Below are 127,046 nucleotides of genomic sequence, written 5' to 3' on the forward strand. Positions count from 1 at the left end.
TAAACATATTCATCAAAGCAAACTAATCCTACATCTAAGCTAGGATCATAGTACATCAAATTAATAAAAAAAAAATCTCGGTTGAGTTGGCCCTAATTGTACATAATGCCTTGATAGTTCCTCTCTACTATTCCTTACTTACCTCATTTTCTGCAAATAATTTGGTTTCCTTCAATATCTCACAAAATCAACAGAGTTTTTATACCTTGGTTCAGTGCATGCTAATTCATGTCTATCTAGCATGGAGATACAATACAAATATATAATTTATGAAACTATATATAAAATACTAAATGGCCCGGTATATATGAGTACACAAGAAATAAATGGACATGCTAGATCCACAAAAATTGAATGAGGAAACACAACGTAAGACTTACTCCAGTCAACAATACCAGACCAAGTTCTAACACAAATTTAAGACTTGATTAATTGAATATCCAAATCTACAAATTCAATCGAGTTCAAATACCACACATACTCTCGATTTCTCAGAGTTAATTTAAAGTTGTAGTACATATTGACGAGTCAAATCAGAAATAAATTACAATATATCGTCACCACAAAGATGCAAAAATTTCATAATTGTTCAAGTAAATCCCTATTTGTGTGTCTGACCCAAACTCTAAGTTACTTGACCTAGTGGTAATAATGTTTAATTAGAAGGATCTAGATATTCCTATTCAATGTATGATTACCTTTCCTTGTATGATTCGGATTCAATGCATTGTAATCCTCTATATAAAGAGGCCCCTATTATCAATGAGAATACACAGCGATTTTCTCTCAAATATCGTTTCTCTACAACACGTTATCAGCACGAGCCCTAACCCTAGCTTTAGAAACCAAAACCCCAGAAATTGATCAAGCTCCACAAGATTAGCCTTGCCTGCGCTACTATTGCCCCCGCAATGCCCACGTCGCAACTCAACGCTAACCCTACCAGGTTAGCCTCACTGCCCCTACAGCGCCCACAGGCCCTGCTTGCCTTCTACCCTCGCGACCTCGCAACCACTCGAATCTGTGATTCCGCGACCCCCGCGACTTTACGACCACGCTGCAATCCTACAAGTCTGCTTGCTTGCATTAGGACTGAAGCTCGTCTCCAATCCTACGATAAGGACCAAATAAGTTCCGCAATCCTAAGAGGTATGTTCTACTATAAGTTCCCGATTTTGAGTTTTTCCTCTTTTTCTTGGGGACTTGCAACCTCCCTTCTTCTACCCCCCTTTCTTCTTCATAGGGGAGACCAATAGCCGAACTGTGGGGTTTCATGCTCACTCCAAGCTTGGAGCTTGTAGAGTCCTCCAAACTTAGAGTTTGTTGAGATGTTATGATCGACCACAAACACATCATTGTTTCGATCTAATCCAATTCCTCTTAGAATTGGATTTCTTGGAATCGACTACGCTTAGAAATTTCTATTGTTTTCGTGGTAGCCTTTTTCGCTCCGAAACTGACCCTAATTTCTTGTTCTCTTTTAGGATGAATAACCTGGACAAACTAGACTTCGCTCCATTGGGAACAACTGGCTCTGGATATCAGAGGTGGGTTCGTGATATCCGCCAGCATCTCAAGGCTGATGGAATCCTGGATACTATTCTCGAGCCTAGTCAGGATGTGCTAACTGTTGAGCAAGCTCAAGCTTTGGAAGCAAATAGAGCAGCCCTAGAGGCAAATAAGGCGAAAGCCATCATCCTCGTGACTCGTCATATGGATGATTCGCTCCAGTACGAGTGTATGAATGAAGAAGACCCCAGAAGGTTGTGGGTCTCACTCGAAGAAAGATTTGGCAACGTCTGTGACTCCCTGCTTCCTGAACTAGAAGTGAGATGGCATAACCTCCGCTTCTGTGATTTCAAGTCAGTTCTTGACTACAACTCGGAAGCACTTCGCATTAAATCCTTAATGGAATTCTGTGGTAAAGAGATCTCAAATGTGATGTTGATTGAGAAGACTCTCTCTACCTTCCCCGTCTTTACATTGATGGTTGCTAAGAACTATCGAATCGATGTTATTGCAGGACGGATCACAAAGTTTCATGAGCTTGTTGGAGCCATGAATGTCGTTGAAAAGCATGACAATATCTTTGTGAAGAACTATAATTCGAGATCCGTAGAAACAGAGCTTATTTCGGAATCCAATTATAGTCACGCCCCTAAGAGAGGGCACCAAGAGCGAAATCCTAATCTTAGGGATACTTCTGGACGTTCTGGTCTATATAATCGCTCTACTTGGGAAGGTAACTGCCAAAATAGGCGAACACGGAACCGAAGAGGTAAACGTGGAAAGAGAGATGGAGGCAACGCCTCTGGCCATGTTGGTGGTGTCACCAACGCTAAGAGCCATCTAAATGATGCTTTCAAAGCGCCTCAATCAATGGAGTCTGAGCAAATAGATGTATGTTGTCGATGTGGAGTATCCGGTCATTGGGCACACATTTGTAGAGCTCGTGAAGAAATTGTCACCGCCTACAAAGCATATTGTGAAGCAAGAGAAGCTCACTATGTGGAACAAGAAGATCAAGAAGAAGATCTAGAGTGAAAGGTTGAAGACTACAAATCTGGCTGGAATCAATAGATCGCCAATTCTGTTTAAATCTTTATTTTTCCAAGAGATGTAATAGGCAATTGCCATATACTTTGTAGTAAATGCCATTTTGCATTAGCTAGCATTTAGATTAGATTCCCCTAATGGTTAAGAGACAATGGTGTACTTCATTGGCTTATGAATACAATTTCGAGTTACTTTCATTATGACTCCATTTTGATTCTGAGCATATTTCTTTGTGACTACGACAACTGGGCCATCAGTATTAATTCAAGGACATGGAATAGCCCAAGTTCCACTTGCCAAATGACACTTTAATTACTGTCACAGAAACTCTCTACGCTCCTAGGGCAGATCGCACCTATGAATAGCCAACGGATTCCATACCAAAATGCATGTAGAGAACGGAAATGAGTTCCTTTGCAATACCTCTAACGATTGTGAACAAAGGCACATCTTAGAGAAGTTTATGCGTCTCTCTAGTGGACTCTATGTCACTATTCGAGCTATAAAATCCAATAAAGTTATGAGAGAAGATCTTTTGGATTTAGACACATATTGGCGTTGTCACGACAAGATAGATCATCCTAGTCATGATATGATGATCCATCTACTAAAGACTTCACATGGACATCCTTTCTCTCGAGCGAAATGAAGCATGAATCAAAAGTTGATTCCTTGACTAAGTGTGACCGACGCTGCTGCCTAGGGCACCTCCTTAGTCCACCACCAGCCTAGGGTTGGTGTAGTCCCTATCCATGACTCCATGGATGGCGTCCATCATGGTGATGGCACCCCAGATGATGTTGCAATCTCCAACTTTGCTTCAAATAGCATTTCAGACGCTTAGGCCTAACCAAAATTCTCATTGGTTGCTTCGAAAGCCCCTAGCTCGTTTTACAAATCCTGTTCCTTAGGGAAGTTAGGACTCAGACCGTCCTATGCAAAGGATGTGAAAATACTTATTCTGTTCTTACATAGAATCCATGGGGATTCTGTGGACTAGTTCAACCAACTTGCGGACGTTTAAATATCTCATGATGTTGGTTGACACGCAAACACGCTGGTCACATGTTGTGCCATTGTCCACCTGTAAATGTTGCTTATGCTACACTTCTAGCACATATCATTTGACAACAGGCTCACTCTCCGGATCATCCTCTTCCGTCAATTTGACTTGACAATGCTAGAGAGTTTACATTAAAGACTTTCGATGGTTATTGCATTGGGACTAATGTTGGACATTATATTCCCATAAACACACCCAATTGGTCTCGCGGAAATGACTACGATATAATCCGAACATTGGTAATGTGCACCAATCTCCTTTCATCAACTTGGGGTGATGCAATATCGCATGCAGCTATGCTAGTTCGTCTATGACCTACATCCACTCAATGTATCTTTGCATTACAGCTAGTGACTGGGTACAAAAGTATTTCATACTTACGCACATTTGAGTAAGCCAATTATGTGCCAATTGCGCCGCCACAACACTCTATAATGGGTTCTTACAGACGAATAGGCAACTCAGTTGGATTTGAGACTCCAACAATCTTCCGCCACTTCATGCCCTTGCTAGGCGATCTCCTTACCTCTAGATTTATGGATGTCACTCTGATGAGACAGTCTTCCCATCATTAGGGGGAGATAAGAACACAGATGTTCAGCAAGAATGACAGGAATTGTCGTGGTCTGTCCCCACTATGTCTCATCCCGATCCCAACTAAAGTGACGAGATCACACAAATATGCTGCAAACATGCCTGTAAGGAAGGACGTCCCTACGAGAAGACGTAGCGCCATCCTACACGGAGGTAGGCATGGTGCCAATGCCAAAGAGAGTGGCACTCTGGCGTTATAGGCCATGGCCCCAGCTAGGATGTGTGGGAGGCCCGTGATTTTGAAAGATACTATGGCACATTCCAATCCTTTGATCATTGACACTCAAAATCAGTCTCATAAGTATCTTCTTGGTTATGGTTATCGTTGGGGGACGCCTCAACGTCAGAACCTATTCCTGAGAATATAGAGCTCTATGAAACTTACACTAGTGTACATGAGACGTGGGATAGAAACTCCATCATAATTGATGATGTAGTTGCGCATTTTGTTGCGCATGAGTTTGTTGAGTTAGATGATATCGAACCACGCTCCGTTGATGAATGAATGCCAACGTAGAGATATTTTGCCTAAATAGAAAGATGCAATCCAGGTTAAGTTGGATTCTCTAACGAAGAGGAAGGTTTTTGAGCCAGTGATGCCAACACCTCCTAACATAAAACCTATTGACTAATGAGTCTTCGTTAGAAAGCGTGATGAGAAAAAGAGATGACAATCTCGCCTTATGGCGCAAGGCTTCTTACAAAACGCCCTGGAATCAACTACGATGAGACATATTTTCTCGTAATGGATGTCATTGCATTCCACTACCTTGTCAGTTTGGTAATTTCCGAATAACCGAACATGCAGCTTACAAACGTGGTCACTACGTATCTATATAGGGATCTAGATACGGAATATACATGAAGGTTCATGGCAAACTTTATTTACCTAAGTCAAGTGGCTCTAGACCACGGAGCGTGTTTACAAAGAGGTTGAAACACTCACTAAAGTGACTATTTGATTGGGAAGGGATATGCCCACGAGTTTCTATAACAAGTTTCGGATTCTATCGCGGTTCATGTTGGACATGATCTTCATTGAAAGCCCCTTAAAGAGTTAAGGGAAACTGTTGAACACTTGAAATCCGAGTTTGAGATGGAGGATTTTGGGAGAACACGATTATGTCTCAGTTTGGAACTTGAGCTTTTTGTTGATAGATGCTTAGGCATTTTGACAAGGTCAAGCCTTCAAGCACCCCCATAATTGTCCGTAGTCTTGATCCTGAAAAGGATCCTCTTCGTTCGAATGATGATGAAGATGTGCTAGGGGCATTCCTGCCCCAGTTAAGTGCAATAGGCGCATTATTGTACTTAACTCAATGCATAAGACCGGACATCTCATTTGCAGTGAACTTGTTAGCTAAGGTATAGCTTTGCGCTAACGCGACGTCATTGGATTGGTGTAAAAGATATCTTTCGGTACTTGAGATGTACGATTGATATGGGCATGTTCTATCCCTATAGAGAGACGATGGATTCGGACCCATCACACACTAGGAACGCCGCCAACACTAGCCTGCGTCCACTATCCCCACCCTAAAGGATAAGCGTTTTGGAAGGTTTTGCTGATATTGGGTATCTCTCTAACCCACACAAAGGTCATTCCTAAATTAGTTAAGTGTTCACCCTGGGTAAAGACCATGATATCTTGGAGGTCTATAGAACAGACCCTAGTCGCTATATCTTCGAACAATATGCAGAGATCATTGTTTTTTACGAAGTGGTTCGTGAATGTATATGGATTGGATCCATAATTACTCATGTTCAAAAAAATTGTGGTTTGAAGTCTACCACAGATGAACCTATGAGCATTTAGGATAATGCTGCTTGTTTTGAACAAATGAAGCAAGGCTACATCAAAAGCGACAACACCAAGGATAATCAGCAACGACAAAGTCTTCTCAAGATCAAAGTGAACTAGGTTCAATCTGAGGACAGTGTGGCAGACTTGCTCACTAAGTCATTGCCTAAATTCCACTTTCGAGAAACATGTTGGTAGCATCGTTTGCGGAAGTTATCCGAACTCCCATGACCGTTGTCATCAGGGGTAGATGCAGACATCAGGGGGAGATGTCTACATGTATGGTCTCGAAACATGAAGGGTGTGTTGTGCTCTTTTTCCCCTTCGACCGAGGTTATTTTTGTCCCACTGGGTTTTTGTTACTCGGCAAGGTTTTTAGCGAGGCAACGAGAGAAGCACCACGTTTTGGGCGACATAAGGGGGAGTGTTCAAGTAAATCCCTATTTGTGTGTCTAGCCCAAACTCTAGGTTACTTGACCTAGTGGTAATAGGGTTTGATTAGAAGGATCTAGATATTCCTATTCAATGTATGATTACCTTTCCTTGTATGATTCGGGTTCAATGCATTGTAATCCTCTATATAAAGAGGCCCATATTATCAATGAGAATATACAACGATTTTCTCTCAAATATCGTTTCTCTACAACAATAATATAAATTTCAGAATATATTGCCATCGTCGGTCTTGGCGACATTATCGGCTTGGTTCTTGTCTTGGCCAGAGTTATAGAGGATGCCGGAGCTGATGGTGGTCCCCAACTTTGTTTGGGTGTCCAGATTAGTGTGGAGGGTCATTTTTAGGCTCAAAGTTTGCAACTAATTTTTGTCCTTGATGAGCTTTTTGGGCTGCTAGTTACACATGGATCCTTGAAGTTAGTTTTTGAGCCTGGTCTTCTTGGTCGAGAAGGGCTATTGAGTTTTTATATCTATTTTTCAGTTAGTTTCTATTTAAACTTAGCCTATAACTATGTGTTGTCTTGTTTATAGTTGAATAAGCTTGCTTAAATGAGTGAGCCTTAAGATGTATAATGAGTGGACCTATTCCTATGTATCACAATGCCACCACAACTTCTTGCAATAGAAGAGTATGTAATGACTATTCTAGTTTGAGTATCAATTAAATGTCTATGATGATTTATTCAAAATATAAATAAATTAAAAAGCGGAACTAATATTGCTCAGATCGAGAAATGATTGTCTCAATCATAAGTGGAGGTCTAAGAAGATCATTCAAGTCGAATTACAACGTTTATGGATGAAAGTGGTTGGCAGGCGCTTAGTGCTGAACTGCTGATGCCATAAACCACAGTGTCTTTCTTAATCTTCCTGTAATTTTTTTGAAAGAAAGAAAAATAGGCTTCATATTTATGGCCATATAAACGCTGTAACGTGTCATGTTGGCCAAATATACATAGCATATCACTACTACTATAAATGAAGGACCTTCTTTTGGTGTCAAAGGCTTCACCAAAATTTGGATTGCCATATATGCCCTTTGAATATAGTAAATTTAATTCATATAAAAAGCATGTAAAATGTCATTATGGTAAAATACCAAAATTAAATAAAGAAAATTAAAAAAGAAAAAAAAAGTGGTTGAGAAACACAAATTCAATCTAAAAATTACTGTAGATACCTAACTTTTATTTTGTTTAGTTATTGAAATTTGAGATCAAAACACATTAAATTCCTAATTATTACTCCGGGTATCAAACGAGTATAACACTAGTATTGATCAACAAGAGCTTACAAGACAAATTTGACTTCTCTCGATCGAGTATAAATAACTATTGACTGGGCAGTTGCTCAAATTCAGGTAGGCTTGAGAGCTTTCAGTGGTGTACACAAAGCACTAGATCAATGTTTAGACAAGTTATATATAAACAAGTAGATAATTTACTAACGCTAGGCAACTCCCCAACCAAGATTGCCCTCCTTGACTAGGGACTTGGGGGACTTGTACTTGCATGAACATTTATCAAGCATAATTAGTTATACTGAGCCACGCTCATACTACCGCCAGCGATACCAACAACCATCAAAGGTGTGACCTACAGAAACACAGCCAAGCAGGCTATCACCTGAGCCCCGGCTCACCCCCAGATCACCGCTGATGCGCCGCGTCAAGATAGCCTTGCTGAAGCATAGGAACTGAAGCATGTCAGTCCCACATCGAAAACAAGGAAGAGATCAGTCTCTTCCCCACCTATAAAAGGTTTACTCCTCTCTCCTCATTAATTACACATTTACTACTTACCTACTATTATTCTGTCAACACAAATACATTGACTAACTTAAGCATTGGAGAAGAGAAGACTGCCCAACGCGGTCTCCCTCTGACGCCCTTTGTATTTTACTTGACAGATAGCAAAAACTCTGAGAACATCACAAGTAGCGGTTCGCCCGCCGGACCAGTGTTAACCGAAATTTTGGCTACCGCTCAATCTTAAACATTAACAGCTACAAACTAAATGTACCTAATAAATATATAGGCTAGTTATCCCATAGAAAGTATATTTCATTGGATCTTTAGAATCATTAGTATAAGCTTAGCATTTTGGCAATTCCTGCCTTTATGCAAGGGACTATTTCGGACTATGTTACACACATGCAAGTTTTCCTCACATTTGTAGTAGAGGTAAATGAAATGAAAACAGTCCAAACTCCAAACATGCATGAACTCGTTTGACGTTTGAACCTACTACTGTCTTATATATTGATGAGGCAGCGAGAATCTGCTTCCAAATTGTCTTGGAACTCTAATTAGGGAAATGTTGAAGGACGTCGACATCATATGTGCCTCTACAAACTAGGGTTTAGAGTTGTAATAGGAAAGTGTTCTAGGTATTCAATTGTATTCGGATTCTATTACCTATTGTGTACCTTGTAACTCCCTATTTAAAGGGCACCTATTATCAATGAATAGACACAATTACAATTCTCCTACAACACATTATCAGCACCAGTTCTAACCCTAGCCGAAAAAAAAAAAACCTAAACTGCCGCAAGCTTTGCAGTCTCCTACGCCCAGCCCTGCTGTGCCTGCAAGCCTACAGCCTCCCTGCTGCAAGGCTGCCGCCCACTGCCGCAGCAGCCCGCCAACCTACCTACTGCCCAGCACCGCAGCAGCCTGCCAACCTACCTGCTGCCCAGCACCGCAGCCCTGCCCAGCTCGCCTACCCCTTGCAAGACCGCTGCCTGCTCCCTGAGCGCCCTTGCGCTCGCTGCACACTGCAGCCCTTCGCCCAGCGTCCCCACCTGCTGCACACCTGCGCACCAGTCCACGCCCACGCACCAGCCTGCACAACGATCCAGTCCGCAGCAGAAAAGAAGAAAACGCACCCACGCACCCCTGCAGCAGTCCGCCAGCCTCCTTGCGCGCTGCTGCCTACATCTCTGCTGCTGTCCCGTGCACTTACTGCTGCCCCTGCGTCCATAAGAAAGAAACAAAAAAAAAAAACCAGAAAACAAAAGGAAGAAGAAGAAGACGCATAGAAGAAGGAGAAGAAAGAGTGGGCCCAGAAGAAGAAAAGAAAAGAAGAGAAGAAGAAGGAAAAAAAAAGGGGGTAGCAGGCCTGGGCCGCGAAAAAAAAAAGGAAGGAAAAAAAAGAGGAAAAGGAAGGGAGAAGGGCAGCCCACCAACTGCCAATTTCCGACCAAATTCTGGCAATCCTAATTTAGCTACACGCTTGCATCAACACGCGCGTGTATAAAGAATCGTAAAGCAAACCTTCAAATTGCCAAGTAAGTTTTGTGATTAAAGTTCCTGCATTTTTTGTCTTTTAAATTCCATTATTTGCTGCAGGTTTTGAAATATACGAACATAGGTTCGATTAATTGAAAAGCGGAATTGTGGGGATTCACGCTTAACGAACTAAGAGCGTTCGTAATCAATGAACTAAGAATGTTCATAATAAACGAACTAAGAGCGTTCGTATGAACTAAGAGTGTTCATAATGCTCGAACTAAGAGTCCGTAAGCACCAAATTGTGACCATATTAAAACGTCATTGTTTGGTCTAATCCAAAATATTCTTGGAAATCTATTTCTTGGTAGCATTAAGGCTCGGAAATCTTACATTAGTTGTCGTGGAAGTTTTTACTCCGAAACTAATCTATTCTCCTTCACCTTTGAATGTCGAATGTAAACGTGCAAAAACCAGACTTCACTAAACCAGATTCAAATGACATTTGTTATCACCGATGGGTGAATAACGTTAAGAATCACGTCACTACTAATCAACCTTCCCCGTCTTAGTGTTAATGATTGCCAAGCAATATAGGCTTGTGTGCAATGCTAGATGGATTACGAGGTTTCATCAACTTATGTCATTTACTGAGTAAGTTGACAACATACTCGTGAAAAACCATAATTCAAAGGCCCGTTGGAACTAAGAGCGTTCACGAGACGAATTATAATAGCGCACCGAGAGAAGGGCGCAAGGAGCGGAACCCTAAAAGTTAGAGGATAACAAAATGGACTTGTGGGTCCATACAAACCGCCCTACAAAGGAAGGAAAACCTCGAGATACGTAGACACATGACAACATTGGCCAATGTGGGATACATGGAGGATGTCCAAATGCACAAGGTGCATCTCAATTAATGGGTGAGGTAATGCTATAGATGTGGATCTTCAGAGCATTGGTTTAAGCACTAAAATGTGAGTGGAAAAATAAAAGCTGCATAATACAAGGTGTATAAAAGATATGAGAGAGCATGAGGCTCATCTCGCAGGCGAAGGAGATGATGGAGATGACAATGACGTCAATCTCATCATTACGGACTTCAAATCTGGCAAGGAAAACAACAATGTTGATGCCGCAGATTTTGATTAAATAGTCTTTCATTTTCCAAGAATTATGTAATGGCAATTGTGCCTTAATGAATAAATGACATTTGGTTTTAACTCTTTCTCACTAGAATATGATGTCTAGGAAAGTAATTGAGATTAGTGGTTCTTAAGAGAGCCTCGCTCCACCGACATCTCTCTCTACGTCCCTGGTCATATTTGATTGGAATTACCAAAAGGATTGAGTGACTACAATTTGTCTACATTTCATTTTATTTGGATTAGATTTGATCAAGAAACTTTGATGCAATCATTGGCTATTAATAAAGTGTCGATTCTTTAATGTCTTGGACATACCTTAATTCGAACTTTATTTGAAAGATATAAGAGCCAATGGTTTTCATGTGGAAACACACTGTGAGAATGGACAAGAGTTCCTTTGCATCACCTCTAATGACTACGGACATAAACGAGTATTAGAGAAACTTATGTGTCGCTCTAGTGGGTTGTATGCAACCACTATTCGAGTCATTGAATCCAACCATGTCATGAGAGATGATTTATGGGATTCTGACACATATAGGCTTTGGCATGACCGTTTGGGACACCCAGATCGTGACATGATGATCCGTGTATTAAAGACTTCACACGGACATCCATTTTTCAGAACGAAAAGAAGTAAGAACCAAGAATTGGTTCGAGGAGCTGCATATGCGCCTCATGGCGCCATGATTGTGCAAGACTGGCCACACATGGCCAACACCGCCTACCCCCTGCGGCCAACACATGGCATTGACGCCATGTATGGAGACTTGGCTCCTCTTTCTACTTCTCGAAGTAAATTATGACATTCTGGCTCAGCCAAAATCTTCATCGGTTGATTATACGGCCAATCTTTCATTCTGTAAAGCCTGTTTTTTAAGGATCACGACCATCCTATGCAAAGGACACTAAAGGAATAATTTCATTCTTACAAAGAATCCAAGGGGATTCTATGGATCGACTCAACCAACTTGCGGACTGCTTAGATGTTTTATGTTGTTGGTTGTTATGTGGACACGCTAGTCATGTGTCGCACTATCGTCCACTCGTAATGCTGCTTATGATGCACTCCTAGCCCAAATCATATGGCTACGGGCTCACTACCCGGATCATCCCGTTCAGTCGATTTGACTTGAAAATGCTAGAGAGTTTACATAAAAAAAAAATTTTAGATGACTATTGCATATAATTGGGTATTGATGTCAAATATCATATTCTCATGTACACACCCAATTGGTCTCGCTGAAAAGACCCCATTAAAAGACTACGATGGTAGCCCGGACATTGGTAATGCGCACCAATATTTCCGCTTGGGTTATGCAATATCGCATGCAGCTATGCTAATTCGTCTACGACTCATAGCAGCCACTCAGCTTTTATTTGCGTTACAGCTAGTGACTGGGTTCGAGTCTAATATCTCGTACTTATGCATATTTGAGTGTGCGGTTCATGTGCCAATTGCGCCGCCACAGCGCATCAACATGAGTCATTGCAACAAATGCATATATATATTTGTTGGACATGAGTCTCCAACTATAAGTCCGCTATGTAGAAACCTTGACAGGCGATCTTTTTTCCGCTGGATTTGCGGAGTGTCACTTTGATGAGACAGTCTTCCCGTCGTTAGGGGGAGATTAGAACGTCAACGTTCAACAGAAACGACAGGAATTGTCGTGGTCTGTCCCCACTATGTCTCATCTTGATCCCCTAAAAGTGACGAGATCACATATACCTGCTGTAAACATGTCTGCAAGGATTGATGTCCCCATAGGAGGACATGGTACCACCCAGAGGAGATGGGTACGACACTACTACGGATGGTAGTATGGTGACGCCACAAAGTGGCATAATGGCGTCATAGGCCATGGGTTCCGCTAGAGAGCATAGGAGACCCATAGGTTCGATGGATTCTCGCCCTAGGAAGAGAGCGAGTTTGGCACAACTTGATCCATTGATCATTGATACTCAAAATCCGTCTCATGAGAATATCCTGGATTGTGGTTATGTCCAAGAGACATCGTTGGGAGACGCCCCAATGTTAGAACCAATTCCTGAGAATATAGAAATCTCTACGAATTACACTAGTGTACATGAAGACGTGGAATTATTGAGACCAATGACATTGAACCTACTCCGTTGAAGAATGCCAACGTAGAGAAAATTGGCCTAAATGGAAAGATGCGATCCAGGTTGAATTGGATTTACTAACGAAGAGGAAGGATCTCGGGCATGAGATGCTAACACCTCCTAACATAAAACTTGTTGACATTAATATGTCTTCGTTAGATAGCGTGATGAGAAAAAGAGATGATAATCTCGCCTTATGGCGCAAGGCTTCTCATAAAACGCCCTGGAATCGATTATGAGAAGACATATTCTCTCGTAATGGATGTCATTGTACTCCACTACCTTGTCAGTTTGGTAGTTTTCGAATAACTGAACATGCAGCTTACAAATGTGGTCACTACGTATCTCTATGAGGATCAAGATACAGAATATAATGAAGGTTCTTGTGGACTTCATTTACCCAAATCAAGTGGCTTTTGACCATGGAGCGCGTTTGCAATGAGGGTGAAACGCTCACTAAAGTGACTACTTGATTGGGAAGGGATATGATGAACTATGTCCCTGTGTTTTCATGACAAGTTTTGGATTTGCAATTGTCACAGTTTATGTTGATAAACATGATTCGAACCCTTGAGAGTTAAGGAAAACCGCTGAACGCCTGAAATCCAAGTTTGAGATGAAGGACCTTGGGAGAACACGATTTTGTCTAAATTTAGAACTTGTAACCGTGTCAATAAATGCTTTGCATTTTGATTAAGACAAAGATGCACTCCCATGGCCGTCTATAGTCTTGGCCCTAAGAGGGATCCGTTTCGTCCCAGGGATGATGACGAAAACGTGTTAATAGCAAAAGTGCTTACCTGAGTACAATAGGCGCATTATTGTACTTATCACAATACAAGACCGGACACCTCAATTGTTACGAACTTGTTGGCTAGATATAGCCCCGCGCCAACGCAACGTCATTGGACTGGTATAAAGACAATCTTTCGATAGATATGGGTTGTTCTATCCCTACAGAGAGAAAAGAATGACGGAAGAATGAGAATGGATCTCATTAGCCCAAGAGGCGCCGTCCAAGACGCCATGACCGGCAAAGCTGCCACCGCCAAGGGTGGCCGGCGTCATCCTCCTCCCTTACACCAAAATGATGGTGATGTTTGCTGATGTAGGGGTATCTCTCTAACCCTCACAAAAATCGCTCCCAAACGGGTTATGTCTTTACCATGGAAAGCACTGCGATATTTTGGAGGTCTACAAAGCAGACCCTTGTTGCTACTTCCTCAAATCATGTAGAGATTATCGCTCTACATTAAGAAGTGCGAGAATGCATATGGCTAAGGTCTGTAGTTAGACATGTTCGAGGAACTTGTGGTTTGAAGTCTATCACAAATGAACCTACATGCATTTATGAAGATAATGCAGCTTGTATTGAGCAAATGAAATTAGGTTTCATCAAGGGCAACAACACCAAGCATATATCGCCTAAGTTCTTTTACAATCAGCAACAACAAGCACTTCTAAAGATTGAAGTGAATCAAATCCAATCAGAGGATAATATAGCGGACTTATTTGCTAAGTCGTTATCTAAATCCACCTTCGAGAAACATGTGAAGGACATCGAAAGTTATCCGAACTCCCATGATTGTAGCAATTAGGGGGAGATATTTGACATCAGGGGGAGGTATGATGTCTACATGTTCGATCTCGAAGAGTGAATGACGTGTTGTGCTCTTTTTGTCCTTCGACCAGGGTTATTTTTGTCCCACAGGGTTTTTGTTACCTGGCAAGGTTTTTAACGAGGCAACGATCAAAGCGTCATCACCAAGTTCGAGGGGCACCAAGGGGAGTGTTGAAGGATGTCAACATCATGTGTGCCTCTACAAACTAGGGTTTAGAGTTGTAATAGGAAAGTGTTCTAGGTATTCAATTGTATTCGGATTCTATTACCTATTGTGTACCTTGTAACTCCCTATTTAAAGGGCTCTTATTATCAATGAATAGACACAATTACAATTCTCCTACAACAGGAAAACAGTTTTTACTTTATTACTATTTCCAAAAGGGGATCGAAAAAACCTACTAAACCTGTGAATGAATTAAGCTATGAATTATTGTTACCCTACTTGTTTTCTTGAAAATTACTATTCAACTACTTATGGCCTTCTCTCTCAAATCTCCATGTACATGTGCTGATCGATCTGCTACTATCGATCTCTTGGATTCGTTCATGCCAACCAAGAGGTAGTATTGCATCAGCTGTATCATTTTGTTGGAGAGTTAATTAACTTAGTCTTGCCTGAATTATTTGAGGGAATATTATTAATGATTGTATTTTGTCTCAGTTCAGCTGTGGGGGTGTGGAAAAAGATGTTTTGCCTCGTACAGATTCCAGAAATGAACATCACTCACTTCGGCAAGTGTGAGATGTATGTACTGTCTTGATACATCGACCACATCTTAATCAAATACGCTCTTGTATATCGACGTGAGATAAATATGAGCATCCCATATTGAGCATCATTAGCTAATTAGAATCCCATGTGGATTATCATGAGAAGTAATATTGACAGAAAGTTCAACAGCAGGTTAACGATTCAACCAATTCCATACTTCATTGTCTTAATAAGACACTAATCAGCTACTAAAGTTTTGATTCTTTTTGTCTGCTCAAGGGTAAGGCTATGGTATACAAGTCCTAATTCATGAAATATTTCACTTTTGAGGCTACAACTCATGTAGTAACTGGCAAAAAATCTTTGTTAAGGTAAATAAGGTCCTCATCTGAGTAAAGTAGGTTCTCGTTTTTGTAATTAAATCCTAAAAGTAATAGTTATATGTATGTCTTATATTAACATATTGTAGAATTTCCCATATGGTCAAAATATATAGAGATAATTCATTGAAGGCCGGTTTCCTGCTTTGAAATTGACAGCTTGCCACACTTTGTTTACCTTCACATTTGAGATGGCTGCATTTCCTGCAGTTTGTGGCTCCATTGCAGTAAGTTCATTTTCGAGATCGTAACAAATGGTATTTGTCTTTCAAATTATTTTCAATAATGTGAAACTTTCTTCATCCAGTAAAATGAGATACAAGTCATATAACCCTTTCTTTCACCTTGAAAAAAGTCCATTTCGGTGCATGTTTTTGTTCATCTGATGAGTACAATCCATGTATGAACAATAACAGGAGCCTAAAAGCACTATATGTTGTTCCTCCAAAAGATAGAAAAGAAAACATTGGTCATAATTATCATGCTTGTGTTACAAATGCAAGTGTGCATGGAAGAAAAGTATTTAAACAGATATGTTTTTCTGTATAATTAATTCTTCCCTTTCTTACTGGTTCCTTGGTGATTGATTAGTGACATATTGCTCGCGTCATTTTCAGTAGGGCTGACTGTGATGGACACAATGTTAATGCAACAATTAGCTTTGATATTCTTTGGTGGGATCGATTTTGACAGGTTCCTTTTGTTGATGATCTCTTTTTTCTTGATTCTTGAGGCCATCCATATATATTCTTCTCATCTTCTATCCTACATATGCTTTTTATATATTGCGAGATCACCACTATTGGGACCCCTGAGGAATAATAATTGATGAGGCTGAAGAGGAGGAAGAGGGGTCACCTTTGTTTATGATGACTTTTTGATTCACTGGACCTTCTCTTCTCCTACTGAGAGACCTAAAAATACCAGGGGCCATTTGGCATCATCCTAGAATCTCCTTTACCTGCTATGGAATATATTAAAGCAAAGAAAAAAAGGAGCTTCAAGTACAGCAGCTAGCTAGGTGCTTAAAGAGAAAGGTATTACTACTACTGCTACTTCAATAACACTCTCTTCCTTTTTTTTCTTATTTTTCAAACATTCGGGCCACCTTACCACAAGAACTTGTGCAATAATTATATTCCTTGCTTGCAATGTGATCAACGACGTATGAGCTTAATCGCTTACTCAGCAAGAACTCCCCTAACTTGGTGGAATAAATTAGTAACTACGTATGATCTCTCGATGCTTTTGAATAGCGGGACATTTGTTAAACAATGCAGCAGACCAAGCGAATGTGTAGCACTGGGAAGGCAAGGGTTTGGAGATCAATTAATGATTGCATTTTGATTCCAAGTGATCAAACCCTTGACCGAAACCCGAGAAATACGAAGATCAATCGCATATGATTGACTTTTACGATTTGTTGTTGGCCATTGTGGCATGGCCTCTTTCCTTTTCTTTCCTTCTTTTCTTTTTCTTGAGTGAGAAAATTTCTTCTTTCAGTTGAGCTTTGGATATGGATTACAGAATTAAAGCTAACAAAACAATCCCTTTGGAATATAGTTCTTTCTTTATAAGACTTTTTATGCAGAGTGAGCCCTCTTGATTGGCCTTTATGTCATTTCATTTTGTGTTGGCATTTATCACCTACAGATCGAATGAGAGAGATTAGTAAAGTCCTACAAATCACTACTAGTTTCTAATTATGCATGAGCTAGCAACTAAAACTAATAGACAGAATTATGTATAATAGAAAAAGAAAACAGGAAAAAGGATAATAAGTTCAAGTCTATGTTGCAATTATAGTGGATTTGAACCATTGTTGATTGATGGATGTTACCCTCTTCTGGCTTTTAGTGTTGTTTTTCAATATCAAACCAGGTAAAACTAGGCTGTATGACAGGCTTGCTGTGAAACTCAGTACCAGATTCTCCTCCTGTACTTGGATGTAGTCTTACAAATATGAACATATTGATTCCTTTTAAATTAGTTTCCAGAAGAGACTCTATTCAATTGTTGATTTGATTCACTTTCTATGGAATACTTCTTTTGAAGATAAAAATAGGTAATGGCTTGGGGTCCTAAAATCTAAGGTTAGATTCTTTGATTCCTCCATCCATAAGAAAGAACAAAAGGAATCTGCCAATCACACTACATCCTCCTCAGAAAAAGAAATAAAAAAGAAAGGGAAAGAAGAAAATAAAAAAGAAAGAAAGACCCATCTCCCTTTCAATCACCAAAAGAAATATCCATGATGAAGTTCCCATCAGCTTAAGCAATTAGTTATTTAGTTTTAAGTTATATTGTACATGTTGGTTCTCACACTATTAGGAAAGTTGCTCCACCATTATTCATCATGGTGGGGCACTGGGGCTTGTTATTCACAAGGGAATCAAGAGGGAGAGAGGTGGGAAAACAGCAAGATAAAACAAACCATACACTTTTCCTCTTTTCTCTCCTTTTAAGACTCAAATTGAACTCTATGTTGCTTTCTGTGTTTTTTGCTACATCACAGATTCTCTTCACCTCTTTCAAGTCAAAGAAGAAAGAAAATGAAAATGAAAAATCAAAAAATAAATTCACAAAAAAAAGGGAAAAAGAAAAGTTGGTATGAAATGAGAGATGGAGGAAAGAAGGTTACTACAGCTCATGGCATATATTCCCCCAACATAACCCCACTTATGTTTCCAGATATGGAGTGAGAACACAGTACAGGCCAACTAGTCCCCAATTATAAAGAGCTATAATAGCTGCCACAAATTCGGATCAAAACCAATATATATGTTTTTGGGTCTTCTGCTATCTCTTTCTCATCCACAACACCAAAATGGGTCTGCAGAATATGCAAAATCAGAATATGAATTTGGTTTTGTCCACTGATGCAAAGCCTAGGCTAAAATGGACTCCAGAACTTCATCAGAGATTTGTTGAAGCAGTCAATCAGCTTGGAGGTGCAGACAGTTGAGTATATAAGCTTGATCATTGTATTCTCTTTTAAATCCATTAATATACAGAAAGTTTTCATGCTTATGTTTCATATATGGGCAGAGGCCACACCAAAGACTTTGATGAGGGTGATGGGAATTCATGGACTCACTCTGTACCACCTAAAGAGCCATTTACAGGCATTTTCTCTTTCAATTTGATCATATGTAATCTATTTCCATACCATAATGGAAAAGAATGATTCTAATTCCATTTGTTTTCTTGTGCAGAAATATAGGCTAGGGAAAAGCCAACAATCAGAAAACTGCAGTGACAGTTTGCAAGAAGGTAACTCCAATGCATTAGATAATCGAAAACTCTAAAGGATCATCATCTGTACTCATTTGCATCTAAGTGAAAATCTTAATATTGTGATGCAGATTACAAAGAGATTCAGAGCAGTGATGGCCATTTCTGCACAGATATCAATGATGAAACTCACAGCCGGATAAATGAGTAATATATAACTAGATCCCATATTTTTTTATGAAATTAGATTCATATATGTTCCACACAAAAAGCTCATATTAACTATGTGTTAATGTGTAATGTTCATCAGAAGCGCCCAGATAGCTCAGTCTCTCCGATTGCAAATGGAAGTGCAGAGGAAACTACATGAGCAAATCGAGGTAACAACATCTTCCATCCATTAACAAATTACTGTGTCCACAATATATAAACCAAAAAAATTAACCAAGAGTCCTATTTTCAGGTGCAGAGACATCTTCAGTTACGAATCGAAGCTCAAGGGAAGTATTTACAATCAGTACTAAAGAAAGCACAGGAAACTCTTTCTGGGTATAATTCTTCATCAGTGGGTGTAGAACTTGCAAAGGCTGAAATCTCTCAGTTAGTTTCAATGGTCAACAATGGCTGCCCCAGTTCTTCATTCTCAGAGTTGACAGAAACAGGAACTCCAACCCTAAAAGACATTGAAAGGAAGCAAATTAGAGGCACAATTTGTTCAATGGAAAGTTCCCTCACATCTTCTGAAAGCTCAGGGAGACAGGAAGAAAAGTCTAATACAACCTGTGTAGAACTACCATTAATGGAAATTCACCCAGAAGTGAAGTCATTGAATAATGTTACAAGCAACAATCAAAATCACGGGATTGGGAGGAAGAGAAGTATAAGCAGTTCCATTTCTGATGGGATGTGTGTCGAGCAACCAGTTGCTAAAAGATCATCAGCAACACACACAGATAAAAGTGGCAACCATCTGAGATTTGTCACAATTGATTTGAATAGCAAGTATCAGAATGACATTGATTCTGGTTCAAAAGTACTAGACTTGAATTCCAAGGGAATTTAATACCTTAAAGTGGAAACCATCTGGGTTTAGAGCAAATCTTGTATTATATACTATGTACATTGTTATATGTATGGACCCTTTTGAAAGGATATTCATATCAAAAGAAGGTATTGTATAATGTATACTACCACAGTACCACCAACCACACCTGGAAACTGCTTAATGCTTGTTTTGCAATCAAACTAAAAAATCTCAGTTTTGGGTACATTCCTGTATTTATTGCAGGAAAGTTCTAGACTAAATTAACGTTTCGGTTTATCAAACGTAGACCAACTCCCTACTTTATAGCTTTACATGTTGCATGACTTGATGCCAATGAATGTGTCACATTTAATACTAGAAATTCTAGTATTCTCTGAAATATATGTATTCTATATTTGTTAGAAACAAGAAAGCAGGGTATGCTTAGGCTCTGAGCAACATCCAAACAGCTCCACTACTTATTTGCACTAAAGTGCCTCAAGAAATACAACTTCCACTCATCATAGCAAGTTTAGGAACAAAATCATTAGGAGTTCCAAGTATGGATCATTAACTAAGCCATGCGCACGTTAACTAATGAATGCTTAAGAATTCAATGGATTATATGCTACCAGCAAAAGAAGTTGATTACTATGTCTCCCCCACATGTCTACTCGCCTTAATCCGGTTATATGAAAGCACCAGCCTTCAAGCTTCTACAGTTCTACTGTTGCTGATCACAATATTCATGCTGATGGGGTTTCCATTGCATCTGTTGCTTCTATTTGTTCACTCGGCTATATGTTCTTCAGGGCAAACATTCCCCTATATGACTTCAGATGTCCAACAAGTCTCCGGTAGGTTCTTCGACTACATTGTGGTTGGAGGTGGCACTGCCGGCTGCCCCCTAGCTGCAACCTTGTCTGAGAAATTCTCAGTGCTGTTGGTGGAACGAGGTGGCTCGCCTTATGGAGACCCCTTCATCTTAGAGTCAAAGCAGTACGGATTCTCATTGCTCCAAACTGATGAATATACATCAGTTGCACAAAGCTTTGTCTCGAAAGATGGTGTCAGCAATCTCAGAGGAAGAGTGCTAGGAGGATCATCTGCTCTCAATGGTGGGTTTTACAGCAGAGCAAGTGAAGATTTTGTCGCAAAGGTTGGGTGGGATATTGGAGGAGTAACGGATGCTTATGAATGGGTGGAGTCTAGAATCATCTCTAAACCTGATTTGACTCATTGGTCGTATGTTGCTGCCTTTAGCTTTCTTGAAGCTGGAATCTTCCCTTACAATGGTTTCAGTTTGGAGCATATTCAGGGCACAAAGATTGGAGGCAGTTTGTTCGATGAACAGGGAAGAAGACACTTATCAGCTGATCTTCTGCAGGCAGGAAATCCAAGCAATATTACAGTTCTCTTGAATGCAACACTAAACAATGTCATCTTTCATACAAATTGTAAGCATGGTAGTTCTTTAAATAGCATCTAATGAACAATGTGTAAAATAAACCCCAGCCTCTATCGCTGATAGTATAAATGGTTTTGCAGGTACTAGAGATGAGAAGATAGCTCGAGGTATAAGATTCATCAAGAGCGATGGCAGCTCAAACCGTACTTATGAAGCTTACCTCAACCAGCCAGACAACTCGAGTTCATGGGGTGATGTGATACTAGCAGCAGGAGCTTTGGGCAGCCCTCAGATTTTGTTATTAAGTGGCATTGGCCCTCAAGAACACCTAAACAAATTTGAAGTCCCGCTAGTACTCGACTTGAAGGGAGTTGGAGAAGGAATGCGAGACAATCCTGGTATTGCAATCTTAGCTGACTCCAGGCCTCAAAATCGAACACCAGAACCTCCAAAAGTTGCTGGTATTGCAGATGACTTCAAAATCATAATCGAGGCAGGAATTTTACCTATTAGCTTCAATGCGACAGTAATTCCCATTGCTGCCAAAATTGCCTTCCCAGAATCAGTAGGAAAGCTTGAACTCAACAGCACTGACCCAAGAGCAAACCCATCAGTGACCTTCAACTACCTATCAAGCAAGAAAGACCGGGCACAATGTGTGAAGCTGGGTCAGCTGCTTGAGCGAGTTGTAAGGTCCGAATCAATCGCCTTCTTTCTGGGTTCAAACGAACACCAAAACAAGCTGATGTCTACCAAAGATGAGCTCAGAAAACTCTGCAAGAAGAATGTCAGAACCTTCTACCACTACCATGGTGGTTGCACAATGGGATCAGTGGTCGACAAGAGTTATAGGGTTTATGGTGTTAAAGGATTGAAAGTGATTGATGGGTCAACCTTCCTGGAATCACCAGGCACAAACCCAATGGCCACTCTGCTAATGCTGGGAAGATATCAAGGGATCAAAATTCTTCAGGATAGAAAAGATGCTTCTTTTATCAATCCCAGAACCTGATCAGCTTGTATTAGCCAATTACTGCATGTGTTCATAAATTTAAGAAGTTTCAGTCTTTGCATCGGAAATTTGAGACAAACAGCAGCCTATGCATAATTTTGAAACTTCCACATTGATAAAAAAAAAAAAGGCACAAAGAAGATGAAAAATCTATATTGTTCCACTACTCCAAAGAGAACTCAAAACTTTGACACTGTACAAAACTATACCCCCTACCAATTTCATATGTCTTTGAATTCTTGTTCTAACTGTGCATATGATCACCCAGAGCCGGCTCTCGATCAACAGGTGCAAGATGGCAGTCTTTGAATTTTTGTTCTAACTGTGCATATGATCACAGATCTGAGATCACCATCATCATCAGCTGCTTCGCTTGGAGTCTCGGTTCTCTATTTTAAAAACAGGAAAAATAATTTGAAACTATTTTTATTTTGAATTTCTATTATATTTTAAAGTCTTTATGGCTTTTGAAAATTATTTAAATTTTTAACACTAAAATTTTATCTTTCAAGGAGATTAAACTAGTCGTCGTTACCGATTCATAGGAATCTTCAGAAGATTTTTTAGACACTCACGTCATTTAAGAGTTAATATTATCCAAAATTATTTATAATAATAAAATAAAAAAAGATTTTTTCAGACCGCTACATTTAGACCGTTCATTTAATCACTGTCTGATCAGGACCGTCAGCTTGAGAAGGATCATATCAGACCACATAACCCGTTTTCCTTCCGAAGGCGACCCGATCTTTTCTCCACTCTCCGGCCATCTCCCGACGTCGTACCGGCACTGTTGGCTTCCTCTCAACAGAGCGAAGCGGAGCCTACTTACCTTTTCTCCGAACTAGCAGCGATGATGGCAGAACGGATCCCGAAAGTTCACGGGTTTTCCTGCGGGTTTTTCCGATTCCGGCCATTTCATGGCGTGGCAACGGTGAAGGAAGCTTCGTAAAACCTCCGAGTAGGAATTGATCAATTGTTGCCCCTCAAATCCGAGCGCTTGCAGAATTGGAGGCGGCTTGGGGGGTTTTGATCACTGACTGTCGGAGTTGTTCAAGTATTATACATGTTTGGTTCAATGACTGAAATTATGAAAGTATGAGCTGCGATTGATGTTTTGTTAAAGCGATACGTTAACATTTCTCATACATTAATTATTTTTATCACTTTAAATACTCATGTTACCACTTTGAAGATTAATATTATTGTTTTGAGGACTCATATGGTAAACTAAGAAAATTTACCACAAGGACTCATGTTATCACTTTGAGGACTAATATTGCTATTTCAAGGACTCATGTGGTAACTAAGAAAATTTACAACTCTAGGGACTCATGTTACCACTTTGAGAACTAATATTACTATTTACTAGTTTATGACAACAAATTTGTTGTTGGAGTGGTAAATCTTTATGACTTCATGACCATGCATTTTACCACAATCCAGAACAATTGATGTAAAAGCATTAATTTTTTTTTTTCTATTTGTAGTAATTACTCCACATAAAGTAATATATTAGTTTATGGACAATTTAACAAGTGTGACAACAAATTTGTTGTCAGAGTGGTAAATCTTTATGTTTTTATTATTAATGAAATGATTACTACAATGACTACACATTTTACCACAACCCCTAGCAATTGATGTGAAAGTGGTAAGTTTTGTTCTATTTGTAGTAATTATTTCAAAAACTACATAATTTACAAGATTATCAACCATTTTACAATTCAGACAACATTTGTGTTGTGAACTTGGTAAAATTAATATTAAACAAAAAGATATGTAATTACTTAGTATTGTAAGGAGGTTCTCCATTTGATAATCAATGTTCTTCATTTGATAAAAGTTGTCCAACTATGATATTTACATCTTTGACCACAACAAGAGTCGTCATAAATCGTAATTAGGTGTAATTTATTATTTTGACAATATTTATTACATGTGTCTGAACAATATTACATATCAAGATAGAATGTGTTGTTGCAGTGGTGTTCACCTGGTTGGTTGCTGACCAAAGAATTGATGCTCAATAACCCTTAGATTTACATCCAAAAGTGGAAAACAAAACACCTCAACTTAATAATAATTCTCTCTGCCATTGGATTTACATCCAAGGGTGGTTGAGCATTATTTTCTTGGTTAATAACTGACCAGGTGAACATTTTCGGTGTTGTTGATATGGTAAATTTTATTTTTTAAAATGGCACAGGCATGTCAACAATTAAGTTGGTAACCTGTTAACCAATTCAATAGGTTTCCACTATATTAATTTATTAAAAAAGAAAATCATACTATGACATACATCAATGTACCCCCGTTTTGATACATTTGACCACTTCTTCTCATTCTTATTGTTTGTTTGCAGGTTTATGGTTTCTGAAGACTTCAACGACCACAAGACTTCCAGGTCTTCCAACCTTATCTCCTCGATGCACATGCCTTTCTCCTTCTCCTTAAAAGCCCCTGTGGTAACGACTCCAATCACAGTTTCATCTTCCATGTCGTATGTGAGTTGACGGGGTCAAGGTCACAGCTGACCTCACGGCGTCTCTTTATCTACAAATGTTTTGGTTCATTGTAGACAATCCATTATTTAGCCATCATCAAGACTTGGCTTTGCAGTTTTCATTTCCTTTTCTACTATTTCTTACTCAATTTTGTTTCTGTTTTGTTGATTGTCAATATGGCTCTGTTACTTTCATGAATCCATGGTCAACATTGATCTACCAATGACATGAACAGCATGGTATGTATTTTTTCTCCTTTGTGAAATTGGATATGCACCAAGCTTATGTTTTTGTATTTCAAAAGTCTCTTCATATTAACAATGTCTGATGTAGTGGCTCATAATTGAAGGAGAAGATGGATAGCATCACTGCTAGTATAGAAACATTTCAACTTTCATGTAGTTTAACGTATATCAACTTTCAAAAAGTTTTACGTATGCAGGATTTTTTGTATTCAACTAATTAATTAGTATTGTTAATTTGAAGCAAGTGCATTGTATCCACGTGAAATGATTTCATATTTGTATTATTATTATTTTTTTCAATTTAAAATTTGTGGAGTCAACATGGTTAACAATGGTGTGAAACCGAATAAATTATAAAAAAAACGATTGAAGCACCATTGGCAATGGTAGGCGCCGCCGCAATTAAGAGGATAAGGTTTATTAAACAATTATATGCCACCAACACTGAAGAACGGTCAAGAACTTGAAACTATATATCTTCCCACATGTCAACTCGCCTTAATCTACCAGCCTTGAAGCTCCTACAATTCTACTGTTGCTCATCACATTCATGGTGATGGGGCTTTCATTGCATCTGTTGCTTCTATTTGTTCACTCGGTTATATGTTCTTCAGGGCAAACATTCCCCTATGTGACTTCAGATGTCCAAGAAGTCTCCGGTAGGTTCTTCGACTACATTGTGGTTGGAGGAGGCACTGCCGGCTGCCCCCTAGCTGCAACCTTGTCTGAGAAATTCTCAGTGCTGTTGGTGGAACGAGGTGGCTCGCCTTATGGAGACCCCTTCATCTTAGAGTCGAAGTACTACGGATTCTCATTGCTCCGAACGGATGAATATACATCAGCTGCACAAAGATTTGTCCCGACAGATGGTGTCAGCAATTTCAGAGGAAGAGTGCTAGGAGGATCAGCTGCTATCGATGGTGGGTTTTACGGCAGAGCAAGTAAGGATTTTGTCAAAAAGGTTGGTTGGGATAATGAGGGAGTAAGGGATGCTTATGAATGGGTGGAATCTCGAATCATCTCTAAACCTGATCATTTGACTCCATGGTCGCATGCTGCTGCGTTTAGCTTTCTTGAAGCTGGAATTTCCCCTTATAATGGTTTCAGTTTGGAGCATATTCAGGGAACAAAGATTGTTGGGAGTTCGTTCGATAACCAGGGAAGAAGACACTTACCAGCTGATCTTCTACAGGCAGGAAATCCAAGCAAGATCACGGTTCTCTTGAATGCAACTGTAGACAAAGTTATCTTTCAAAGAACTCGTAAGCATGGTAGTTCTTTAAAATAGCATCTAATGTACAGTATGTAAGATAAACCCTCTGTTGCTGATAATGTAAGTGGTTTTGCAGGTACCAGAGATGAGAAGATAGCTCGAGGTATAAGGTTGATCAAGAGTGATGGCAGCTCAAACCAGACTTATGAAGCTTACCTCAACCAGCCAGACAACTCAGGTTCATAGGGTGATGTGATACTATCAGCAGGAGCTTTAGGCAGCCCTCAGATTTTGTTGTTAAGTGGCATTGGCCCTCAAGAACACCTAAACAACTTTGAAATCCCGCTCCTACTCAACTTGAAGGGAGTAAGAGAAGGAATGCAAGACAATCCGGCTATTGCAATCTTAGTTGACTCCAAGCCACAAAATCGAACACCAGAACCTGCCAAAGTTGCTGGTATAGCAGATGACTTCAGAATCATAATTGAGGCAGGAATTGCACCTGTTAGCTTCAATGCAACAATAGTTCGCATTACTGGCAAAATTGCCTTCCCAGAATCCGTAGGAAAGCTTGAACTCTACAGCACTGACCCAAGAGCAAACCCATCAGTGACATTCAACTACCTATCAAGCGAGAAAGACTTGGCACAATGTGTGAAGCTGACCCAGCTGCTTGAGCTAGCTTTAAGGTCCAAATCAATTGCTTCCTTCCTGGGTTCAAATGAACACCGAAACAAGCCGATGCCTACTAAAGACGAGCTCCAGAAACTGTGCAAGACGACTGTCAGAACCTTCTACCACTACCATGGTGGTTGCACTATGGGGTCAGTGGTCGACAAGAATTATAGGGTTTATGGTGTTAAAGGCTTGAGAGTGATTGATGGGTCAACCTTGCTGGAATCACCAGGCACAAACCCAATGGCCACTCTGCTAATGCTTGGAAGATACCAAGGGCTCAAAATTCTTAAACACAGAAAAGGTGCTTCCTTTAACAGTCCCAGCACCTGATCAGCTTTTTATTTATCCCATTACAAGCTCAGAAATTAAATAAAAACAGCAGCGTATGCATAAGTTTAATAATGAATGCCAAATTCCAAGTTCAATAGGATGAAAATTGAAAAAAAAAGGCATAAAAGATGGTGAAGAATATATATATATATATATATATATTGATTCATTACTCCAAAGAGACAGTAGCACAAAATAAGTGGGCTAATACCACCATTTTCTGGGCACAAATCGGCTACTGGTGTCTGTGAGAGCTATTTGAGTTGGATGTGTAGTTGCATGGTCACACTATTTGTTTATTTAGTAGATGGTAGCTTTACCTTCACTTATATTGGGGCGAATGCATTTTTCTATTATTACGGTGGGCGGGATATAGACTGTTCATGCTTGTTATGGGGTGCTACATATATTTCTGTTCATGCTTGTAATTCTGGTGGTTTAAACTTTAAATTGGATTGGCACCAATACCCACCTCTACCCACGACCCCTAAGACGTCAGCAAGTGAGAAGCTCCTAAGCGCTTTGCTCGTTCTCATCACCCAGGGCTTCGACGTCTCCAATTTCTTCCCTCAGGTTCGATAATCTAATTCTCAAGGCTCTGTTTGCCAGTAAATTTTAATATGAGAAAACTGTGATTGAGCTCAACTTGGTGAATCGCAATTGTAGGTTGTTAAGAACGTAGCAACTCAGTCATTGGAAGTCAAGCTCGCTTGTACCCGTTACATTAATCTGAACCATACTACCTGATGAGCTATGTGGTTCTTATGGATTCAAATCATAATGGGTCTCCCACCTCAAGTCTCGATTCGAGATTATCGGCCTCATTTCTACTCCTCCTCAAATCATAATGGGTCTCCCAAAAAGGTATTATTTTCTTTCAATTGGGTAAAAAGCTGGCTTTTTTCTCGTTGAATCTTACGACTTCTTCCTCAACTCACACTTACATTTACATGGGACTAGTACTATTACAGGCACAGCAACTTCCTCATCTTGTTTATAACTTTGCAGTCAACAACTGAAATAGCATGCAGCCATTTTCTAATTTCGTTTTGTTGATGGGTATATTGATATAGATTTTGTAGCGTCGACACTTTTTTTTTTCTCTGGATAGAAGGCAAATCCTTCACCCAATTGGATTTTGTGCATTATCTGATCCAAACAAGAATTTAGATGATATCTCCAATTCTGTTATTTCATTTTTTTAATATAAAGTTTTCTTTTTAGATATATGAGACTCTCTTGGCCTGCTAACTGCAGTCCGTGTGTTGGTTTTTATCTTAATGGGTCCTGCAAGCTACATAAAGCATCACATTATTTCATAATATGAAACAATTCACTGTTGAATTTGCAGCGAATAAGTGTAGTCTGGAGATCAATTACAAGCAATTTATCTAGCTAGCTTAGTTTCATCATGCTCTGATGATGTGCAGGCTGATTCATTTGAATACCATTATTCATACTGGAAGGGTTGTGACCCGTTGCTCTGAGTTGTTTCCCCAGTTGCATTAAGTAGAGTATGATTGTAACAAATATGGAGCAGTCTTGGGCCTATTCTTTTAGAATTCTCAGAAGTTAAGTTGGTTCTTGTCCTCAGTGTCAATCAAAAGGACCCCTTACTGTCAATATTCTACATGTGTCCAGGTATTCTTATTGGCTGCATGATCATGCAGAGAAGAAAAGGAGTTAATATTGAATTTTACAATGCTTCTTTTCCATTTACATGCATTTGTCTTAAAAATTTCTCTGTAAGACCAATTTAATAAGACATCCATCATTCTTGTTTCAGACTATACAAGGTTGACATATGATTCGTCAAGAACATTTCCACAATGTTGAGTTGACAGATTCTATCATCTCCCCTTTTGACATCCTTTGTGATGTGAAGGTTAGAAATTCGCAAACTCTATTCTTCTTTTCCACTTTTTTGTGTTGGCTCATTTGCTTTTTCATTTCATTTTAACAAAGGATGGAATTTGGTAACATGTAATTTGTTGTTGATAATCATTTCAAGTTGCAACCCAAGGGAGCTAATATGGATGATATTTAACCATAGATGAGTGTCAACAAGAAATCCAAGCCTCCACCAATCAAGTAGATCCTTATTTATATCCCATTTCGTACTTAATCTCTCAATTTGGTTGCTTTCATGTTTGTATGAACTTAAGTTGTTTTCTGATTCTCGTTGGGTTTTCCTTCTTTTCAGATACTACCTCAAGACTTGCTAAAGCTTGTAACAATGCTTGAAATTTGAATCAGATTATACTGAATGATATTTGGTATTGTATTTAGCCATAATCAAGACTTGGCTTTGCGGTTTTCATTTCCATTTGTGCTATTTCTTACTCAATTTTGTTTCTGTTTAATTGATTGTCAATATGGCTCTGTTACTTTCAGGAATCCATGGTCAGCATTGATCTACCAATGACATGAATAGCAGGGTATGTATTTTTTCTTCTTTGTGAAATTGGATATGCACCAAGCTTATGTTTTTGTATTTCAAAAGTTTCTTCATATTAACATTGTCTGCTGTAGTGCTTCGTGATTGAAGGAAAAGATGGATAGCATCACTGCTACTATAGGAACATTCAATTTCAAGTAGTTTAACGTATATTAACTTCTAGATAGTTTTATGTATGCAGGATTTTTCGTATTCAACTAGTTAGTATTGTTAATTTGACAGGAGTGCATTGAACAAACTAAGGATTCTTCTAGATGAGCTGAAGACTAATGAACCGAAATCCAGAGCTAGTGGCCTTCCCAGTAGATTTGATTTTCAATTGGCTAATCCCCTCGAAAGTCGAAAATACTCGAGCGACTTTGTTTGTTTTCTAGTTTGAAATATATGGGATTGTTAGTCCTCAAGAAACGCATACATATTATATGGGAAGGAGCGTGCCGTACCCGTTAGATATTGTCGGCATTTGCAAGTAAGTGTGTGATTAACAACAATACAGCTGCTGACTTTTGTTTGGTGGGACTTGACTCCCTCTTTTATTCATTCTAATTGTAATAGAGATCGACTAGGACTACCACGCTCTCGTGTTCGGTAGTTGGTGTCGTTTAGTTGTTTGGCTTTTGATAATTTCTGGGGTTTTGGAGGCTTTCTGCCTCTCTTAATCTCCAGTTTGCCAAAAAAACAATACAGCTGCCGGCTGATCATTGGATGAGGGCATGCATCGAATCCATTGTGATCTTTTGCATAGCAGAGTCTAACCATCTTTTGCAAAAGTTTAGATTAGAACTTAGAAGAAGAGAAGTTGGTTTTGGGAAGCTTTCCTCAGGCACACCACAGCCTGTCTTCTTGCAGCCGCCTGCGGATACATGCTTTTCATATTTCCAACATTTCTAACACGCCATCTAAATTGACATCTAAATTGTTGACAATGGTGTGAAACGATGGAGTCACCATTGGCAACGGTAGGCCCCGCCGCAAGAGGATAAGATAAGAACTGAAGAACAGTCTAAGAACTTGAAACTATGCTTGTTCAACAATTATATGCTACCAGAACTGAAGAACAGTCAAGAACTCGAAACTATATATACATCTCCCCACATGTTAACTCACCTTAATCTACCAGCCTTGAAGCTTCTACAATTCTACTGTTGCTCATCACATTCATGATGATGGGGTTTTCATTGCATCTGTTGCTTCTATTTGTTCACTTGGCTATATGTTCTTCGGGGCAAACATTCCCCTATATGACTTCAAATGTCGAAGAAGTATCCGGTAGGTCCTTCGATTACATTGTGGTTGGCGGAGGGACTGCCGGCTGCCCCCTAGCTGCAACGTTGTCTGAGAAATTCTCAGTGCTGTTGGTGGAACGAGGTGGCTCGCCTTACGGAGACCCCTTCATCTTAGAGCTGAAGTACTACGGATACCCATTTCTCGTAAGTGATGAATATACATCAGCTGCACAAAGCTTCGTCTCGACAGATGGTGTCCCCAATTTCAGAGGAAGAGTGCTAGGAGGATCAGCTGCTATCAATGGTGGGTTTTACGGCAGAGCAAGTAAGGATTTTGTCAAAAAGGTTGGTTGGGATAATGAGGAAGTAAGGGATGCTTATGAATGGGTGGAATCTAGAATCATCACTAAACCTGATCATTTGACTCCATGGTCGAATGCTACTGCGTATAGCTTTGTTGAAGCTGGAATTCTCCCCTATAATGGTTTCAGTTTGGAGCATATTCGGGGAACAAAAATTGGTGCTACTTCGTTCGATAACCAGGGAAGAAGACACTTACCAGCTGATCTTCTACCGGCAGGAAATCCAAGCAAGATCACAGTTCTCTTGAATGCAACTGTAGACAAAGTTATCTTTCAAAGAACTGGTAAGCATGGTAGTTCTTTAAAATAGCATCTAATGTACATTATGTAAGATAAACCCTCTGTTGCTGATAATGTAAATGGCTTTGCAGGTACCAGAGATGAGAAGATAGCTCGAGGTATAAGATTCATCAAGAGCGATGGCAGCTCAAACCAGACTTATGAAGCTTACCTCAACCAGCCAGACAACTCGGGATCATGGGGTGATGTGATACTATCAGCAGGAGCTTTAGGCAGCCCTCAGATTTTGTTGTTAAGTGGCATTGGCCCTCAAGAACACCTAAACAACTTTGAAATCCCGCTCCTACTCAACTTGAAGGGAGTAGGAGAAGGAATGCAAGACAATCCTGGTATTGCAATCTTTGTCAACTACAACCCGCAAAATCCAACACCAGAACATTCCAAAGCTGCTGGTATAGCAGATGACTTCAAAATCATAACCGAGGCAGGAATCGTACCTATTAGCTTGAATGGAACAACTTTCAGCTATTTCATTGGCAAAATTGCCTTCCCAGAATCCGTAGGGAAGCTTGAACTCAACAGCACTGACCCAAGAGCAAACCCATCAGTGACATTCAACTACCTATCAACCGAGAGAGACTTGGCAGAATGTGTAAAGATGACCCAGCTGCTTGAGCTAGCTTTAAGGTCCAAATCAATTGCTTCCTTCGTGGGTTCGAATGAATACCAAAACAAGCCGATGCCTACTGAAGACGAGCTCCAGGAACTCTGCAAGACGACTGTCGGTACCTTCTACCACTACCATGGTGGTTGCACTGTGGGGTCAGTGGTCGACAAGAATTATAGGGTTTATGGTGTTAAAGGCTTGAGAGTGATCGATGGGTCAACCTTCCTGGAATCACCAGGCACAAACCCAATGGCCACTGTGCTAATGCTCGGAAGATACCAAGGACTCAAAATTCTTCAAGAAAGAAAAGATGCTTCCTTTATCAATCCCAGAACCTAATCAGCTTGTAATTTATCCCATTAATTAAATAAAAAGAGCAGCCTATCCATAATTTTAATAATGAATAACAAATTCCAGATTCAATATGATGAAAATTGGAAAAACAACGCACAAACAAGATGAATATATATAGATAACTCTCCCCGCGCGATGCTGCGGGTTTGCTTTTTCTTTTTTTACCCCTCTAAATTGTACGTAATAGATCCACAATCATAAGCTAAGAACTGTTAATTAAAAATGTTATCCCTTTTATATTACAAAAGCTGGTGTTTTATCCAGACTTGCATATTTACATATTTCATAAGTAGAACTTTTGAGCAGAGGCTGGTATTACTATACATAAGTTCTTCAGATGTATCATCATCGTCTAGCTGCTGTTGATCTGGGGGCTGCCACTGAAAGATTGGATGGTAAGAGAAGAAAAGAGTGACTGAAGTTGCAGTTGAAATGTAATCTTGAATATGATCAAACAGTAACATATAAGAAGCACTTTCTTTCCAACCCTATCACAATAGCAGCAGTAGTATTTTGGTCATTTCTCTTATGAGAACTTTAATTTAGAATAAGAGGAGGTAATGCTTAAAAGAATTGAGAAATTTATTTTGATCCATCAGTAAGAGGAAGAAAAAAAAATGTTTTAGACTTTAGAGCATTAATCTCCTTAATCAATGTTATTGAAGAAGGCATTAGAAATTGACCACTGTTTATATATAGTTTGCATCTGATTTATCTGCATCTAAGGTTTTTGTTTTCTTCTTGATATTATTAGAAATACAAAATTTGGACCAAGAAAGCGTTGAAAAAATATAATGGTATCTAAATTTAAAGATCTGGATAAAAAAAACAGAGATATTGAGTAATCTAATCAATGGGGCTTAAGCAATACTGATGCAGTCAAAAAGCCAGAAGAGCCATACAACAAAAGTCGATGGTTAGAAATTTCATGTCCGCAAAGATCTGTAAGAGGAAAAACTACATAGAACCTTCCTCCTCAACTGTTTTTGCATTCCAGCAATCTTTATAGAACTCTCGATCCCATGACACAGCAGCTCAGCAAGAATATTTAACTTATATTAGCAATATGTAAGCAGAAGATTTTTCGAAATATGAACCAACATGGGAGAGGGAATGACTGCACCGTATACACACCACAAGTGGAAAAACCGAAAAAGCAATAGAACATGCATAGCCACACATATAAACATGGAAGAGTCAAAACCCTCTCTGTTGCATATAAAAGTTCCCCTTCAAACGATGTTGTGATTCTTGATAATAGGATTGATGTATTGCAGAGTGCGGACAAATACAAATGTCACAATTCCTCAATGATCAAAAGGATACAGAATAGCAAACTCTGTACATATATCACAAACACTTGGACACATAGCCGACACTCCCATAAAAGCTCAAAGTTTATATTTTCATTATCAAACTTTGTCAGCTCAAAGTTTTTAATGTCATCCTAAGTCTCCCTGCAATCAAACACATCACTTTTTGAATCCAATCTACAATCCCACATAAGACAGAGAATTTTGTTTTAGAAAGAAGAAGCACCATAATCAAAAACCCATTATAGCAAACTTATCCAAATACATAAAGTACCAGAAATTCAAAGAACCTAGTAAGAAAATGAAATCATAGTTTGCACCTTCAAACAAAATGCTTGACAACAAAAGCCATAGCTTCTGGTAAAGCAATAATCAATGATTAGGAAGTGTATCTTCACATTGAAATTTAAACACCAAATGAACTTGGTATGTAAAAGGTGTAAATTGAAGCCAAAGGAGGCAATATATCTGACTCTGATATAAATAATGAAACACACAATGAAGCAGACTTCATATGAAGGTTTGCAGAAAGATTGAACAACCAGAATTTATTAAACCCAGAATTTGTCACATCAGAGCAACAGTTCTCATGCCGGTGAAAATAAAATTCTGTAAATAAATTTTAATAAAAAAAATTAAAAAAAAAGACAGAACCAAAAGATGCAATTTATCTCACAATGACAATTTTCAAAACAGATTATGAATCAAATTAATCGTGCTCTCCAATTCATAACATAAAGAAGGCTATGAACTTAAGTGATGAATCACAGAATGAAGCAATTCCGATAGGAAGGTTTAGAGAAAGGATTGAACAACCACTCAACCAGTATGTATCAAAACCTAAAATCCATCACATCACAGCAAGAGTTTTAGATCAATTTGAGTTTGCTTAAGCAGAACCATATTAAAATAAACTATAATTAGATGTTTCTTTTTTCAATTTTAGTGTCAAGAAACCTCACTGAGATATGACACATCCACATACACATGGAAACTATAACATTCAGTTGAGTAAACATGGTTTGGAAGCTCTGGTCAGATTACCCTAATAATCTTTACATGTTATGACACAATGCAGATGTATTTGCAAACATATGCGTCCACATACACATGGAAACTATAACATTCAAGTGAGTAAAAATACCTTGTGCACACCACGAAATCCCCAACCCCTCTTGGGATCCACACCTTGGGCTTGCATATTCGTATCTTTCAAGCAACCAAGAAAATTCTCAAAATCTTCTTCAGCACCAATTTTCTTTGCGTCATTAGTGTCACTGTCAGTTGAGACGCTCATGTACCACAACTTGGAGCTTATTTGCCCGCCCACCGCTGTAATACTACAGCTCATGTTAACCATACACACCAAACGATCTATCAAAAACAATTAGTCTCCACACACACAAACACAAACACAAACACAGATGCTGAAATCAACTTTGGGATTATGGCCTGCTACTATTTAAGACAAGTCCTCATAAAAAAAAAAATATAAAAAAAAACAATGCTGGATATTCAATGCAGATTGATTTCTGGACTAAACCCATCAGTTGAATTTCACTAATTCCAAATTATAAAGCATATGAATCAATGAGATCATTTGAGTTTGTACAAACTTGTTTAGGTGAGAAAAACCCATTTAACAGGAGTATGCAATAAACCCATAAACAAAATAATAATAATGATAATCATAAATGAGCCCTACAAATTACACATTCAAACATAACCCTAATACACATAAATGATATTTTGAGAGACATAGGAGAGAGAGTGAAACCCAGTGAGGAAGTTTGCGAGGAAGGAACAGAGACTCTGATAAACTTGAAAAATCTCGCAGCCACTGAACTCGCCCAAGAGATTTGATAATGAGACCAAAAGCGATGCACTCCACCTGAAATCGCTGCCAACTCTTTATCTCTTTCTTTCAATCACCTGTTACCCAATCAATTCAAAACCAACGGAAACAAAAAACCAAACCACAAAAAAGGATGAATTGAGTATCGTCCAAGACAAACCCAATCCTCCTTTTATCTTTCAAAATTCAAACCAACAAAACTCAACCATTACCTTAAACCACCATTTACATGGGACTAGTACTATTACAGTCACAAGTCACAACAACTTCCTCGTCTTGTTTATAACTTTTCATTCAACAACTGAAATAGCATGTAGCTGTTTTCTAATTTCGTTTTGTTGATGGGTATATTGATATAGATTTTGTAGTGTCTACAAGTTTTCTTTTCCTCTGGATAGAAAGTCAAGTCCTCCACCCAATTAAATGCACAAAATTTATCTGATCCAAACAAGAACTGAGATAATATCTCCAATTCTATTATTTCATTTATTTTTAATATAAAGTTTTCTTTTTAGATATGAGACTCTCTTGGCCTGCTAACTGCAGTCTATGTATTGATTTTTATTTTAATGGGTCTTGTAAGAGCAAGTGCAGCGGTGTGATTTTGCCCAGCTGCCATGTCATTATGATGATGGTTGACTGGCCAGAATGAAAAAATTGCTTCCATCGGGCGAAGCTTGACCAGCCAAGCTTTGACTTTGCATGACCCAGGCCAAAAAAAAGGGCAAGACCGTGACTATTTTCCTACCCAGTCAAGTTTGCTGTCAGCTCGGCCTGAGCTCCCCACATGGCTAACGTCAGCCATTGATGCCCAGAGAGAGACGCAAAGGACGAGAGCGTGGAACACACGCAAGACACAGGTGAAGCCGCAACGCCTGTGTGGCAGTTTTTTGTCGCGTAGCGACAGAGAAGGGGTCAGGGCTTGGACACATGCACAGGAACTGTTGGCTGAATAGAATTTTTGAATCCAACGGTCCTTTAATCTGGGTCGTTGGTTTCAATTAAGAAGAGGATCCAACGGCAAACAATTAATATGTATTTATGCGGTTTTAATGGTAAGAAAAAAAATTGTAAAAATTTCTCTATAAATACCTACAATTTTTTCTAACATCTCACACCCAAAAAAATTGTTTTCAATGAACAGTTAAAAAATAAAATAATGAATAGTATTGACTGGTCAAGAAACTGAACGGGTGGAAACCCATGTCCAGTGGCAGTGAATAGTTTCTTAACTGGTCGACCCCTCGACTTTTCAACCTTGACATTTCTTAACTACAGGTGAACTTGCTCTAAGCTATATGTAGCATCTATTGTAGAGAATTGGAAAAAATTATATTATATTATATTTATCTCACCATAAGGTTTATATAGGGTTACATCATATATATAAAAGGCAATACATAATAGCTATACTAATCACTCGCACATTACGAGTCTGTCAATCGCATACATTACGAATCTGTCAATCGCATACATTACGAGTCTGTCAATCGCACATTACGAGTCTGTTAATCGCATACATTACGAGTCTGTCAATCACACATTACAAGTATGTCAATCGCATACATTAAGCAATACCTATTGCATGAATAGTCATTATCATTTACAACACTCCCCCTTGGATATTTCATGTCAATAGTGTTGCCTCTGCTATGCGCTTCTAAGTTGCCTCATCAAAAACCTTGCCAAATAATAAAAACCCTGTGGGAAAAAACAACCTTGGTCGAAGGAGAAAAAGAGCACAACGCACGTGAATGTAGAGTAGTCGACATCCTTCAACACTCCCCCTTGTGCCGCTCAAACTCGGTGATGACGCTTTGATTGTTGCCTCACAAAAAACCTTGACAGGTAACAAAAACCCTGTAGGACAAAAATAACCCTGATCGAAGGGCAAAAAGAGCACAACACATCCTTCACTCTTCTAGATCTAACATGTAGACATCATACCTCCCTCTAATGTCAAGGTCTCCCCCTGATTTCTACAATTATGGGAGTTCGGATAACTTTCTTAATCCGATGCTCTTCACATGTTTCTCGAAGGTGAATTTAGGTAACGACTTGGTAAACAAGTCCGCTACATTATCCTCTGAATGGATTTGATTCACTTCAATATTTAGAAGTGTTTGTTGTTGCTAATTGTAAAAGAACTTAGGCGATATATGCTTGGTGTTGTCGCCCTTGATGAAACCTAACTTTATTTGCTCAATACAAGCTGCATTATCTTCGTAAATGCATGTAGGTTTATCTGTGGTAAACTTCAAACCACAAGTTCCTCGAATGTGTCTAACTACAGACCTTAGCCATATGCATTCTCGCACGACTTTATGTAGAGCGATAATCTCTGCATGATTTGAGGAAGTAGCAACAAGGGTCTACTTTGTAGACCTCCAAGATATCGCAGTGTTTCCCATGGTAAAGCCATAACCCGTTTGGGAGCGACTTTTGTGAGGGTCAGAGAGATACCCTGCATCAGCAAAACTCATCAAGACATCGTTGTCATTTTGATGGAGGGGAAGAGGAGCACGGAAGGTGGCGTTTTGCCTTGTGGAGTCCGATCTCACACTTCTGTTATTTCTTTTCTCTCTGTAGGGATAAAACAAGCTCATATCAATCGTACCTCTCAAGTATGGAAAGATTGTCTTTATGCCAATCCAATAGTGGTGTGTTGGCGCAGAACTGTGTCGAGCTAACAAGTTCACTCTGAGATCCGAGAAGAAGGTTCTGCAATTTGTGAGGTTACCAATCTTTGGAGGACAGAGACTTCCTGAAGCGGCGACAAGCATCATCAAGCGCACCAGCGTTCCCATCTTTCAGGTTGGTAGCTTGAATCTTATCCCTATTTTATTGGGGGGGGTTTTTTTTTCTGGCAATTTCTGTTTTTGGTATTTGGATGATTTCTACCCTTCCCTGACGTGTTCTGAGGGTGTAGAGCGATGTATAGGGATGGGTTTTGGTGTTTGACAGAGAGTTGAGGTTTAGGGATTTGCTAGATGGTCGAATCTGGGTTGAGTGTATATGTGCTGTATTCTTGTTTTGGCACTTTCTGGGAGTAGTGAAGCGGCGTCCGCCGACGAGGGATGAGAGGGCGTCATTTGTTCCAGCGGGGCATGCCGCTGTGTACAAGGCCATCTTCCATCAGGGAGTGACGTTTCCCCTACTGCCCAATCTCCAAATCCTGATTTGAGAGTTCGACTTCCCCTTTGGGCAAATTTGCCCTAATATGTGGCGGTTGTTGATGGCGCTCAACTCTCTATGGCGATTGTCCAGTTGCGAGGGTCCAACTGTGGCGAAGGCGTTACACTTCTACAAATTGGTGTGCGTGAAGCGCCAAGGTTGCAATGGGCAAGTGAACCTGACCCGCCGCTAGAGGGCGCCGAAGCTAATTGAGAATCTGAAGGATTCCATGTCTCATTGGGGGGGGGGGGGGGGGGGGGTGGGTGGGAATATCAAGTGGGGTCGAATGAGGGGGAGCCGACATTCAGGATTAAGTCGGAGTTCCAACCTAGCTATCCGAGGTTGTCGCTAGCTTCTGCTGATAGGAGTTGCTGGTTTTGCTTGTATGATATGCCTCTGTACTTTGTTCTAACCATTACTTCATTTTTTTCTGTGTAGCGGACTTGCGTTTTAACCTGACGTGTGAGGAAGAGTGCCGCATGCCGAGGATTAAAGGCTGTTGGCGGAATCGCAACTTGCTTGACCTTCACCTGCTCACCGGCTGGGAGCTGTTGGTCGACCTACAGTTACGTGCGCCCTTGGTAATTAATTCCTCTGAACTGTGCCCTAGCTCAATTTGTACCAGGCTTACTCGTTTTTTTTTCTTTTTTTGTAGATTCTCCGCCGGGTAACAAAGCGAGCCGCAACGCTTTTGCCAAATCCATGGATCGTGTAGAATTGACAAACTTTTTGGAGAGCATGTATGCCGCTGGGATGGCGGCCCAACAAACTATCGTCAATCCACAGACACTGGCGATGAGCCAGTCTGAGACTCCAGTGGTGCTGTCGATGCCTCATCACTCGCATCTTGGCACCGACGCTTCGCCCGTGGTTCAGGAGGGAATTGGCGCAGATCGCAAGGATGCCAGCAGGAGCAGGGTACAGGCCGCCCCCGAGAAGGTGAGGGAGAGAGTGCCAGCCAACCGTCGTGGGCCTCAGAAGGACAGAGTGGTGTCGGAGAGGGAACCCGTTACCGTTGCGGTGTTGGAGCCGCAGGTGCCACAAGGGCGGTGCTTCAAAGGAAGCGACGGTAGAATGACGCCGATGAGGAAGATGATGCAGCTGATGCGGAGACCATTGGGACCTGCCAACAGAAGAAGGCCAAGCAAGCCTCGCAGCCGGTGACCGTGGTTGTCGCTGGGGAGGTGCAGCAGGGCGGCCTGGACTCGTTCTCTGCCTATGCGGAGTTTCTGGCCGATCCCGAGAGGGAGTTTTTGTTCCACCTCTGCGAGAGGCTAGAGTTTTGCCGACTGGATGGGACCGTTCGGTCGACAGCCATTCAGCTCGGAGTTTAGACATCTGTCTGTCGGGTTGCATGAGCTGTTCCTCGCCACGTCAAGCCAGCCTTGGGTTGAGCGGCAGCTGAGGGAGGAGATCGAAGGTCTCCAGAGGGAGTTGGAGGAGGCCAAAGATAAGCTTCTTGATGTTGAGCGGCGCCTGACTAAGGCAGAATGCGATGCTATGGATGCTTGCAGCAAGCTGAATGTCGCAGTTGAATGGGACCTTGAGCGGAACGACCACATCTCCAAGCTAAAGCAGGACATAGTTCTGCTAAAGGACCAACTAGTGGCGAAGGCTAAGAAAGTTGAGATTCTTCAGCGGGACTCCGCCGCCAAATTTGCGGAGGTGAAAAAGTTAGAGGGCGAGGTTGCCTGATTGGAAGCTGAGAGGAGCCGCTCGGAGGCTATCGCCCTGGAGTCGTTCAAGCAGTCTACAGCATACAAGCAAGCAATGATGGAGGCAGCGAAGGCTGGTGCCGCTGCCAACCTGGACTTGTTGAACCAGAAGGGCGCCATTTACTGGGTGAAGGCGTCCCAATCCGTCGGGGCGTCAGGTCATCGGGAACCTGCGAGCAATGTAGCTCCTACTTAAGTTGCGGGTGCCCGCTCAGGTAGTGGAGAGAGTAGTGCGCGTCCGGCGGATGACTCTCAGTGGACTCCACCTACTCAATTCAAAATTTCCCACGCTGACTTCATGGCCGCCCACACCCAAGCGGATAGTACCATGGTGACGTTGAGCCCTACTGTTAGGTCCATAAATACCTAGTAATTATTCCCCTAATCTTGCACTTTTGCTTAACCTTTGTGTTTATTTATATATATATATATATATTTATTATGTTTTCCTTATCATGCTAGGAAATGATGGAGAAGCTTGGAAATGCACTAAAATCTCAACTTTAGCACATTTTCCTAATCCGGCTAGGAGAAACCGACCTAGGCAAGGAAGAAGGGGCGGAAGCCTAACTACCTACCGCTCATGGGTCTGATCAGACTAGCCGCCTGGTCGGGCAACAGCCACCGTTGGAGGGTGAGGATCTCGCCGCTGCTTCTAAGAATCCGTGAAGACTGCTCCATAGCCTTGTAATGCCGCTGAGGCTTGTTTGCTTTTTTAGTGCCACTAAGGCTTCTTTTGTAATTTTGACAATATTTTTGGGTGGGGGAGTCTCGGCCCTGAATATATGACGTGTTTGCATTTTGCCGCTGAATTTCTTTTTCAAGTATGGCATTGTGTAATGGTTGCGTTGTTTTAATATTTGTTATACCGCCAGAGTTTTGACTTGTGCTTTTGCTAATCAATGAAACATTAAAGGAATTAAAATTGTTCCAAGTGCACGATGTAGTGGACGTGGTCAGCCTAATATTGTTGGCGTTGCCAGTTAACTCTTGTGGTTAGAGTGTTAGACTTGGTGACAATGGTTTGAATAATTCCTCGTTTTATTGATAGCTGACAGATCAACGTTTATAAAAGCGGGGTTCTACCCGTTGGGTAGCTTCCCTTAGCTAAATATTGAACAAAAATTTAGCTAAGTCAAGATGCTCTTAGGTAGTGGTATGTCTATTTGTAGTAATACCGAAGGTGTTCGATATTCCAAGGGTGGGTCGTTGTGACGCCATCCTTGTCCATTAAGTAGAAGGTGTCGGGGTTAACGACTTCCATAATTTTGTATGGGTCTTCCCAAGTTGGGAGGAGTGCCATTGGCTGTGGAATGACTTCCTTCATGATCCAGTCCCCCAGTTGGAGGTTTCGGGCTTTGACTCTGGCATTGTAGAAACGCGATACCCGTTGCTTGTTTTGCAAGTTGTGCAAATGAGCCCTGTGGCGTTTCTCTTCGAGGAGGTCCTTGTCGAGATTGACGCATTCGCAATTGGTCTCGGAGCAATAGCCCTCAACCCTAGCGATAGGATGGGTGACCTCAATGGGTAGGACGCCTTCTGTGCCGAACATCATACAAAATGGTGTTTCACCAGTAGCGAAGGTTGGTGTAGTCCTGATGGCCCACATAACTTCTGGCAGCTTCTCCGCCCATAAACCCTTAGCGTCGTCGAGTTTCTTTTTTAGCAGCTTCTTGATTATCTTGTTTGCTGCTTCGACTTGGCCGTTGGTTTGGGAGTGAGCGTCAGATGCAAAACTCATCTTGGTGCCCAGGTTAGCAGGGAAAGATATGAGTTCCTTGTTGTTGAACTGTGTGCCGTTGTCTATGATGATTGTGTGAGGAACGCCGTAGCCGCAATAGATGTTCTTCCAGAGGAAGTGAGTTACCTTGGCGGTAGTTATTGCCGTTAGTGGTTCCACCTCTATCCACTTGCTGTTGTAATCGATGACGACAATGATGTACTTGAATTATCCCTTGACAGTTGGGAATTTGCCAAGCAAGTCCAGGCCCCACGTGGAGTGGATCCATGGGCCAATGATGATTGACAGGGGTTCCGCTGGGGCATGGGGAAGGTCAGCGTATTGTTGACACTTATGGCAAGACCTGGAGACCTTCCTGGCGTCGTCGCCGAGCGTCGGCCAGAAGTAGCCCTGTCGCATTGTGCGATTGGCCAGAGATCTGGCGCCGGAGTGTATCATTGCAAGAACGACATTTCCCTCCTCTGGGGTCAGACATCGCAGGTTCGGATAGGTGAATCCCTGACAGTATAGTTTGCCATTCTGGATATTATAACGGGTTGCTCTCTGCTTGAGTTGCCTTGCTTCGACCTTGTCAGTTGGCAGTGTTCCATTGAGCTTGTACTCAATTATTTCATCCATCCAGCTTGGGTTTACCTCAATGTTAAAGATTTCCGCCAGGGTTTTGGTGATGCTTGGCTTGTCAAGGCATTCCACCCTTGTGTCTGCTGGACTTTGGTGTGGTTGGGCGGTTGCTAATCTTGCCAGTGAGTCAGCCTTGGTGTTCTTTTCCATGGGGATCTGTGTGATGGTGTGAAATTTGAATTTTTTGAGGAGTGTCTTGACATACACTAAATATGTCGCTAACTACTGGTCCTTCACTTGGAAGTTGTCGTTGACCTGGTTAACGACTAGCTGGGAGTCGCTGAATATGTTGACACTGTCAACCCCTGAGTCGATGGTGAGGAGTAAGCCGGCAATGAGCGCTTCATACTCCACCATGTTGTATGAGGCTTTGAAATTGAACCTTAATGTGTATTCCACGTTTAGTCCCCCTGGTCCTGTCAAGATGACTCCAGCACAGCAGGCCTTGGCGTAAGCGGAGCCGTCCACGTGGAGGTTCCAGTCTGACTGCTACTGGGGGGCTGGTTCCTTAGCGGTTATCATTTCTGTGTTGACCTCCTCTGCCCCTAGGTTAGGTTCATCCTGGAGCTCGGTGAGCTCAACGATGAAATCTGCCACTGCCTGGCTTTTCATGCCAGTCCTTGGCCTTTAGTCAATGTCGAACTCGCTGAGCTCAATGGCCCACTTGTTGAGGCGGCCAGAGTGTTCAGGGTTTTGTATTACCTGCTTCAGCGGTTGGTTTGTTAAGACATGGCTGGTGTGGGCCTGGAAGTATTGGCGGAGGCGTCTAGCGGAGACAATGAGTGCGAGAGCGAGCTGCTCCAGGGGGTATATCTTGTCTCCACCCCTTCATGTCCCTACCGGCGTAGAATACTGGGAGCTCTTCCTGGCCCTCTAATCGTACAATAGCGCAGCTAACCGCTGATGGTGATACCGCCAGGTAGATGTACAATACCTCCCCCTGTACAGGGATGGAAAGAAGTGAGACTGTTGCCAAGTATTCCTTCAAACTTTGGAACGTCACCTTACAGTCTGGGGTCCAGTCGATTTCTTTCTTGTGGGTCCTCTTCAGAGCTTTGAAAAATGGGAGGCACCTGTCAGTGAGTTTGGAGATGAACCGCGAGAGAGCTGTTATTTTACCTTAGAGGCTCTGAACGTGCACCTTCCATTCTGGATCCTTCATGTTGAGGATGGCTTGCACCTTGTCTGGATTGGCCTCTATGCCCCGTTCACTGACGATGTAGCCTAGAAATTTGCTAGGGGTGACGCCAAAGAAATATTTTTCTGGGTTGAGGCGCATACCATAACCCAATAGAATGGCAAATATGATTTTGAGGTTATCCACGTGTCTGCTGGCTTTAATGCTTTTGATTAACATGTCGTCCACGTATACCTCTATTATCTTGCCAAGATGCTCAGCGAACATGGCATTCATCAACCGCTGATAATTTGCACAAGCGTTCTTCAAACCGAAAGGCATGACATTGTCACAGTATAGGCCCATGTCGGTGGTGAAGGTGGTGCATTCCTAGTCGCTGAGGTGTATCTTAATCTGATTATAGCAGGAGAAAGCGTCCATCATGCTGAGCAGCTCGTGTCCAGCAGTTGCATCGACTAGTTGATCAATGTGGGGTAGCGGGAAGCTATCCTTAGGACATGCCTTGTTAAGACCTTTAAAGTCGACACACATCCGCCACTTTTCGCTAGGTTTCTTGACCATGACCAGGTTAGAAATCCATTGGGGATAATTGACCTGGCGGATGAACCCAATGCCCTGCAGTTTGGCGACCTTTTCCCTTATTGCACGATATCTCTCTTCATCGACTTCGCCCTGATTCATAGGATAGAAGGATGGTTTGATACTCAACTTGTGTGTGATGATCTCAGGGGAGATGCCCGGCATATCAGCGTAAGACCATGCAAAGACGGCGATGTTGTCATGTAGAAACTGTGTGAGTTTAGCCGCTACTTCTGGGGCTAGCTGAGCACCGATGTGGACAGTCCGCTGAGAGTGCTCATTGGAGATGCTGATAACCCTCAAAGATGTCTCTGGGTTGACAAGCTCCTTTTTTACAAATTTCTCCTCGTCATCCTGAGGGTCCTCAAAAATGTTTGGTGCCGGTGCATGGTTTCCTACTGTTAGGATTTCATGGCGACTCGTCGACCTTGCCACCGTCATCGAATAACATTCTGGTGCCAGTTGTTGACTTCCTTTCACACATCCTGTCCCGTTGGGTGTGGGGAACTTCATGAGGAGCATGTATCCGGCTATGATGCATTTGAGCTTGTTAAGTGTCGGTTGACCAATGATGGCATTATATGAGCTGAAGCAATCGACAACGATGAACTTTTTATGTATTTCCGTTGTACATGGACTAGCGCCAATAACTAGTCGCATGTAGTCAGAACTGAGTGGCTGCGTGACGTCACTGGAGAAGCTGAGCAATGGCTCATGATCCTGGAGTAATTTTCTATTCCGCTAGAGTTGGTTATAGCAACCATTGATTATGACATTGACAGCGGATCCGCTGTCAACAAGGACCCTTGCCACTGACCATTTATTGAGCATGGGGTCGATTAAGAATGGATCATCGTGGGGGAGATGAACTCTGTGCTCCTTCTCCTCCGAGAAGGTGATAGGTTCCCAATCAGACTTTGGGAGTTTTACAGATCTCTCATAGCGGATGTTGCAAACTTCTTTGGGGTGGTTAGCGAGTGCATAGAGTTTTCTTGCCCTATGAGACATGTTGGTGATTGGAGCATCGCCGTCGATGGTGTTGATGCGGCGCATGGGTTCGATGTTGGCGACCACAGGTGGCGGTTGGCGCACCTTGAATTGTTCCATCTTGCCATCACGGTATAAAGTCTCAATAGCCGTTTTGAGAGCATTGCAGTTGTTGGTGTTGTGACCACTGTCCTCATGGTATTTGCACCACTTGCCGGTGTTCCTGGGCTTCCCCACCTTGGGTATTTTCTTGGGGTGGTGGTGGAATCTGGTCCTTGCACTGGTCGTATATCTCCTCATACGAGGCTGTGAGGACTGTAAACACTGCGTACCGCTGGGAGGACTCTGTCTATTTGTTATGGTTATCCCCATGGGATGAAAGGTTGCCCTTGTTGTAATGCTGGTCCTTCTGCCGCTTTCTCTGGTAGTTGCCATGTTGCCACTCTCTCTTCTTATCAGTTGGCGGCGTAGCAGAGGTTTTGTTAGCGGTCTCCTGATGGCTGGAGGAGGGCTGAGTGGACTTTGCCGGTGTTGGCGGTAATGGTGGGGTTTCTCCATATGTGATGAATTATGCCTATGCATGGATGACTGCCTCGCCCATGACGTGGTCATACGCGGCATTTGGATGATTGTAATTAACTTGACAGAGAAATGGCCCCTTGAGGAGTCCTTGTTTGAAGGCTGCTAATGTCATTGTTTTGTCAAGATCGTGGCACTGAGATGCTGCTACCCGCCACCTGGTGACAAATGCCTTCAATGTTTCCTCGGCGCCCTGTTTGACTTTGAACAACTGACTTGTGTTGTGGTGTCCGGCAACTAGCAGGATGAATCGAGAGAGGAAAGCATTTGATAGTGCATTGAATGAGTCGATAAATCCAGGGGGCCATTCAAAGAACCAGATCATTGCCTCACTGTCTAGCGTTTCGCTGAACAAGTGGTAGAGGGTGACGACATCAAATCCCTTGTTGTTAGTGACTTTTTTGAAGGTGTCCATGTGGATGAAGGGGTCAGTCATGCCGCTGTAATGTGACATCTTTGGTGTCTTTGCAAATGCTGGCCTGACGGCCTACAAGATCCTGGAGGTGAATGACCCTGGCCTGGATGTAAAGAGCGGATTTGGTGTTGGCCCTGGAGCGCCTGCCTCCGCCTGGATTAACCTTTGTTCTAATTGTTGCATCCTTTCCAAGATTAGGGCGGTTGAATCGCTAGTGGGCCCGGCTTGGAGGTTCTGCTGCCCCAGCTGATACGCCCAAAATAGACGCTCAACTTAACCCTGCAAGATGTAGTCGTTAGCAATATAGAGTAAGCAGGGATCGTTCAAGCCGGGGATTGAGGGTAACTTTATAATTCACACAAAATAAAACTAAACTAAACTAACTAAAGCACAAAACAAATAACAAAACTAAGAAAAAGAAAAACGTCAAAGAGGGAAAAAGATGGCAGGACAAGATGGGGATAGAAGGGTACGTTGCAATCCTAATTAAGTTGAAACAGATTTGGAGTTTTTGGTTTTTTTAACGAAAATAAAAGATAAATCAAAAGGAAAACGAATTTGATTTTAGGTTTTGAGAAAATAAGATGGAGAACATGTTAGAGACTCGGAAATCCACCACCAATTACTTTCGAACAATATTAAGTTAACCTAGATTCAATTACTGAGGTGTGAATAGAAACCAACCAAGAAACAAGTCGGAGCAGATCATGTCCCTTATTAATGTTTCCCTAATTACTTAGTCTACGTGAACGCACAATAGCTAAGCCTATCAAACATGCAATCAAGGTATAGAACGCTATCCTATCAACAACACATATAGTGTCAACACATTTGAAGCATTAAGATCTCATGGAAACGATTGATTATAGAGTTGCAGTCTAGTGTGGAACGCCTACCTAGCATGCTCTTCTAGTTGTTTAAAACATCAACTTTTGTTCAAAGCCTTGCATACTTGTGGATTAGAAAACAAGACGATTAGGTGAATTATTTTCTAAACCTAGCTCCAATTACATGCATATATCCTAAGTGTCGACCCAAAGAACATAAACACATAAAAGTTTTCAATCAAGCAGAAATAAACAACCAATTCACACCAAAGATCAAGAAACTAAATTTAAACAAACATATGTTCTACATAATTGAGGCTTCAAACCTTACCCCTAACAAAAAGATAGTTAGTTACACATTGTTTTAAAAACCAAAATAAAACAAATAGAGAAGAAGAAAAAGATGATGGCGGATGAATGAGAAAGAGAGATAGAAGAGAAGGTGAAAGGCATCGTCGTTTTCAACGTGTACAGAAGCTCAATATATATAGGAGAAGTTCAGCCCTAGTTTCCTTCTTCAACAATGCTTTTAAAACCTTCCCTTGTTGCTTGAGGATTCCTTTAATTGGTGCACAATTAAATGATTTTCAAGCCTTGGTAATCTTGTAGAATTATTCTAGGACTCTCCTTAATATTTTCAGTAGCAATAACCTTCCAAAAATGCCCTGGAAATCCGTCCAAAGAAGAATCTTGGCCAAAATGCCCTGTTTTGACTAGGATTCAATTTCTGTTTCTGAAGCTTCCTTCTTGGATAAGGAACGACTTCGTCTTGACAAGTTTCTGGATGGATCTTTACTCCCACGTGTTCTATGACATCACATCTTCTATATTGATCAACAACCTTCTGGAAAAACTCCAATAAAATCTCCAGAAAAGATCTCCCAAAAAGCTTCGTGAAAAACTGACAGATTCTGCCTTATCGGGAAGCATACTTCGACTTTGATTTCCTACTGCCTCGTTGACATTTTTGACCCTTTTATTTGGCTCTTGTTGAAGTATAACATTATGTCTTCAAGGATCGCTGGCCCTTTCTTCATAGGTGCAGATGGAATGAAGCAAGAATTGCTCCTCAAAACCGTTCCCAGAAAGTTGATTCTGAAACTGCAGTTTTCTGCTTTGCAGCAACTGTATTGCACAACGATTTCCGCAGACTTCCCTTGTAATTTCTGGCCAAATGGTTGATCAAACCTGGTCCTCTGCATCAGTACTTCATGATCCATGTCTCCATTGCTCCCTTTCAGCTCTTATTTCTCTTGAATCACTCCACGAACTACCTAAAAAGAAAACAAAGTTAAAACTGACTTTTTAAAGGAAATAGCTAAGAAAAGTGTAAGGGATTTCACACGTTATTCGTCGCATTTATGCTCCTATCACCAGCTCCCGCCTGGGGGCAGGTGGATCACCTTCAGTTCTAGCCCTAGCTGCAGAGCGGTTGGTGTGAGGTTGTGACTCCGCTTCCTGCTCCAACATTAAGCGAGGCAGGGGAGGTGGGCCCATTCCCAATAGTTCTCGTGGGTTCAGCAGTACCTGCATCCGTATGATTGGTACGGGTACCAATCCGCCTGTGTTGGGTCGACTATGTCTAGTGCTCCGCGATTGGTCGCTCTGCATTGGCTTAGCGTTTGCCTCCAACGCCTTCTTCAATTCGTCAAATTTTGACATCAACGTGGCCACTTGCTTTTGGGCCTAGGCCTTCTCTCTGCGCTCTTGTTCGCGCTCCGTGTTTGCCTTGTGGAGGTCCGCTAATGCCAGCTCATACATAGCAGCGAGATCTTGGCCTGGTGGGCGACTGCTGCCAGGTCGGGCCTCCGCTGTGGTTTGGGTCAGTGGGACTTGGGATGAGCCCTGGGGTTCCGAGCTGGGGTTGACAGGAGTGTTGAATAGTGCTCGGTTAACGTTAACCGCTGTGTTAATGTTAAGCACGGGGTTGGTGGGATGGGGGTTGGCAGATTGATCGCTTGCTCTTCAACGTTTCCCCCGCTGCCATTAGTCATGGTGATTGTTGTGGTAGGATGGACTTTGTTCAAGGATTCCCACAGACGGCGCCAATGTTAATATCTAAGATTGAGCGGTGGCCTAAGTCTTTGGTTAAAGCTGATCCGATGGGCGGATCGCTAATTATGTTGTGATTTATACTTCCGATACCTATCAAGTACAATACAAAGGGCGTTAGAGGGAGACCGCGTTGGGCGGTCTTCTCTTATCCAATGCCTAAGTTAGTCAATGTATTTGTGTTGACAGAATAACATTAGGTAAGTAGTAAATGCGTAATTAAGGAGGAGAGACAAGATAACATTTTATAGGTGGGGAAGATGCTTATCTCTTCCATGTTTTCGATGTGGGACTGATATGCTTCAGTTCCCAGCTTCTGGAGCTTCTGATGCCATCTTGACGTGGCGCATGGCGGAGCGTCGGCGGTGACTTGGGGGTGAGCCAAGGCTCAGGCGGTAGCCTGCTTGGCTGTGTTTCCATAGGTCACTCCGCTGGAGGGAGTTGGTACCGCTGGCAGTAACATGAGCGTGGCTCATTAGAGCTAATTATGTTTGGCAAATACTCATGTAAGTACACCGTCATAAAACAATAATTTGCCTTTCTTTTTTTTGTTAAATTGAAGATGGGCTTGGCCCAATTTGGGTCAAAAGGCTTTAAAACATGATACAACAAACTCGGCTTGCGTGGTGTTTTCCTTGAGTAAAAATATGCAACCATTCAACAATCAAGCATGTAATAAATTGATCCAAAGCTCTATGAAAGAAGCTCTAATACCAAATGTAACATCAATACAAACAGACAAGGATCACAATCACAAAGTCTATATAGATACAAAACATGCTTATGTGAACTAAATCATACTAACCTTGAGTATTCATGTTGAACAAGTCGTTGATGGCTAAGGTCTTCTGCTTTTCATCAAGAGCAAGTTCCTCTCTATGGGTCAAGGTTTTGTATACTCAATGATGGTGGAAGTATGGACCGAGGCTTCTTATATAGGAGTTGTATGTAGACCCCTCCCATAAAGAGAATCTATTCAGCATGACCTACATAGAAATTCTGCCTTTAATTCCTTAAACATATCTGATGCTACTTACCTAAAACAAGTAGCAATAGGATTCTCAAATATCTATTGCTCCAGATAACACAATAGATTACAAGATATGACTCATATCACAATCCCATTACTTAACCTTCAAGTAAAGCAAATAATCAGTGTAAATTTCCTTCATGATAGTGATGAGTTCATAATTATTTCTTACAGTTGTGACCCGTTGCTCTGAGTTGTTTCCCCAGTTGCAATAAGTAGGGTATGACTATAACAAATATGGAGCAGTCTTGGGGCTATTTTTTAGAATTCTCAGAAGTTATGTTGGTTCTTGCCCTCAGTGTCAATCAAAATGACCATTTACTGTCAACAATGAGCAGGTAAATGTTTTACAAACTTACATGCATGATTCTTTTTGGCTGGATAATCGTGCAGAGAAGAAAAGGAGTTAATATTGAATTTTACAATGCTTCTTTTCCATTTACATGCATTTGTCTTAAAAATAGCTCTGTAATACCAATTTAATAAGACATCCATCATTCTTGTTTCAGACTATACAAAGTTGACATATGATTCCTCAAAAACATTTCCACAATGTTGACAGATTCAATCATTTCCCCTTTTGACATCCTTTGTGATGTGAAGGTCAGAAATTTGCAAACTCTATCCTTCTTTTCCACTTTTGTGTGTTGGTTTGTTTGCTTTTTCACTTCATTTTAACAAAGGATGGAATTTGATAACATGTAATTTGAAGTTGATAGTCATTTCAAGTTGCAACCCAAGGGAGATAATATTAATGATATATAACCATAGACGAGTGTCAACAAGATATCCAAGCCTCCACCTGTCAAGTAGATCCTTATTTATATCCCATTTCATACTTAATCTCTCAATTTGGTTGCTTTCATGTTTGTATGAACTTCAACTGTTTTCTAATTCTCATTGGGTTTTCCTTCTTTTCAAATACTTCCCCAAGACTTGCTAAAGCTTGCAACAATGCTTGAATTGAATCAGATTATACTGAATGATATTTGGTATTGTATTTAGCCATAATCAAGACTTGGCTTTGCGGGTTTCATTTCCTTTTGTGCTATTTCTTACTCAATTTTGTTTCTGTTTTGTTGATTGTCAAAATGGCTCTGTTACTTTCAGGAATCCATGGTCATCATTGATCTACCAATGACATGAATAGCAGGGTATGTATTTTTTCTTTGTGAAATTGGATATGCACCAAGTATTTTTGCATTGCAAAAGTTTCTTCATATTAACCTTGTCTGATGTAATGGCTCGTGATTGAAGGAGAAGATGGATATATCTCGTCTATTAACATTGTCTATATAGCATCACTGCTAGTATAGGAACATTTCAATTTCAATTATTTTAACGTATATCAACTTCTAGATAGTTTTATGTCTACAAGATTTTTTGTGTTCAACTAGTTAGTATTGTTAATTTGAAGGGAGTGCATTGAACAAACTAAGGATAACTCTGTCATGCATGTTTTTCAACATCAAAGATATGTTAAATTAAAAGATGAGCTGAAGATTAATTTATGTGGCCTTCCTAGAAGATTTGATTTTCAATTTGCTGGCCCCTCGAAAGTAATCGAGCAACTTTGTTTGTTTTCTAGTTTGAAATAGACGGGATTGTTAGCCATCAAGAAACATGTGTTGTACCTGTTAGAATATCGTCGGCATTTGCAAGAAGTCTTGTGACTGACAACAATCTGCAGGCTGATGCATTGGATGAAGGCATGCATCAAATTGATTGTGACCTTTTCCATAGCAAAGTCTAACCATGTGGCTAGCAAAGTCTAACCAGGTGGCTCGTTTCATACACTCCGGTTACAATTGCAAAAGTTTATGAGGATAATGCAGGTCAATTTCAAGGTTTGAAGCTGCAAAATTATTAGTTTTTTGTGGAGGGGATCATGGGTTCCCATTTTTCTTTGTATTTCGTCTGAACGCACGCGTCAAAACTCTTATTTATTTAGTAAATCACTCTTTAAGGATCATGCTTGCCATTTACATTCGTGTAAAAGGCTGTCAAGTTGGCTATTTTAATTACATATTATAAATCAACACGTTAGTAAGTTGTAGTTTGTTAGTTATTTAGAATAATTAATACCGTGAAGTAGGGCTGTCAATTCCGACACGACCCGATAACACGACCCGAAACCCGCACGAAATAAAGCGGGTTGAACCCGCACGATTAAAAAGCGGGTCAGCCATGGGTCAACCCGCCATGACCCATTTAATAAATGGGTCGGCCACGGGTCAACCCGCCAACACGAAGTGAACCCGTATAACCCGATTATGCTATACTTCATCCTGAAATTTTAGACGTTGAGAGTATTTGATCATAGGATTAGACAATTTGAAATATTTTACTTTATAATTATTGGATTTAATTATTTATGAATTATATATAATTATTTATATTATTCGTCTCGTAGAATTTTTAGTGAATTTAATCAATTTATGCATTTTTTTAGTTAAATTGGTCGCATTGTTAACCCTTAAATGGGTCATTTTGTCAAACACGACACAACCTATTTATTAAATGGGTTAAGCGGGTTGGAAACGGGTAACCCGTTTAATAAATAGGTTGGGTTTGGGTTTAAATTTTTGACACGATTATTAAATGGGTTGGGTTTGAGTTTGTATCTTGCCACACGACAAATACCTTGACCCGACACGAACCCAACCCGACACGACCCATTGACAGCCCTACCGTGAAGGTTTTAAATTTATAATAATAATAATAGTCTTCTTCAAATGAAAAAAGTCAAAAAACATGGAGCGGCTTCACCAATAATGCTCCCTTCCTTCTTGTCTAAAACATGCTTGGAATACTCAGTGGGCTTTTGATGGCACATCCCTCACTTGTGAAACGATTTCATGTTTGTATTATTATTATTTTTTTATTTAAAATTTCTAATCACCATTGTTGACAATGGTGTGAAACAAAATCAGTTATAAATAACGATGGAGTCACCATTGGCAATGGTAGGCCCTGCCGCAAGAGTATAAGATAAGAACTGAAGAACACTCAACTGGACTAAGAACAGTGATGAACTTGAAACTATATAAACATCTCCCCATATGTTAACACACCTTAATTTACTAGCCTTGAAGCTTCTACAATTCTACTGTTGCTCATCACATTCATGGTGATGGGGTTTTCATTGCATCTGTTGCTTCTATTTTTTCACTTGGCTATATGTTCTTCGGAGCAAACATTCCCCTATATGACTTCAAATGTCGAAGAAGTAGCTGGTAGGTCCTTCGACTACATTGTTGTTGGCGGAGGCACTGCGGGCTGCCCCCTAACTGCAACCTTGTCTGAGAAATTCTCAGTGCTTTTGGTGGAACGAGGTGGCTCGCCTTACGGAGACCCCTTCATCTTAGAGTTGAAGTACTTCGGATTCCCATATCTCCAAACTAATGAATATACATCAGCTGCACAAAGATTTGTCTCGACAGATGGTGTACCCAATTTCAGAGGAAGAGTGCTAGGAGGATCAGCTGCTATCAATGCTGGGTTTTACGGCAGAGCAAGCAAGGATTTTGTCAAAAAGGTTGGTTGGGATAAAGAGGGAGTAAAGGATGCTTATGAATGGGTGGAATCTAGAATCATCTCTAAACCTGATCATTTGACTCCATGGTCGCATGCTGTTGCGTTTAGCTTTCTTGAAGCTGGAATTCTCCCCTATAATGGTTTCAGTTTGGAGCATATTCAGGGAACAAAAATTGGTGCTACTTCGTTCGATAACCAAGGAAGAAGACACTTACCAGCTGATCTTCTACCAGCAGGAAATCCAAGCAAGATCACAGTTCTCTTGAATGCAACTGTAGACAAAGTTATCTTTCAAAGAACTGGTAAGCATGGTAGTTCTTTAAAATAGCATCTAATGTACAATATGTAAGATAAACCCTCTGTTGCTGATAATGTAAATGGTTTTGCAGGTACCAGAGATGACAAGATAGCTCGAGGTATAAGATTCATCAAGAGCGATGGCAGCTCAAACCAGACTTATGAAGCTTACCTCAACCAGCCAGACAACTCGGGTTCATTGGGTGATGTGATACTATCAGCAGGAGCTCTAGGCAGCCCTCAGATTTTGTTGTTAAGTGGCATCGGCCCTCAACAACACCTTAAAAACTTTGAAATCCCGCTCGTACTCAACTTGAAGGGAGTAGGAGAAGGAATGCAAGACAATACTGCTATTCAACTCTTTGTCAACTACAACCCGCAAAATCCAACACCAGGGCCTGCCAGCGCTGCTGGTATAGCAGATGACTTCAAAATCATAACCGAGGCAGGAATTAAACCAATTAGCTTGAATGGAACAACTGTTAGCTATTTTATTGGCAAAATTGCCTTCCCAGAATCCTTAGGAAAGCTTGAACTCAACAGCACTGACCCCAGAGCAAACCCATCAGTGACGTTCAACTACCTTTCAAGCGTGAAAGACTTGGCAGAATGTGTGAAGATGACCGAGCTGCTTGAGCTAGCTTTAAGGTCCAAATCAATTGCTTCCTTAGTGGGTTCGAATGAATACCGAAACAAGCCAATGCCTACTAAAGACGAGCTCCAGAAACTCTGCAAGACCACTGTCAGTACCTTCTCCCACTACCATGGCGGTTGCACTATGGGGTCAGTGGTTGACAAGAATTATAGGGTTTATGGTGTTAAAGGCTTGAGAGTGATCGATGGGTCAACCTTCCTGGAATCACCAGGCACAAACCCAATGGCCACTGTGCTAATGCTTGGAAGATACCAAGGGCTCAAAATTCTTCAAGAGAGAAAAGATGCTTAATCCACGAACCTGTTCAGCTTGTAATTTATCCCATTAATTAAATAAAAACAGCTGCCTATGCATAATTTTAATAATGAAGGACAAATTCCAAGTTCAATATGATAAAAGTTGAAAAAACAATATGCACCGAGCTCTGAGACACCCTACTAGGAACCTGAATCTATGATTCATTTATTCAGGGACTGTCTCATGGCTACTACTGTTTGGAATGAAATTGGAATGCCTGCTACCATCGCTAGGACCTTCAAGCTTGACTGGAATACTTGGATAGCAGCTTATAACCTTTTGCAAAAAAACTGTATGTTTTTGGGATTTGAATGGTCTCATTTGTTCATTTACACCTGTTGGTTTATTTAGAAATGGCGCAACAAGTATACTTTCTATGATGGTTTCCAAAGACCTCATAATACTGCTTCCATTATAATTCAGTACATTAGAGAATGGAGCTCTTGTCACATAAACTCTCAAGCATATTTCTATCAGTAGAACTGAGATGTTTGTGTTGGGAAAAACCTTCTATTGGCCAAATCAAATTAAATGTGGATGGATCCCGAACCAATAATGGTTTAATTGGTGCTGGAGGGGTCATAAGAGACAGCTCAGGAATTTAGCACCATGGCTTTATGCAGAACATTAGTAGTGGCGAAGATCTTCAAGCTGAAGCTTGGGGTTTGTTTACAGGTTTGCATATTGCTATTGAGCTTAAGATCAAGCATACTGCTGTGGAGACTGACTGCTACCCTTTTGAATTTAAATGATGAGCACTAACATTGATCTCCATCCTTTGGGTACTCTGATTTCTAATTATAAGATTTTGCTTTACATCTTTTCAATAGAATGGGTACTCTACTTTTTAATTGTAAGATTATGATAATCTTACATCTTTTGAATCTAGAGAGAAATATGGTTGCGGATGGTTTAGCCAACAGAAGTACTGATCAGGAGTTGGGGCTCTGCAGATGTCCTTCCATTCCTCCCTTTGTCTATCAAGCTGAGATGGATAACGCTGATGGCATTTCTAGGCCCAGAACCCTCATGTCTTCTGAGATAGACTCGTTTTTTTTCTGTCTTCTTCCTTGTTTCTGGGCCTTGTGCCCCCATTGTACCCAAATAAAAAAGAAATTTGACAACACAAGGCACAAAGAAAATGAGAAAACAAAAAAAAAAAAAAAAATATATATATATATATATAATATATTGATTCACTTCATTACTCCAAAGAGAGAACTCAAACTTTGACAATGTACAAACAATTTCCAAAAATCAAATCTAAAAGTCTATGAATTTTTGTTCTAACTTTGCATATGATCACCATCATCATCAGCTGCTGCTTCGCTTGGAGTTGAATCACCCGAATCACCAATTCTATCTGACTCTTCACTTGTTGCCCTTATAAAGATGCTGACAGAAATTCCAGGCTCATTCTTCTTCTCCGGCTCTTCTTCCTCGTCGGCCGGCATCGTGAACCGGCAAACCGGGCAAGTCCCATGAACCTTCAACCACTTCTCAACACAATCCCCGTGAAACAAATGACTGCAAGGCATCTCTTTGGCCTCTCCGCCGACCTCAAACTGGTCGAGGCAAATCGGACACTCGCGGCCGCTTTCCGCAACCGTCACCGTCGGCATGGCGGCGATGGAGGCCTTGGACGCCGGCGGGTGGCCGTCCTTGGCCAATTGGCGCATCAGAGAGTCGATTCCGCCGGAGCCGCTCTCGATCACCACCATGTTTTGCTCGTCGCGATTGACGACGACGAGTCGGTTAACACGCTCCGGTCTACGATCGTCGGTTTGCTGTAGATCGGAGCCTGCCGTGGATCCGGCGACGGCCAAGCCCATGATGAAGGGGATGATCGGAGGGAGGTCTCGGTCACGGCGGAGGCGGTCGAAGAAGGAAGCGAATTGGGAGACGGCGGCGTCAGAAGCCATGAAACCCTAATTTTGATTTGAGAGTGAGAGAAAAAGAATATTGAGGGATTTGGGGAAATCAGAGGAATTTAGAATAGGGGAGGCGGAGATTTGGGATTTGGGGTTTATAAGAAGGAAGGCTGTGGAAGGATCTGGAATGCAATTATTTTCAGGGAAAAGAAAAATCTGGAATGTATTTTTTTTGTGTGTGCGCTGGTGGTTGGAGAAGAGGACAGCAACCTGGATGATAAGTTTCGAAAGAATAAGAAATTTAAAAGAAAACACCTGGCTATGTTTCTTTTTTTTCTTTTTTTTTGATCAGATCAGATAAACACCTGGCTATGTTTTTGTTTAATAGTGACGGGCCATTATAACACATTTTTTATTAAAATAAAATATATATTCATCCGGATACTACTATACCGATACATTTTTTGTGTGTCAATTCAGTTTACCTCTGTAATGAACTACGTTTATATTAATATATCAGTGATGTACTGTAAAACTTTATATTGATCATTTTGTAATTATGATTATTTACTATCTTAAGTTCTTAACAAATTGCACAAATTATTGTTGAGTTTTCTTTTTCTTGAATTTCAATTTTGCAACAATTTACTACTTCAGTACTTGTATTGTTTTCAAGTACCAAAGCAGCCATATAATTTTTAGGATTACGTATATAGGTCTTCTTAACACAAACATTCTAAGTTTTAAACAGTATCATACTATTATTGTTTAGAACTCTCATTAATTCTCTATGTTTAACTCATCGATCTATATTGTAAATCAGTTGATCTTCAAAATATAAAGCTATAATGACAGAAATACAACTAAATTCTCAATAACTAATAACTAAGTGTCGCTGGATTTATACTCCAGTGGCAACATAATGGAAAAACTGTGCTATTTGTAATGATGTTTCTCCGTAGTAGAGTTATCTTTGCGGTATGTCACCACAATTGTAAAGCGAATGGAGTAGCCAATAGAGCACTCTTCGCTAGTTGGTGCTTGCTAAAATACATTATTTTAGTTGAGACTCTTGTTATTATTTTAAGAAGTTCTCTTGATGCACATTGTAATCCTGAGTATAGGCACCATGTCCCTCCTATGTATTCTACAGTTTCATTAATCATGGCTTGAGGTCAGCTGCACTGGCCCTTATTTCAAAAAAAAAAAAACAACTTTTAATGACTAGCTCTTAATAACTAGGTACAGTGGTCGAATGACTCGAATCTTCTCCAAATGGATTTGGTGAGCTATTATTAGGATCTTAGACAAATCATCTAGTTAGATTCTAAAAAGATCTTCAGTGTAGTGGTTGGACCATTATTTGTCTAACAACACAATAATAACTCGTCGCATATGTAAAAAATTTTAAGTAACAAACAATAGATAAATAATACAATATAAAAAAATACATAATTGCACCAGATAAAATATATTATATAAAATCCATAGTTTTTTTCGGTTGGGGGACACTAATAGAATGATTGCCTTTAGGAGTCTTATTTTTTCTCTCAAGCCGCAGCCGCTCTCTAACCTAGGGTTAGGGTTTCTTTGCCGACTGCGTAGTTTTTGTCTCTCTTTGTCAAGTCAATGGCAACGATCGACGCAATGGCAGCCCGCCTGGCCTCCTCCCTAGCCCTTGCTGATGGGAAGAACCCGGTGGATCTGCGCCCGTCCAAGGGTTTGAGACAACCCGAGGCTTTCATGATTGGCAAATTACTGACAGCGAGGGAATACTCGCGCAGATCATTCCTGGGAATGTTCCGGGCTACATGGAGGATTGATGGCAATCTCAGGGTGGAGGAAGTTGGAGAAGATGACAGAGTTTTGTTCTCATTCACAGACCCAAACGATGTTGACCGTGTTTGGAAAGGAGGACCATGGGGCTATAACCGAGCTCCGATAGCCCTTGCACCGTACGACGGTGTCAGCCCGGCAGTGGAGGTGCCCCTCAAGAAGTCATCGTACTGGCTAACGCTGCAAGGAATACCACCTGCATTCCGATCGGAGCGCATCATGCGCCTCATTGGAAGCACGCTCGGCGACTTTAAGGAAATCGATCGTCCGGCGTTCAGGAATCGGACTATGCGCATCCGAGTTGAGATCGATTACGTGAAACCTCTGTTGTTCCGCCGTCGTTTCTGGGTCGAAGACGAAGTCCAGTTCGTAGTGCAATTCAGGTATGACAAGATCTTCGGTCGCTGCGGCACATGTGGACTAGTTACTCATGTTGGCCTCCCCTGTTCCGGACCGGCGCTAGTTGAAGATAATGATACACCGGTAGGGGCAGTAGCACCACCCACAGCCTTGACTGTCATGCGAGAACACACAGTACCAAACCCTAATGTTAACAGGGTGGTGATAAATAACCAAACCCTAATCTTCAAGGCTCAGGTGCCCCGGAGTATACCAGAAGCTCTTCTCACTCCATCGGTGATGAACATGCGACGTCAGAAGAGACAGGTACAAATTCGGGAACTGCTCGAACCAAAAGGCGATGAACATCCAATTACCGGTATGCGTAGGATTAGAGAAGATGATGAGGTAACAATCTCTCCCAAAAAACTCCGTTTGAGTCTAGCTATTGGAAAGAAGAATTTGGATGCAGTGACTATGGGCTTGCTAGAGGGACCTTCAGCCAATGACCCACCAAGAAAGAGGGGACGCCCAATTGGTAGTGTAAATAAACTACCATATGGGACAGCAGGAAAAGGGAAGAATGCAAAGAAAGATGGAGAATCTGCCAAGCTAAAGAGCAAGAAGACCAACCTGATGCCGAGGTTATTGGCTGCTGATGAGGCTGAGGCAAGTACTAGCTCTAACCCTAAGGGGAAAGAGCAGGTGCTTGCTTAAGGTATCAAAATCTCAAGACATTCTGAACTTCAAGCCTTCTTGAGTGGGAATGATTTCTATAGACTTTTTAAGATGTTTCTAGTTGATATGTGTACCACAATTGAGTGCAGGCAGATTAGACTAGATGAATGATTTTGCCTTAGGAAGTGAGATTATCCTTGCTTAATTTGGCTTGCTGTTTCAGCGAGCGACCATTTAGACTTTAATGAGTTTAGGTGTGACTTAGATAGGACATCCAGTTTGTTCCGGCTCTTCTTATGTAAGTTCTGTTAGACTCTGGCCTGTTCATTTCATGGCTTTGATATCTAATAAAATCAAATCCTTTTTCAAAAAAAAAAAATAGAATGATTGCCTTTCGTCATTTTGTTTCAACGCTTCAATATTCTTACTAGGGTTCTGTTCTCCAAGAGTCGAGACAAAAGAAAACTCCCATCCTTTTCTCCCTCATTTTGTTAGCCACCTGGCGTTTCTGCGCCATCTTTCAAATATCAGACGCCTTCAAATATTAGACTGCCCGTAAAGGTGTTCGACGAAATGCCTGAATGAACTTGCTTTGCTTTTTTTGCAGATTTTCTGCAGTCTTTCAACAATACCCAATTTGCTACTGTAAATCGTTTTCATAGTATGGCTCTAGTGAATGTTGCTGCTCTCAAGTTTACAACTTCTGCCCTTTTTGGGACTCGTTCTGCAACTTCAAACTTTCAGGTCTTGCAGACTAAGAGAAGTAAGTGACACCCGATTTCCACTAGTTATTATTTTACCCCGGAAACTTTCTCAACTGGTTGTGTACTAGTAGACTAGTAGTCCTAGCAAGTTTGCATTCTGGATTTAGTGTCCATTCTTGAGTTTTCTGTAGATTTCTCCATGAAGCCGGTAGTAATGAGAGCGAGGCAGCATGCCAGAACCGAAAGTGCGAAAACTCTAAACAGAAGAATGCAGAAGAAGGTAGTTTCACCCTGCTCATTTGATTGAAAAAGTTCTATGGGATGCTTATGTGCGTCTTGAGTTACAATAATGCATTCTTGTAATTACATTCCTTCGGGTTTTAGTAACAACGTACGCATTTCTATGCATCTGGAATCATGGTTGTATACTTCTTGATCAGTACAATGGCACGCCTAAGAAGCCGAGGCTTTCAGTATTCTGTTCAGACAAACAATTGTATGCTATGCTGGTAGATGACCAAAACAAGAAGTGTTTGTTTTATGGAAGCACCCTGCAGAAATCTATTCGCCAGGATCCCCATTGTAGTACCCCTGTAAGTTCTCTAAGCTTGTGCAAGTTCTTGAACCCTCCTCCTCTTTGTTTGGCTCTGGAATGGTTCTTTATTCTATCTGCTACTTGAGCCTGCCTTATCTCGGTTCTTATATTTGATAGGAAGCCGCAAAACGTGTTGGCAAGGAGTTAATCAAGGCCTGCAATGATCTCAACATAGGCGAAATATCGTCTTATGATCGCAATGGGTTTGCTACCGGGGAAAGGATTCAAGCATTTGAGATTGCAATTTCAGAATACGGGTTCTTGTCAAGATAAATTGCATTCGCTTCTAAGTAAACTCTTGTTGATATTACTTGGAACTGAGTAGTTCTGTTGCAATATAAAACTTCTACACTGTGTGAAGAACTTCCCACTACAACTTTTAACGGATGAATAAGTTTATTTTTGAAACTATTAAGAACGTCAAGATTTCGTTTGCATAAGGAGATCAAAAGAAATCTTGTATTTAGATTAAATTTTTTAGTGTAATAGGAAACTGAATTGTGGATTTTGCATTTTATATCAATGATGATAACTGGGGAAGAGTGAATGGGTTTCATAAACCAAGAAGAAGAAAAAAAACATAAGGTGGAGGATTTAGCAAGTCAAAAAAGAGATGAGCAAACAGGGAAAAAATTTCGATGCACCAATAGTGCAAGTGAACTAGCGGATCTTAGTAGTTGATATATATTAGGTAATCTTTTTTTTTTCATAACAAAATATTACACTTACTGTTATCCCATTCTTGTCAGTACTCTAAATACTCTCTCAATAAATAATAAAGTAAATTTCATTTTTGTAGTTTGAAAAAAATGTAGGAAAGTCTCTGAATCTAAAAGTTTGTGTGTATATAACAATCATTAAATTAAACAATTTTATTCCACATCATAATTTTAAGCCTCCAAATGCTAACAAGTAACATCTCTAATTGTGACAACAACTATAGCAGTGCCTGAAACTTAATAATTCTCTCTCAACCAGAGAAAGCCTATGACCGGGGACTCCGTTTTCTGCAAACTTGTTCTCGTCCGGCAGCGCTCGAGCGTCCGGGCTGGCCTCCGGCCTCGCCGTCGTCTTGGGATTTTTTGCTGTCAGACGGGAGATAAATCTCTACTTCCCATAGGACTCTATCGAATGAGTTTTTCTCGGGTTTTGTCATAAGGTTTGGCTGGGCTGGTGGTGAGGAGGTGGTCGTGGTGTTACAAACTGGAAATTGATCTTCGTGAAGAGTTTTTTGGACAGGCGGTGCCATGGGTTTTGATCGGTGGCTGTGTGTGGGGCTGTGAGGACCCGGATCGAGCATGGTTTATGTTCCATGATGACGCAAGTCGGTGGCGTAGCTAGAGACGATTGAATCACCCGGAGAGATGTCGTGGCGGTGGGGATCGCGACTAGACGGGTCGAACGGCTTAGGTCAGTCGGAACTCGACGACGAAGGTGATGGGAGCAGATGTTTGGATTGGACTGAACCAGATGATGGGCTTGAAGGGATGTCCTGGGTGACTACCCTAATGGGCTTCGAGTTGTTGGGTTGGGGTCCTCCCCTAGTCCATTAGCTTCTAAATTTGGGCTAGGGTTTAGGCTCTTGACCCAAACCTATGTTTTTAGTTTTTGTCTAATTACAATAAGTTTCCTTGTATTAAGAGCCTAACGAGTCTAGTTTGGCTTGTCTATTCGCTATGTTGTTTTTTTCCATAGCATATAGACTCGCTTTTATGTAAGCGATAAGTTCAAATATAGTTGGTCTATCCTATGTATCACTGTGGCTCCTCACGAAACCTTGTTCTGGCCATTGTTATGTGTCAGCGGGTGGGTATGTAATAGTTTTCTTGACATGCGCTATTATCAATAGAAATACCATATATTATTTCAAAAAACAAAAAAAACTATAGCAATGCCTGTGTAATCAATTCCTTATTTCAAGCCTCGACGCTAAAATAGTAATCTTTGGAATTATTATATCCTTCTTTTGCTCTCATTGAGAGAGGAATTTATATCATTTGTTATATTTTGTGCATCCTGTGAAATGCCAAATAATCCACGTCTTGAGAATCCAACACAGTAAAGGCCATTTTGTGACTTCCAGTGGTTAGGGAAACTTTTCTTCGGCATTCCATTATCATTAAAGAGGTTGTTTTCGCCCTGCAAACGATCAATAAAACACATACAAAATGAGAACTCTATATCTTGGAAGTACTCTTCAAAGAAATAAAAATCAAAGTAGTTAAAAAAGGCACCCGAGGTCACAGTTACTACATACCTTAAGCCACTTTAGCACAGTGCTTTTATAGCCTGTAGCAAATACTATAGCATCGTAACATTTCAGGTAGCCATTCTCAAACCGGATTTCATTTCCTTCTATGCTTGTTATGGATGGCAAAACCTGATCATGAAGATTCCATGATTATCATCGTCACAACAACAAACAAAGAAAATTACTATATCCATTCATTGATGTTGAAGGAAATTAATGCAAAGGATCAAGAAACTAGATAGTGAAAAAAAAAATACACCAAGATATAAGTCTCACACAGATATGCATATATATATATATATATATATATATATATATATATATATATGTATGTATGTACCTGTATCTCTCCACTCTTGATCTTTTCGATGGTCCCAACATCGATGATGGGGGATCGACCTTTGGCTTCCTTGAGATAAAATGGCCCCATTTTTGGAATTTGAACCCCATACTTGGATAAATTTCCAAATTTCCATTTGATTAAGAACATGACAATGGCATCTACAACCTTAACAGGAAGGTACTTTAACAGAACCATTCCAATGAACACGATCTCCTTGGTAACAACATGTATCTATTATTTATATCAAAGTGATCAGAAATATAGGGAAAATGGATAAAAAATAATAATAATAATAATAATAATAAAAAAGGGTAAAGATATATATGAATAAAAATATGAAATATATGAGTTTGGTAGTCCAATTTGTTGTCTTTTAATCAATTCATGTTATGAACTTCATATACATACACAGTACTATTATGTAGAAGTCTAATACGAGATAGTGCATTTTTATATCTCAAAATTAACTAGTTATAAATTAATTTTATTTTTTATAGTGGAGGCAGAGAGAAGAAGAGAAATATTACCGGGGTACGGACAACAATAGAAACATTTGCGCTAAAATTTAATAAGTCGTAGGCAATTTCCATTCCAGAATTTCCACCTCCAACAACTAAAACATTTTTCCCACGGTACTTCTTGCCATTTCCATACTCACTTGAATGAATGATTTCACCTTTAAAGCTACCCAAACCTTTTGTTTGAGGAAAATAGCCTTCACTATTTTCTCCGGTCGCAACCACAAGAGATTTCCCGTAGTAACTTTCTTGTACACCTTGTTTTGTGTTGTTGACAAGGACACTCCATTTTTCCACATCCTCATCATAAAAAGCAGCCTTCACACTTCTGTGGTACAGAGGGTTTATCTTGAAAGTGGACACATAAGTATCCAAGTATTGAATAAACTCTTTCCTAGGAACATATGTGGGTGCATTTTTAGGGAAAGGCATATACGGTAGTTCACAGAATTGCTTTGCTAAGTGAAGCTTCAAACGATCGTATGTCCTATTCTTCCAAAGAGAAGCATAGCAATCTTCTCTTTCGAGTACGACATTTGAGATATTGAGGCGGTTAAGACATGCAGAGGTTGCTAGACCAGCAGGACCTGCACCTACTATGACTACCTCTACTTCCTCCATTTTCAGATGACAAAGTGTTTGAATTCAGCGAAAGATACTTGATCTAATATTGTTCAGCTTGGCTCTTACTTTGCATATTGATATACTGTTAATATATACTTACTACATGACGATGTTGATATGAAGATTCATGCGTAGATTGGGAACCATATACATTCATCCGTCCTTGTCTACATTCTAAGCACTTAGATTTCATTTGAGAAAAATTAGTAATAACTTGTGTGGAGGAAGATTTCATTCTTAAGTGTATAGGCTGTGGGTGAGTGACATATATGTTATTGGTAGATTTGCTTTTTACTATTTTACGAACTAGTACAGCTCCCATCTGCATGGAGTGGTTCTAAAAATGGAAACATATCCGATAAGAATGCTAAATTTGTTAACAAAGCAACAAAATATCTCACAGATCTTATATAATATCACTAAATGCTGCAATTAAAAAATGCATGCCCCCCGAGACCATCATTTAAAATTCAATTGTTATCAATCTTTTAATTCAAATTTGAAACGAATGAGTTGTAATTCTTCGAACGAGAAATTTTACTAAACAAAAGAAAAAACCAGGCAGTTTGGGCTAGAGATTTTTTCCCCTATCTTTTCTTTGTTAGGACAGTGCACTGTAAATGTTACAGAATTACATCTGCTGATTAATGCTAGCAATCCACACAGGCCATGCGTGTGCAATTTAAAGTCTCGGCATCATTCATGTATCAAATGGCAAACAAAATAAAGAAATCTAACCTCTGTTATGCTGTTATGGTAACCGAAAAAATAAAAGATGGGATTGACGAGATAAATTGCAGCTAGTTCTGTGTAAGCTCTTGTGGATATTACTTGGAACTGAGTAGTTCTATTGCAATGTAAAACTTCTAGACTGTTCAGATATCACATAAGCTCCTTGATAACTTCTGCATGTGAAATGTTTGTCCATTTGTATATATTGATGAGCGAAGAGTCTGAGTTAAGAATAAGAAGTAAAATTCATTTAACCATGTTACATGTTACAACCAGACTAAAGGGATTCTAGGTAATAACCTAATATAGGTGTTTATCATGCTAGCGGATTCTATACATTCAGAACTCTCACGCTCATACTAAGCTGAATGCTTACCCTATGGCATCACTATATAGCATTACTATACAAGAATCGATCCGCCAGTTACTCAAATACAGCTCCTCTTTGGTTAGTGTAATCTTCTCGTCTTTCCTCGATCTTGGTCAACTACTCTCTACAAAAAGATGGGGTGACCAAGATTTTTCTCTTCAACTCCGATGAAGCTTTAGAAAAGTTACCAATCGAATGATCTGATAATGTTTTCTATACCTCACCCCCACAGCATTTAGCAACTTGTCCTTCTTGAATTTTCTGCCAGAGACAAAGCATCTCCCTCGGACCTTGGTAATGGGCAACGATATAGCCATCTTTGCAACCCTCGTTGTAGACTTTCTCTTCCTTCTTATACCGTACGTTCAAACCCTCCTTTTTCATATCTGCAACCCAGATGCCCATCGCCACATCTTCTAGCTTAAACATCTGATGCAGCAAGCATTATATTATTTCAGATATAGGAAATTAGCAATAGACTATATAGTGCATTTTAGTAGCTGTAGATTGTTCTTTACCTTTAAACTTCCTTTTTTGTACCGCTGGGAAACTGCCTTTGCAATGTCACTTGACACCACATAGCCAGGACCATGTGCCCAAGGTGGGTACTTTTCTTCACGCCATTCCTTCATTATACCAGACATAGAAAAGTCACTAATCCGGTCAAGATATTGTAGTTTCATCTCTAATTTCAGGAATAAACCCTGTTGTAGCACAAGCTTATGTGCTACCTATTCTCTTTAGTTATATTTTCAGGTATGTTAGAAGGAATCGCACCACCATTCCAAGATATTTAACCAAGTTGGAAAAGTTCAGAGTTTTTGAAATTATAGGTTGCAATTCTGATTGATATAAGATCAAGCATAGCAAATTACCTCAGGGCTGATATACCACTTGCTGTCTGGATTTCGATGAGGTTGGGAATCTGAGTTAATGAGTCCATAAAGCAAGCCACTAGTGACCTTGATCCTGTTTAAGGAAGCTAGCACTTCATCCACACGGACAAATGCATCGTCATCGGTCTTCATGACAAACTTTGCCGAAACAACTTCTGTCTGTTGAAGTGATGAAATCAATGAGACAAAGGACGGGTTACAGATATGCCCATATCTAAGGAAAAGTTAGGAATCTTACCCCATAGATACAGATGGCCAAAGTTTTCCATGTGATAAGGCCATAGTAATCAACAAAAGGCATCAATTGAATGTCCCCATAGGTCTGTGCCTCATTCCAGAGTTCCTCATTCACTATCTGGTTCTTATGCTGCAACACATTTCAAACTTAATCAATTAACTTTTCAATCCATGAAAACTAAACATTAGAACCCGTGTACAAAAGGATCTTCCATTAGAACACCAGATACTCTTGTAATCTGGAAACCGACATGCCATCCTGTCTTTAACGAATTTTTTTTTTTTTTTTTTTTCTACCAAACAACAGAAGATCACTAGTGAACTCACCAGACCAACGAAAAAGCGCACCGAAGCTGCCCCTGATTTCACTGGAGCATACTGCATCCATGTTCTTCGAACAGCCATCCTTCGTTTAAAATTGTTTGCGGTAGAGAAAACACCAATGAAGAGATCCAATTGTTTGTGAAGAGAAAGCGGAGCAGATTTGAGTTCTTCTAAATTAACAATGTGCTCTGAGTCCTCTGATGTGGGTAATCCACTGGCCAGGACAGAAATTAATTGCAAGTCACCAGATATCCTTACTTCGCTGACAAGCCATGGCTCCAAAGTCTGAACAGAAAACCAGGAAAGTAGAAAATGAATTCAAAGCTATAAGAGGTTATCGTTGAAATTCCAAATGAAACTAAAATAACTAAAATGAAATAACTTACTTCGCGGACCGCAAAGGATGTTATATGCTTCCCATCAACTGTCATTTGAATTCCTTCTGAGCCCACTCTAAGTGTAGCAACAAATGGATAGCCTTGCTTAAAAGGAAAGTATTTTCTGGGCTTTGATCCATCTTGTAATGAAGACTGCCTTGAGACATTGGAACGTATTCTCTGCTCTCCTGTTTTTCCAACTATCTTGTTGCAGTTGTCCAACTCATCAACTAGCAACATTATTTAAAACAGAGGAATACAGTAAATATCAATGAAGGCTTGTAAAACTAGGAATAAACAAATACATGGACATGATTTTCACAGGAAACCGTTCAGTCTTGACTCAGTAAACATTACAAAGCTAATGTACCATGCTATGGCCTAAATTGAAGTAAAACACAGACAGCTTTCGCCAGCAAGTATGCCACATAAACTACTGCAGGTTGAAAATTTTTAAACGGCCTTCATGATGTAACTGATATGAGTTCACCGTGTTTCTCAAATTATTGCACAAACATCAAAGTGTCTGAACCGGGTTATGTAACTATTGACATGCTTTCTCTCAACTGACTAAGCATAACAAATTACTAACTTCTATTAGTAAGGTTGAACCTCATATGTTCCATTTGTGAAGACAATGTTTTTCACCGATAAACGTACCACCAAGATGAGAAAGAAAATAATGATTTGAAGGAAAAGGCCTAACTTGACAGTCCAAACACTGCTGGAAGTCCGCATATGATATCGAAAACATACTGTAGTTGCAAGTCAAATATTTGCCACTAGGAACAGCAACTTAACAAACTATACTGAAACTATGTGTTACTCGACAAATAGAAAATGAGGCCATAGGCATGTAATCTACCTTTCTTGTTCTTTTCAGGAGTGGGAGACGGGCAGCGCTCCTCATCACCCCAATCATGAGCAATAGTCCAGCTGTTTTGGACAATTACAGGGTCCTCAGTTAGCTTATCACCGCTTAGCCTAACATTGTAATGCAATATAATGGGTGGTTCAGGTTCCCCTGGAAGGGGCTCCCCTGTCAAATCGATCCGGAAACTGCCAAGAATTCCGTTTGGGATACCGATGACCGTAATCGACGAACCTTGAGTGAGGCCACAAGGAACCCGCAACTTGTAACCACTATTATCGATTTCAGTCCCATTCATTTTACTAAGAAAATGCGGACACTGCTTCGTTCTCCCTGGTGAACTTTCATTAGTATAACCAAGTCTTTGCTCTTCAACTGAATCCATAAGGCTATTCCATGCACCTCCAGCTTCCTTTATAGCATCGACAGCATTAGGCAAACCCTGACCTTGGTTGATAAGATTCTTCAGAAGTTTCCATGTGTTCAAAGTTTGCTGCTCTTCATTGGATAGATTCCTATGAGCAAAGAGACTAGAGACTATTTTCTCAGCAGAAACCACTTGAGAAACATTCTCTGGATTCTGAACTGCAGGTGGAGCAGTATTCAACCATTCAAGAGGATTAATACCAACAGGATTAGTAGAATTGGAGTACAATACATTGGTCAAGTAACTATCACCAATGGGATAGTTCGTGATGGCATATCTGAGGACTAGCAGCATGAATAAGGATGCAGCCACAATACCACCGTAGGATTTCTTCATTCTGGTGATCTCAAAATTACAGGAAAAGCTCTGAGCCGGAATCTCCAACTTATTGATCGTCATGAAGCCCAACTACCATGTATATGAATTACTAGAAGCCAATGTGAGAACAAATCCACAAAGTAGATAGTTAAGGATCAATAATCAGAAACGTTTTGTCTGCTCTCAAATTTCAGCTCTTCCTTTCCGGTCTGCTATTCCATTGAAACCAACAACTGTGATTTGCCAATATATTCGCTGCCAGACAAATTAATTCTCTGGTGAACTTGAATCCAACGAACACACCAAAATGGTTCTTCTTGAAGCATTCGAGAACAGACTACCAGGCTGAAACTCAAACCAAATCAATCAGGCTACAAGAAGTCTTACGAATTTGTTTAGAAAATTATAAACAAAGTGGTTTATATATCTGGGTATAGATCATGAAATCAAAAGCTTCAGGTGATGTCGTTCAATGAGGGAAAGCACACACTAGAAAATGGTGAGACAATTTCAGTGAAACACAAACAACAAATGGAAAACTAGACGAAATGGCCGGATACAAGGCTCTGATGATCTAAGTTTAAAGTTTGACCCAACAACAAAGCAGTTCAGCCTATACAGTTCCAAAGCTAAACCTATATACATCTTTTTCCTCCCTGCAACTGTTTCTGATGCAGCATCACAGAATTGACCAAATATAGATGGAGGAAAATTTCATGAAGCACAGTATTATTCATTTTAGACTTTTCAACAAAATATAACCGAAACAATGAATCCTATACCAATTGGTCAAATGCATACGAGTAGTTTCGTTGATTATTCTATTTTCTTATTCCCTCAGGACCAGATCAGTGATGGCGTAGAGAAGTAAGAAACTAGTAGCCATACCTCCAATTAACTATATTTTAGGGAAGACGATTTAGATTGCCCAACCTACAATTCAGGTCCATCCTCACCTCTAACATCATCAATGTAGAAACTCTTATATCAAATTATTTGGAATGACCATTAGTGAATTCGATTTCGAATAATATCAAATTATTCATGTTCATTTGCTGCAAAATTCTTGTTCTCACTGATTCAAAGCATATCGTCTCGTCGAAATTACTTGAAATTTCACACATACTACAGAACTGTTCCGAACCGCCATTAACGCCGGAGAGAGCAAAATCAAAATCAAAGAATTAAGCAGAAAATACAAATATATATATATATATATATATATATATATATCAAAATTGAAAATCATCGAAGCTCGGAAGTTCAGAGAAGTAGTTACCTTGTCGTCGTTTTGGTACTGAAACCAGCATGGAGACACTGAGCTTAATTCCGATATCTTCTTCAACTTTCCCGGCGAGGAAACCAGTGGCGGAGCAAAATCGAGAGCCGGAAGTAACTGGACAGATCCGAAGGGGCAAAGCAAAGCCAGTAAAAACCAGTAAGGAAATTAAAGAGGGAGAGTTATAAATAATTGAGCAATATGACTAAAAAGGACAAGGTCGAATCGCTCTTTACCTTGTAGTCTCGTAGTTTGAAAAGTTAGTAGTGAGGCAGCTCCGGCGGAAGGATGCCGGAAATCAGAGAAAGAAACCGGAATGCAGAGAGAGAGTTCTAGTGGGGGATCGCAGGTGTTTGAACCTCCGCGTTAACGGTGGGAAACCATAAAGAAACTGTTTTGTTGGGCTTAAGAGCGGTGACTTGACTTCATCCTTTTCAAGTCTACATTACCATTTTTTTTTTATTGAAAAATAAAATAGATTTTTATCTAGAAAATAAGAAATTTCTTAATACAGTGAATTGTGCCAAAAAAAAAAAGAGAGAAAAGGAAAGTAAACCAAAAAGTACAATGAATTCTTTTCTTTTTTGTTAAGTCACTACCTAATTGAGTTCCTTTAATGTAATACACTGTTTAATTAGCTTCCACAGTTACCAAATACAACACCCCTAAATCCCTAATTGAGAGATTAGGTCAATTTTTAAATCACAAATATAGAATTTAGGTCAATTTTTAAATCTTCATGTTCTTTTTTTTTTTTCTTTTGTCAAGGTGTTTTCATTTTCAAACTTAAATTTAGTAAAAAAAATAAAAACTTTACATTTAGTATATACAGATATTCTTTGGTTTGAATTTGGGAGAGAAAAGAAGAGAAAATAATGATTTTCTAATTTTGGTTTCCTTGAAAGACCCGTTCAGCTGTTCTTTGGAATTTCCAATTGCCGGTCGCTTTATGGGTGAATATTGACCCAGGACTAGCCACCATAGTACAACGACATCTTCCCGCTATGACGCTCTTTTCAGATAATTACTCCCCTGACGTGGCACTTTCTTGTTGGAAGACTCCCGGACAAAGCCTAACCTTTTTTTTTTTTTTTTTTTGCTTTATTCCATCTGGCAGACGGAAACCGTCACCGTCCGTCATCACAAAAAGTTAAACGGGCCGATGAAAATTATAACGGTCCGGGGCCCACACGCGGCCCCGCCCTCATTAACATCGAAGGCGGGGTAACTGGTGAAAATTAGTACCTAGTAGTACTCCCCAGCCCGAGGCCGGTAGCTCGAGTAAAAGAGAATGGGCGTTAAATTATCTGAAATGACGTTTTTGCCCTTGAAGTAGCAGGACGGGAGGATTTTACGGTCCGTGGTTTGCGGGTGATATGTAATTTTCAAAACTTAAGACTGAGCTTTAAGCATGGGCAATGGACACAGGCCCACCGGGTAGCTTTGCGACAGCAAGGAGAAGGACGAATGGGAGTGTGCCACGTGGACACATTAGGAGGCTTAACGTTGGTTTGATGCTAATGGATTACTGGCTTTTTACGTAGAGCAGGAGCACCGACAGGTGACCAAACTTGATGGTGAAACCGTGTAACATAATAATGAAGGACTAATTTTTAGGGGTTATGGGGGAGGTAAGGAGGTTTGGGTTGGAATAGGACCTACTAAACTGACAGTGAAGGCATGTGTAGGGATCAAGGCACTGACCTAGAATTGGATTTCAGAAAGGAATCAGATCCACCAAGTAATTTCTTGCCAAATGTCACGTTGTAATGTTTAAAATCATTATCATTTTTTTACAATAAAAAAAAAAAAAAACTCATTATCATTTTTCTTTTTTGTTTGCTAGAGAGCATAGGTTAACGATTGTGTGGCTACTATCGGGGAACACGCAGGGTTTATAGGTCCCGCCAATATTGACAAGCAGAATTGAGCAATCCAGGTTTATAAACGGCCATTGACGAATGGGAAACCTTAGGACCAGTGGGGTTTGTCCACTCTCATAATCTGTCTGCGGTCAGCTGCTGGATTGGAAGTTGAGTTTTTAGTTTTTACATTGCGAGCCTTGATGGTGCTTCAATGCCTCAATGGGGTCTTGATTATTGGGCAGCAGCTCTCTCTAAACGTTCTAAACTAAACTTTCTTTGTCAAACAAAAATCATAATCAAATTTTTTTTTTTTTTTTGCTAGTGACCATAATTTTATGTGTTTAGTAATAATAGTTTTGTGCGTCGGAAAAGTGTGCTTAAATTAGAACCCTTTGGAATCTCACATTAAAAATGTGAAGAGTCATCTTTGGATTATAAGAAATGGTATTAGACACACTAATATAGAGGCCTTTTGTATTAAAAACTCATACCCGTTCTTCACCGAGTGGCTAAAGTGGGGGAGTATTGGCATTATTGGATCTGCGTGTGTCGGAATCATTTGCCGCTTCCGCACAACAAGTGGTATTAGAGCCCAAGTTACGCTTGGGACTTGGTGTCTCATACGGTCGAGTTGCAATTTGGAGGAGCTCCCGTTTGGATTGGGATCACAAGATTTGGAATTGGATGCTTGTGGTCGAGGTGGAGCTATTAGAAGTTGGATCATGAGACAATTAGAGATGGCTCGAATCAAGTCAAAGTGGAGATTGTCGGAAAAGTGTGGCTTAGATTAGAGCCTTTTGGAATCCCACATCAGAAATGTGAAGAGTCATCCTTAAGTTATAAGGAATGGTACCAGACACACTAATGTCGAGGCCTTTTGCATTAAAACCCTATACCCGTTCTTCACCGGGTGACTAAAGTAGGGAGAATGTTGGCATTATTGAATCCGTGTATGTTGGAATCATTTGTCGCTTCCGCACAACATTGTGTTCTTTGGTTATGGAGCATGGTGGACCTAGGAGACTAGAATATACCTCTATATGCATATGGAAGAACTCTACATAATATTGGGATTTTGTAGATGAAGAAAGTTTATAATGCACTGGTTGCAACGTGGTTAGTCACAAACTCAGAACAGATATAAACAATGGGTGCAGAACGTGTAATGTGCATTATTATATTCATTAACATTTTAGAGATGCATCTCTTTATTAAGAAAAAACAACAACACTATATTTAAAATTTAAGGTGCATTAATGAGAAACATTATATGTTATTTTTATCTTTGAGACTTGAAAAGTTGGACTAACGACAAATTTTTGTGTTTACGTTTATTTAATTTGACTCTTTCCATCGGTCTCTCTTATCTCTTGTGTTAATGAGTATGGGACCATGAAGGACAATTTCTTATTGACGGTTTTATTCTCTACATGTTTAATGTGTTAGAGAGTTTTGCTTGTAATTTATTTTCTTTACTCGGAAAGAAAAAACAATTTCTTGAAGAAAAAGTTAATGGAAATTTTACAGTCGATAATGGGCCACCAAGTTGAACACACCAACAAAATACCAAACCACCAAGTTGAAAAAATACCAAACCACATAAAAAATATCTCTGCAGAAAAAATACCAAACCACCGAGTTGAACACACCAACAAAATGCCAAATTGTGTTTGCTTCGAAATGTTAATGGCCCAGCTCCGAGAGGCGGGCTACTTTTGTAGAAATTAAAGTGATACACATCAATTTACGGCCCATCGTTTGTGTAGAAAACTATAAACGATTGGGTGATTAGAAGAATAAATCACCCTCTTTATGACATAAGTAAGGGTTCAAAATTGATGTGATTGGCCACTAAAACGTGGTACATACCACCACTGTTATGCATCATGACCTTTCACTTTTTAATTAAAATGTATAAAAAGGAAGGCAATTAGAACTTAAATTGACCAATAAGTGGGATTTTCACAGACTTTTCAATTTGATGCAATTGAAGTGGAATAATTTCTTAAGTCCTTGGTAAATCCAAGACCTTTACATGATATAACTGCAGATATGAATCCTTCTTCTTGGGCCTCTGTAGGAATCAGAAAAAGTGATAAAACTGTTTTATAAATGTACTTAGATAGCGTGTCTAATAAAAATGAGTTTTTGTATCTTACATTTCAAATTTAGATATAAATAAAACTTCTTAGCTATTCAATCTATTTATATATGTTATACCTTTTCGTTTTAGTTTAATCGAACTTTCATTTGGCTGAAGAGAGAAATAACTAACAACTTTTACGTTGGTCACCCCAACTTGCTATCTTCAACCCACTTGCCTTACAATTGGAAACTTTCATTTTTTAAATCACAATTTAGCAATCATCAACTATAGGGGTTTAGGTAGTGTGTGTATATATATATACAACACACACACACACACATACATACAGCGCTTCTCCACTGCGGACGTCCGCAGTTTTTCTTAGGTACGGATTTACAGTTTTTACCCACTTTTCGATCATATTTTCACATCTTAACCATTCAGTTTTTAGGTCCTAATGTATAGATAATCTCTACAAATTTTCAGCCAAATTGATAATCGTTAAGGCATTCAAAACTGCAGTTTACCATTATAAACACGAACGGTTCCGGTTCAACAGATTCGGTTCGTTTGCGTAAATTGCAGTTTTGAATGCTTTAACAAACATCAATTTGGCTGAAAATTTGTAGAGATGATCTATACATTATGACCTAAAAACTGAACGGTTAAGATGTAAAAATATGATCGAAAAGTGGGTCAAATATGGAAATCCGTACCTTTTTGCTTAGGCGCGGATATCCGCACCTGAGCAAAGTTATATATATATATATCAAACAATTGAACATATAGCTTAAGATTCTCGTGTTGAATTGTTCATTTATTTGACTAATTTCTAGTAGAGATGATCTTTGCACAATGATTTACATAAAATGATTCGTATAAAGTTGAGTGATAATTCGTTAATCACAAATTAATAACATGATGAACGAGCATGTTAGCCATTTTTAGTTAGCATCGATCATATGTATTTTTTTTAATATCGATCACCCTAACGCGGTTCACCGACATGCAGAAAATTTGATGTAGTTTTATTACCAGCAACAAGAAGGAAGCTAAATATCCTGAATTATTCACGATACATGAACTGAAAATTTAATTATGAAATTAAAGAGGGATGGTAATAGCTAGATCCAGCTACTAATTAAAATTTAGGGAATTGGATCGCGGAAGCACATCGTCCTTTAGGAAGAATTGGGCACTCGATAATATCTTGGCCAGAAGTGTCAGCGCACAAGTAAACTTGGTAAAGTTGGCTGTTACCAGCTGAATCCTTGTTGCACTCAATCCCTGGGGCATGCCCAACACCCTCTTTTATAGCTGCTACAATGCTTTCTAAGCTGTATAGTTCATCGTCTGGTTTTATTCCTGCAAATTCAAGGACATTGATTTTTGCTTTCTTTAATCTAGCTTGGTTAATTTCTTATAAACAATTGAGTATAGACGAACTAAATTACCAGCTTTTTTAAGGGCTTGAAGAAGGTTTGCTTTTTCCTTGAGCTTGAGACCGGCTTGGAAGTAATCTTTCTGATCAAGTTCAGATTCGGAGCAAGTGCCATGCTTCTCCCATTCGTGTGACCAGAACCTGTAACCATTACTGCTTGGGCAGCTCATAGATGGCCAACTCTTTTCCAGACTGCCCATCAACTCTGAGATCTATATATTTTCATTGTCATATATTAGGAAATTAGTTAGAGACGTACACCAAATGAAATGGTTCTTTGGTTCATGAAAACAATTAGTAATAATAAATGTAACTAACTAATCCACGTTCAGAACTGCAAAAAGCATTTTTGGTGCTGTCTTGTGTAAAACTAAACAGAATTGGTTTTCAAGTTATATATAGGAGTACTTAATATTAGTACTTTTAAGCAATTTACATGCATGCTTGAATTCTTTAAAAACTTGTACCTTTAATAAAACCTTTCGTTACAGTACTATCGCAAAACAGAGAGAGTTTTTGTGCCCTTAATTCATAAGTAATAAGAGTATATATATTTATATTCATGAACGAACACATGCAATTTCGTAAAATTAAATAATTCTCAAGCAAATAAATTTTGTACAAGTTAAGCCGTTAAGGAAGGAACATCTCGGATTTCCCACTGTGGTTCCTCGGATTCATGGAGAGCCAAAAGAGATCGAAGACAAAACAATTAATATTTTTATGCTTCCTTTTGGCCGGGACCTGGGTAATTAATTATTTGATCGAGCTGATTTAGGGCCTATTATTCTTTTAATGTGTACTCTGTTCTTGTATGATTGTTAGCTAGCTTGGCTACACCTTCCAGTACTCCATGTGGATTACAAGTATATATTCAATTAATATTATTATGAATTATCGTTATACTCCAAAAACTAAGGTTATATATATGTTGATTAAAGTATAGGTGTCGTGTACCTCAGATTTGTCGAAGACACTGTCTGGATCACAGTTTGAAGGGTAAGAGCCATCCTTGTAGTTTGGCCAGAGACCGTGAATGCCGAAATCTGCTGCAGGCTTCCCTGACTTTGGATAGCAACAACTATGCTTTTTGTCGCAATATGCTCCAGGCCACTGCATCGATTCATCAAAATGCATGTTAAATAACGAGAAACTATCTTTTAGGGTTTGAAACTAAAGACGTACAGATCGGATTGGAACATCGAAAGAGATCGATGTTTGAACCACATACTGTTAGCTCACCTGTTGAACGAAGTAGAAGAAATCAAAGTCCTGCGAAGCGCAAAGAACTGACAGGTATTGAATTACCAATAGTTTGATCAAAATCAAACTAGTGCTGTATCTCATTGTTCCAGCTGAGTACGTACGTTGTTCTTTTTGTTTCTGATCGACAACTTTTCAAAAAAGTTTGCTAGTTTTAGAATGACAATCAAAGCTGTATTAATAGGAAAATTAAGTAGACAAAAGATGGAAGAAAATAAGGCTGGAATATCCCAGAAAGCATATGCTCTTATTTATCGCCGAGCTTGTGAATTTATACCAGGTACTACATGATCATTCGCGTGTCTAACGGTCTCCAACATTAAAAAAATTACAGTTTATTGCTTCTTCGTGCCTTCCTCCATCTATTTTTTTTATAGTTTGAGCTATCCAGTTAATCTATTTTAATTAGTTAGGTTATTACTTTGATTGGCTTGATTAGTTGATTGAAGAGAGTGAGATCCCATATATGAACACATTCATGTGAACAAGTAAAACATATATAATTTGTCATCAGCTAGGTTTGATATAGCAATGGGGAATAGAAAACTGCGAGAAAGTTTAACTACAATATAAAAAGGTTCTAATTAAAGTCATTAACTATTCCAGAATTTTGGCTATTGGAAATCCACAAGCAACAGTACCAGACGATTGGTGTGGCGGCAAGGAATGCTATAGCTAGCTGGATTAGTCTTTAAGCAATACTAAGCTATGGAGCTAGCTCAAGTCTTTCTGGCCAATCTTACAGATAAAGAGGGAACGTTAACTAAACTAAGCTAGCTAGATGCTTTAGACGACGCTTATGGCTTTGGTGTTGCGTGCAAGGCATTTTTGGTTGTGGACGGACAGTTCACGACTCATGACCCATGAGGCGCATACCTGAAACATGGGCTTAACGAACTAAGCAATTAATGTGTGAATGTGCTTTATTAATTGATCTTTGTCAGGCTAAAGGAATCTGGATAATTATTAAGGGTTCCACAAATATGATAATTATTAAGGAATGCACATGAATTTTTGCAATGTCAATGGGAGTACTGGGTCAGCTAGCTAAGAGATAAGACTAGTTGATGAAGATAATGGATAGCCATTAATCGAGCTGCTCATGATGATGATGATGATGATGATCAGGGCCGGTTCTGATATTCTAACGATCTGAAATGAAGAATTAAAATGTGGCATCTCAAATAGATATAGATATATATATATATATATATATATATATATATATATATATTCGCCAAATGACAATATAAAATCATGTGCATGTTTTGAACTCAATAAAAAAAAAAAAGTGTTTTGATTAAATAAATTAAACAAAAGTATTAAATTTTTATTCATACATAAATTTTTGAAATACAAAAATTATTTGTATGGAAAGGAATAGGAAACTGGGCCGCAAGGTGTGTGAGTGTGTCAGAAGAAACGAAAAATGAGAATATTGACTTAATTCAACGAAAAGGAAACAAAAAAAAGTGACACGGGTCAGAGCTAAGGCTCAAACCTGGGTTGTGAGGTAGATAGAATAACTGGGCTACCGCTGGTGCAAGATGATTCGATGTATCTTTGTCAAATACACAAAAATCATATATATCCATATATAGTATGACATATACATAATTAAATCTCGGAGGCCCCTAGAGACCGGTGGCCTGAGACGGCTACCTCAGGCGGCAGCCCTTAGGGCCGGCCCTGATGATGATGATGATGATGATCAAGTTAATTCCATCTGATCTGGAAACTTATTATAAAAACGTACAACATCAGCTACCTAGCAAGTTCTTTAAGCTAAGGGAACTAATATTACTGAATATAGTTATATGAGGCAAGAAGGGTCAATGGCCCTTGTTAGTAATATATAGTGACGTCTAACAGAGTGTTTATGTTCTAGGAGATATGAAGCTAGCCGGTTTTTTTCTTTAATCGATCGATCCACACCTACTAATTAATTAAGTAACTAAAAAGGATTATGACAGATAGGTGTCTCTTGGTGTATATAAGTGGATCATCCAAAGAGAAAGAGATGTCCCAATCTTGTTAACATTTCACCACTTTCTATTTATGGTTCAAGACAACCACTTCTTTGATCTTGTTATAAACGAATTTCATCCTCTGCACTCCCCGCCAACTATATACAAAAATCAATTTGAGTCGCTCTAATAAATTGTTTCTTAAACTCCAACTTAATCCTTTAAGGCTTCTTTTGGTTTGGGATCCATGGTTGAAAATTAATCTCACTCCATCCAATCACTCTCGATCACCCAATATCAATCTATATAGCTAGTCTTGTTTAGTTGAAAGAAATCAAATAGTGACTTTTGAGCCTAGCTTGCTGCAGCTTGGTGACCCAAGATGAAAGATCATAGTATTTAACTATTTATTCACATGCATGAGCAGAACTAGAGAGACTATAGCACCAAATGGTTATCACTTATGACCACAACAGGAAGGCGTACAGTACTTGAAATTGCTCACAATCAGTAAATTATGAAACATGAAAGTAGTTAACAAATGCTTCACTGCTTCAAGTCATCATCGATGGATCTCTCTACATTATATTTATAAGATCGAATACTCTAGAAGGTAGGAAACTCGATGCTTGAACCACATTTCCCATGGGGAAAAACTGGGCACTCAATGAGGTCAGAGCCATTAGTATCCACGCACAAGTAGACCTGGTAAAGTTGGCTGTTGCCGGACTGATCAACGTTGCACTCGATATATGGAGTGTACCCGATTGAATCTTTCAGGGCCCCCTTGATGTCCGCCAGGGTATAAGACTCGCCGTTGGGTTTAATACCTGCACTTTGAAGAGCTTGGAGGAGGTTGGCCTTCTTCTTGAGGTCAAGAGCTGCTGCAAAGTAACTATGTTGGTTAATGGCAGACTCGGAGCAGGTTCCATGTTTTTCCCACTCGTGTGTCCAGAACGCAATCCCGCTGCTGCTAGGGCATGCTAGTGTTGGCCATTCTTCTTGCATACTGCTAATTAAATCTGAAACCTGTTCCCAAAATACTATGGTCAATAGGAGGAAAGAGGTAAAAAGCAAAAGGTAAATTTATCGTGCTTATTAAAAAACTAAAAATGGTAACATGCAGGCACCATTTTTGAAGTACTAATTATAATTAATAACAATTTAATAGGGAAGATTTGATTATTTCATTAAGTTATATTCTGATCCAAACATTTTCTATTTGACCCTTGGTTAATTGCCATATTTCCATAATTTACAAAGTAAAACATCCTTCATTTTGTCATCAATTGAAAACTAGAGTAAATGTAAAAGAATGAAGGATAAAGAGGGCATTGCTTGCACGCAGGCCAGGAATGTGATCCACACCATAACCCGGCCATTGCTTGCACGCAGGCCTTGCCATGTGCCCATGTTCATAGACTACTCCTGCTTAGTTTACTTTACGTACGCTAATGGCTAATCTGAATCCTGCTCACATGACATGCTCAGTGACCCTTTCTGTTCTTAAACTGTCAAAAGTAACGAAACTCTATCACAACGGCCATGCATGTTGATCCAAATTAAATATATATGTCATGTTGTGGCCGGCCTTAAAAATGTGAAAAGAAATTAATGGATGATCTATCGATGATTTTGATGGCAATCTATACATGCCAAGCAATGTTTAGTATATATATATCAGATCAAATTCCATACCTGAGATTGATCAAAGGGGTTGTTTGGATCACAGTTTGAGGGGTATGAACCATCCTTGTAATTTGGCCAGAGCCCATGAATCCCAAAATCTGCTGCAGGCTTCCCTGTGGTTGGATAGCAGCAACTTTTCTGTGTATCACAGAATGATCCTGGCCACTGCATTAACATCGATCAATCAAGAAAACTTAGAAAACCATGCATATAATTATAAGATATTCATGTCTAGCTTTAATCAATAGTTCAAATGTTCAATTATTTGCTGCAAAACCTGAAATGAATATGATTCTTTTCACCTGCTGAACAAAGTAGAAGAAATCAAAATCTTCTGCAGCACAAAGGACCGAAAGACATGATGATCCTACTAGTGCTAGTATTAGAAGCTTGACCATTTTTGTGGAGATGGACTTCATTTTTAATCTCTCACGATCTCCTCAGTCTCCGACTGGTAATGATTAATGAGTGTGAATTATGGAGCTGCTTATATGGCTGTATTTATAGGCCAAACTGGAAGATTTGGGAGGACGAATATGCTACATTTAATCCCAAAATCTGATGTCAACATCATTGAAGTGTGTAACGCTTGCACATATGATCATTGCTATACGTCGGCTCATATTTTCCTTTCTTTTTTGTGGTTGTTTTGTGCTGTCAAATTTATTGTTTTGGATTTTAATTTGCTTCTTCCCACTTATGGTTCCCCACTTTTCTTAATTTTCTGTTCACATTCATAATTCATCCATTAATGCAGATAATTGTGGTATCTGATCATTGAGATTTTCAATTACTCCGGACTCTCACATATAAAGTGAGCAGACTCACTATAATTCGGAGATCTTACGACTATTATTATGAGGAAATATCTTCATCTATATCAATTTGTATCCACAAAAGATGGTAATATCCCCATATTTGAACTGCTCATTTTTAAAATTATCCTTTACGTCTCTTTCAAAAAAAATATATATATATATCGTTTACATCTTTAAAAATAAAATTATCTTTTAAAATTTGTCTTACAAAAGAATTTAGTAATAGTTAATTCGTTATAGTAAAGTTAGTTATAATATTCTTTACTATAACTAAATTTTAAGACCTCATTTGGTTCGCAGATTAAACATTATAAAAAAAGTATTCCTTTGTTGTTTCTATGGAGATGAGAAATCAAAATTCATACTACGCCGTTTGGTAACAATGGGAAACTAATTTCCAAGATGGAAGGATTCAATTTCCCACATATTTTTCTTGCAAAAAAAATTATTCAATGATTTACATTCACCAAACATAAGAATGTAACTCTTTGCATTCCCAAACTTCAAATTCGTGAAACAAATAATTTTTTCTTACATTCACCAAGCATAAAAAATATAACTCTTTCCGATTTCCAAACTTCAAATTCTTAAAACAAACGAGTATTTGTATCACCTTTTATTTCAGCTGTTTATTTAGCCAGTCGGTACAAGACAAGCCACTCAAGTGACTCTACAAGTGTAGAGTGTTCTAATAATTTGGATCGAGTAGCCTTCCAGGATATTGGACACGTCTAGCGTGGTTGTGACATGCACTTTTGTTTTTACATTTGGTGAAATAGCGTGCAAGTCAAATCGTTCCCATGATAAACTTTGAATACTTCATATAAACTGCCAATATAGGAGATGTCCAAATCAAAAGCTTGTATGGCCTTTGATATTCAAAGTTTCAAACATGGTTTCACACAGAAAATTTTAGCATTCAAAAGCATATTCTCTTTGCATGTTTCCCCAATTATTTCACTGTCATTTCTTAATTTTATTTGAGCCTTACAACTTCAACAAAAGCCATTTGTGGATCCACACTAGTGAAACATGAACTAGCTAGTTAGAAAGCATGAATTAAGGTCTTTAACATAATGATTTGATAGAGCTACATTTTGATAATTCAGTGCGTATTTTATTTTTCTGTACATGTCAATTATATATAATCTCTCCCGCCTTGATAGAGCAACATTTTGATAATTCCGGTGAATATTTCATTTTCTTGTATATGTCAATTATATATGATCTCTTCCTCCTTATTATGTGAATGGAGACACATTTCTGATACCGGAGCAGAATGCGAGTATTTTTTAGTACCACTAACCTAAAAGGAAGGAAACACCACACTGTTGGAACATTTTGCATCTGGCAGCACTGGACAGTCAGTGAGAGAATAACCAGAAGGGTCTATACAAAGATAAACTTGGGAAAACTGGCTATTACCATGTGCATCTTCATTGCATTCTATCCCTACACTGCGTAAGCCAAATGATGATTGCAGATTATTTATAATTAGACTGTTTAAGTTAAACTTTCCCATCTGCGCGCTTGGATTCCTGCAAGTTGGAATAGTATTGATTATAACTTATTTTTCAAATGCATGAATCAAATAATATATATTAACATATATATATATATATATATATATATATGACGAGGGAGGTAAAGATGAAAAAATAGGTACCAGCAAGTTGTAGCATTTTGAGGATGTCTACTGAGGCTTTGAGGGTCGTGTTTGGCTCCAAAACCAGTTGACTTGCAAACTGTCTTTTTTGAGGGTGTGTGCGTAGGCGTGCCAGCACCGTGGGGTGCAGTCGTCGGGGTAGTCCCTTGACCTGACCTCTTCTTCAAGCACTGTGGACGAGGAGAGCACCAACATCGCCACAAGGTTCTTCTCTAACCTTCCGAGAAAGGACTTTTGCCTTACGGATAAGGACTTTGATTGTGATCTCTTCGCGTTCACCGTATCGATACTTAGTGTTGTAGACTAAGCAGAGCAATCACTGGGAAGTTGTGAGAAAGCACGGGTTTTGCTAAAGCGTGACTTTAGCTTCGCTGGGTTGCGAGGGCCTTACCCTTGCTTCGCTGGTTGTATCGGTGGCAGTAGCACTAGCAGTCGGCTCGCGAGGAGACTATGACTGGAAGTACGGTCGCCGGGTTGATCTGGTGAGGCTGACAGTCGGCTCTTGGAGAGACTAGGACTGGCGCGCGGTCACCGGGTTTCAACGAGATTGAAGGTTTGCTCCTGGGAGGCTTTGTAATCGCTGGGATTGATTGATTCGAGAGGCTGCTTAGCTTTGCCGCTTAACCCTGTATTTATACACCTAGGGTTTCGACTGCTCCTTGCCTTAGAAGGATTATTAATTGAAGTTTCCTATTCAATCTCTGCTACTCGATCCCAATAATGTTTCGTTTTCCTTATGGATTACGGAATGGGCGAAGCTATATCCCAAACCCGAGTAGGCTTATTTTTGGGCTGCAGGCAGGTATCGGCCCGCTGGCTCAAACCCACCAAAGGATCTTGCCAAAAATACTTTTGGGCTCAAACAGGTCGAACTGTTCGCGAAGTACTTGTACTGATGAAGGACGGACTGTGAGCAAGTGCCATGTTTTTTCCATTCTTCGGCCCAAAGCTGCGTACTGTTGCAGCTCGGGCAGGCCAGCGACGGCTAATCTGTTTCCAAATAGTCGATTATCTTTGACACCTGCATTATCATCATCCTCGTTAACAAACTTATTTAGAATATACAAGGTATCAAAATGAACGGGGTCGTCTAGAGTATCTTGATATATGTCATATCCTTATTTTTTTACTTTTAGTAAATTAATATAATGGAAACCTACTGAACTAGTGAACAAGTTACCCGATTAAATATAGACATGTGTCATTTTAAAAAATAAAATTTACCATATTAACAACACACTCTTTCTTGATATGTAACATTGTTAAAAATCATGTAACAAGTATCGTCAAAATAATAAATTACACACAGTTGAACTACAATTACGACTTATGACAACAATTGCTGTGGTTATTGTAATTGAGTGGTCAAAGATGTAAATATCATATTTGGACAACTTTTATCAAATGGAGAACCTTGATTATCAAGTGGAGAAGCTCCTTGTGGGAGTGGTCAAATTCTGCTGGACCCGCAATTAAAGCGATTAACTCCGTAGTTAGTATGACATTAAATTTCAGTCATGAATGCGGCGATTATTACGACAATGACTACTTACAATGATTATGATTATAAGTGCGCAATGAATTACTATCATAAATACGTAGTGAATGACGGTCGTAAGTACGCAATGATTAACTGTTATTAGTGCAGCAATAATTATCATCATAAGTGTGTAAATAAATGCAGCCATAAAAGCATAAATAATGGCGGCTTGTTCCCTAAGTAAGCCATCTCCTATATAAAGGAGGCTCGACGTCCAAGTAATCCATCGAATTCCAATTCTCTCTACTCCACTACTAAGAAACGTACTGACTTAGGCATCGGAGGGTTTTCAGCAGGTACCCCCCTTCTCCTCGAGCCGATGGTAAAACTCCAGGTCAACGCTCGAAGGAAGCTCCTCAATCGTTACCGATCAACTCTTGCTCCAGTCCGCATTTATTGGTGAGTCAAACTCCTCTATGGAATTTTTCGCTACCAACACTGAGTTGTTACATATCTTTTGGTCTAATTTTCATTTTACCACGTTTACAACACAAATGTTGTCGAAATTGTAAAATGGTTGGTAATCTTGTAAATTGTATAGTTTTTGAAGTAATTACTACAATCAGAATAAAAGTTACCGCTTTTACACCATTAGTTGTGAGTTATGGTAAAATATGTAGTCATTGAGTAATTATTCCATTAATGATAAAAATATAAAGATTTACCACTTTGACAACAAATTTGTTGGTGCAGTTGTTAAATTGTCAATAAATTAGTGCATTAGTTTGGGTTATTGAGTAATTACTATAATAGGACAAAAGTTACCGCTTTTACATCAATTGTTATGGTTGTGGTAAAATGTGTAGTCATTGTAGTAATAATCATTTCATTAATGATAAAAATTCAAAAATTTACCACTCTGACAACAAATTTATTGTCACACTTGTGAAATTATCCATAAACTAGTACATAGGTTGTAGCCTGTAGGTGGAGTAATTACTATAATTAGAACAAAACTTATCGTTTTTTCATCAATTGTTGGAGTTTATGTTAAATTACGTCGATTAAAAGTAATTACTAATTCGACGATGGACATTACACAATATACTACTTTTATTACGCAAGGGAGAACTTTATTATATAAATGAGGACGGGTAAAGCTATGGGCATCAACATTTCTCATACATATTCTAGTTTATATAATATTTACCACTCTGAGGACTCATGTAACCACTTTGAGGACACATGTGGTAATTAGAAAAAAAAAATCCTCATTAAAGTAAATAAGGTATTCGTTAGAGTAGTAAATTAGATTCTCATTTAAGTAAATAAGTCCTAAAGTAGGTTCTCATTTGACTACATTTAAAACAAATATTATCTATTTTTACACTAATTGTTGTGGTTGTTGTAAAATGCATGTAAAAAGAATTATATTTGGTTAAGGAAACTACTAATGATATAATTAATTGGTAATAAAAACTACTTAACTAATACTAATTTTGCGAGCTTAGGTTAGAAGGTTTTTGTTTTTAATAAGGAAAAAACATAATTTTCAATTGTGTAATTGTCCATTGATAACAAGTATTAATCAAACATTAATTCGCTAATGATAAAATTAATTAGTAATATAGACTATTTAACTAATACTAATTCGGTGAACCTAAGATAGAAGGTTCTTTTAATTTTTTTTAAAAAAAGAAAAAACGTAATTATCAATTGTCAATTGATAATCAAACATTAATTGGCTTTATTGTTTTCACTATCTTTATTGTTTTCAATTCAATTAGTAGTTTGTGTTAACATTTTTGCTTATTGGAAATGAGTAGCATAATTAGTGACTGGGGTTAAATTTTGTTAAGTAGTCATTGCTAGTTCTTGATATCACAATAATTAGTAGAGGTAAGAGATTGGATTAAGAAGACAAATTGAGGTTAGGGTTTACCTGAAGGAGAGTCGAGCCTCAAAGAGATATGCCCCTCAGAGTGAGTGAAAGCTTCAACCACTACTAAAAAAAACTTCAATTGCTTCGCCTTTTTACTTCGGCGACAGTTGCCGTCGCAATTGACACCCTATTGCTACTGAAAATGTTCCGTCGCGATTAAGGCTTATCATTTGTGACAGAAAATCTTTGCCATAGTAAATTTGTAGTCAATTGCGACGCCTTTTCCTCTTGCCGTCGCAAGACTATTTATATATGTACTTTACAAAAAAAAAAAAGCTTTGGAAATTTGACAAACCAAGCTTCCTCAAAATCAAAACAAGATTTCTCAAAATCCGCTCTTCTTTCTCTTATCTTCTTCTTCCTATTGATTCTTTTGAAATTTGATATGCGGCTATGTGCAATATTGCTGGAGAAAAAAAATTGCTTCTTCTTGTTCTAACTTTACCCTAAAGGGAAAAAAAAATAAAATTGGAAAGGCTAAGGGCTAAACAAGTTACCAATTTGTTAAATATTTTGAATCATTGGATATATTACTAATCCAATGGTCCAAAATATTTAACAAAATGAGGGTATGGCAAACACCAAGATACCTAAGAATTCTCCCAAAACACTACACCAATAACGGGCAATAGAGACAATGTCTAGTGACAAAATAAGAAAACGGTCTCTAATACATAGTCACTATGGTTGAAATCTCCACCACGCTACAAATTAATGTTAGAGGCGATGTTATTCCGTCTCTAATACTAAGAGTCCCCACGTTTTGAATTCTGTAAAAATAGAAAATAAAATATAACCCTCATCCTATCAACAAAAAAAAAGGAAAAATAAAATCACCATCCTTTTTAATTTTATCCCGACTCTCTTCCCGTCTCTCTCTCTCTCTCTCTCTCTCTCTCTCTCTCTCTCACACGCACACAGATTGCAGAGAGTCTTCTAGGTCACCACGGCTCCACTACCTCCGTAAAACCCCCTACACCCTCCCATATCTCAACGGAACCACTCCAAACCCTATCCTTTGTCTTCATCCTGTATTTTATAAAAGAAAGCTTCTTAATTTTTGGTTTGCTCCGAGTATTCCCAATTGGTTTGTTCAATTTTACTGTTTAGGTTAAATTTAATGGTTTAGAGTAGAAATTAGGTTTTAGTTTGATGGGTTTTCTATTGATTGGTTATATATTGCCTTTGGTTTAAATTGCAAGTTGCAAACTTGTGTTTGTTTGCTGCCAATCCAAAAGGATCGTTTGGCTGAGATTGTTGAGGAGGAGTTGATACCAATAAGTTGCGGAAACAATGGCGAGTAGAAATTTCTAGGGTTAATTACATATAAGTGTATCTTTGAATGTTTTTTTAGCCATAAGGCCACCAACTAATTTTTTCTCTCATAAGGCCACTAAATTAAAAAATGTGTTATATTTTAGATATAAAAATCAACATATTTACATAAATGCCATCAGAGTAAAAAGTCAACAATCATTCTCTCTCTCCTCTACGGCGAGGCCTCCGGTCAACTCCGGCGAACTCCGGCGACCAAAAAAGCTACTATCACTAGCACCAAAAGCTACTGTGGCTAGCAACAAAAGCTACTCTGATGAGATTTCCGGCAACCTCCTGCGAGGTCATAAAAGCTACTATGGTGAGATTTCCAGCAACTTCGCGAGGTAACAAAAGTTACTGTCATCAACACCAAAAGCTAATGTTAACAACAAACCTAATGTCACCAACACCAAAACCTATTATCCTCACAAATAAAAGTTACTGTCACCAACACCAAAAGCTACTATGGCTAGCAACAAAAGCTACTCTGGTGAGATTTCCGAAAAACTCCGGGGAGGTCACAAAAGCTACTGTCACCAACAACAAAAGCTACTGTTATCAACAAAACCTAAGCTCACCAACACCAAAAGCTACTATCCTCACCAACACTAAAAGCTACTCTAACCAGCAAGAGACGCTGTTGTCACCAATACCAGAAAGCTACTCTCGCCAGTAACAAAAACTACACTCACCAACAAAAGCTACGCTCTTCAAAACTAAAAGCTACTCTCACATATATACTAATTGCAACAAAACCAACTGATTATCCATATTGATAGTGTAACAAAAATCTCAAACAAGAAAGGCTAGAGATACGAAATCTCAACAAAAGAAAATTGAATTTCATACAAAATCTTGATTTTCCAATTTGATAAGCTATTAACAAAAGAAAACTTGAAATCAATCAAAATGCAAATAGAAAAGCTACTGGAATCAGCTTTAAAAGGTACTAAAATATGCATAGAAAGTTACTATCACTATGTTGGAAAGCCATTATAATAGTTATGAAATTAATCCTATAGAAAACTACTGACTTGTAATCAATCAAAATGTAAAAGAAAAGCTACTGACATTATCTTGAAAAGATACTAACATAGGCATACAAAACTACTATTACTATGATGAAGGTCACGATGATAGTTATAGCTATCTACTGACTTGAAACCAATCAAAATAGAAACAATCAATCCAGCAACATCTCGTACACAAGCAACTTCTAGGTGCAATGAACCATATGCCCAGACTGAATGGTCTAAAAATTGCACGAAATCTAAAAATACAGAAAAATATCACCAGTAGGATCATTCAGAGAATTATAGACCTAGAACTTAAATAGCAAGTCTCAATCTTCAAGTCATAATAAGCAAAACTAATGTATATTCATTTCATATCCAAAGCTTCAAAACAAGAAGAGTCCACAAGCATAAAACTAATTACTTATCAGAATCAAAAATTAAAATTGAAGTATTGGAAAGCAATCAATAGTAACTAAAACTCAAAGCAATCAAAATTCATCAAACTTTTTCTAACCAATTGTAAAATGATGGAAACATTGACAATACCAAGCTCACTGTAGCTCAACTCAATCAAAGTGAACCACACCATTGCAAATCAAATAGCTCTAAAAACACAAATTGTACCAAAATTGCACCGTTTGAGCAAGAGAGAGGGGCTTACTAGACGAAGGATAGCTCTTGGCAGATTCGAGCCAGAGCTTAGATCGCCTCGCCGTACTCATCGTTTGACCAATGCTTCGATCTCGCTGGAACAACTAATATCGCCTCCGTTTTATGAGCTTCATGCTGCCTCCGAACTCACTCCTCCGCCTCTTTCTCCACACCTTGGAAAACAACCTCACAGCGCCAGAACGAGCCTGTTCTTCCTTTTTTGATGGAATCCTTGTTCTTCCTTTTTTGATTAGTTTCATTTTCTGGAAATCGAAGGTGACGACGGCAGTGCAAGGTCTAATAGAGCCGTGCTGATGGTCGCCAGAATCGGAGGTGAAGAGAACTACGTGAAGGCGGTGGTGCTAATTGGAGCAGCAGAGAAACAGAACGAGAGCTTTCTCGTTGAAATTGGGGAGCAGAGAAAGAAGCCGGGTCGCCACCTCGTCCAAATGGCGTCACGACGTCTTCACAGCCAAAGAAGAGCAAGAAGGTCGCTACAGTATGAGAGAGAGAGAGAGAGAGAGAGAGAGAGAGAGAGAGAGATCTGTGATCGATGTAAGGCAGATGCAATTGGATTTGTTAGGTAGAAGGGTAAAATTGTCACGAATGAGATAATTTATGAATGCAAGTGCCTTTATGTGTACAAGAAATATTAAGTGGCCTTATGACTAATATAAATCTCAAAATGACACTTATATGTAATTTTTTAAAATTTCTAAACAATTATGCGGACGGCGGACCACAAACCCACTCTTCTCCAAGTCCCTCTTCAATAAGAGTACGAATGTCCTGCCCCTATATCCCTCAGATGTTTATATTTGGATGCATGATGAAGACCCAGATACTCGGATTGATTGTGAAAATTGCCTTCATTTAGTAGCAATTGGTGGGAGGAAAGTAGAACTAGCAGTAGTTTTATCAGTTTGCTTAAAGGAACTAGTAGTACACATGGTATCATCCTCTGTTCTAAAACTCGGCCGCCCAGCCCGCTTAGGCGCTGGGCGGCGAGTGACCGCCTCGATTAATGACTAGGCGTTGATGTTGGGCGGCCTGATATTGGGCGGACGAGTAGGCGGCCTAGGCGGGTGATTAGGCGCTGGGCGGCTGGGCAGAAAATGCTAGGCGGTTGGTTTTAGGGTGCGGTGGTCGGATTCCAGGTAGACCCAGGAGGTCAGATATGGAAACACGCACAGAGAGGCGGTCTGGGAGTAAAGATATTGAGATGGGTTTGATGGGTAGATATGAGAGGAGGGTGGATGGCATAGCAGCTTTGAAGAGATTTGAAGGATTTCAAAGATGGGTGCTTTCTTGTTTCAATGGCCAGAGCTTTTTGGATCTGAAACAGAAAGAAATTAATGAGAGAGAGAGATGGGTTTGGGGTTGATTAAGAAGAAGAAGAACGAGAACAAGAATATGGTGGGTTCAGTGGATCCACGCAGAGATACAGCAAAGAAGATAAAGATTGGAATTTTTTTTTTATTGAATTTCAAAATGGGGATAACGTGGTCAACTTTTTTTATTTCTTTTGTTGTCACAGTAGCTAGATAATGGGCTCTGTACCTCTGCCTAGCTAACTTTTTATGTTTTATTTTGTTTTAGTTTTTATTATTTAGTTTGTGTGAAAATGGTATATCATTTTTTTTTATTTTATTACTCTTGCAATTCTTTATAGTTTCTTATTTATATAATTATATGCTATCAAAATAAAATTAAAATTAAAAAAATACAAAACCACCTAGGCACCCGCGTGGGCGCTTGTCCCCTGCCCACCGCCTAGCGTTTTTTCAAACTTTGGTATCATCATATCATTGCTACTCGATCGAATTGCAAACTCAATGTAGATGTTGTTAGGAACATAGAATTCGACGTTGGGAACAATTTTGGGTCTTGAATGAAGTACATACTTTCTTGCCTCTTCATGCATAGAAAATTGGTTTTACAGAAGCAATGTTGCAAATTATATAACTCTGTTTCATTGAAGTGGTTGTTGGGATGGCAGTAGGTTGGGATTGAACCATTGTTAAGACTGGGCCAAAAGCCACTGATAATGAAACTTTGTGCAGGTTTGCCTGTAGTTGGATAGCAACGAATGTGCTGAGTGCCAGAGTACGATCCTGGCCACTGCATCAAATAACGATACAATCTTCAGTAGTATAGTTTCAATGAAAAAAAAAAAACCGAGCAGAGGTCATCTTCCTTTTCAGAAGCCCACCAAACGATCACCTATTGTACGAAGTAGAAAAAGTCATGATCCTGAGTAACGCTAAGTACTGCTAGACTTTGTATTATCAAAAGCCAGATGAACGGTGAATGGTCGAATTTCGTTAATTTTCATCTAAACCTCTGTTATCTGGGAATAGTCTAATTCGAAAGGTCCAGTTTCAATGTGTTCATGGTGAAGTATTTAAAGGTAAAATTAAACAGAAAACTATAGAGGAACATATCCTCAGCAACGTAACCCGTGTTTCTTCTTTTCCACAGTTTCCTACTTATATATTGTTCCTGCCGTCATTATCGTATTTACATCTAATTAATCCAAAACCGAGGATCTATTAACTATGTACCCTAGGAATTTCCATAGATGTATCATGTCTGTTCGCGCGATCTGGTTAACAACATACATGTAGCTTAGGTTGGTACAAATTGGCTTTGTGAGTCAGAATATGACAGATGCAGCCTTGGTGTTAATGAGTCAACTCAAACTACTCTTTCATCTCATCTGCAAGACCTAAGCTTAGAGAAAGATCAGAAGCACTAAAAACTTAGTTTTTAGGTGACAAAATACTTTGAATAATATAAATTCTGTTGTAGAATAAGAGAGAATGATATGTATTTCTCCATTGATAATAAAGTCCTTTATATAGAGGGGAAAGAGTACAAATATTACTACAATTACAAAGAAATCCTATTCATAATACGTATAGATAGGAAATCTATGATTAAATATACTCTCCCTATTACATAAGTATTCACATTTTTGTTTGGACCAGTCACACCAAAATTAGGGTAACTGCAACAAATTCGATGAGAGCTATGATTCTCAGGTCTTGACATCTGTTTAGTTGGTGTATACACTTATACTCACATAAACCTTTGTTCGTAACTTGAAATTCGAGCATATTATTGATCCATATCAATAATATTATGAGCCTTATGTTCATAAATAAATTGGATCTCTCAAGACCTTGTCATATTGAAGGCTTGGATTTGTACTATGGATATTCATATTCATGATCACAAGCAATGACAATTATTCACTTTGCACATAGTGCAACTATGGACATGCTCTAGTGCGTGCAATTGTCATAATTTTCACAGTTGATGTTTCTCAAAGCTAAAGTTATAACTATCTCAAGAGTTGCAGATCTTGATAGATGATTCCAACATATCATATGTTCTAATTAACATGCTTTTGGATGCTCCTCCTAATGAGAGAATCATTGATTGTTGCAACCGTCAAATCATGTTTATGATCAAATAAATGTATCATGTATAATGATTCAGTGTGTCTATCATAAAAGTGAGACCATGTGTGCTTAATTTGCATAAGGGACTGATCATGAATTTTCATACTTGTAAAGGTTAAAGAAAATACCAAAAAAACTAGGAAATTTTAATAAGCCTTACCTCACATAATAAGGTTAGAAAACAATTTCATATGCTCAACTTCATAGATAAAGACATTAGCTATAGAACAACAATGTAAAGGGATAGGAATTGACTCATACATTTACTATCATACTATTCGGAGCAATGAAAATTAACATGGCGTACTCTGTCATAGTATCAACTATCAATTATACAAATTTCATAAAGGGTCAATGGGAGCTCTTATTTAATTCATAACTTCATGAAAATTAGAATATGTTACAACATAATTTGAATTCGATATCTTAGTCTTGTCATAGTACTCATTCAAGTAATAAGTTTTGACTAATAGGATGAGTATATATGAGCTTTAAACTCTTAGATTCCATGAGTGAGCATGAGACTCTTTTATTCATTCATGGACTTGCCTTTAGAAATATGAATCTGATAAGGATTTGGTTAAGCAATACGCTTATAATGAGACTATAGATCTAAATATTTACTTTTCATTAGCAATTTGCCTTTAACATCTCCATAATAACCAAGACAACCGGTCATAATAAGCCTCTTGTCTATGTAACACTGCATTTATAAAAAAGTTGCTGCACGTATAAAAGAAAAATATTCATAATCTCACGTATGCAAAGAGACATTGTGTTGAGCAATGATTCGAAGTGTGACAAAACTTGGTTGGATGCATTAGCTAATAGGCTCTGCCCCTCGATTAGACTCTGGCTTATTTACTTATTTGGTAGGCATAATAGGTTTCAACCCTTGATCAAATTTCCGGTATGGGAGTTAAGCTAGACTCTACTTAAAGTCGATCTCTGTGTCACCTTAAACTCACCTATTCAGGGTGGGAGAGAGCTCCGACAAAATAGGGGAAAACTAGGGTTGGAGAGAGTAGAGGGTTTTCTTCAGCCTGTCCGGCGGCGCCCCCGAGTCGACCGTGGCTCTTTGCCTCATCGACGAGAGGAGGGTGTTGCCGGACCGGATCTTGGGATAGCAGGGGTCTTGCTCTGTGAGTTGTTTCGCTGGTTCAGGTCGAGTATGGCTCTTCGCATCTATCAGGCAGCGGTGTTGGTGTGGAAGACTGATGGTGGGCGATCGGCGTGGAGGAAGGAGCTAGCTGCCAGATCATGGCAGCGGTACGCCATGGATCGTATGGCACTGACTTCTACTCTACGGTGTGTTGCTAGAAGGAGACGGCAACTGTGGTGGGTTTGGGCTCTCAAGTTGGTGGGCATGGCGACAACAAGGTACGGTAATTTTTCCACCGATTTCTTGGTGATAGAATTGGTGTGGCTTGCCGTATGGTATCATCGACTTGGGGTGCTCGAAGACATGGAATTGAGGTGGTGGCATGTCGGCAGGGTACCTGATGACAAGGAAGAGAAGTATTGCGGCAGCGTTTCTCTATTTTTGTTTAGAGTCTTGTTTTTGGTTAGGTTGGTTAGAGTCTTGTTTTCAGTTAGGTTGGTGACTAGGTTCTTTTGGTCAATAGTTGGTCCCTCCTATGTTGAGTGAGGGTTGGGTCAAATTGATGTTTCATGGAGGTGGTGTCTTTCCTGGGGACGAGTTATTTTAAGTTCGGTTTAATCTTATGGTCAATGTGCTGACAAGCGATCCTTGCACATGGTCTGGCTTCATTGGAACACGGTGTAGAAGAGGGCGTTGGTTTTTATGGCGGTTGTCTATGAGGTGTTATCGATATTCTCGGGATTATCTGTAGCCTGTGAGGTTGGGCGACATAGTTGGTTAGGGGTTGGGCTCTTTTGGCTCATGGAAGTCATTCTTGATGACGGACCCGTAACTGGTTCGGTTTTTAGGGAGGAGAGTGGGGAGTTCATGTCCACCATCGGTCATTCCCATATGTAATCTTTGGTTTTGTTTAATAAAGGTCTCTTATTCTCAAAAAAAAAAAAAAAAAAAAAAAAAAGAGACATTGTGTCAAAGTGCTTTCAATTCACTGGTATGAACACCCTTTTGTAATTTAGGGGTTGATACTACATCACGTTTCTAATAATCAAATTCATTTGAATTGCCTCTTAATTTCTAATATGGCCAATGGTATAAATTGTTTATATGTATAATGAAACGTATTTCGATGTCAATACTTAGCCCATAATGATCTTAGATATAACTCAAAACAATATGTTTGAGTCTACACACTTGGGTGCACTCTTTTTCTCCTTTGACCAAGGTTGTTCTTCTCCACTGGATTTTTGTTACTTGACAAGGTTATAACGAGACAACAATAAGCGTATCCAACACTATATCATTTATTGGTGGACATCTAAGGAGTATGTTGTAAATATTATATATATGGGGTTATACACATAAATATTCATTAATAAGGTCTTTATGATGTTAACTGTAACTCCTATGCAAATTAAGAGCCCTAATGAGAATAAAACACACACTTTTACCTTCTTCCTATATTCTGTCTCTTAATTGTTCTCTACTCTATGACAAAACCATCTTTGTCTATATTAATTTGTATTTACATGTTTTTTTTTAATTTTTTTTTTTACTTTTGCGGTACGTAGTACATGTGTAATGCTATTGTCGAAACTCTTTTTTTTTTTTTAAACTAACCCTTTATAATCAATTTACAAAGAAAGTAATCAAACCAGTAACCACCCATAACTAGGGTTGGGATCGGCTCAGTAAACAAGGCATACCGAAGCCGAGACTGATTGTTTGAGTCGGTTCAATATGGCTCGGTACTCCTCAAACTGCATATCAAAACCGAACCGTCCCAAAACCGATCGGTTCGGTATACCATTTTCGTTTTCAAAAATCTGTGTTGTTTGGAGGCAATCCAAGCCTTGCTGCTGATTTTTCCGACATAACTAGTTCAAGTACAACTGACCAAAGCATAAAGTCATAAACTGAATCAAACAAGGGCTGCTAAACTCATCACAAAGCACATAAAGGCATAAAGACATAACCCATAAACTGAAAAGTGAAAACAAAGGTTGCTAAACGACTAAACTCATCACAAGGCACATAAAACTTCCTAAAGTCATAAACTGAAAACAAACCTGCTAAATTGATAAATTCATAAATATCGCAGCAAAGGCTTACTATTACAATTAAGGCAATCAACTAATCAAGGCACAGTAAGTAAGTATTGCAGCAAACTAGCAAAGGCTTACTATCATAATCATAATGCCAAAGAACTAAAGTAAAAAATGAAATGAACTGATAATCATATATTCATATTCAATCGAAATGTAAAATTGACAATCTGATAAACTGAATCAAAACCCATTGATAGACACTCAGACTTACTCCCAACTTTTCCATTGATAATCAAAATTCAAAACCCAATGAAAACTGCAGAGTGCAAACCACAGCAGACCGGAGCCAAGGAATGGAATCAACTTCTTACTTCTTCAGTTCATCGATTTGAATGGAATCAAATATGGATTCATGTTGCTGTAAAGGAGATTTGACTCACTTGACTGATTTGAGAGCGAAGGAGGCTACGTTTTTCATGTTGAAATGTCAAATGACCTAGTCAAATGACTCCAGCCGCAGCTGCATCGATTTGGAGCAGATTAACAGACCGGGTCAGTAACCTAACGGTATTAAAAAGGCCCAATCCGATCCCGACCCGAGCCTAATAACATCAGTACGATTTCGGTTCAATACTCCAAAAAATAGAAATGAAACCGAACCGATCGGTATCGGTACTGGTTCGGCATCGGTTTATCGGTCACAGATTCCCAGCCCTACGGCCATAACTAAACATTAAATGTATTTCATGTTATTTCAGCTATTAATTTAGCCAGTCGGTACAAGACAAACTACTGTACACTTGTTCTGATAATGTGGATGGAGTAGCCTCCAAAGTTATGGCGACTTAAAGGTTTTCACACTCATTCTATTGGTGGCCAATAACATGCACCATACAAAACAAAGCAATTTGGTGGAACAGCGTGCAAGTCAAATCGTTCCCATGAAGAACAGAACACTTTGACCACTGCCAATAAGAAACCTCCAAATCAAAAGCTTGATTTGCCTGTGATATTCAAACATGGTTTAACATTGAAAATTTTAGCATTCAAAAGCATATTCTCTTTCATAATTTTCAATTTATATTTGAGCTTACAACTTCAAGTTTCAACGAAGCAATTTGTGGATCCACACTAGTGAAACAGTGAACTAGTTAGGAAGCACTTCGATCCTATAATAATTTGATAGAACTTCGTTATGTTGGTCATTATTTCTTGTATGTGCGGGTTATATATAATCTCTTTCACCTTGTCATGTGACAGTCACGTTTTTTGATCTCGGAGTAGAACTCTCGAGTATTGTTTAGTACTAATAACTAGCTAGAAGGAAGGAAACACAAAGCTATCGGCACATTTCTCATCGGCCAGCACTGGACACTTAATCATGAATTTACCAGAAGGGTCTATACAAATATGAATCTGCTAAAACTGGCTATTTCCAGATGCATCTTCATTGCATTCTATCCCTTTATTGAGGCCAAGAAATGATTTTCTCAGATAATATTTGGGTGTTTAGGTTGTACGCTGTCCCATCTGGTCGGATTCCTGTAAGTTGTAACAGCATTAATAGTTCATTTTCCAAATGCATGACTGCAGTACACACACACACAAAACATGATGAGGTAGGTAGAGGTAACAGGTAGAGAATATAGTTACCATAATCTTGAAGGTATCCGTGGATGTCTTTCAATGTATCTCTGAGGCCGGTAGCATGAAAGAAGTAATTATACCGATCAAGGACAGACTGCGAGCAAGTGCCATGCATGTTTTTCCCATTCTTCGGCCCAAAGCTGCGTACCGTTGCTGCTCGGGCAGGCCAGCCGATGGCCAATATTTTTGCAAATCGTCGATTATCCCTGACACCTGCATTATCATCATCGGCACTAACAAACTTAATTAGAATATACAAGGTATCAAAATGAATTAGTAGTACACATGGTATCATCATATGATTGCTGCTCGATCTAATTGCAAACTCAATGTATATATTGTTAGGAATATAGAATTACACATCGGGAATTTTGCGTCTGGAATGAAATACATAGTTTCTTCACTTCTTGCCTCTTCCTGCCTAGACAATTAGTATTGGAGAAACAATGTTGCAAACTGTATACCTTTGTTTCATTGAAGGGGTTGTTGGGATCGCAGTAGGTTGGGATTGAACCATTGTTAAAACCTGGCCGAAAGCCCCCGATAATGAAACTTTGTGCAGGTTTTCCTGTAGTTGGATAGCAAATATTGTGCTGAGGGCCACCGTAGGATCCTGGCCACTGCATCAAATAACAATACAATCTTCAGTAGATCATATATAGTTTCAATGAAAATTAAAAAAATAAGAAATAAAATGAGCTGAGGTCAATCTTTCTTTTCAGACACCCCACCAACTGATCACCTGTTGTACGAGATAGAAAAAGGTCATCATGATCCTGAGAAACGCCAAGTACTGCTAGACTTTGTATTATCAAAAGGCAGATGAATGGTGAAGGGTTGAATTTCATTTCTATCTCAAACTTTGTTTTTGGGATTAGTCTCATTCAAAAGGTGTGCAGTTCATTGTGTTCATGGTGAACTATTTAAAGGTAATTAAACAGAAAACTACAGGGGAACATCTCCTCGGCAACCCGTGTTTCTTCTCTTCCACAGTTTCCTACTATATTATTCCTGCCGCCATAATCTTATTTACATTTAATTAATCCAAATCCCACGATATATCAACTAATGTGTCCTAGAAATATCCAAAGCTGTCTCATGTATGTCCTGGTTAACAAGATACATGTCGATTAGGATGGTACAAATTGGGTTAATGTTGTTTGTAAGTCAGAGTATGACAGATGCAGCCTTGGTGTTAATGAGTCAAGTCAAACTAATCTTTCACCTATGCAAGATCTAAGCTCATAGACAGATTAGAAGCACTAAAAACACAGTTTTTAGGGTGACAAAGTACATAGTATCTTGATTCATGATCAAATCTATACCAAATACAAGCAGAGTTCACATTGGTAAAAGCATAATTTATATCACCAGTGCGAGTCCATGAACATTTTACATTGCAATTTTATATCACCAGAGTATATCTCTACAATTGTATGCAAAGTGAAAAAAATTGAAGAAATAAATTTCCAACACACATGCAGTTCTATTCACGACGTACCTCGATCAGCCTTGGAGTTGGAAGTTAATCATTGATGTCTACTGAATGACAGTAATATGTCATGACGGACTGATCAGGTTTTGCCCAAGACTAACCATGCTAACCAACCTGCGTTCATCGTCCTCATTGAATCACTTTCCACTAAGAAGATGAAGACTCTAGTTACTAGAGAAGCCGAAAAGCCCAATATATGTAGTTTCTCTGTTATGATAAAAGTGATCTCCTATTCAACTAGTTCAACTACCAATAGTCTCCACAAGAACACTTGCCGTCTCTGAAATGATGGAACCGTTGAACATCTCTAAGAACTATTTGTCTATTAAAGATCAATGATATGTATTTAGCAGCAGAGTGGCAATCCCCACATACCCTAAGGTTCTTCACAACTCGAATTGTTGTCCCAGCAGCTGTGTTTAAGAGCCCATAAGTAATGGCTAATTTCTCACTATGACATCTAAGAGAAAGCTCTCTCTCTCTATCATCCATGTCAGAATGAAATACTAAAGAAGTATCTGGAACATATCCGGCCAGCTTTAATTCTTCAATCAACTCATCAACTGCCCGACGCAGTACTTTGGAAACAGAACGCTCGCCATCCCCAGAGAAGAATTCATGCACTACATTGTTCATCTCTATGGCGCTACACCCGGGAATCTTTACAATGCCTCTGTCTTTCATCAGTTTCCTCAAGTAATCAACATCCTCCCATCTTCCTGTTCTTGCACACAAGTTAGATATAATCACATAATCCCCACCATGAGAGTCATCTAACTCAAAAATTCGCTCAAGCACCCGCATCCCCATGTCTACATCACCATGACTGCAACAAGCAGATAACAATGTTCGCCAGATTATAGGCGTAGGCTTAATTGGTAGCTCAACTATGAACTTGTAAGCCTCCCCTAAACGTCCAGCCCGACCTAGCAAATCCACCACACACCCATAATGCTTAATCCTGGGTATAATCCCATAGTTCTCACTCATGCTGTAGAAATACTTGCAACCCTCCTCAACTAATCCAGCATGACTACACGCATATAAGAGACCCAGAAATGTGATCTCATCAGGTCGAATTCGTGCCTTCTTCATCTCTTCAAACATCGATATAGCTTTGGAAACATTCCCATGTGTTGCATACGCCACAATCATTGCAGACCAAGCCTGTGTGTCTTTCACACTCATGTTCTCAAACACAGACACTGCATCCTTCAGGCTCCCACACTTTGAATACATATCTATTAATGCAGTGTTCACTTTAACATATCTATCAAACCTATTCTTCTTAACATACTCATGAATCCACTTCCCCAAGTCCAATGCACCTAACAAAGCGCACGACGAAAGAGCACTAAGCATAGTAACCTCGGTTGGCTTAAGACCACTCGCTTGCAACTCTCGAAACAATGCCAATGCCTCATTGGGCAGACTGTTTCTAGCATACCCTGTGATCATAGCATTATGCACAACAACACAAGGGTCCGGTATCTTATCAAAAACCCGGCGAGCCGCATCCACATCACCGCACTCAGTGTACATATTTATAAGAGCAGGGCACACAAATATGTTAAGTTGCATTCCATATTTGATAACATAGCAATGCAACTGCTTCCCTTCTTCTAAGGCTTTAGAGCCGGCGCAAGCCTTGAGAAGAGCCGGGAATGTGTAGTCATCTGGGAGGAGACCTGAGGATAGAACCTGGGAAAAGAGTGAAATAGCGCGAAATGGGGTATCGGAGCGTGAGTAACCACGTGCCATGGTGTTGAAGACGACAATGTCCGGGTGGGGAATTTGGTGGAACAGGTGGTGGGCATAGTCCATGGAGTGTCTGCTAGTTGGGTTGAGTGTGCAGGAGTTGATGAGCTTGGCCAGGACAGATAAGTCATATTGGAGATGGGTTTTGATGGAAAAGGCTTGGATTTGCTGGAGTTCTGTGAGAGAGGTGCATTTAGGGATGAGAGAGATTGGGGAGTGAGTGTGAGCTTTTGGGTGAGAGATTGGGGTTATTTGGACAGCCAGTGATGCCATAGCTGTTTTTTGAGTGGTACCTGTTGAGTTTATACAAGCAATTTCTGTCTCATGCTTGCTGCTTATCCATTCAGTGGCTCTTTCGGCAAGTACTTGACACTTTCAAATTGGAAGGGCCAAAATGCTATCTGCCTCATACCTTCAACAGTCTTTTCTATTACCTAATTCATGTTCAATTTTACATCCTCAATAACTTTCGATTACAGCGTATGTACCCACTACAGTGCATAACTTTCAATTTTACATCCTCTACCAAAATATCTAACTCTGTTTTAGAGAAACTGAATTTGAGAGAAATTCGATGTGTATTCTCATTGATAATAGGGGCCTCTTTATATAGAAGATTACAATGCATAGAATCTCAATCATACAAGGAAAGTAATCGTACATCAATTAGGAATCTAGATCTTTCTAATCAAAACCCTATTACCACTAGGTCAAGTAACCTAGAGTTTGGGCTAAACACAAATTAGGTTTTCCTTGAACACTCCCCCTTGTGTTGCCCAAACGCGGTGCTTCTCCCGTTGCCTCATTAAAAACCTTGCCGAGTAACAAAAACCCAGTGGGACAAAAATAACCTCGGTCGAAAGGGAAAAAGAGCACAACACACCCTTCACGATTCGAGACGAACATGTAGACATCTCCCCCTGATGTATGCGCCTCCCCCTGATGACTACGATCATGGGAGTTCAGATAATTTCCGCAAGCCAATTCTTGCCACATGTTTCTCGAACGTGGATTTAGGCAATGACTTAGTAAATAAATCTGCCACATTGTCCTCAGATCGAACTTGGTTCACTTTGATCTTGAGGAGCTTCTGTTGTTGCTGATTGTAGAAGAATTTGGGCGATATATGCTTGGTGTTGTCGCATTTGATGTAGCCTTGCTTCATTTGTTCAATGCAAGCAGCATTATCCTCATAAATGCTCGTTGGCTCGTCTTAGGCCTCATCAAAAAGCCCGTGGATCAAGTGGGCCGATGGAGGCCCGCCGGCCCGCAGGGCTTTTGGCCCGGCCCGGCCAGTCAAAAAACCCGCAAAAGCCCGCCTTGGTGGGCCGATGGAGGCCCGCAAAAAAGCCCGCAAAAACCCGCTAGGCCCGGCCCGTAAAAGCCCGCTAGGCCCGACCCGTAAAAGCCCGCAAAATATTTTATATATATATGTGTGTGTGTGTGTGTGTGTGTGTGTGTGTGTGTGTGTGTATATGTGTGTGTGTGTGTGTGTCAGTGTGTGTTATATATATAGATATATCTATATGTGTGTGTGTGTGTGTTTATAAATATATATATATATAGACACATATAGATATATATTTGTGTGTGTGTTTATATTGATATAATATATATATAGTCATATAGATATATATATATATATATATCAATATATCATATATGTGTGTGTGTTTATATATATATATATATAGAGAGAGAGAGAGATATATATATATATATATATATGTGTGTGTGTGTGTGTGTGTGTTTATATATATATATATATATAGAGAGATATAGATATATATATATATATACATATATATATATATATATTAATATATATGTGTGTGTGTGTTTATATATATATATATATAGAGAGAGAGAGAGATATAGACATATATATATATATATATATCAATATATCATATATGTGTGTGTGTTTATATATATATATATATATATATGTGTGTGTGTGTATAGAGAGAGAGATATATATATATGTGTGTGTGTGTGTGTGTGTGTGTGTGTGTGTGGATGTTCTTATACTATTATAATTCTATATAAAATATGTGCATATATATATTCTACATATCGGTTGACCAATCTGATCGGATTCGAAAATATGGTGAAATTGGCTAAATTTTTTACCACACTCATAATTTATTGTAATAAACTCATCCAACGGTCGGTTTTTCCATTTTCTTTGAATTGATAGGGGTTCCTCTTTGGAGTGTATGATATATAAATATAGGTTTATAAGAGTAACTACGTTTGACCTAGTTGATCGAATTCGAAACGAGAACCAAATTGGCTGAATTTTCTACAACCACCATAAAACATTACAATCTCTCCATCGAGCGGTTGGTTTCTCCGAATTCATTTTCTACTTCATGGTTGCTTTAGAATGAACCTAAACAATTTAAATGCAATGTACAAGTCATACAACTATAGGAATAAAATTGGTATAGACCAATGTGTTTGTAATTAAAATTAATTTTTTTTTATCTTATATCCACGCACATCCATTGATGGAATATATACAAACGTGATGTGAAAAAATAAGCACGTTTCGCAGTTGTCACGGCATCGGTCAACCAATAAAACATATAAGTGACTACGGTTGACCAATCCGATTGGATTCGAAAATATGGTGAAATTGGCTAAATTTTTTACCACACTCATAATTTATTGTAATAAACTCATCCAACGGTCGGTTTTTCCATTTTCTTTGAATTGATAGGGGTTGCTCTTTGGAGTGTATGATATATAAATATAGATTTATATGAGTAACTACGTTTGATCTAGTTGATCGAATTCGAAACGATAACCAAATTGACTGGATTTTCTTCAATCACCATAAAACATTACAATCTCTCCATCGAGCGGTTGGTTTCTCCGAATTCATTTTCTACTTCATGGTTGCTTTAGAATGAACACAAACAATTTAAATGCAATGTATAAGTCATACAACTTTAGGAATAAAATTGGTATAGACCAATGTGTTTGTAATTAAAATTAATTTTTTTTATCTTATGTCCACGCACATCCATTGATGGAATATATACAAACGTGATGTGAAAAAATAAGCACATTTCGCGGTTGTCACGGCATCGGTCAACTAATAAAACATATAAGTGACTACGGTTGACCAATCCGATCGGATTCGAAAATATGGTGAAATTGGCTAAATTTTTTACCACACTCATAATTTATTGTAATAAACTCATCCAACGGTCGGTTTTTCCATTTTCTTTGAATTGATAGGGGTTCCTCTTTGGAGTGTATGATATATAAATATAGGTTTATATGAGTAACTACGTTTGACCTAGTTGATCGAATTCGAAACGTGAACCAAATTGGCTGAATTTTCTACAACCACCATAAAACATTACAATCTCTCCATCAAGCGGTTGGTTTCTCCGAATTCATTTTCCACTTCATGGTTGCTTTAGAATGAACTTAAACAATTTAAATGCAATGTATAAGTCATATAACTTTAGGAATAAAATTGGTATAGTCCAATGTGTTTGTAATTAAAATTAATTTTTTTTTATCTTATGTCCACGCACATCCATCGATGGAATATATACAAATGTGATGTGAAAAAATAAGCATGTTTCGCGGTTGCCACGCCATCGGTCAACCAATAAAACATATAAGTGACTACGGTTGACCAATCCGATCGGATTCAAAAATATGGTGAAATTGGCTAAATTTTTTACCACACTCATAATTTATTGTAATAAACTCATCCAATGGTCGGTTTCTCATTTTCTTTGAATTGCTATATGTAGCTCTTTGGAGTGTATGATGTATAAATATAGATTTATAAAAAATTAGTGTCTTTAAAAATTTATTTATCAACAAATTAGTATCTATATATAAATATAGATTTTTTTGGGTACAATATAGTTATATATATAGATTGTTATCTTTGGTTGTATTTGATCATTATCCATTAAATTTCCAAAGCTTGATTAAAAAAAAAAATACTTGTGTCTTTAAATATTTATTTATAAATAAAGCCCGCAAGGCCCGACCCAAAAAAGCCCGCAAGGCTAAGCCCGGCCCGGCCCGAAAAAGCCCTCAAGGCCCGCTTTATATGGACAGGCTTGGATCCTTTGATTTTTAATAAAGCCCGGCCCGGCCCGGCCCGCAATTATTTAAAAATATAGCAAGGCCCGGCCCGGCCCGTTGACGACCCCTAGCTCATCTATGGTAGACTTCAGACCACAATTGCTTCGAACATGCGTAACTATGGATCGAAGCCATATACATTCACGAACTGCTTCGTGAAGAGCAATAATCTCTGCATGATTCGAAGAAGTAGCGACTAAGGTCTGCTTGGTAGACCTCCAAGATATCGCGGTCTTTCCCATGGTAAAAACATAGCCAGTTTGGGAGCGACCTTTGTGTGGGTCAGAGAGATACCCAGCATCAGCAAAACCTTCCAAAACACTTATATCGTTTTGAGATGGGGAGAGTGAATGCAGTCCACCATGGGTGGCGTCCCTGGCACTTGATGGGTCCAAATCCATCTTCTCTCTATAGGGATAGAACAAGCCCATATCGATCGTACCACTTAGGTGTCGAAAGATATCTTTAACACCAGTCCAATGGCGTCGTGCAGGCGCAGAGCTATATCTAGCTAGCAAGTTCACAGCGAATGAGATATCCGGTCTTGTGCATTGTGCCAAGTACAATAATGCGCCTATTGCACTTAGGTAGGGCACTTCCACCTCTAACACATCATCATCGTCATCTTTTGGACGAAATTGATCCCTCTTTGGATCAAGACTACGGACGACCATTGGGGTGCTTGAAGGCTTAATCTTATCAGTGTTGAAACGCCTAAGCATCTTTTGGGTATAAGCTGATTGATGAATCAGGATACCATCTCTACGGTGCTCGAGTTCTAAACTGAGGCAAAACCGTGTTTTCCCAAGATCTTTCATCTCAAACTCGGATTTCAAGTGTTCAGCGGTTTCTCTTAACTCTTTAAGGGTACCAATTATGTTCATGTCATCAACATAAACCGCTACTATTGCAAATCCGGAACTTGTCCTTTTTATGAACACACATGGGCATAGTTCATTGTTGACATATCCCTTTCCAATCAAGTAGTCACTTAGACGGTTATACCACATCCGTCCTGATTGTTTCAATCCATATAGTGAGTGTTTCAATCTAATCGCAAACGCGCTCCGTGGTTTAGAGCCACTTGATTTGGGTAACTGAATTCCGTCTGGAATCCTCATGTATCTCTCTGTATCTAGATCCCCATATAGATATGCAGTAACCACATCCATAAGCTGCATGTTCAGTTTTTCAGAAATTACCAAACTGATAAGGTAGCGAAACGTTATGACGTCCATTACGGGAGAATAGGTCTCCTCGTAGTCGATTCCAGGGCGTTGTGAGAAACCTTGCGCCACAAGGCGAGCTTTGTACCTTACAATCTCATTTTTCTCATTACGCTTTCTAACGAATACCCATTTGTGACCAACTGGTTTGGTGTTGGGCGGTATTGGCACAATTGGTCTGAATACCTTTCTTTTCGATAGAGAATCAAGTTCTGCCTGGATCGCATCTTTCCACTTTGGCCAATCGGCTCTACGTTGGCATTCATCAACGGAGCGTGGTTCGATGTCATCGGTCTCAATAATCTCACGCGCCACTGAATACGCGAATACATCATCAATGATGATGGAGTTTCTTTCCCACGTCCCATGTACACTAGTGTAATTAACAGAGATCTCTACATTCTTAGGGATAGGTTCTGACATTGAGGCATCCCCCAATGATGTCTCATGGACATAACCATAATCCGGAACATTCTCATAGGACGATCAAAGGATTTGTTTGTGCCTCATTCGCTCTCTTTCTAGGGCGAGTATCCTTCGAACCAATTGGTCTACCGCGCTTCCTTGCAGGACCTGTGGCCATAGATGCCACATCATTGCCATGTTGGGCAATGGCACCATCCCCTGATGTCACAGGAGTGGCGTGATGTCTAGTATTTGGGACATCGATCCTTGCAGGTACGTTTGCAGCAGGTATGTTGATCTTGTCACTTTGGCAACATCAGAAAACGCATCAGGCAGAGTGTCTGCTACGTTCTGGAGCTCGATTATTCTTCGCACTTCAAGTTCGGACTGTGCGGTACAGGAATCGAGATGTGACATAGTGGGGACAGACCACGACAATTCCTGTCGTTCCTGTTGAACATCTGTGTTCTTATCTCCCCCTAACGATGGGAAGACTATCTCATCAAAGTGACAATCCGCAAATCTAGCGGTAAAGAGATCGCCTGTCAAGGGTTCAAGGTAGCGGACAATCGTTGGAGATTCATATCCAACATAAATGCCCATTCGTCGTTGTGGACCCATCTTAGTACGCTGTGGCGGCGTAATAGGCACATAAATGGCACACCCAAAAATGCGTAAGTGCGAGATATCAGGCTCGTACCCAGTCACTAGCTGTAACGCAGAGTAAGATTGGGTGGTAGTGGGTCGTAGACGAATTAGCGTCGCTGCATGCAATATTGCATATCCCCAAGCAGAAACAGGGAGATTGGTGCGCATAACCAATGTCCGTGCTATCATCTGTAGTCGTTTGATAGCGGCTTCTGCGAGACCATTTTGGGTATGAACATGGGGAACTGGATGTTCGACATCAATCCCCAGTGACATGCAATAGTCATCGAATGTTTTCGATGTAAACTCCCCAGCATTATCAAGTCGAATGGACTTAATAGGATGGTCAGGGTAGTGAGCCCGTAGACAAATAATCTGGGTGAGGAGTTTAGCATAAGTAGCATTTTGAGTGGACAATAGCGCGACATGTGACCAGCGTGTCGACGCATCAACCAATACCATAAAGTATTTAAAAGGTCCGCATGATGGTTGAATTGGTCCACATATATCCCCTTGGATTCTTTGTAAGAACGGAATGAGTATTTTGGGATCCTTTGCGTAGGACGGTCTCGATCCTAATTTCCCGAAGGAACAGGCTTTGCAGAAAGAGCGAGGGGCCTTAGAAGCAACCAATGAGGATTTTGGTTGGGCCTGAGCGTCCGTAGCGCTATTAGAAGCAAAGTGTGTGACTACATCTCCCATTATGGCGTTAGAGCCATGGAAATTGGTGTGTGTGGCGTCATGGCCACTAGGAGGAACAACCATGGCGTCATGCTCATGGTTGGCGCCATTAATGGCATCATCACATGGGACGTGGGCGGCCTTATGGCGCCCCAAGACGGCTGCAGCTCCAGATGCTGCAATTGTTGCGGTCTTGCTAAGTCCTGGAATCAATTTTCGATTCTTGCTTCTTCTCACTCTGAAGAATGGATGTCCGTGTGAAGTCTTTAGTATACGGAGCATCATATCACGACTAGGATGTCCTAGTCGGTCATGCCAAAGCCAATATGTGTCTGAATCCAAGAGATCTTCTCTTATGATATTATTGGATTCAATAGGTCGAATTGTAGTGACATAAAGTCCACTCGATTGACACATAAGCTTCTCTAAGATGCGCTTTCTTCCGCAATCATTAGAGGTAATGCAAAGGAATTCTATTCCGTTTTCACTATGCGTTTCCGCATGAAATCCGTTGGCTCTAATATCTTTAAAGCTCAATAAAGTTCGATTCGCCTTAGGAGCGTAGAGAACTTCAGTGACTTTAATCAAGGTGCCATTAGGCAAAATAAATTGGGCCATTCCATGTCCTTGAACTAAACTTGATGGCCCAACCATCGTAGTCACAGATGAATATGTAGGCAACATCTCTTAGAATAATTGCCTATGTCGTAGAATGGTGTGCGTAGTCGCACTATCAGCAAGACATTGAAGTTCATCCATTCCTAAAAGAAAAAGCTCGTAATTAAAAAGGAGTCACAAAGAAAATAACTCAACTTTTATTAATAAGCCAAACGGAATTACATCATCGTTTCTCTTAACCAAAGAAAATCTAATCCAATAAACTAGTTAATGCAAAACAATAGTAGTCATCTAACTTCTTTCGGTAATTCCAATGTAAATGTGACCAGGTAAGTAGAGAGATGTCGGTGGAGAAAGGCTCGCTTAAGTACCACTTATCTCAAAACCTTTCTAGACATCACTTTTACATCGAGTACGCCTACTTTGAAGAAAGACTAATATCATTGGCATCTACTACAAAAGTAATATGGCAATTGCCTACATCTCTTGGAAAATAAAAAGACTTAATCAAAATCGCCAGTTTCTGGGTCTTGATCCTTGTAGTCTTCCACCCTTAGATCGAGATTCCCATCTTGATCTTCTTGTTCCATGTAATTTTCCTCCCTTGCTTCACGATACATCTTGTATGCGTTTGCAACATTCTGGGATGCAGTACATTTCTTTGCCCAATGTCCACTTGATCCACATCTGAGACAAGCATCATTATGGTCAGGTTCCCTTGATCGAGGCGCTCTGGGGGCGTTTTGTAGACGGTTATTGCCTTTGGTGGCGTTACCACCATAATCGGAGGCTTGGCCTCTCTCTCTCTTCACACGTTTACCTCCACGGTTCCGTGCACGCCTATCTTGGCGATTTCCTTCCTCTTTAGGGAGAGAATATGGACCAGAACGTCCAGAATTATCCCTACTCTTAGGGTTTCGCTCCTTGCGTCCTCCCTTGGGGGCGCGACTATAATTAGACTCCGGAATTGACTTGGTTCCCACGGGTCTAGAGTTATAGTTCTTCACAAGTATGTTGTCGTGCTTTTCAGCTACGTTCATGGCTCCAATAAGCTCATGAAATCTTGTGATGCGTCTAGCATTGACATCAATCCGATAGTTTTTGGCTATCATCAATGTAGAGACGGGGAAGGTGGAGAGAGTCTTCTCGACCAACATTGTATCAGTGATGTTTTGTCCACATAATTCCATCATAGACTTGATACGAAGTGCTTCTAAATTGTAGTCAAGTACAGACTTGAAATCACAGAAGCGGAGGCTATGCCATCTCACTTCTAAGTCTGGAAGCAGGGAATCACGGACGTTGCCAAAACGTTGCTCGAGTTCTACCCATAGTTTTCTTGGGTCTTCCTCATTGAGGTACTCATTTTGGAGCGCGTCTTTCATGTGCCTTGTCATGAGAATGATGGCTTTAGCTTCATTCGCCTCTCTCGTAGCTCTATTTGCTTCATAAGCAGCAGCTTGTTGAGGAGTACGCACGTCCTGACTTGGCTCTTGGATCGTACTTAGGATCCCATCAGCCTTAAGATGCTGGCGCACATCACGGACCCACTTATGGTATCCTGCGCCTGTTGTCTCTAGTGGAGCGAAGCTCAACTGGTTCAGGTTACTCATCCTGAAAAAATAACAAGAAAATAGGGTTAGTTTCGGAGCGAATAAGGCTACCACGAAAAACTATATAATTTCTTAGCGTAGTCGCTTCCAAGAAATTAGAGATTTTCTGAGCGTAGTCGCTTCCAAGAAAATCCGATTCCAAGAGGGGTTTTGGATTAGATCGAAACGACGATGTATGTGGTCGATCGTTTTCTTCTCAACAAACTCTAAGTTTGGAGGACTCTACAAGCTCCAAGCTTGGAGTGAGCACAAACCCCCATAGTTCGGCTATTGATCTCCCCTATGAAGAAGAAAGGGGGGTAGAAGAAGGGATGTTGGAAGTCTGTTAGCCAAATAGCCACCCTCAAGTATAAGGGGTACAAGTAATAGTATAGGGATTTAAGAAAGGTTGTCGAACCCACGAGGATTGGATTTCTTTCACTAGCTAGGGTGTTAACCTAAGGAGAGCTAGAATATGCAAATGTACAATCACAAACCTAAATTCACAAGGAAATCTAGGCTCATGGTGAGTATGTGCATTGTGGTGATAGTGAAATTGTTTGTTGGATAGAGTAGTGAACCAAATTAAATTAAATGCTCAAATGTAAACTAAATTACTTTAAACTAAACTAGTAATATAATGGATGAAGTTAGGGGTTGGATTGTCTACCACTAACCTCCCTTGCAAGTATTGAAGTTCAAATACAAGTGATGTTATTCTAATTTCCCAACTACCCTCTTTGCATCCGGATAAGACTACAAAGGCTTAAACTCCTTTTATTTTATCAATTTCCACCGGATAAGTGCGAAACTAACTACCCAAGAACAAGTTATATTACCTGATAAGTATCAATTCCTTGCTCCTAGATGCATAAAGATTTGAGTTTAGATAATCAAGCAAGCAAACCAATCCTAGATCTAGGTGATTTTAACTCACTACCCTCACATGCACATAGAGGATGCTATCATGCTATTAATGTTCAAGGTTAACTACTCCCTAAACATTTTTTCATGAGATGACAAATACAACACATTCAAAATAGTTAAGTTTGAATGAATGCATTCACTTCTTGAATTAGCATATGAAGATGAAAATCACAAATAACAACAAATGTCAATTAAAACATCAATTCATACAAGTTTGGCTACGGCTTTCAACCCTAGCCCCAACAAAGTAACTACTCACTCATAATCATACAAATTGGCATCAAATCTATAAAGTAAATCAAGGTAAATTAAAGAGTTAAGGGAAGAAAGAACTAGTTGAAGCTTGACAAATCAATGGGTAGCTTCTCCTTCATTTTTCTCCTTCAATGCTCCTTGAATCCTCCTTGATGGTGGAATGGATGGATATGAACTTCTTGATGGTGATGATAAATGAAATGGTGATGAAGATATGATGCTCCTTTGGCTAACTTTGAGTGGTGGTGATGAAATTTATGGTGGTGGAAGATGGTAGTTGTGGTGGTGATGATGGAGTAGATTGGGTATTGTGGGTTTGGATTTTGGGAGGTGGAGATGGAGGGTTTGTGAAGGAGATGAAGAGAGAAATCAGATGTAATGGGATGAAGGAATTGGTTCTTGAGAGTGAGAGGAGAATGTGTTTAAATAGGGAAGAAAAAGAAGAGTGAAATGATGAGAGAAAGAAAAATAATGAAAGTGGAGTATGGGAGTGGTTTGTAAAATAAGTAAAAGATGGGGTAATGATGAAATGAAAGCAAAGCATGAAGGTGCAGAAACATGGAAGGGGATCTATTAAAGAGAATGGAGTAGAAAAATATATCCAAGGAAAAAGAGAAAAGCATCTAGCTTTTTTTTCATGTGGGTGGGAATATGTTGAGCTGTTTTTCAGGTCACTTTCTACCCCTTTATTCCTTCAATTATTTCTCTACCAAAAGTTCAGATTTTGCTCGTGACTTCTTCATAACAAATGTTCCTTTATGAGTGTAGATCATCCTGCTAGAATTTCAGAGCTTTTAGAATAGTGGTTGGGCCGGAAATGCTACTGGACTCCTTACAGGTCCAGTTTTCCAGTTTTGCTTCTGCAGAAAATTGGACTGAATGTTTGAAGGTCTTCCACTTCTATCTGGCTCTTGCACTCTTCATAAGAAATGTTTCTTAGGATGTATAGAATTGATCTGCAGAGTTTCAGCTCATTTGGAGTTCATTTATTCAGGCGGCCGCTCCTTCTTCCTTGTCTAGCTCACTTTTTCCTAGCCGGAGTAAGAAAATGTTCTAAGGTTGACTTTTTAGTGCATTTCCATTCTTCTCCATCATTTCCTAGCATGATAAGGAAAACAAAATAAATATATATAAATAAACACAAAGTTTAACCAAAAGTACAAGATTAGGGAAATAATGAAATTGGATTAGTCAACATTAAATTTGGACTTTAGAACAAGTAATTTCCATGTTTTAGGGCACAAATATGTATATGAATTATGATCCAACAAAGTCCCCGAGAAAAAGAAGAAGAAATTGAAAAACTTCAAAAACGGGAACTTTTAGAAAAGTTTACCTTGAAAATTGGCCAGAAATTTTGACCGGAAAAGTTACTGTAGATGGCCGGAAAAGGGGTCACCGGAGGTCGCCGGAAAAGTGGCCGGAAACTGGTGGCCGGCGGTGGTGGCCGGAGTTATGCAGGGGTTGTGCGGAGCTGCTGCAGGGCTGTGCGGAGGCTGTGCAGGGCTGGCAGGCAGACGCTCGGCAGGTGCTGCACAGGAGCTAGGCAGCTGTCGGCAGATGCAGGCACAGGGGTGCGCAGGTGTCGGCAGGTGTCGGCAAGTGCTCGGTAGGTGATATGCGGAGCTCTCGGCAGATGTCGACAGGGGTCGGCAGGGGTTATGCAGGGGCTGTCGGCAGGTCTCGGCAGGCTCTCGGCAGGGGTCGACAGCACTCGGCAGCAGGCTAGCTGGAGCTGTCGGCAGATCTCGGCAGCTACTCGGCAGCTGTCGGTAGGGCTCACTAGGGGCAGGCACAGGGCAGGGGCCGGTTCGGATTTTCCAACGGCCGGTTCAGGTCGATTCCGGTGGTTCCGCCGCCGGTTCTGGGCTCCTTGGGATTAGGGCTTCGATATATGGGGCGGTGGTTACAGGATTTTGAGGGCTCCGAAATTAGGGTTTCAGGGTTAGAGGCTCGTGCTGATAACATGTTTTAGAGAAACTGAATTTGAGAGAAATTCGCTGTGTATTCTCATTGATAATAGGGGCCTCTTTATATAGAGGATTACAATGCATAGAATCTCAATCATATAAGGAAAGTAATCGTACATCAATTAGGAATCTAGATCTTTCTAATCAAAACCCAATTACCACTAGGTCAAGTAACCTAGAGTTTGGGCTAAACACAAATTAGGTTTTCCTTGAACAAACTCCTATATATCTAATTGAAAAATCGATAATATCCTCGAAATTTCCACGATATTTCCATTTTTTTAGGATCTCGATATATTTTTGACATACCAAAAGAATATCGGGAGAAATTTTCGAAATTTAGCGATATTTCAGGAAATATTGGAAATTTTTGTGATATTTCCGGAAATATTCAAAATTTTCGTGAAATTTCGAGATTATCGCCGCCTCTCGCGATATGTGGTTCGTGAAAACTAGCCCTTATTCTTATCTAATTCGACTAAACTGATAACATCTAAAAAGGACAACTTTAAAAATTTATAGGGTCATGTATTACTCTTTGTATCTTTTCCCTCCATGCTTATAAATCTTCTAATTATTTAATTTGCTAACTAGTAAACATTTGGCTCTATTAAAAAAAAAAAACTTTTCTATGTATTTCAATGGTCCATTTTCTACTTCCTTTTCTGTTTATTTGACGACCGATTTTTTGATTTTTTTTTAACATATGTATTTAATTGTAAAATATTATTATAATTAATAATTAACTCTCATAATCTTCTGTTTAAATCATTTTTGAGAATTCTCATGTAGAATTTCATATCTTTGTCATGTCAGTGTATCTTATTATACTCCAAATTACTACAATCATAATACAATTAAGTTCATCAAACACTTTTTTTGAAATATTATAGGTAATTGATCATGTAAACATTTCATAAAAATTCATTAATGATTTCCATGTTACCTTCTAAATTTCCATCATTTTTTTTTTAAATTTACTTAGATCGAAATTTCCTCAATATTTCCATCGAAATTTCAATTTTTGGATTATTGGTATTCGATATTTTAGTCCTTGATACTGCTAAATATTTGGATGAAAAACCTTGAAAGCATAGTTGAGGAAAAGAAATACAGCAACACATGCAACAGTAGATGAAATTTTAGTTAGTTTGGTGATCGATGCCGGTATTTCAACAATCCACATGCAAATTACCATTTGCTCTTAACTGAGGCCATGGCCATGCTGTGGAAGTCTAGGAACTGGTGTAGGCCATGGGAGCACAGATCGGAATATCTTCAAAGACACATCACGGAGACTATTTTCATCACGGTAACTCTTTACATCCATCTCTGTCAACCAGCCTGTACGAATGTTGCCCTTGAGAATGGCTCCGCCCATTCGTACATAAAAGACATCCAAATTAGTTGGTTTGAAACCGAAGACATCCGCATCACTTGGCTCCAAAGCAGTATCTGAAATATCCATCAGAAACATTTCTAGGTCCAGATAAATTTTCTTGTGTTTTTGACCCAATTTTCCATGTCCATCAACAGCCATTTGGTTTAGTTCTTCTTCTGTCAACTTCCAAATACATAGCTTAAAGATTGGAGGCTCTGGATCATAGTCGTAATCGTAAAACAGCAGACAACATTCCATTGCCGGCAAAGCCACAATAACTGATATGCGAAGACGGACAACCTTTTGCACATGGTACAATTGATTCTCTCCACTCATCAATCTCACTAGAGAAGACCTGAATCTTAAATTTGAAGTAAGTCCTACGAGGTTTTTCAGGACGAAGTATTCTCACAACCTTGAACCTGAACTCAGCATTAATTTTAATTACCTTCCTTTGGTTTTGCTGATCAATGCCACTTCTGTCTTCCTTATAGTAGTAGGGCTCACAGATGAATCCCACACGCTGTCAGGCTGACTACTGTGGTACCGAAGGACACAGGAGGAAGAGTGACCAGTTGCATGGTGCGCGGATTGCAGATGAAGTAATTGAGGAAATCAGAACGAAATGAACAGCACAGAGCTAAGTCATTCCAAGCATCAGTGGATTACTTTTCAAACTGAACAAATTCCTTGGTTTCTCAAACACCTCAGCAGTGAAGAGTTCAAGCCCGAAATTTCTGTTTACTGTGGGAGTACTACGAGTTACAATTGGGGGTATCTGATCCAATTGGAGCCACAGAAAGCGACCAATCAGATAAGGATCCGACAAAAGATTGCACCAACGTTTCGAAACACACTCGCATTGAACAACATATTAGCAACTCGGCAAACGACAAAGGATTTCCACCAATGCAGTTTCGGGGAGATCATCAATGCTAGTACTGAAAAGTGAAAATCTTTGATTCTGCTCGTTTTGACTTAACAACAGGATCACAACAAGACACTGGCATCCTACTATCAACACTGTCCATGGCAACAACAGTAACAATGTCCAGTCCAAATCCAAAGTACAAAAGCTACAGAAAAACCAAAAATAAAACATAGAAATGTAAATCCAGTGTGTAAAGTGTAAACACGAAATTCAGAAGTAAAATTAGAGCCAAATCATAACCGCAAAATGAATGTAGATTCATTGAACAACTTACCCGAGCCTCTGTGAACTGATCAATCCGTAATTGTGGAGAAGCACACTGAAAGAGTGTGGATCCTTAAAATCCCAACCATGATCGTATAAGCGCCGATCAGCTCTCGCCTACTCTGATATTTTGGTTTGTATCGCCTCAGGGCTGGTCCCTTAAAACCCTTTAACCATTTCAATAACGGTTTAACCCTTTCAATAACTATCGAAATATTGATTTTTTTTTTAATTATATTGTATTGACATTTGAGCGGTACTCAAAATATTTCGAAACGTAAATATGAATTTTTAATACTATTTAGTACGGTTTGAGATGAATTGTTTTACCATGGTGATGGAATGCGACATGCAAAGTGTTGTTCTTGTCCTTAGGGAGGATAAAAGTTTAGCTCTAAATCGATGGGCATTGACTTAACAATGTTAAGTTTAATCTCATATTTTTTCTTTACAATATGTGTTTTGACGATTGCCTATGTACATTTGCTCTAAGGTGAGATTTTTTATGTTTTTTGGAGAATAAGACACCTTTATTGAAAATAATCCAAATTACATCAAACGGGAATGACTAGTGGTGGACATAAACTCCCCACTCTCCTCCCTAAAACCTAAACCAGTTACTGGTCCGTCATCGTGAATGACCTCCATGAGCCGAAAGGGCCCAACCCCTAACCACCTATACCGCCCAAACTCTCGGGTTACAAGGAATCCCGAGTATCTTGATACCACCTCATGGACAACTGCCAGAAAAACCAACGCCCTCTTCCACACCGTGTCCCACAACCAGACCATGTGCAAGGATCGCTGGTCAGCACACTGACCATAAGATAACACCGAAATTAAACCAATTCGTCCCCAGGAATGATACCACATCCATGGCACCTCAAATTGACCCAACCCTAGCTCAACAGAGTAGGGACATGCTAATGACCAATAAAACCTAACAAAAAACATAACTTGCAAAAACAAAAATAAAATACAGCTGCCACAATCCTCATCCTTCTCCCCAGGAGCCTCGCCTGCAGACCACCACCACCACAAGGTTACCCCTTCGAGCTCACCTCGCCGGAGAAACCCAAACCACGCAGCAAGCTAGAACACGGTGCCTTGCCACCTCGGAGCGAGAGAACTCCAAGAGTCTGCGTCATTCAGCTTAAGAACTCAAGACCACCACTGCAATCGCCGCCTAGCATCCCACCGCAGAGAAGCACCCAGTGCCGTACGATCCATGGAATGCCTCTGCCATGATCCGGCCACTGGTCGCCTGCTCCACCGCTGCGCCACTGTCGATCGCCCATTGCCTATCATCCACCCCAGCGTTGTCGCCTGAGAAGAGAGAAGAGTCATCCACAACCCAGATCATCTGACAAAAAGCAAAACAGAGAGGCCAGAGACCCCGATAACCCATCCGGCAACACCCGCTGCATTAACCCGCCGCTCGTTAATGCAGCAAGGAACCACAATCAACGTCGGGGCCCCGCCGGATAGGCTACGACCTTTCCCCTACAATTTCCAACCCTAGATTTCTTTGCTGGTTTCTCGGAGCAGTTTTTCAAAGTTTTTTCTAAGGTGTGATATTAATATTAAAACTCAACAGATGAGGACCTCACTAGGTTGAAATTTTTTATTCACCTAACTTCTTCACTCTATTTTTATTTCACCTTACCATCACATTCCGAAGTTCTTTGATATTTAAATTTCCTATCATGAAATGTGCAATTAGAGGCAAAGATGTAAGTATGCGACTCTTATTGGACCTTTCAGGATAGGGAATTTAAATTTCAAAGAAATCCGGAATGTGACGGGTTGAGTTGAACTGTATGATGGGTGTGTAGTGATGGGGTTTGGTTTTCGGAGAGATTAATTAATGGGCTCTTCCTAGATATATACAAGTTTGCTTCTGTGAGTATGATGTTTTGCTACCTTTTTCTGTTCTAAGTTGTTATTTGATGTCTGCATAAAGCAATCTGCTAGTGCTGAAACAAGATAAGCAGAAAGCAACCTATGAGATAAGAAGAAAGAAAACAAAATCCAAGGTGAGCAAAAAACAATATAAGGCCTTGAAGTTCAACGTGGTTATAACCGAGTTATTTATACGTGAACAAGCTTAAATGCACCACTATGATATTAGAGATGGTTTACAATTTCTTTCAGAGAAGTGTAAGTGCCTACTACGCCAACAAAAGATCCCATCACCATAATCCCAACAATTGTCATCAACTCGAACCCAAACCTGAGAGCAACATTGTTAATCTTCAGGTAGAACAGGCACGGCAACAATATTGAGACAGTAACACTCAGAAAAGCACCGACGAATGCCATGACATAGCCGAAAAATGGAACCATCAATGCCACACATACGGTGCTGATCACAATCCCCGTCCTCACCATGATGCTGATAATAGCATGACTGTTGCAAAAATGGCGTGAGTCCTCTATAGCAGTAGCAATTGGAGTGATTATAATTGCATACTTAGTCAGGGGGTTAACTATTGTGATGAAAATTGCTACTTTAGCACTAATTTTTTGTACAGGAAGATTTAATGTCACTTGGGACTTCAAATATTCTCCAAACATCAAGTAACCCAAAACGGCCATGGATCCATAGGTGATGGTGCTTGTTATGAAGCAAACAAGCAATACCTGCAACATCAATTAACCCAAAAGTTCATAACATTTCCTTTGAATAAAACCGATCATTTCAACATTATAAATTATGAATTTTAACCTTGGGGAATTGGCTTCTATCTTTCATGGAATTGCATAATGTGGGAAAAACTGCATGACCACAGTAACAGAACAAATACAAGCTTATAGCAGTAGGCAATCCTTTCCAATTCAGGAGATCACCTCTTTCATGAAATCCCACACTATCAACAGCACCAACCCAAAAAACACAAGCAACCAAAATAATCGAAGCCAAAACCCCTCCAGCTGAAATATATGCCAGCAATCCCAAGCTCTTCAACCATGTAGTTGGCAGAATTACAAGGGCAGTGGCTAAAACAAAGCATTGCTTACCTCCAATTGTGTGGCCTCCCATGTTAAAACTCACGTTTGGGAACAACTGGTTTAAGTTATCACCTTCTAGTATTAGAAATTCAACTGCAACTAAATACAGCTCAAGATACATAAAGATGGATATGGCCACTCTTCCTTTGCGTCCAAAAGCAGCTTGACCAATGTCGGGATAAGTTTTTATGCGCGAATTTGAGTCCATACATCGCTGTAGAAGCAGCCCTGTATACCAACATAGGATTGCTACCGAGAAGAGAAGCACTAAGCTCAACCACCCTCCCTGAGATAGAGCAAATGGAACTGATAGTATTCCCACACCTGAGAAATTAACAAGGTAATGGATTAAGCGAGTTAAAGACATTATCTTCACTGAATGGTTTTATCCTGCATATTTTGAAGAGAAAAGTTACCTGACAGTGTGTTGAGTCCATTGAAACAGGTTCTGAAAAAGGTGGTGCCTTTGTTTGGTTCAAGTGGTTGAATTTGGCTCTCTATCTTCTCTACTTTGAGGGAGTCCAACTCCATCTTTTGTGTTGCCTAGTAGTTTTCTTAGTTTCATATAAGAGGGACATCCAAATATATATAAGCAAATAGGTGAACAAGCAAGCATTTCCATAAATGGTTTGAAATTTCAATAAAAAAATGATTTGTCCCTGGAAAAAAAGAGAAGGTTAGGAGGATGAGTAGATAGCCACACAACAACATCAGCAATGAGTTAAGGAGCATTAGGCAGTAGAATCTCTGCAAATTAAAATGTGGTGACAATTACAAGTCCATGTGCTAGGTTTTCTAAAAGGAATACCACTTACACATGTCACAGCCATTGCTTTGCTTCTTTATGAAATTAAGCTTCTCCAATCTTTAGGGTCCATTGTCAAGGAGACGTGTGCCCTTTTACTAGCTTATATGCATAGCTTAATTAGTTTGGTCTTATAGCTCAGTATCTGTAATCAATTCCAAACACAGCAAGGGTAGCTAAACTCTATAATCATCCTTTCACAATAACCAAAATACAACATGATTGAAAAACTGTCTACTGGAGAGTATGTTCAGTCCTTCACTTCACACCCTTCAGTAATTTAATGACATATAATTATAACAAAATAACACTTCAGCAGCTCGAAAAAGCTCTCCCCTCCCTTATCTTAATGCATCACTAACGTAGCTATGTCCTTTTCAATATTTTTGTTTAAAGGGAAAATATATAATTGTAACAAAAAGAAATCATTGAAAAGTCAGTATGTTGAGCACATTCTTTAGCTGCAAAGAAAAAGCATTCTTCATGGAAAGACAATAATCAAACTCATTTTCTTATTTTGCAGATCAGTAAACGACTACGAAATTTCTAGCAATGTGGATTATCATATTAGGCAGAGTAATTCTACTTTGTAGGGAATTCTGATCCAAAGTCACAGTAGAGTACTATTTTTTTCTGTGATATGAAAACTGCTTTTGTTCTAGTGCTGGTGGATGGTATTGAACACACTTTGCACTAAAGAAAGTAATTAAAAACCAATCCATTCCAATATCCATTGTCCCTTTTGGTTTATGTGTCCCATGATGCCAGGACATTTGACTACCAATATTCTGCAAAGAGTGGAACCATGACACCATTATAAAAAATAAACAAAGGTGCTTCCAGTTGCTTTGCATTATTGCATTATAATGGGGAATGAAGCAGCATAGAGCAGATAGTTACTGTTTTCGGATAGACCTATAGCAATGGAAAAAATTACATTCAGTTTTTTATGGCGGTATCAGTCACCATCTACGTTTCGTAACGCATTAATTGTTATGAATCTTCAATCTTACCGTGTGGAGTTCGTCAAATTTAATCAGCAGATGATTATTTACAGTTGTTTCATTGTCGAAAATATTCCAAAATCGAAAACCATCAGTCTCAGGGAAGCCTAACATCTTTAATTATTTGGAGCTATTCCTCATTAAAGAAATAAAGACGTTGGCCTTTCTTTACCCAAAAAGGAGCATACATCACAGATTCTGGAGAAAGACCGAAAGAGTCTGCCTAACTTGATTGTTTTCGCAAGTTATGAAAATGATTCGATGGTTCTACTGTAAAGATTAACATTGCATGGAATATTGAATATTCCGAAGCTTTTTGTAAAGAGATGGAAAGGCACGTAACAAAGAAAAACCTGATATGATGTAGCAGTAGAAAACGAGACCTGTCAGTGGCCAGTGTCAGGTTACTGTTGAAATGAAAGTTGAGAAACTGATGTGGGTGGCTTCCGATTTCATCTTGTAAAGGAGTGGAGTTTGGTGATTTGAGTTGGGCTATTCTTTATTATATCCTTGTCATATCCTCACGACAAGCTTTAATTTCTGAAAAGTCATGAACCTATTGGGCTTGGCCTGTTAATTAGTCCATCATAAGAGGCCGTGACCACTTACCCAATTTTAGCTTAAAAATTATCCACTTACTCCACTAAGAGTTTTTTTATTCCAATTTACCCAATTTAAACGCAAGTGACATTTTTACCTTAATCTAATTAATAAACTACAAACCTCTCTCTCTCTTCCCCTATCGCGTCGACTGAGCGAGTGACCACCATCTCTCTCTCTTTCCAGCTATCTCCTCCGTCGGCCTCATTGGGTCTCCATTTAGGCCATGACTTCTTTCACTCCTCGTCATTGATCGAATTGGTTCGTCCTCGCCGATTTCGCCATCTCCAAGTAGATCTTGTGACCCGGTCATCAATTGAGATAAAGTTCTTGTACTACTTGTTGCCGCCATCGATGATGGCGTCGCCGGGCTCATGTAGGCAGACAAGGAGGTCGGTGGGACCGCCGGCCTTGACGAGAATGATGACAGATCTAGGAATATAACCGTGACGATGATGATGGTGATGTGTGGTGAACTAGGTTATGCACGAAAGGTGTTCAATGAAATTCCCCAGAGAGATTCGGTGTCGTGGAACTCGATGATTTCCGGGTATACGAAGATGGGGCATGCAAGGGATGTTGTTGGGTTGTTTGGGGAGATGAGGGAGGCTGGATTTGAGCAGAATGAGATGACTCTGGTGAGTGTTCTCGGGGCGTGTAGGGACCTTGGGGATTTGAGTTTGGGGAGGTGGGTGGAGGATTTTGTTGTTCAGAAAAAGTTGCAGCTGAATTCTTATTTGGGGTCTGCACTGATTGGTATGTATGGAAAGGTGGTGATTTGTGTTCGGCAAGGAGGGTGTTTGATAGTATGAAGAAAAGGGATCGAGTCACTTTTGTTTTTGGTTATTTTTTCATGTTTATTCTGCATAAATGTGGGGATCTGGGAACCTGCAAAGTGCAAATGGAACAGGTTAGGAATTGACACTTGTTACCAACCCAAGCTCAATGAGATTGCTACAACTTATTATAGTATAGTAGACCAACGATTATTAGAAGATAATGATGAGATTATTGGGGGGTAGTAAAAAGATTATTGGGAGGCAATAAAATAATTATTGGGCAATAATAAGATTATTACGGGGTAATTATAAGATTATTTGGGGGGCAATAATAAGATTATTTATTTAGATAACCCTATTAAAACTTTCAAAATTAAAAACATCTGTAAAAGTAAAATGACAATTGGAATTGGTCTACTCATTTCATTTCATAGTCCCTTTATATAGGGATAGAATTACAACGAAAATATCAATTACATTAAATACTGATTGATCCGTAATCCTTACTGATTGATGGTAATCGTTGATTACTTGATTCCCTCTCCGTCAGTCACTTTGACGAAGGCACATAATATGTTTTTCTTTTAACACTCCCTCTTGTGCCAAGTCAAAGACGAAATGATGCATGAGTTGTTACCTCAATAAAAACATTGCCAAGTAACAATAAAAATCCTGTGGGACAAAAAATAAACCTTGGTCGAAGGAAAAGAGCACAACGTACCTTCTACATTTGAGAATGACATGTGTGTGTTAGACTCCCCTAACGTCTACACCTCCCCCTGATCTTTACATTATTAATCAAGGGAGCTTGGAATGTCTTCGCATTCCTATCCTTTTCACATGTTTCTCAAATGTGGCCTTAGGCAGTGATTTGGTGAACAAATCTGCCACATTTTCCTCAGACCTTACTTGATTCACTTGAATCTTGAGGAGGGCCTGTTGTTGCTGATTGTAGGAAAACTTTGGCGATATGTGTTTTGTATTATCACCCTTAATATATCCTAGCTTCATCTGTTCGATGCAAGCTGCATTATATTTATAAATGCAAGTATAAATGCAAGCTGCATTATATTTATAAATGCAAGTAGGCTCTTCAGTAGTAGAACTCAAACCACTAGTCCCTCGAATATGTGTAATGATAGCTCTTAACCATATACACTCACGAACCACCTCATGTAGAGCAATGATCTCTGAGTGGTTCGAGGAGGTAGCCACAAGGGTTTGCTTGGTTGATCTCCAAGATATCGTCGTGTTCCCAATGGTAAATACATAACCAGTTTAGGAACGACTTTTATGTGGGTCAGAGAGATACCCAGCATCAACAAAACCAACCAAAACATCATTTGGCGTTTTGATGTAGTGAGTAGCGCTTTTGCCATCAACATTTCCTTTAGGGATTGCAGTTCCATCTGCGGTCCCTCTTGTCTCTCGGTAGGGAAAGAACAGTCTCAAGTCAATGGTTCCTTTTAGGTATCGAAAAATATTCTTGATACCATTCCAGTGACACTGCGTTGGTGCTAAGCTAAATCTAGCTAACAAGTTCATTGAGAATGTAATGTTTGGTCTAGTACATTGGGCTAAGTACAATAATGCGCCTATTGCACGTAGATAGGAAATTTCAGCTCCCAACACCTCTTCGTCATCTTCCTTTGGACGAAATGGATCTTTCCTTGTATCTAAACTTCGACCGATCATGGGAGTGCTAGCAGGATGCGCTTTGTCCATGTTAAATTGCTTGACTTTTGGACATACGCAGACTGGTGGATTAGTATTCCACAAACTCGGTGTTCTAGTTCAAGGCCTAAACAAAATCGAGTTTTCCCAAGATCCTTCATCTCAAATTCAGATTTCAAGTAGCTCGCGGTTTCTTTTATTTCATTAAGAGTACCTATTATGTTCATATCATTGACATATACAGCTACAATTGCAAATCCAAAACTTGTTTTCTTTATGAATACGCAGGGGCACAATTCATCTTTCTTATATCCCTTCCCAATCAAGTAGTCACTTAGACGGGTATACCACATTCGCCCGAATTGTTGCAATCCGTAAAGTGAGTGTTTCAACTTAATTGCAAACGCACTCTGTGGTTTAGAGTCACTTGACTTGGGTAATGTAAGGCCATCAGGCACTTTCATTTATATATATATATATATATATATATATATCTGTCTCTCTCTCTCTCTCTCTCTCTGAATTTAGATCCTCATAGAGATATGCAGTAACCACATCCATGAGCTGGATTTCCAGTCCTTCGGAAACTACCAAGCCAACTAAGTAGCGGAACGTTATAACGTTTATTATGGGAGAGTAGTCTTCTCGTAGTCAATTCTAGGGCGTTTTGAGAAACCTTGCGCCACAAGGCGAGTCTTGTACCTCAGGACTTCATTCTTCTCATTACGCTTTCTGACAAAGACCCATTTATGTCCTACAGACTTTACACTTGGTAGGGTTAGCACTACCAGACCAAATACCTGTCTCTTTGTCAGAGAATCTAATTCTGCCTGGATTGCTTCTTTCCATTTAGGCCAATTTGCTCTTTGTTGACATTCTGCAACAGAACGTGGTTCGATATCATCGTGCTCTATGATTTCTTGAGCAACAGTGTATGCAAATACATTATCAATGTGTATGGAAGATCTATTAACTCATACGCACTCTCATAATCCATTGAGATTTCTTTGTTCTCTGGAATCATTTCAAACATTGGAGCGTCCTCCAGTATTGATTCATGGACATAACTATAATCAGAGACAATCTCATGAGAGGGATTTTTTACATTGATGATTAATGGACCGGTTTGTGCCTTACTCGCCCTCTTCTTCCTTGGGTGAGTGTCAATCGAACCAAGTGGCCTCCCCCTCTTCCTTTAGGGAGCCATGGCCTCAACCACACCTCCACTAAGTGTGGTTGCAGTGCCTCTATCTGTGGCACCGTGCCCCTTGTTGGGGACTTCTAACCTTGCAGGCACATTTGCAACTGGTATATGTGATCTCGTCACTTTTGCGATATCAGTAAACGCATCAGGCATCGAATCTACTACGCTATGAAGATCGATTATTCTTTTCACTTCACTTTCACATTGTGAAGTGCGGGGATCAAAATGAGACAGAGTGGGGACAAACCAAGACAATTCTTGTCGTTCCCTTGGAAAATCCTTTTTCCTATCTCCCCCTAACGATTGGAAGACTATCTCATCAAAGTGACAATCCGCAAATCTAGCGGTAAAGAGATCGTCTGTCAAGGGTTCTAAGTAGCGGATAATTGTTGGGGATTAGTATCCAACATAAATACTTAATCGTCTCTGATGACCCATTTTGATGCGCTGAGGGGACGCAATAGGCACATATACTGCGCAACCAAATATGCGTAAGTGTGAAATGTCAGGCTCATATCCAGTTACCAACTGGTACGCAGAAAATGGTTGGCTAGCTATGGGTCTGAAACGAATACGTAAAGTTGCGTGCAATATTGCATAACCTCATGCAGATATAGGCAGGTTGATGCGCATAACCAATGCCCTAGTCACCATCTGTATCCTTTGGATGGTGGTTTCTACAAGACCAATTTGTGTATGCACATGGGGTACAAGATGTTCTACATCGATCCCAATAGACATGCAATATTCATCAAATGCTTTTGATGTATACTCTCCAACGTTATCAAGCCTTATTGACTTGATAGGGTGATCAAGGTGGTGAGCCCTTAAACGTATAATCTGTGCTAGGAGTTTTGCAAATGCAACATTTCTTGTGGACAGTATAACGACATGTGACCAGCGTGTCGAAGCATTCACCAGAACCATAAAGTACTTGAATGGTCCGCATTCTGGATGGATAGGTCCACATATATCTCCTCGTATCCTTTGTAAGAATGGAATGTTTTGTTTTGTATCTTTACCATAGGAAGGTCTCAATCCTGTTTTTTGCTAAAGAGCAGGCTTTGCAAAACGAGTGATGTGCCTTTGAAATAGTCAATACGGCATAATGGGAGGGATCGAGTCACTTTTGTTTTTGGTTATTTTTTCATGTTTATTCTGCACAAATGTGGGGATCTGGTAA

The 127,046-nt window shown here is 39.6% G+C and overlaps 13 protein-coding genes, 1 long non-coding RNA gene and 1 pseudogene across 17 annotated transcripts; 6 read left to right on the top strand and 9 right to left on the bottom strand.

The window, feature by feature from the left end:
- The first annotated feature begins 18,517 nt into the window (after positions 1-18,517).
- LOC112200926 (myb family transcription factor PHL8) lies at positions 18,518-20,109 on the top strand. The gene is made up of 6 exons (XM_024341936.1): positions 18,518-18,650; positions 18,739-18,815; positions 18,906-18,963; positions 19,056-19,131; positions 19,235-19,304; positions 19,388-20,109. The coding sequence occupies exons 1-6, from the start codon at positions 18,518-18,520 to the stop codon at positions 19,985-19,987; spliced, it is 1,014 nt and encodes a 337-aa protein (XP_024197704.1). The 3' UTR covers positions 19,988-20,109.
- A 495-nt stretch (positions 20,110-20,604) lies between these two features.
- LOC112200925 ((R)-mandelonitrile lyase-like) lies at positions 20,605-22,463 on the top strand. Its single transcript, XM_024341935.2, has 2 exons — positions 20,605-21,405; positions 21,497-22,463. Exons 1-2 carry the CDS (start codon positions 20,697-20,699, stop codon positions 22,366-22,368), a joined length of 1,581 nt encoding a protein of 526 aa, XP_024197703.2. The 5' UTR covers positions 20,605-20,696; the 3' UTR covers positions 22,369-22,463.
- A 3,122-nt stretch (positions 22,464-25,585) lies between these two features.
- On the top strand, positions 25,586-30,417 carry LOC112197907 (annotated as a pseudogene).
- Positions 30,418-30,721: 304 nt separating this feature from the next.
- On the top strand, positions 30,722-32,761 carry LOC112197906 (protein HOTHEAD). Its single transcript, XM_024338868.2, has 2 exons — positions 30,722-31,671; positions 31,759-32,761. The coding sequence occupies exons 1-2, from the start codon at positions 30,960-30,962 to the stop codon at positions 32,631-32,633; spliced, it is 1,587 nt and encodes a 528-aa protein (XP_024194636.1). The 5' UTR covers positions 30,722-30,959; the 3' UTR covers positions 32,634-32,761.
- A 95-nt stretch (positions 32,762-32,856) lies between these two features.
- On the bottom strand, positions 32,857-36,240 carry LOC112197908. Of its 3 annotated transcripts, XR_005809602.1 has the most exons (4): positions 36,029-36,240; positions 35,739-35,893; positions 35,106-35,293; positions 33,620-34,105 (listed from the first exon to the last, which is right to left on the bottom strand). It is a non-coding gene; the product is annotated as an uncharacterized LOC112197908 (long non-coding RNA). The 3 variants fall into 3 exon arrangements; XR_005809601.1 differs by lacking the exon at positions 33,620-34,105 and adding an exon at positions 32,857-33,028 and having other exon boundaries at positions 35,106-35,893; XR_002935793.2 differs by having other exon boundaries at positions 35,106-35,893.
- Positions 36,241-53,689: 17,449 nt separating this feature from the next.
- Positions 53,690-55,708, top strand: LOC112197632 ((R)-mandelonitrile lyase-like). The gene is made up of 2 exons (XM_024338385.2): positions 53,690-54,513; positions 54,601-55,708. Exons 1-2 carry the CDS (start codon positions 53,802-53,804, stop codon positions 55,452-55,454), a joined length of 1,566 nt encoding a protein of 521 aa, XP_024194153.1. The 5' UTR covers positions 53,690-53,801; the 3' UTR covers positions 55,455-55,708.
- A 1,038-nt stretch (positions 55,709-56,746) lies between these two features.
- LOC112199723 (E3 ubiquitin-protein ligase MPSR1) lies at positions 56,747-57,382 on the bottom strand. Its single transcript, XM_024340701.1, has one exon. It carries the CDS (start codon positions 57,380-57,382, stop codon positions 56,747-56,749), a length of 636 nt encoding a protein of 211 aa, XP_024196469.1.
- A 3,203-nt stretch (positions 57,383-60,585) lies between these two features.
- On the top strand, positions 60,586-62,025 carry LOC112200502 (50S ribosomal protein L18). The gene is made up of 4 exons (XM_024341540.2): positions 60,586-60,947; positions 61,080-61,168; positions 61,329-61,481; positions 61,601-62,025. Exons 1-4 carry the CDS (start codon positions 60,848-60,850, stop codon positions 61,754-61,756), a joined length of 498 nt encoding a protein of 165 aa, XP_024197308.1. The 5' UTR covers positions 60,586-60,847; the 3' UTR covers positions 61,757-62,025.
- Positions 62,026-63,434: 1,409 nt separating this feature from the next.
- LOC112196445 (probable indole-3-pyruvate monooxygenase YUCCA10) lies at positions 63,435-65,216 on the bottom strand. Its single transcript, XM_024336793.2, has 4 exons — positions 64,605-65,216; positions 64,075-64,308; positions 63,741-63,863; positions 63,435-63,622 (listed from the first exon to the last, which is right to left on the bottom strand). Exons 1-4 carry the CDS (start codon positions 65,214-65,216, stop codon positions 63,437-63,439), a joined length of 1,155 nt encoding a protein of 384 aa, XP_024192561.1. The 3' UTR covers positions 63,435-63,436.
- Positions 65,217-66,129: 913 nt separating this feature from the next.
- On the bottom strand, positions 66,130-71,462 carry LOC112197577 (beta-1,3-galactosyltransferase GALT1). The gene is made up of 9 exons (XM_024338311.2): positions 71,287-71,462; positions 71,051-71,167; positions 69,021-70,116; positions 68,165-68,385; positions 67,782-68,063; positions 67,456-67,584; positions 67,197-67,376; positions 66,840-66,947; positions 66,130-66,750 (listed from the first exon to the last, which is right to left on the bottom strand). Exons 3-9 carry the CDS (start codon positions 69,850-69,852, stop codon positions 66,535-66,537), a joined length of 1,968 nt encoding a protein of 655 aa, XP_024194079.1. The 5' UTR covers positions 69,853-70,116; positions 71,051-71,167; positions 71,287-71,462; the 3' UTR covers positions 66,130-66,534.
- A 4,546-nt stretch (positions 71,463-76,008) lies between these two features.
- LOC112199906 (ribonuclease 3) lies at positions 76,009-77,958 on the bottom strand. Its single transcript, XM_024340893.2, has 4 exons — positions 77,685-77,958; positions 77,400-77,555; positions 76,456-76,654; positions 76,009-76,366 (listed from the first exon to the last, which is right to left on the bottom strand). Exons 1-4 carry the CDS (start codon positions 77,787-77,789, stop codon positions 76,143-76,145), a joined length of 684 nt encoding a protein of 227 aa, XP_024196661.1. The 5' UTR covers positions 77,790-77,958; the 3' UTR covers positions 76,009-76,142.
- Positions 77,959-80,102: 2,144 nt separating this feature from the next.
- On the bottom strand, positions 80,103-81,838 carry LOC112198230 (extracellular ribonuclease LE). Its single transcript, XM_024339314.2, has 3 exons — positions 81,664-81,838; positions 81,371-81,526; positions 80,103-80,701 (listed from the first exon to the last, which is right to left on the bottom strand). Exons 1-3 carry the CDS (start codon positions 81,778-81,780, stop codon positions 80,279-80,281), a joined length of 696 nt encoding a protein of 231 aa, XP_024195082.1. The 5' UTR covers positions 81,781-81,838; the 3' UTR covers positions 80,103-80,278.
- Positions 81,839-83,485: 1,647 nt separating this feature from the next.
- LOC112199725 (ribonuclease 1) lies at positions 83,486-85,043 on the bottom strand. The gene is made up of 3 exons (XM_024340702.1): positions 85,026-85,043; positions 84,733-84,830; positions 83,486-83,717 (listed from the first exon to the last, which is right to left on the bottom strand). The coding sequence occupies exons 1-3, from the start codon at positions 85,041-85,043 to the stop codon at positions 83,486-83,488; spliced, it is 348 nt and encodes a 115-aa protein (XP_024196470.1).
- A 12,836-nt stretch (positions 85,044-97,879) lies between these two features.
- Positions 97,880-102,137, bottom strand: LOC112196708 (pentatricopeptide repeat-containing protein At2g02980, chloroplastic). 2 transcript variants are annotated; one of them, XM_040517682.1, is made up of 5 exons: positions 100,383-102,137; positions 100,014-100,121; positions 98,977-99,132; positions 98,519-98,725; positions 97,880-98,407 (listed from the first exon to the last, which is right to left on the bottom strand). In XM_040517682.1, the coding sequence occupies exons 1-2, from the start codon at positions 102,036-102,038 to the stop codon at positions 100,113-100,115; spliced, it is 1,665 nt and encodes a 554-aa protein (XP_040373616.1). In that variant the 5' UTR covers positions 102,039-102,137; the 3' UTR covers positions 97,880-98,407; positions 98,519-98,725; positions 98,977-99,132; positions 100,014-100,112. The 2 variants fall into 2 exon arrangements, with proteins under 2 accessions (XP_040373616.1, XP_040373615.1); XM_040517681.1 differs by having other exon boundaries at positions 97,884-98,407; positions 100,014-102,135.
- A 16,672-nt stretch (positions 102,138-118,809) lies between these two features.
- On the bottom strand, positions 118,810-120,373 carry LOC112196273 (amino acid transporter AVT1I). The gene is made up of 3 exons (XM_024336585.2): positions 120,214-120,373; positions 119,514-120,121; positions 118,810-119,428 (listed from the first exon to the last, which is right to left on the bottom strand). The coding sequence occupies exons 1-3, from the start codon at positions 120,326-120,328 to the stop codon at positions 118,913-118,915; spliced, it is 1,239 nt and encodes a 412-aa protein (XP_024192353.1). The 5' UTR covers positions 120,329-120,373; the 3' UTR covers positions 118,810-118,912.
- Between the last annotated feature and the right edge of the window lie 6,673 nt (positions 120,374-127,046).

The sequence above is a fragment of the Rosa chinensis genome, chromosome 4, assembly GCF_002994745.2.
Source record: "Rosa chinensis cultivar Old Blush chromosome 4, RchiOBHm-V2, whole genome shotgun sequence".
NCBI classification, from domain to species: Eukaryota; Viridiplantae; Streptophyta; class Magnoliopsida; order Rosales; family Rosaceae; genus Rosa; species Rosa chinensis.

Bases quoted from the DNA above. Each gene is read 5' to 3' on its own strand.
- LOC112197577 (XM_024338311.2), bottom strand. From the start codon at position 69,852: ATGACGATCAATAAGTTGGAGATTCCGGCTCAGAGCTTTTCCTGTAAT. The intron at 68,064-68,164 runs GTAAGTTATTTC...TTTTCTGTTCAG, and splicing joins CATCCTTTGCGGTCCGCGAA to ACTTTGGAGCCATGGCTTGT. The intron at 66,948-67,196 runs GTAATTTGCTAT...GGTATAATGAAG, and splicing joins AGTGGTATATCAGCCCTGAG to GAATGGCGTGAAGAAAAGTA.
- LOC112199906 (XM_024340893.2), bottom strand. From the start codon at position 77,789: ATGAGATACAGCACTAGTTTGATTTTGATCAAACTATTGGTAATTCAA. The intron at 77,556-77,684 runs GTGAGCTAACAG...GAATCGATGCAG, and splicing joins TCTTCTACTTCGTTCAACAG to TGGCCTGGAGCATATTGCGA. The intron at 76,367-76,455 runs GTAATTTAGTTC...TTGAATTTGCAG, and splicing joins TCAAGCCCTTAAAAAAGCTG to GAATAAAACCAGACGATGAA.
- LOC112200926 (XM_024341936.1), top strand. From the start codon at position 18,518: ATGGGTCTGCAGAATATGCAAAATCAGAATATGAATTTGGTTTTGTCC. The intron at 19,132-19,234 runs GTAATATATAAC...AATGTTCATCAG, and splicing joins ACTCACAGCCGGATAAATGA to AAGCGCCCAGATAGCTCAGT. The intron at 19,305-19,387 runs GTAACAACATCT...TCCTATTTTCAG, and splicing joins AACTACATGAGCAAATCGAG to GTGCAGAGACATCTTCAGTT.
- LOC112197632 (XM_024338385.2), top strand. From the start codon at position 53,802: ATGGTGATGGGGTTTTCATTGCATCTGTTGCTTCTATTTTTTCACTTG. The intron at 54,514-54,600 runs GTAAGCATGGTA...ATGGTTTTGCAG, and splicing joins AGTTATCTTTCAAAGAACTG to GTACCAGAGATGACAAGATA.
- LOC112196445 (XM_024336793.2), bottom strand. From the start codon at position 65,216: ATGGAGGAAGTAGAGGTAGTCATAGTAGGTGCAGGTCCTGCTGGTCTA. The intron at 64,309-64,604 runs GTAATATTTCTC...TATAAATAATAG, and splicing joins CTATTGTTGTCCGTACCCCG to ATACATGTTGTTACCAAGGA. The intron at 63,623-63,740 runs GTATGTAGTAAC...GATCGTTTGCAG, and splicing joins CTGTGCTAAAGTGGCTTAAG to GGCGAAAACAACCTCTTTAA.
- LOC112199723 (XM_024340701.1), bottom strand. From the start codon at position 57,382: ATGGCTTCTGACGCCGCCGTCTCCCAATTCGCTTCCTTCTTCGACCGC.
- LOC112196708 (XM_040517681.1), bottom strand. From the start codon at position 102,038: ATGGCATCACTGGCTGTCCAAATAACCCCAATCTCTCACCCAAAAGCT.
- LOC112200502 (XM_024341540.2), top strand. From the start codon at position 60,848: ATGGCTCTAGTGAATGTTGCTGCTCTCAAGTTTACAACTTCTGCCCTT. The intron at 61,169-61,328 runs GTAGTTTCACCC...CTTCTTGATCAG, and splicing joins ACAGAAGAATGCAGAAGAAG to TACAATGGCACGCCTAAGAA. The intron at 61,482-61,600 runs GTAAGTTCTCTA...TATATTTGATAG, and splicing joins ATCCCCATTGTAGTACCCCT to GAAGCCGCAAAACGTGTTGG.
- LOC112199725 (XM_024340702.1), bottom strand. The intron at 83,718-84,732 runs GTACTTCGCGAA...TCCAACTTGCAG, and splicing joins TCCGTCCTTCATCAGTACAA to GAATCCAAGCGCGCAGATGG.
- LOC112198230 (XM_024339314.2), bottom strand. From the start codon at position 81,780: ATGAAGTCCATCTCCACAAAAATGGTCAAGCTTCTAATACTAGCACTA. The intron at 81,527-81,663 runs GTGAAAAGAATC...ATGTTAATGCAG, and splicing joins TCTTCTACTTTGTTCAGCAG to TGGCCAGGATCATTCTGTGA. The intron at 80,702-81,370 runs GTATGGAATTTG...TTTTGGGAACAG, and splicing joins ACCCCTTTGATCAATCTCAG to GTTTCAGATTTAATTAGCAG.
- LOC112200925 (XM_024341935.2), top strand. From the start codon at position 20,697: ATGCTGATGGGGTTTCCATTGCATCTGTTGCTTCTATTTGTTCACTCG. The intron at 21,406-21,496 runs GTAAGCATGGTA...ATGGTTTTGCAG, and splicing joins TGTCATCTTTCATACAAATT to GTACTAGAGATGAGAAGATA.
- LOC112197906 (XM_024338868.2), top strand. From the start codon at position 30,960: ATGATGATGGGGTTTTCATTGCATCTGTTGCTTCTATTTGTTCACTTG. The intron at 31,672-31,758 runs GTAAGCATGGTA...ATGGCTTTGCAG, and splicing joins AGTTATCTTTCAAAGAACTG to GTACCAGAGATGAGAAGATA.
- LOC112196273 (XM_024336585.2), bottom strand. From the start codon at position 120,328: ATGGAGTTGGACTCCCTCAAAGTAGAGAAGATAGAGAGCCAAATTCAA. The intron at 120,122-120,213 runs GTAACTTTTCTC...TTAATTTCTCAG, and splicing joins TGGACTCAACACACTGTCAG to GTGTGGGAATACTATCAGTT. The intron at 119,429-119,513 runs GTTAAAATTCAT...TTGATGTTGCAG, and splicing joins ATAGAAGCCAATTCCCCAAG to GTATTGCTTGTTTGCTTCAT.